Source organism: Thamnophis elegans, chromosome 2 (assembly GCF_009769535.1).
Source record: "Thamnophis elegans isolate rThaEle1 chromosome 2, rThaEle1.pri, whole genome shotgun sequence".
NCBI classification, from domain to species: domain Eukaryota; kingdom Metazoa; phylum Chordata; class Lepidosauria; order Squamata; family Colubridae; genus Thamnophis; species Thamnophis elegans.
The window spans coordinates 20,660,262-20,804,440 of NC_045542.1; the positions used below are offsets into that span (position 1 = coordinate 20,660,262).

At 40.4% G+C, this 144,179-nt stretch overlaps 1 protein-coding gene across 1 annotated transcript; it reads left to right on the forward strand.

Moving 5' to 3' along the window:
* The first annotated feature begins 17,679 nt into the window (after window positions 1–17,679).
* Window positions 17,680–78,513, forward strand: SLC11A2 (solute carrier family 11 member 2). The gene is made up of 17 exons (XM_032209311.1): window positions 17,680–17,787; window positions 28,579–28,662; window positions 37,014–37,138; window positions 38,533–38,658; window positions 39,961–40,080; window positions 44,007–44,113; window positions 46,862–46,932; window positions 50,209–50,276; window positions 50,520–50,675; window positions 51,384–51,542; window positions 53,264–53,350; window positions 54,032–54,151; window positions 56,419–56,568; window positions 60,359–60,432; window positions 62,280–62,433; window positions 65,349–65,402; window positions 75,273–78,513. The coding sequence occupies exons 2-17, from the start codon at window positions 28,629–28,631 to the stop codon at window positions 75,348–75,350; spliced, it is 1,683 nt and encodes a 560-aa protein (XP_032065202.1). The 5' UTR covers window positions 17,680–17,787; window positions 28,579–28,628; the 3' UTR covers window positions 75,351–78,513.
* The last annotated feature ends 65,666 nt before the right edge of the window (window positions 78,514–144,179 follow it).

Sequence of the window (144,179 nt, forward strand, 5' to 3'; positions counted from 1 at the left end):
GCTTTCTTTCGCTCTCTCCTTTTTTCTCCCTCTCTCTCCCTCTCTCTTTTCTCTCTCCTCTCTCTTTCTTTCTCCTTCTCTCTCTCTTTCTCTCTCTCCGCCCTCTCTGGAATTTCGGCGCTAGCTAGGCAGTGTAGGACGTGCGAGGGAAAAGCGAGTGATTTCTTTCCTACGAAAGGTACGGTAGGTGAAATAGAGTTGTCAGTTCCTCAAAAGAAGGTAGCGACAGGAAGGAAAGGGGAAGGTGGTTGAAATGAAAAAGATCGGCAGGACAAGAAAACAATCATAGCATTATTTTTATTGAATCATTTTTTACAACATAAAACCACTGCACATTTTTTAACAAAGGTAAAGAAAAGTAAAGGAAAAACAAGTAAGAAATAAATAAAGGGAAAAGGGAGAAAATTAAACCACGAAGTCCTTTTTTTTACAGCAGTTACGGGTGCATTTATATTTTATCCTCTCTGTTTAAGGAAATGTAACATTAAATGCCACAAAAATGTAAAACTGAAGAAATCAAAAATCAGTTCTAATTGTGGAGATTTTAGCTGTTAAAAGGAACTGAAATTTCACCCGTTCCAATTGGGAAACTGATGGACATACAGATAATTTCAATCTTGTTAATGAAAAAGAGAGGAAATAAGGAGCGGAAATTCAACAGGAAGATAAGAAAATGAAGAAGTCTAAATTGGAACCTTAAGCAATATTGCCACAAAGTTTAAAAAGAAGAAAAAGCAGCTAGGACTACAGAATGCATTGCATGCCTGTAAAGAAAAGAACTCTAATCATCGGTTCTTTAACCAAAGTATAAATAGAATGTATTGATTTCAAGACAGATATAATACTTCTGCTTAGAATCTGTACCCCAGATTGATAACAGTATTATCAATCAGTATTATTCCCTGAAGGGAAAGGTGGGATATGTGATATAACAGAATACTCATTATTTAGCCCTATCTACTAAAGTTAAGTAATTAAGTGAGAACGTCTCCAAAAGATTTAAAACTTTTAAACAACCAGTCTGAGAAGAAGAGATGAAGTTTAGAGTAAAAAGGACAGGGGAAAAAGAGGTAAACTGTGTGTGTGTGTGTGTGTGTGTGTGTGTGTGTGTGTGTGTGTGTGTGTAAAACAAACAACTATATTTCTACAAATAAGGACATTACCATTTATCTGCTCAAGTGGTGCTATTATTAAATAAAGTTTTACAGTGCTGTAACTGTTTATAAGCAGTTGGTGCTCTGAGTAAATGAGAGATTACAATATGCTACTTCTGACCATAATGCAGATTTTTATGGGAATATGTACTGTACTCATTATTAGGGTGGGGTGGATAAAAGTCTAATTGGACTTGTAGTCAAATAAAGAATTTTGGCCTGTCTGCAGCAAAACTTTTGTGGTAATCCAAACATCAGGATATATCTTTATAATAGTAATGTTCATGGGTCAGAGCTTCCTTCATCAGAGACTAAAGTTAGACTTGTGCAACATGGTTTTTTTTCCATAACCCTTGGCATTGTATGAACCCAAATACTAGAATCTATAAATAACATTAATAGTTTATAGAAATTATATGTATCCAGCCAATTTCAAATTTGTCCATTCAAGCAACCATACCATATGAAATCACAGATATACAGTATTTAGCAAATAGCCACAAAGATATTCATGCACAAGATACTTAAGGGAAGAAGATAATGTTGTCACTATGGACTAGAGAACATATGGAAGGACTTCAGAATGTATCCATCAGATTTGATTACTATACTCTGACAACATCTGTATCTTTCTACCCACAGGATAACTTTCCAAACTAATGGTCAAGTCAACAATGTGTGAAATTTCATACAGCTCTTAGAAATGCTACATGTTGTCAGGGCCCACTCCACTCCATAATTAGGAAAGAAGACTAAGAGACTCCATGGGTTGGAAATCCAAAGTACTTTTACTAATTATAAATGGTAAGCGAGCAGTAGTGAAGCAAGATCTGAATAATATGGCGCGAAAGCAATTGATATATAGGCAAACCCGTTCCCCCCCCTTAGGATCAAAGCTCCAGTCCAATCATAAGTCCTTCAAATGTCAGGTGTGAGATAACTTCAAAAAGACAGGCCGAAGATGGAATGTGTAGGCCGTTGATGCAGGCGGGAAACACGTACGCATGCGTAATCCCACCGACTGGTACATCCTAGAACATTCCTCCAGCACATCAATTAAATCCCTCCCACATACACGCCCCCCCCTCCCCGTTTCATGGCAGCTGAAGCAACAGCAAAGCAGAAGCTGACATCCGGCCGTCCCCCGGAAAAAGGCTGTCAGGCCTGGAAGAAAACACAAACAAAACAGACAAATAACAAAACAAATGAAAAAGGGAGGGGAGAGAAGTCAAGGCTTGTCGGGATAAGAAGCATAAAATTTCTGGAGTAAGCGGGGCGCACGAACGTGGGACTTATCAACCCATTCCGTGTGGGAGGGGGAAAAATGTTTCCAAGCCACAAGGTATTGGATGCGATTACGGTGCCGACTGGAATCAAGAATGTCACGAATTTCAAAATGATGTTCCCCATCCACAAGTAACGGAGCAGGCGGAGGGTCATCTGTGGGCCTTAGGTTGGACACCCGAACAGGTTTGATGAGGTTAATGTGGAACACTGGGTGGATACGGTTGAGATGCTTGGGCAATTGCAAACGAACAGAAACAGGATTGATAACCTTCACAATTGGGAAAGGGCCAACATACTTGGGACCCAATTTCTTCGATTTCTGTGTAGTATGCAAGAATTTTGTGGACAAATACACTAAATCTCCAACGTGGTACTCATAGGGCTGAGAGCGTTTCTTATCAGCCTGCTTCTTATGAGCCTTATGGGCAGCGTCCAAGGTGGAAAGAGTCAGGGGCCAAAGGCGACTGAGACGCTCACTCCAGTCTGCAACGGAAGGAACCTGAGGCTGGGCCGTAGGCAGTTCGGGAATAGGAACAAAATCCTGGCCGTAAACGACCCGGAAAGGGGTGAAGCCCGTACTGGAGTGAACCGAATTGTTATAGGCCACTTCAGCATGCGGTAACAAGTCAACCCAATCGTCCTGTTGATAATTGATAAAACAACGTAAATATTGTTCAAGGACGGAATTAGTACGTTCACAGCCGCCATTAGTCTGAGGATGGTAGGCGGAGCTAAGGCCTTGGGCGGAACCAATGCGTGCGAGGAACTCCTTCCAAAATTTAGATGTGAATTGGACTCCACGATCGGAGATAATACGGTCGGGAACCCCATGTAACCGGTAGATGTGGGAAAGAAATAATTTAGCCAACGCCTTGGCGGAAGGAATTTTGTGGCAAGGCACAAAATGAACTTGCTTGGAAAACAAATCAGTGACCACCCAGATGACGGTGTGCCCCTGGCTCTCGGGGAGGTCAACAATAAAGTCCATAGAAATCTCCTTCCAAGGTGCAACCGGGCAGGCGACAGACTGTAGAAGTCCCTGCGGTTTCCCCGGCGGCTTTTTGGCGGCAGCGCAAACTGGGCAACTGGCCACATAAAGTTCAATGTCCTTTTTTAAAGAAGGCCACCAGAATTGTCTCTTCACAAGGTGTAAAGTCTTGACGAATCCAAAATGACCCGCCATCCGGGAGTCATGAGCGCGACGAAGGACGACAAGTCGTAGGGAAGCGGGGACGTATAATTTAGCACCTATCCACGGTAGATCATCCCTCATGGTGCACTCGTCCCGATGGGTCAGGAACCAGTCGTCCTGAGGAAGAGCCGCTTTGAGGTCAGAAAGTAGATCGTGAGGCACTACCTCCTGAGCTTTGGTCTGTTGACGTGTGAGTACCGGAGCTGCCAAGAGCGGTTGGACGATACTCAGTTTGGAACAATTATACTGAGGCAATCGGGACAAAGCATCGGCCATGAAGTTCTTTCCGCCCGGGATATACTTGAGAGTGAAATTGAAACGGTTAAAATATTGGGCCCATCGCATCTGTTTGGGGGAGAGACGACGAGGTGTGCGTAACGCTTCCAAGTTCTTGTGGTCAGTCCACACTTCAAATGGGTGTATAGAGCCTTCGAGAAAATGGCGCCAAGTAGCGAGGGCCCAACGGACCGCAAAAGCCTCCTTCTCCCAAACTGCCCAGCGCCGTTCTGTGTCAGTGAGTTTACGTGAGGTGTACGCGCAAGGCTGTAAGTTACCTTGGTCATTGGCTTGTAGCAGAACGGCCCCAACAGCGACATCACTGGCATCCGCCTGGACGACGAAAGGCTGGTTGAGATCAGGATGTTTAAGAACTGGTTCAGCGGCAAAAAGGCGTTTAAGTTTTTCGAATGCCGCCTGGCATTCCATGGTCCAGTCCAAAGGCTTATTGGGTTTAGGCTTCGGGTCGCCTTTAGTCTTGAGTAAATTAGTGATAGGGAGAGCAATGTTGGCAAAAGAGGGAATAAATTGACGGTAGAAATTAGCGAAACCCAAAAATTTTTGCAACTGTTTACGAGTTTTGGGAGCGTCCCACTCAGTGACCGCCTTCACTTTTTCAGGGTCCATTTCAACGCCATTCGAGGAGATACGGTAGCCCAGATAGTCGATAGTCGTTTGGTGAAACTCGCACTTAGACAATTTGGCATATAGGTTGGCAGCACGGAGTTTTTTCAAGACAGTGCGCACCAGATTGACGTGGTGGTCGTAAGAGCGAGTATAAATGAGGATATCGTCCAGATAGACGATAACGCCCTTATAGAGATGATCGTGGAGGATCTCATTAATGAATTGCATGAACACAGCAGGAGCCCCCTGTAGGCCAAAAGGCATAACTCGGAACTGGAAACAACCAAGAGGGCAGTTGAATGCGGTCTTCCATTCGTCCCCTTCCTTAATGCGTACTCTATAGTAAGCTTCCCGCAGGTCCAATTTTGTGAAGATGCGGCCCTTCCCCAGTTGCGCTAACAAGTCCTTCATCAGTGGTAGTGGGTAGAGGTTTTGAGTACAGATGGCGTTAAGGTTGCGAAAGTCACAGCACAAACGAAGAGACCCATCTTTCTTTTCACGAAATAGGACAGGGGCAGCCACCTTGGGTCGAGCCGGTTCAATGAACCCACGTTTCAAATTTTTGTCAATGAAAGAACGCATCTCCTCCATTTCCCTGGGTGACATGGAGTAAATGCGGGGTTTTGGGAGTTTGACCCCGGGTAAAATGTCAATGGAGCAGTCAGTAGGCCTGTGGGGGGGTAGAATGTCCGAAGATCGCTCGCTGAAGACGTCCCTAAGATCCAAATATTCTTTCGGGATTTTTTCCTCTCCTGCAATCCTCTCCTGCCCTCTAGCGGCTACTTCAGGAACGTCAGTGACTTCAGGTTGGTCCGGAGAGCCCTCCCCCACTGGAGGCACCTTCGAGCGAACACGCAAGCGGCCTGTCCGCCAATTTATGTGAGGGTTCCACTTCCGGAGCCATGGGATGCCCAAAATGAGTGGTCTGTCCACGCCAGGCGCGACCACAAAAGAGATTAATTCAGTATGGGTACCCATTTTCATTTCCAAAGGCTCAGTAAAAAAATGGGCGGCCCCCCCCCCCCCGCAATCGAGCCATCTATTTGGCAAAACACAATCGGGGTTTTCAAAGTGCGCAATTTGATGCCCAATTTTTCTACCATGGCGGGATTGATCATGGATCGGGAACAGCCAGAATCAAGTAAAGCTAGGAGGGTGGCAGGGGTCCCCTCAGGAGGAATTTTTAATTCAATAGGGATGAGAAGGGGCCCCTTGTTTGAACTCACCCAGCGAGGCGATGTGTCGTCATCGGAGTCCTCAGAAGAAGAGGAGTTAGCATCTGCGTCACCCTCTAATGGCTGGGCAACAGGAGGGGGGTTGGTTTCCCCAGCGAACGCTGTCTCCTTCTTCTTCTTGTCAGGGCCTCTGGCAGGCTTGTCCTCACGTCTGGGAGGGGGTTGGGCAGAGAGAGGCAGCTTAGCCCGACATTCGGGGGCGGTGTGCCCGAGCTTGCCACAACGAAAGCATGTTAACGGTCTGGAGGAGCCAGAAGGGGGCCCTCTTGCGTCGCCTCGTCGTTTGGAGAACGATTGCGTAGTAGGAGGGGGGAGGGACCGGGCAGCCTTCTCCTTCCGCTTCCTTCTTTCTTCAGTGGCATAACGCAGACGGATTAAGTCAAGCTCGGCGTCTGCAGCATGCTCAAACCACGTGATTAAGCGTCTTGGCAGGTTACGATTGACACATTGTTGATAAATGTCTGCGTTCAACCCTTCGGCAAATCTGTCCAGAAGGGCGTCCTCCCCCCATCCTCTCATGTATTGTGAGAGACACTGAAATTCCTGGATGTATTGGGCGACAGGTCTATCGTCTTGGTCGAAGGTTAAAAACTTCAATTTGTTCCGCTTCTCAGTTAATGGGTCATCAAAACGTTGACGGAAAGCCTCCATAAAACGGTTGAAATTCCCCAAGAGGGGAGATCCAGACATGTGCAAAGCAGTCGACCACGTAGCCGCTTCACCATCCAAAGATAAAAGAATCATTCTGACCCTTAAAGTGTCAGATTCAAAGTCCCGGCCATAAATTTCCATGTAGTTAAACACCTGCATAAGAAAGGAGGGAAGGCTAGTAGAATCCCCCTTAAAACGTACAGGCAAGGGAGGGATTTTAGCCATTCGATGTCTTCGGGGGGGAAGCTGGGGGGGAGGTCCTCTTTGATCAGCGAAACCTCTAGCCGCAGGGGGAGACGCGGGCCGAGGGGGGGGGGAGAATCCTGGCGTGGGTAACGTTGCCAGTTTCTCCAGTCTCTTTCCTCCTCCCCCCTTCTCTCTTCCAAAAATGTTTGACCCCAATAATCAGGTAATTCACTCCGCTGGGGTTTTCTCATCGGGCCCCGGTGCTGATAGCCTCTCCATTCTCCTTCATCGCCCCCTCTGCTTTCCCCACAGTACCTTTGGCTCCAATAGTCAGGGACTTCACTCGCCTGAGGTTTTCTCACAGCACCTGGCTCCAGCGAAGTTTGTGGAGGTGGTCTTTGGGTGAGCCCAGCATTCCAGCTTGTCTCTATCTCTCTTTGCCCCGCTGAAATTGACCAACGGGGTGGGGGGGGAAGGTTCAGGCTGACTGGAAATTTGCAGTTGAAATAAATCTTCGTGCAAAGGTCGGTCAGACGGGCTGGGCTGGTGTAACGAAAGGTCGGGAGGTCCTAGTTCACTGGAATCCCCTCCAGCTGCGCCCTCCTCCTCTCTGGTCGGAGAAGACATTCTTTCCCTTCTCGGTAGACGTAAATCTCCTGGAAAGGGATATTATTCAGATCTTGCTTCTTGTCAGGGCCCACTCCACTCCATAATTAGGAAAGAAGACTAAGAGACTCCATGGGTTGGAAATCCAAAGTACTTTTACTAATTATAAATGGTAAGCGAGCAGTAGTGAAGCAAGATCTGAATAATATGGCGCGAAAGCAATTGATATATAGGCAAACCCGTTCCCCCCCCTTAGGATCAAAGCTCCAGTCCAATCATAAGTCCTTCAAATGTCAGGTGTGAGATAACTTCAAAAAGACAGGCCGAAGATGGAATGTGTAGGCCGTTGATGCAGGCGGGAAACACGTACGCATGCGTAATCCCACCGACTGGTACATCCTAGAACATTCCTCCAGCACATCAATTAAATCCCTCCCACATACACGCCCCCCCCTCCCCGTTTCATGGCAGCTGAAGCAACAGCAAAGCAGAAGCTGACACATGTCATTTCTGTATCTCTGACCAATGCCTCCATATCATTCAAGGCTTAAAACTAGGCTTAAAAGAACTAGGATAACCTATCTCATCTAAGGATTATTTGGGGAGGGGGGCGGTCATTGGATGATAGCTCTTAAGATCAGTTAGAGCAAATGATACTTTGGGCAGGGACAAGGATCTCATTGATTCCAAGCCACGGAAGGAATCAAACATACAATGGGAGAACCAAAGAGATCCAAGTATCTTACCTAATTCCACACAAGTGTGGAACTGCCTGAAATTATGCTATTATAATACATGTGTGGTGGGTTCTTTGGACTGGCTTCAACAACAACACAAATCTGAACAATTTCCTTAATAGAGAACTTCATAAATTGCTCACCATATTGCTCAGATGAGATCTGGGTGCTAGCCAGAGCCACTGAAGGGTATCTGCACATGGATTCCATTGGACTGTTGTCTGAATACAGTTCAGGGAAGGGAGCCGGGTTTCCAACATTTCTTCTCTAATTGGTGCTGCATAGATCTGATGGTGAATCCCCCATTATGCTTCTTTGTCTTTGCCCTTGGACCTATGTCAGAATTGTTCAAGTCTTCTATATGTCTTAGAACCATTATGTGAGCCCTGATATAAAGAAAGGCAAGGAGCTACCCTTGCTTGGGAGCTACCTTATTAAATGCCAGATATGTTTCAGTATTCTATATTCTGCATTTCAACATGGTCACTGAAAAACTGGGCAGTCAAATTGCAGAGAACATTGTTTAGAGCTACTTGGAATCAAATAAAACCTCTCAGTCTCTGCGGTGGACCCATCTGATATCATCCTTGCTCTTGACCTAGGAGAAATGTTGCAGAGATCCAAATCTCCCAAAATATTACTAACTCAATGATAATAGTATCATTTCTGGGTCCACCGTATATTGGTTACCTTCATTCAAAACAAAAGTCAGATTGAGGATATGACCTGTCTTCTGTGATAGTTATGAACATTTCTTTTGAAACCTTTGGAAGCAGAGGTGGTATTCAGCAGGTTCTGACCAGTTCTGCAGAACTGCTAGTGGAAATTTTGAGTAGTTCAGAGAACCAGTAAATACTACCTCTGACTGGCCATGCCCCCAGCTATTCTGTGCCTCCCAAGTCCCATCTGATCAGGAGGGAATGAGGATTTTGCAGTAATCTTCCCCTTGAGTGGGGAGGGAATGGAGATTTTACAGTATCCTTCCCCTGCCACACCCACCAAGCCATGCCCACAGAACTGGTAGTAAAAATGTTTGAATCCTACCACTGCTTGGGACCCATAAAATTCTGAGGTGCACCCATTTAAACTGCTCATGCATCTCTAAGACCAAATCCTGGGAGATCTCAACCATCACTAATATCAAGCATTTGGCAGGTTGGTCAATACATTAACAGAAAACAAAATAACAGAGTTGAAAGGGACCTTGGAGGTCACCTAGTCCAACCCCATGCTCGAGCAGGAGGCCCTATACCATTTCAGACAAATGACTGTCCAGTCTCCTCTTGAAAGCCTCCAGTGTTGGGTCACCCACAACTTAAGGCAAGCCGTTTCATTGGTTGATTGTTCTCACCATTAAGAAATTTCTCTTTAGTTCCAGGTTGCTTCTATCCTTGATTAGTTTCCATCTGTTGTTTCTTATTTTTGCCTTCAGATGGAAGTTTGGAAAATAGTTTGAGCCCCTTATCTTTGCCGCAGCCCCTTAAGAGAATCAAGCTTGAGTCACTTCTCCGCTGTTCCAGTATTAAAATTGTATTTTCTTTCTTATTCTAACACCATTCAAGGGCAGTCTGTAGGTATGTGAAATCTGTTCCTCTATGTTACCTGTTAACATTGGAAGGAAAATCAGGTGAATGGCAATGAGTGGGAACAGGGACAATAAAGACAAGATAATAGAATCCATCTTCACTTGATCATTCAGAACAAAGACATATATTGCGTACCTAGTGAAGTCCATGATTTTGGCTGGAGGGTGGAAAGTGGGATGGCATTCTGCAATTTCCGCACATTCCTCGAGAGCCTACAAAGATCACATTACTATAATCCAACCATAGATTACCAGCACACAAGTCATGGCATGTTGAGCACCCTCCCAAGACGCCTGTCCTATTCTTTATGGCAAAAATGGTTGCAATAATACATGAGCACACAATAGGTACAAACTCAAGGTAAACCGCTCCAAACTTGATTGCAGAAAATACGACTTCAGCAACAGAGTGGTCAATGCCTGGAATGCACTACCTGACTCTGTGGTTTCTTCCCCAAACCCCCGTAACTTTAATCTTAAACTGTCTACTGTTGACCTCACCCCATTCCTAAGAGGTCTGTAAGGGGCGCGCATAAGCGCACCAACTTGCCTACTGTCCCCGTCCTACTGTCCCCACTTATTCGTATCCATTTCCTGTATTCATAATCATGTTTATACTTCTATCTGTTACATTATGCATGCTTGACCAAATAAATAAAATAAATATAGGAAGTCCTTGACTTAAAACCAATTGTTTAATGACCCTTTGAAGTTACACAGCACTGAAAAAAAGTGACTTCAGATCATTTTTCACCCTTGTGACTGTTGCAGCATCCCCATGGTTATATGATCAAAATTTGGATGGTTGGCAACTGGCACTTATTTATGATGGTTGCAGTGTCCCAGGATCATGCAATCATCTTTTGCGACTTTCTGACAAGCAAAGTCAATAAGGAAGCCAGATTCACATAACAATTGTGTTACTAACTTAACAACTGCTTAATAATTGTGGCAAGGAAGTTGTAAAATGGGGTAAAATTCACTTAACAACTGTCTTGCTTAACCACAGAACTTTGGGGGTCAATTGTGGTCGTAATACATTCTAGTTTCATGACTTTGCTGAAATTGCAAGAACTGCTGAGTCAAATAAAGTCTGAAGAAAAATCTTACTTCCTTGTTTCGGTGTTCCCTCTTTTCTAATAGTAATTTTTAGCTTGTAAAAAAAATCACTATGTCACTGGTTTATTTATGTCACAAATGAGCTAACATCAGCATGAAAAAGAAATATTACGGTTTAAGGTTCAATTCAAAGATACTGCTACTCCTAAGCACTTTACTTGATTTATTCCTTGGTAACATCTCCACCCTATTCAGCTGTGCTGTGCAAATCAAGGCAGTCGCATTGATTCAGTCAATGAGGATCAGTTGAGTTAACCATGGATTACAGCATGGTCAATCCATACAGTATTTTGATTGGAGCTATCTTATCTGTTTTATTATATTATGCCTATAATTTATTTAATAATGGTTTTATAGTTTACATATAAACACTAAGGAGAAACTTCCTAACAGTGAGAACAATTAACCAGTGGAATTGCTTGCCTTAAGAAGCTGTGGGTGCTTCAACACTGGATGTTTTTAAGAAGAGATTGGCAATCACCTGTCTGAAATGGTAGGGCCTCCAGTTTGAGCAGGGGACTGGACTAGAAGACTTCCAAGAGCCCTTCCAGCTCTATTCTGATTGATTGATTAAACATGCACCAAATTGCTGCTACCTGTAATATGTTTTTAATTTAATTATACAGGTAGCCCTCAACTAAAGACCACAACTGAGCCCAAAATTTCTGTTGCTATGTTAAGTGAGTTTTGCCCTATTTTATGACCTTTCTTGCCACAGTTGTTAAGTGAATCACTGCAGTAGTTAAGTTAGTGACATGGTTGTTTAGTGAATCTGGCTTTCCCATTGATTTTGCTTGTCAAAAGATGGCAAAAGGTGTTCACATGATCCCAAGACAGGGCAACAAAGGTGGTATTCAGCAGGTTCCGACCAGTTCTGGAGAACTGGTAGCCGAGATTTTGAGTAGTTCGGAGAACCAGTAAATACCACCTCTGATTGGCCCTGCCCCCATCTATGCCTCCTGAGTCCCAGCTGATCAGGAGGAAATGGGGATTTTACAGTATCCTTCCCCTGCCCCGCCCACCAAGCCCCGCCCACAGAACCAGTAGTAAAAAAATTTGAATCCCACCACTGCACTGCAACCATCATAAATGAGTCAGTTGCCACGTGTCTGAATCTTGACCACGTGACCATGGAGATGCTGCAAGATTCATGTGAAAACCAGTCATAAGTCACTCTTTTCAGTGCTGTTAAAATTTTGAATGGCCCCTAAATGAACTGTAGTAAGTCAAGAACTACCTGTACACAGTTGAACAAAGTGGCTACTACTCTACGCTATTAAAAACTTCTATTTTATAAAAGGACACAACCTGATCAGAAGCAACATTGCAATGGTACATATCACTGAAATAAACAACTGCCTTTCATGTGAAAGCTGAGTTTTCTCCATCTCACAAAATAGCTAAGGGTTTGCTATTGGGGCACCATGTTGTTGATGTTAAGCAGACCTTAGAATGATCATCAGAGACAGCATACAAATGTATGCCAATTAATTAATTCCTTTGGTGAGAACGACAACACATAACAAAAGCAAAATACCAAGGAACAGTCAAAATTATAAAGATGGGATTGGGAAGCGAAAGCCCAGAAATGTCAGAAATAATAAATAAGAGTTCTTGCATCATAACAGAAAGTTAAGCAAGCCCAATGGTTGCAGAGCTTTGTGAGATGGTTATGGGCAACAAGGAAGAGGCTAAAGTACTGAATTCCTGTTTTGTATCTGTTTTTGAGCAAAAGGTGGCCCAATCTGTCAGCAGCTGCATCATGGGGTGATAGAAGAAAAATGCAGATCAAAAGAGGTGAGGAATTGGTAAGGGAACACCTTGCTGCTTTATGTTTCTGAAATTGGATGGATTACTTTCCAGTATGTTAAAATAACTAGAAATGTGATTTCAGAACCTGATTGTAATCTTTGAGTAGTCCTGGAGTAAAGGGAAAGTACTATAGTGGCAAAAAAGAATTTAATCAGTGACTGGGAGTCTCATTTCTAACACCCAGGAGCAGCAGATTGTTATTGTGCTTGTATAGTTTACCCATTTCTCTTTTTTTTTTCTTTTTATTATTCTTTTTATACTTTTCTTGTTAGGGTGAATATGCTTCTAGGCAGGGACGTGGTGTTTCAGTGGCTAAGAAGCTGAGCTTGTCGATCAGAAAGGTCAGCAGTTCGAAACCCCAGTGCTACATAATGGAGTGAGCTCCCATTACTTGTCCCAGCTTCTGCCAACCTAGCAGTTCGAAAGCATGTAAAAATGCAAGTAGAAAAATAGGGACCACCTTTGGTGGGAAGTTCCGTGCACCTTCAGCATTTCTTGCCACCTTTCTTGCCACCGTTGTTAAGTGAATCACTGCAGCTGATAAGTTAGTAACTTGGTTAAGTGAATCTGGCTTCCCCACTGACTTTGCTTGTCAGATCACAAAAGGTGATCACAAGACCTTGGGACACAGCGATGGTGACAAATATGAACCAGTTGCAAAGCAGGATTATGGAGATGCTGCAAAGGTTGTAACTGTGAAAAATGGTCATAAGTCACATTTTTCAGTGCTGTTGTAACTTTGAATGGTCACTAAATGAACTGTTATAGGTTGAGGACTAGCTGTGATTGTTTTGTGAGAATTCTGTGTTATATTTTTGGTTGTTTGCATTTTGCATTGTTTGTATTTATATTGCTTTAAATGTATATTGAATACTACAAGAAGTATGATGGAGTCAGGCACCAGTGGTGAAATTCATTTTTTTTTACTACTGATTTTGTGGGCATGGCTTGGTGGGAGAAGGATACTGCAAAAATCTCCATTCCCATCCCAGCCAGAGATTGTATTTGCCGGTTCTCTGAGCTACTCAAAATTTCCGCTAACCTTTCTCCAGAAACCTGCTGAATTTCACCCATCAGCCACCCTATAATTTATAGTTCTATCTGCGTATGACACCTGTGCATATGGACACTTCGTTGTTCTGTGATACCTTATAGTGGTATTGTATACTCAGCCCCTTTTTATTATAAATTAACACATGGAAAACAGGATAAATTTCAAAATGTTCAAGTCAGCTCATTGGGAAAACTAATCTTCATGGATCATTCAAATCAGTATTGATTGTCATATAAATTATATTGTATTGATTGACAAAGTGCTAATCTGGGTTGCACATAACAATGGAATGGAAAATGTGACAATCGAAAATATGCCAATGGTGGAAAATATGTCATGTTGCCATGCTTTGATATCTCATTAAAAAAAATTTCCATCCTCAAACATACGTTTAGAGCAGAGTTCATGATATATTATGATACTCTGAAAAGCTACTGTACTTTAATTTTCACAAATGACAGTTTAAATGCTTTCATATCACTAATTTGCTGAGAATTTTCCTGCTGCACCCTAGGCCAGGATCCTTAATCAGTGCAGAGACTTAAGATCAAGGTTTCATGTGCCTAATTAATTTTCCATTAATTGTGAGTCATCTGAATAATTATTTTCAGGATTACTTGTCCATGCTAGCAATTTTGGTGCTATATCTTTAAAAAAAAAGGCAAAAGCAAAAGCTAAGGTATAATTGGTTCCTTTGAAATCATTGTAATGAACATGCACATTACTGAGAAAGCCAACCCTAAAAAAGTCATTGCCAAGTGTGGATATTTATATATATATGGTGGATTACGTGATTGTCCTTTCTCTTAGAGCTGTTGTTCAAGAGCTAACATCCTTTGGGCATAATGACTCTAAAATATTGCCCAGAGAACTGTGAATTGGGTATGTATTAATAGTTGCTTGGATTGCAAACAAATAGGAACTCAAAATGAAATAGTAGCTTTCTGGTAGTTTTCTGGTACCTAGTTGGCCATAGTTATTAGTTTTGCTTGGTCGATCTGCTTTTACTATGATATTTAGGTTAGTTAAATTGCTCTAAACAGCCTGTGAGTTGCTTGCAGAAAAATACTTTAGGAAGAGTGGTCTCTGGTAAACTATGATCTGGTGGAAAATTGGGCTTGATGCGTTTTGACTTCACAAGAGACTAATAGAATAAGAATGTTAAAAAATTATTCACTTCTGCATAACATTGTTTAAATTTTCTCTTAAGTATGTTGATCCATGTTTCTTTGTATTTAACAGTTTCTGCCTCTTGGCTCCTCTGACCCAGAGTTAGATATTAGGACATGTCTTTTTGGTAATGTGCTTCTGATAATTCACTGATCGGAGGTAATGTGCAGAATATAACAAAGCACATTTTCTAAAGTTTAATCTGGTCTGTAACCATGAAACTGGAAGTTAACCTGCATTGTCTTAATTATATGGAAAAATATGAGGCACAAATAAATCAATGCATGCAACATTATTAAATACATGGCTTCACCATCCTTCTTTTTTGTGAAGTCCTCGATACATCACAGTGCTTGACTGATTTTGTGGGGGTATAGAAAGGGAACAGGGTTGGATTAGTGTTTTGAGTGGGGATAGAAAACATCAGCAGGCTGTGGAAAATATTCCAAAACAAAGCAAAATGCTTCCGTATTGAAGCCAGGAAACTTGTGGCCATGTCTGTGAAGTCAACAGGAACTGAGCAGGAGCTGAAAAGTATTTTATTTTACTTAGAGAAAAAACAAGAGCTTAAAATTATTAAATTTTAACTGATTATTCTAATTTTATTAAATTGTAATTACTTTCCCCCTATTACTGCAATACTTCCATTGAACATTTTGAGGTACTATGATTGTTGCATGATTAACAATTGAAGTTATAAATGAAATACTATATATTTGTATGAGGAAAAGACAAAAGTGCTTAATAATATTCTGATCAAAATGAGCAACTGAATAGGCTGCCAATAGATATGAATTGCTGTCTTCAAGGTAAGTTTGGGGTTTTCTGTCTGGGGACTATTTATTCTAGTTTTGAGATCCTGGTGACTTACAGATAAAATAAATAATATATGGAAAAGACAATATGATCAACCAAAAGAACAAAAGCTGAACTAAAAAGTGATCCACAACTGTTCTATCACAAGACCTGAGAGAAACACATTTTTATTAATGTCCATAATGTTATAAAGTTGGGAGCCACACAAATCTTGTGGAGAAGGTTGGGGAGGATGCTATTCCAGAGGGCAGGTGTTACGACTGAAAAGGTGTACTTTCTGAGTCCCCCCAAAATGACCCTTTTTCTGGGTATTAAAAAGCCTAGCATTGAATAAATGTTTGGTGGCGTAAAAAGCAGACTGGAAGAGCATGAAAAATTGAAGGTGGATGGAGAATCACGAAGAGGTTATAGTTAACATAAGTGAATTCTATGTGTTAAGTTTTCATTTAAGTGGATGCTATTTTTCTTTCATGGAAGTGCTCCCTTTAGAATCCAAATCAATCTATATTCATTCTTCCAGGACACCATAAACCAGGGAAGTCAAACTGGCGTCTCATGGGCTGGATGCGGCACACAAAAGCCATGCCCACCCCAGCTCCGTGAAGGGAAAAAATGTGTCCTAAATCAGTGGTAAAATTCAAATGTTTTTACTACCAGTTCTGTGGCGTGGCAGGGGAAGGATACTGCAAAATCTCCATTCCCACCCCACACTGGGGCCAGCCAGAGATGGTATTTGCCGGTTCTCCGAACTACTCAAAATTTCCGCTACCGGTTCTCCAGAACCTGTTAGAACCTGCTGAATTTCAGCTCTGCCCTAAACCAAGAAAAATAGTCTTCGTTTCCATCTTGGTTACTTCAAAGTTGTAAGGGAGCTTATTTTTAAATACACTATAGTATGTCATAGTATCCCGTTTTTCCCCCAACTTGGTGAGCCTTCCCAATGCAACTGTACTAGATAAATACAGGTAGTCCTCAACTTACAACAGTTTGGTAAGTGACTGTTCGAAGTTATGGCAACACTAAAAAAAGTGACTTATGACTGTTTTTCACATTTTTTACCATTGCAGCGTTCGCATGGTCCACATTATCAAAATTCAGATGATGTTTGGCAACTGACTCATATTTGACATTGCAGTGATCTCCTTTTTCAATCTTCTGACAAGCCAAGTCAATGAAGAAGCCGGATTCATTTAACAACCGTATTAATAACAACTGCAGTGATTCACTAAACATGTGTGACAAGGAAGGTTGTAAAACGGGGCAAAACTCCCTCAACAAATCTCTCGCTTAGTAACAGAAATGTTGGGCTCAATTGTGGTCATAGGTTGAGGACTATCACCTCTATCATGTTTATTTGTTTGTTTGTGCTGCTTAGTCAGTGTTGGCTTCTAGAGACTCCCTGTTCCATTCCCTGCAGTTTTCTTGGCAAGGTTTTTCAGAAATGTTTTACCACTGTTTGATTCCTAGGGCAGAGATAGAGAGAGAGAGAGAGGGAGAGGGGGAGAGGGAGAGAGAGGGGGGAGAGAGATCACCGCCTCAGGGTCTCTTATCTATCTATCTATCTATCTATCTATCTATCTATCTATCTATCTATCTATCTATCTATCTATCTATCTAGTCAAGCATGAATTATATAACAGATATGTATGAACATTATTATGAATACATGGAATGAATACGAATACAAGGGAATATTAGGATAGGGACTGTGGGCATGTTGATGCGCTTATGCACGCCCCTTAAAGACCTCTTAGGAATGAGATGAGGTCGACAGTAGACAGTCTAAGATTAAAGTTTGGGCGGTTTGGGGAAGAAACCAGTGTTAGGAAGGGCATTCCAGGCATTGACCGCTCTGTTGCCGAAGTCATATTTTCTACAATCAAGTTTGGACCGGTTTATCATAAGTTTGTATCTATTGTGTGCTGGTGTGTTGTGGTGGTTGAAGTTGAAGTATTCATTGACTGGTAGGACATTGTAGCAGATAATTTTATGTACTACTCTGGCCTGTTCCCTTAATCAGTACAACAAACTGGATCTACAAAAGCATTAAAAAAAAAAGTTGAAATCCCAAACATTGGAAGGGCGCCAAATGGCAGGAGCCTCCTTGAACTCCGTGGCTGTCACTGTGGCGGAGTTGCACTAAGAGGCGCTGTGTCGCCTTCGCGGAGCCCCTCTTGTCTCCTCTGGGCTCATAGAGCTCTCAGAAGGAGGGGCCGAGTTGCTGTCCTGGACTGGAGAAATGGGGCACGCGTGGCTGCCGGCGGGGCGTCTCTGATCGAGGTGAGGAGGTGGCGGCGGTGACTGCATTTTCACGAAGGAACGAACGAATGAAGCGGTGGCTGTTTTGCGGAAGAGAGGGGCGGCTGGGTGGGTGAATCGGTATTGCCGGCATGACGGGGAACGCAACTTGCGCGAATATTTGAAATGTACAAAGGGTCAAGAGAGGCTTGAATGCAAAGGGCAGAGTAAGACCTCTAAAGGACGTGGGTTGCTAATATCATAAACATCTCCGTACTTACTGAATATAAGTGGGTGACGTTTTCAAAACGCCATCACCCCGGAGTTGTGGGACTGGTTTACTCTCTGGTTATACAATAGTGAGCACGATCGCCCCGTTTTCTGTGTGGCTCAATATCCCATTTTGGGAGATGGCTTGAAACTCTTTAGAGGAATTATTTTCCAGGGCGGGGAGAAGTTTTGTATTGCATGTTATTTTTTGAAGTGCCTTTATCTGTTCTTTATGAAGATTTATCAGGGTGATCTGTCGTACGCAAGTCCCCCGTTTGTAGGACCTTCTAAAATGTAACGGGATAATTACTCCTCCCCCGGGCTGTGTGTTCCCAATCGCTAATGTAATTATCTCCAAAAGGGAGCAATGAGGAGAGGAGCGATGTAAATGACTGATCTATTTGAAGAGAAGGTCAAGACTTTTGCTTGCCTCTTTTTTCTTTCTTTCAATCCACCCAGTTAGAAAAGGGAAGACGGCTGATGCGACTGGAGTTTGCCAGGCAGGATCTGTATAAGGGATATATATCTATGGAGGAAGGGATGAAAGACGCTTTTGCCAAATTAAATAAAACTGCAGGGCACTATGACCGGAGGAAATGTTTCCTGCTCTGTTGAAAATGACGTGTAAATTAACCCCTTTAGTATTGGATGTATTGGAAGGCTCCATTCCACGCTCTTGACCAATATTCCTAGTCATCAAAGCAGTTGGAGAAGGGAATCCATCGCAGGTTTTGTAGTCAGCTAGGAAGACATGGAGCACTCTGGGAAAGACCTTTAGGATGTTTGTAGATGACGTTCTGTGACCCATTACAAATCTTGTACATCTGTATACAAGTTAGTGTTGCAATGCAGTTTATTCCAGGGTAAAGATAGTCCCGATTGGATCTTGAATCTGTCTATTAAACTGACAGGTCTCATTTATAAGGCTCTTGTACATAGGGAATTGCTTTCTCACTCAACAGCTAAAATCTGAAGTATGATAAAGGAGGCAATTTCTGTTTGAATATCAAGTCCTAGGACAAGCAGACAATGATCATAACTTTTGGGTGCTGCTTTGCAAGTCTCCTAAAAGCATTTGATAATAACCCCTGTTGGATATACAATGCAAAGGGGGACTTAAAAAAAGATTTAACTGTGATCCAGTGCATTCTTCTTAGCCATTTAGGATACATTTTTCTTGCAAAGGTAGACTTTTTCTGCAGTGCTGTAAGACTGACGGAGAAATAATCCGAAAGGGAATGTTTGTGTATGTGTTAAATTTCCACTTTGCAAAGTGGTTTTGCGATAGGTATATTTCTATGTGGTTCTGCTAGCCAGGTACTCTAATGGAGTTATTGTCTGGTTCTAATGGGCAGAGTTGAAATATAATTACTGGTAGTTCCCTTACAATTATCCCTGAGCAATTATTTTATAGGGTAAGATGAAACATAGGAACCCAGTCAGGAAAAAAAAAAAACCCTGATCATTGGAATGTGTCCCCTCCCCCATTATAAGGACTATATCTCAAATGAAATTTAAATTCTGGGACTGTGAGCTTCATTTCTCAATTGTCTCTTTTAAATAAGACAAAATTTATATTATTCGCCACTATTGCAGACAAAATGTATAATTATAAGAACAGCCCTGAAGACTTGACATTGCAAGTCAACCGAAATGTTAGCAATAAAAGTTGGATGCATCCAAGTTTAGTGAGTACCAAGAATTGCATACTATCTGCCTGGCTACTGTTCTGTGAAAATTCATGTAGGCTGCTGGTTATGATAAGATGGCTATTGGAACCTGTTGAAAACTAAGCATGGTGCAGAGGTTGGAATATTAGGATAGCATTAAAAGGACCCAACTTCAAATCTCTGTTCCAGTATAAATCTCACTTTATACCCTTAGGCCAGGCACTCACCAAACTTTTTTGTCACTGGGTTTAGGGGTTTTAGATTGTGGATTTTTTAAAAAGTTGTAAGTCACCTGGAGTCACCATCTGTGAGATGGGCAGCTTTATAAATTTGTTTAATAAAATAAAACCTATCCCACAAAAGGCAATTTTTGATTGGATAGAATTCTTAATAAATTATGGGGAAGTTGTCAATACAATATACCTTACAGAGGTGGGTTGCTCCCAGTTCAGCCTGGATGAATCAGTAGTAGCAGTGGGAGGCTCCGCCCACCCACCAGACGCTTCTGCGCATGTGGAGAAGAGTCCCGCGCACGAGTGAACCAGTAATAAAAAAAATTGGAAACCAACCACTGATACCTTGACTCCAAACATTTAACGAAAGACTCAATGACATAATAATTAGCAAGATAGTGAGATGAATGGTATGACTATTAATTGGATATATAGGGGGTCTCAAAAATAGTACTCTAACCAGTATTTTCTGGTGGTACTAAACAGTACTCTAATCAGTGTTTTCTCATCAAACTCAAGTTCATAATCTTTTTGGGGGATTGGGTGGGGGATGTCTTTATTTGCAATCCAGAGCTAATTGTTAAATAAATAAAATGGTGGTAGGTATTAATTAATCATTTGGATGAAGCCTCAGAGAGCATGCTTTTGATCTGGGATGCTTTGCCCTGAGTAAAAGGTCAGACTCAGCAGCCTCTGGCCCTTTCCAGCCCTTTAATTCCATGAGTATACTATGCGCAAACCAAACAAACTATTTGCGCAAACTATCTGTCAATGGGCAGAGCCAATATCTTTATGACAAGGTAATTTCACAAGGGAGAAGGCAGATTTTAAATCCAGCAATCCCAGCCTGTTTAGGGAGCGACAGATGGCATGCAATATTTTATATGTTACAGACAGACCAGCAATCAGAAGGACCGTTGGCATGTTTTGCTCAGAACTTTGCTGTCTTTTTTTTTAGAGATTCAGCTGAACTCACTGAGCTTTTCCCAATCTGGTGCTCCCTATGTATATCGGGGACTGTAGTACTCCAAATAACTAGCCAGTATAGACTTTGGCTCTCTCTTGGGAGCTACAACCCAAGGTGTATGGATAGCACCAAGGTGGGTATTTCATCCCCTTCATGTAGCAGTTCAAGCCAACTGGGTGTAAACGATTGGCTGGCTGGCTGTGGCATCATGGTGCCATCTCGTCTTTTCACTTATTAAGGCAAGAGTTGAACAATTCAGTTTAATAAATGTTTATTCTACCTTGCATTTTTTCCCCAAAATTGAAGCTGAATCTTATATGATATTGAGAAACCAGCAAAATCACTAGTCAATATTTTGAATTATGCCAGCACAAGGGGATTCTAAATGAGAAGAAACCATATTGTTTGTTATTGCACAAAGATGACACTTGTCCTGATACTCTTGGCACTAGGAAACACTGATTACAAAACACCTGTTTCCAGGTGCATTTGGTTTTCTTACCGTGATATTGTTTGTTTTAAGCCTTATAAACCACCAAGAATTACCTTACCCTCTGGAAAAACTTGTAAATGTTATGTTAAGCAGCATTGCAAATGACCTCTTTCAATATGTGTTATGGCACCTCCCACCATGGCTTATCATTGACCATGAAGGCACAGGATCCTGGGAATATCTGCAAATTCAGTAGCGTTTGGAGAATCACTACCCATTTACTGTATGCAAACCTTTATCACACCCTTCTCTAATTTGATGCCTTCTAGATCTTTTAGACCCAACCCCTGGTCTGTGACCAGCAGCGATCCGCAGCATGCCAGAAACCAGGTCACGGAAACAAGTGAAACCCCATTTGCAGGAAACAGGCTGTTCAATACTTTGAACTCAGTGTGGGTGCCAGAATAACTGAGGCGCAGGCAGGAATAAGGCTAACAAGTTTATTCCGTAAAAGTACAGCTGCCATCTGACAGCTCGTTTTTCGGACCCTCACCTCCCTTCAGGCTTTCCGTAAAGCCGTTAAAACCTGGCTGTTCCGGCAGGCCTGGGGTTGACGAGTTCCCTTCCCCGCTCGAATTGTGTAACTGTTGATTGTTTTTTTAAAAAATTTTTTTCTCTGTATCTATTTGTTGTGTTGCCTTGTCTGTACTACCCCCCCCCCCGGGTTTATTAGCTGCCCTGAGTCCCTCCGGGAATAGGGCGGCATAGAAATGAAATAAACCTATAACCTATAACCTATATGAGCTGTCAGATGGCTCTACCAATCAGCTGTTAGCTGTGTTCCCGTCGAAACTAGAACGTGCTGAGCATGCTCAGAACACAATGCAGGCAGCTCACAAAACCACACCCCCTCCAGTCCATGATGAACCCTCTCTCCATGGAACTGGTCCCTGGTGCCCAAAAGGTTGGTGGGGGCGGGGGCACTGATTTAGACTTTAATTTTTTGTCTTCATCTACAGAATCAGGAAAGCTGGCTTGTTAAATAATTTGAGCTTTATTTCAAACATAAAGAGGGCTAGTATAGAGACCACAGCTGCTTTTATATAAGAACCGTTTGTGTGTTGTGGCGTGCCATGGGGCTGGTTTTATCTGAGGAGTGAATAATACCTAAACAGTGTTTGCTGGCTCAGCTCACAAATAGATTTGACTGTCTATCTTTTTAGTAAGTTTGCAAAACTTATTGTGGCCTATAAATATGAGATCCGGTTTTCTTTCCGAAGAAGAAACCACACTTTAACACGTAAGTGGGAGTGAAGGAAAGCAGCATTTAATTTTTGACTAACTGAGAAAGCATTTTAAGCCAGTTCTGCTCAAGTAGCGTCTTCTAAAAAAATTACAAGCCATTCAGCAAAGGTTATGTTTTAATTTTAAAGGATTTTTGCCATCCTCTTTCCCTTGTTAGAAAGTAACTTTCTTTATAGGTACTATTGACAATATTGGTCTCCATAAACTAGATGTATAAAATTCCACCCACTACATATGTGTGTATAGGTTAGGGAATGGAAAATATGACAGTTTTAATTTGTGCTGTGTTAGGAGCCCATTTAGGCAGACTTAAATTATTTTCAGTTTAGCCTACATGCTGCAGAGTAGATTGAGGAGAGCAAGTCCTCATTTAGTGAATACAGTTGGGAGTACCCTGTTTTCCAGAACAGAAGATCTCCCCAGTTAATAAGCCCAATTGGGCTTTTGAGTGCATGCACTAAAATAAACCCTCCCCTGAAAATAAGCCCTCCCTGAAATATTGCAACCCAGCAGCAGCCGTGAGGTGACCACACTCGCCGCCTCCTGCACTTCAAAATAATAAGACCTTCCCGAAAATAAGGCCAAGTGCTTATTTTGGGGGCCAAAAGAAAATAAGATCCTGTCTTATTTTCGGGGAAAACGGTAGAAACTTGGTCATTAAGTGAAGTGGTTGCTAATTGAAACCATTAGTGTGCTTAAAATCTTACTATTTCTGCTTTACAGACCTATGAAGGTTGTATGTGCAAAGATTGGTTGTAAAGTTACTCTTTCATCACTGTCATAACTGCAAATGGTTGCTAAACAATACAACCACAAAATGAAGACTTTGTTTGGTATATAATTAAAACAGGAGAGAATGTACATAGCTGATCATACTTATCTCAAAGGAATATGTTAAATTGTGAGCATAATGTTGTATTTGGCTAGGTTCAGAAGGTATTGGATAACCAAGCTTTGCAAAGGTTGACAGTGATGGGTTTATATTTTACTGCTAGAATGAACATTTTTGCCTTGAGTTGATTTATGTTTTTGATGTTCAGCAGATGTGTGTTTCATATTATAGCTTGTTCCAGTAGATGTGTGACATTCATTCTTTGGAATGGTCTGTATGTAAAGAGGGTGCTACATCTGCTGAGTTCAATAACAAGTTCCATTATAAGTATTCTAGCGACTATTATCTAAAGTTTCTACCTTTAGTTTAAAAAAAAAAACTTTTAAAAAGTTTTTAAAAGTTTAATCCACTTAACTTTGAAATACCTTAAGTTAAATGATTGAATTCAGTGGGAGTTACATTTGGATCGATATGTATAGATCACATTCTGTCTTACAGTGGTAACCTTTATAGCTCAGCACTGGAGTTGAGAAGTTAAATTGAGAATTGCTGTCTTGGGAAGAGGCAGAGGTCAAAACCAAAGCTGCCTTATCCTTATTCAATTTCTAATCACCTCTAACCTACTGTGCTAGATTGGCAAAGGTAAAAGGTTCCCCTCACACATATGTGCTAGTCGTTCCCAACTCTAGGGGGTGGTGCTCATCTCCGTTTCAAAGCCGAAGAGCCAGCGCTGTCTGAAGACATTTCTATGGTCATGTGACCGGCATGACTAAACGCCAAATGCGCATGGAATGCTGTTACCTTCCTACCAAAGTGGTCCCTATTTTTCTTCTTGCATTTTTACATGCTTTCGAACTGCTAGGTTGGGAGAAGCTGGGACAATTAGTGGGAGCTCACTCCATTACACGGCACTAGGGATTCGAACCGCTGGACTGCTGACCTTCTGGTCAACAAGCTCAGTGTATCAAGCTCATTGGTAAAAATGGTTAAACAAAGGGATATATAAAGAACTCAGGTCTGGCCATTCATGATTCTGAGCTTTTTTGAGGGGACAATTCAAATGTAATTGCCTCTCTTCCTATTAAAAAACAAAAACAAAGGTCAGGGCCAGATTTCTGTTTTCCTGCTTGTATTTGATTTTTGTTTTATAAGCTGGTATGTTATTCCTTTCTTTTCTGTGATTGTCAGTATGGAAAATTAATTGGGGGGTGGGAACCTATAGTTTTGTGATAGCCCACAGGCTTTTGATGCTTTCCACAGATCACTGGTTTCTGTGCCCAAGCTTCTTCAATTAATTTTGAGTTTCAGGAATGAAAATTACATCCATGGATAATTATTGTGAATTGGTCAACGAGGTTAGATAGATAATCAGTTGAAACAGCAAAAAAAAAAAAAACCTTCAGGGTATCATTATCATTTGCAAGATGGTGCTTCTTGTGCATGTATAACCTTTGTATATGTACAAAAACAATCCTGGGTATGCGACTTCACACCCTTTTGTTCCAGAACCAAATCAAAGAGTAACAAATTTAAAGAACAGTAATCTTTAGACAGCTTTATGGCCCATATTTTTCCACTCCTTTAATTGCACTCACCTTTATAGAGGATTTTTAAAGGTAGCTAAAATTTGTGCCAGCAAGAGGTGTAAAATGGCACGTCTAACAGTGGGGCCACTTGCTCATATGACACTAAGCAAGGAAACCTTTTAAGCTCTTGCTTGCATTTCATTGACAGTAGGAGTTCAGGAAAGAAATCTTGGAATTATGGGTTAGTCGATAAAATTCTCAACTTCAGAGGGAAATAAAAAGACAATGTAGTAGTATTTTCAGAAAAGAAGTTTAAAATAATTCATTTTTTTAAAAAAAATCAATACACTATCTTTGTAATGATCTATGCTGCCATTACCGCTCAGATCTTGTTTATCTTTCTGATTGGCCTGATTTATAAAAAGATACTGTACAGTTAGAACGAGATGCACCTAAGTACTCAGAATTAGAAATTCTGTGAGGAAAGGTTTCAAAGTTTTTACTTACTAGTTTAGTTTAATGCAGTGTTTCTCAACCTTGTCAACGTTAAAATGAGTGGACATCAACTTCCTGAATTCCCCAGCCAAAAGTTCACACATCTTAAAGTTGCCAATGTTGAAAAACAGTGGTTTGATTAGACTAAATTTATTTCTAGGACATCCCAAACTGTCACTACTGTGGACAGCTTCTGTGATACACCAAGAATGTATTTATACTATTATACTGATTTTGCTCCTCCAATAATGCCAATAATTTTATATTTACATCCTTTCCTTTATCCCTATTACAAAATCCCCCCCCCCTTTAAAAATTGTCTCCTGAAAACAACATAGCCTGTTTTTAAACATTTCCCAAATTTAATTTGATTTCTAGGACAACCAGAAAGGTAACTGGGAATAGTGACTCAAGTCTACCTTAATCAAACTGCATTCTTAAAGTAAGGAATGTTATGGTGACAATTACCTTTCCATAAGGTGACCATAAAAACTAAAACAGTAATATGTTAAATAATTATTGTGTTGTTCTTCAGGTCAAAGTAATAAGTATTTTGCTAACATTTTAGACCTTCCTAAGCAGTTTCTTGAATCTGTCCCATAGTAGCGAAAGTCTTGCCAACTTCTGGTTTGGACTGACGTTAAACAAAACTTGAAGAGTATCAAAAGTGGTGCAGATAATTAGTCCACTATCCACTCTACATAGTAATATTGCAAACGGATGTTGGAAGAAAAATCCGATCTGGTTCCAAGACTGGAAAAAGACCCTGAAAATAAAATGGAGGCGGGCTGCATGGAAATAAGGTCTCTATTTATTTGGAAGCCAGAAACTTTAGTGAAGGTTGGAAGCATGTTTCTGGGATGGGCTTTTATACATTCTTTGGGGCTTTGTGATTGAGATGCCTGTTCCTGTGTAAGAAGGTATCCTTTAATATTTTAATGGCTGTTGCCAGATTCTTATGGGATCATGGCTGAGTCTTCAGGCAAAAGGGGAAATGCAAATCCTAGGTGTTTGTCCCAGCTTTTCAGTTTGCCTAATTGTGTTTGGAGTCTCTGTTTGCTCTTTGCTTCTGAATAGATTGGCCCAATCTTTCTGACTGGATACACAATCTCCATTCCAAAAAAAAAGCCTCTTCAAACTTCTACTTGAAGCTGTTTTCCTATGACAGGAAGATTGGAGCTGCTTTCTGCCTTTAAGAACATGTTTCTCCATTTCTCCTTTGAGGAAATATAATATTCTGCCTCTTTTAATACACCCCCCCCCAATATTTCATTCTCTAGGAGGAAGAGGGTTTCCCACACTGAAATAAGGTTGTTCAACCATGATAGTAAAATCAAGAAATGTTAATTGAAAGTCACATGCTGCCTTGACAAGGTTTTTAGTCTGAGATCCCCATTAATCCTAACACATAAAACTAAACACATCTGCGTGCTGGTTTCCTCTTGTCTCAAAGAAACCCTCACTCTATATTCATCAGGGTTATGGCAGGCCTGAGGTATGCATGTTATTAGGAAGAAGGAGTTTGTTCTGGGGAAAGATTAATGAAGAGCAAACAGATCATTTGAAAAGAGTTAAAAGTTCATTTTGTCAGGCTAGATATTTTGTCAAGCTTTAGGTTAAGAAAAATTTGGTCTTGGAACCGTCCTCCCTGAGGAATCCAGTAGGAAAATTGTTCTGAAAAAGTTAATATGGTGTCAAGCAATGCAAAGATCAAGATTTTTTTTATTACCCAAGTTAGTTTTATTAAAAATAATAATTCCTGTGTACCAAGTTAGACAAATCTCTGTTGGTTGGGCCCATTTCTAAAATACATATAATGGCATGAGTAGTTCTCAGTAATTTGGTTGGATTTCTGAAAAAGTTTTGAAATTTACCATTTTCTTTTTGGTGTATTAAATCTCTGCAGAGACTTACAGCCTTTTTGCTGGAGGAAATCTTCTGTACTCTCCCTCTCCCCCCCCCTCTCTCTCTCACACACACACACACAAACACACACACACACACACACAGGGCTTGTCTGTCTGTCTCTCCCCTCCCCTTCCCTCCCTCTCTCTCCATCCTCTTATCTGACTACTGAAACTGGGCGGCAAGCAAGAAATTAAAACCAGAAAACAACAGAAAAGCAAATGGTTGTTGCTGTATGTGTGTGTGTGTGTGTGTGTGTGTGTATGTATGTATATGTATATATACTGTAGTCACACATAAAGGAGTTATATCTTTGCTAGGGAGGGGAGCATAATCTCAGAATTGCCTGTCCCAAATAGTCTGACTTTTCTGAGAAAACATGCTTTGTAATATATCATGTAACCTAGTGAGATAACTGTTATAAAATAAACACTTTTGTGTCATAAAGCTTTACAAGTAATTAAAAGAATTTTAAAGAAAAGCAAGCCCATATTTTTCAGTTCCAGCCTCCTTACTTTTTTCCCCTTTAAAAAAAACAGGGTAATTTCAACATTTCTTGAACAACTACATTTTTATACAATACAAGTAACTGCCAGAAGTTATGGCCATATTTTACATTACAGAAGCATTTGACTGCATTCTTTCTCTAGAATAGGAACATAAAATATAAGTAAAGCTTCAAGAAATTATTCATTAACTCTGAAAACCCATTATCCATTTGCCTGTGTGTGTGTGTCTCCCTCCCCTTTTCCCCTTAGATTGTCCTTTTTTTGCATTTGCAGAGAGATAAACTTTTGCTGGAGGAAGAAAAAAGAGTTTTACTTGAATCAATTGTTTCAGTTTCTAAAGAAACATTTTGATGGTGACTAGATGTCTACTTATCTCTTGGATTTATGTATCTGTATAATCACAATAGGTTCTATAAATCACCCCTCAAGTAACTGCACTTTTGTCTCTGGTAGTATTTTTGGGAAGTGGTATTTGTCATGGTTGGGCAAGAAATAATCCTTAGTTCTACATGAGTCATGGGAATGAGTCAAATCCTATACCATAAAAATAGAGCAGGATCTCCACCATATCTGCCTTTCTCTGCTGCAGCTTGAAGAGAAAAGTGTTATGCAGAACTCTGGGTCTGTAGCATGGCTCGTACAACTTTACCCTAAATATGGATTTAATGTCTTCTATTCTCTCTTGCAGCTACTGTGACTGGTTCTAAAGATCCCAATTCTGGAGAGAAAGTCCTAACCATGACACCTGGCAAGGAAAGGGAAGTACTCTATGGTAAATCGGTCATTTAATTTGCATATCTTTTAAGCAACTTGGTGGCTTTTCGGAAAGCAGGCTCAAATATCTCTCATTTATAGCTGAATGTCTATTGTTCTTTACAGCATTTCTAGAATGGCATGTTATCCTTGGTTTAAGAGGGTCACATACAGAGTCCCAAGCCCTGTTTGTGTGACTTCCAAAACCTCATCTGACCATTACTGCTAAAAATTGTGGCATGCTTTCTTACCATTTTGAGGCAGAAAGCCACATGAAAAGGACTACCGCAAGTTCTACAGTGATGGTCTTCAAATTATTTGAAAAATAAGGCCTATCTGCACAACTTTCCCCAGAATCTTTTCCCATCTTAACGAATGTATCTTCTCTTTTTATTACACTGAGAGCATATGCACCAAAGATAAATTCCTTGTGTGTCCAATCACACTTGGCCAATAAAATATTCTATTCTATTCTATTCTATTTTATTCTATTCCTATTGTATTCTATTCTAAACAAAAATTCTCAGTCAGTTTGGATCATTGTGCCATCTGAAATGGCTCTTGGATTTAGACAAATATTAAGAGTGGCATTATATAATCATTTTGCTTTCTACTCATTCTATATTGCTTTCTGGTTCATGAGATTTCCCAAAGTGATTTACATTATAATAAAAAAGATAAGGACAGTTAAATTTACCAGACCTTTATTTATGTCCATGATGAAATATGAATGTTTCATTACAGTTACAACATTTACGAAAGTTGCTTACTTTTTTGTTTATCATTGGGTAAAAGAATTTGAAAATAATCTTCCTCCAACATATTCTTCAGCTGTAAGTTCTTTGAAAGAGAGACCTATAGATTTATGTGTGCAAAATATGAATAGCATAAATCCTGTATGTCTTCATAAATGGATATTCCAATGAGTTAAGAGGACTTGCTTCCAGAATAGTAGGTGTAGATTTCTGTTTTAATTTGCACTAACATCCTTTCGGAATATGAAAATGAGAAAAATTAGTGAAAAGCTCTCCAACTGCAGCAACAGAATATTTAAGATAAAATATAGGCATTCTGATTTCGCCTCACAAATGAATGTGAGTTTGATCCTAGGTAACGGTAGATATTACTCTCTTTTGCACAAAGAGAAAATATCTGTTGTGAACTCCATGTAGGTGTCAGGAAGGGCATCTGGCCAATAAATGCTCAGCTCCATTCAGTCGCCCCGACTCTACCTTGATGCAAGGAATTATGGGGTTGTTAAAAGGGGGGGGAAAAGAGACATTCTTCTGATTGTTCTATTTCTTCCAATGTAACTCATTCTCTTTAACTCAAGTTTTTCATAAGTGAACTATCTGGAACTGGGAGAGAAATTTGTTATCTGCCAAGTTGTTAAACCACCCAGCAATATTCTGCAAGATAATTGTTATGGCTCTGCAATCAGGCTATCACCAGCTCCCAATCCATGATAGTGAACGTTTTTTAAAACTTTATCTTGAAGTAACATTATGGCCAGGAATACTGTCATTCAGGCTATAAACGCTTCTACATTCTTAAGACATACTGGAGGCTAAGACTGGTTTTGCTTGTGGTCTTCAGATGTGTCAGAGAAAGTTAAATACGGTTGATGTCTAGGATTGTTATAAAGTTTGAATTTAAAGGGTCCAAATGGTAATATTTAAACTACTTTATAGGTGTCTTGTCCCAATTTACCAAGAAATAAAGCACTGAGAAAAGTAACATTTTATTGAAGTTGAATATGGTTATTGGTAGTTTTTGGTTCTTCCTTATTATCTTTTGATCAGAGACGCTGGGGGCAAATCTTACCAGACCACATTCATAGTAGCATAGGAAACTACCCAGAGTCACTTTAGATAGTGAGATGGGTGGCACATAAGTTTAATAAATAATACAATTTGTAAAATAATAATGTTTCCAATGACAAATCCGAATACAATGAAGTAAAAAAGCCATTTGAATGAAATACAGTATCACTATTGGTTCTCTATGTTCAAATAATTAAAGAGACGTTATTATAAAATTCCAATTAAGAAAAATGTGTATACCTAGGATTGTTGAAATATATTGGCCATTTTGAATCTGCTTATTATTTCCACTAATATACATGATGCATGTACAACACAGCATTAATCGGCTTGGCAAGCAAAATATAACACTGTTTTGCCAGACAGATGGCTAATACAGCAAATTCTAAAATTTTACTCTTTCTGTACAAGCTGACCCAATTATAAAACTGGGTCGGGACAGTTTACATTACATTTGTTGAAAGGATTTTAAGTATGTGCTTTGGATTGTGACATGAAGATATTTTCTAGATGTCTTTTATGGGCATGTATGATCAGCATATATTTGATTAAACACTTTTGGAGTCTATCATAAAGCCATTTACCATACCATGTTTTTCCAAAAATAAGATAGGGTCTTATTTTCTTTTGACCCCCGAAATAAGCACTTGGCCTTATTTTCACGGAGGTCTTACAATTTTTGAGGTGCAGGAGGCAGTGAGCATGGTCACCTCATGGCTGCTGCTATGTTGCAATATTTTCGGGGAGGATTTATTTTAGTGCATGTGCTCAAAAGCCCGATTGGCGTATTATCTGGGAAGGTTTTATTTTGGAGGAAACAGGGTAAATACACAGTACATGTACATAACACAGACACACATATATAAACATGTATGCACCCGCATGCTCAGACACACACAAAATTGTGTGTGTTTATAATTCCAATCTTGCCCACTGTATTAACTTGGCCACAACATTCTTTCAATCACTCTTTTGTCTTTAGTTATTCAAAACATTTTAGAGCCTAAACTCATTCATGTGTACTCACATGCATTAAGTCTCTTTGTGACACAAACATAAGATATTTGGATGAGTGGCCATCTTGTCTGCCAGAGCTTTAGTTAGTCTGCTTTTTATTTTTTGTCTTGCGAGAAGTTTGTGAATTACGAAACTATAGTCGAACATATAGTTTTATTAATAGTTTTTAATAGTTTTATTAGAATTTGTAGGCCGCCCTTTTCCCTGAGGGGACTCAGGGCGGCTCACATAAAACTGGGAAGGGGGGAACACAAACATCAAGATAGAAGACATATAATAAAATGGTAGGCAACATACATTCATCATTCGGGAGGGGTAACTATCCTTATCCCCAGGCCTGACGGGCGAGCCAGTTCTTCAAGGCTATGCGGAAGGCTTGGACGGTGGAGAGGGTACGAATCTCCACGGGGAGCTCGTTCCAAAGGGCCGGGGCTACTGCTGAGAAGGCCCTCCTCCTTGTGGTTGCCAGCCGACACTGGCTGGCCGATGGAATACGGAGGAGGCCTAGTCTATGGGATCTTATTGGTCGCAGGGAGGTAATTGGCAGAAGGCGGTCTCTCAAGTAGACCATATATTTGCCTGAATCTTAAAATATTTTTAAATAGATCTCCTCATACCTATCAGATTTTCAAGTTTCTAATTGCAGATAAAATATAGGTACTTTAAAGTCTTAACAGATTTAGTTGTAACTTCAGATGACCAAAACAGATATTTGCTTGCTTTTAATTCCCTTTTTAGTTTCTTTGTTTCCCCTCTTAAGCTATTGGAATTCAAATTCTATGAAGATTTGATTGTGCCGTTATAATTTTCTGCAAGAGAGTATAATGCAAAGTGGGAAAATGTGATCAGACAACAAATTACTGCATTGAGAGAATGTATACAAAGAGTTAACTTGATATTTCCTTGTAAGGAAATTGAGGCAGAAAATTAGCAAAGAAAAGAAATATGTGAGGAAAGGATAGCTGATACTTAGTCCTAGAAGCAAATATCGTAATTCTGACAAGCCCCTGGGTCTCTCGTAAGGAAGATGAGAGTGACTGTACAATTGCAGACTTACCTGTTGTGGGCTTCCTGAAGGCACGGAGAACTGGAGAGTGGGGTGGGGGAACCGACAAGGGGGTTGGACTGAAAGAAGCCAGTGCTGCATTGCAACCCCAGACCAGCCCCTGTTTGATATACGTTGCAATATTTCAACCCCAGAAAGGGCGGAGCTTGCAACAGAATACTGCAATGCTGCTTTCATCATTATGGTGTCAGTACAGAGTCCTCCAATTACGACCACAACTGAGCAATAATTTCTGTTGCTAAGCAAGTCGGGTGAGTTTTTGCCCCATTTTACAACCTTTCTTGCCGCAGTTCTTAAGTTAGTAACACGGTTGTGAAGTGGTTTCCCCATTGACTTTGCTGGTCACAAGGTTGCAAAAGAGTTATCACATGACCCTGGGACACTGCAACTGTCATAAACATAAGCCAGTGGCCAACTGTCCAAATTTTGATTGCATGACTGCGGGAATGCTACAGCAGTCGTAAGTGTGAAAAATGGTCATTGGTCACCTTTTTCAGTGCCACTGTTGCAATAGCACTTAGCCTTATATACCGCTTCATAGTGCTTTTACCGCCCTCTCTAAGCGGTTTACAGAATCAGCCTATTACCCCCAACAATCGGGGTCCTCTTTTTGCCCACTTCGGAAGAATGGAAGGCTGAGTCAACCTTGAGTCTGGTGAGATTTGATCTGCTGAACTGCAGCAGGCAGCTGAAGTAGCCTGCATTCTAACCACTCTGCCACCTTGGCTGCTGTAACTTCAGATGGTCTGGTTGTAAGTTGAGGACAGTCCATAGCGAGAACCTGCGGACCCCATAGCAGAAGCATCTGGTTTTGGCCATTGTGGGATCAGAATGGTGGAGGAGACAAGCCTTGGACGCAATCCTGTGTGGCTCTTAACTTTGCCCCTTTCTCTGATATGCAAAAGAGTTTGTGGAATTTCAAATCATCCCAGTATTTTCACAAAGGAAATGAAGGAAATGTAAGAGTACAAAAAGTGGACTTGATGAACTTCCCAAAGTAAGAGATCATTGGATTTGCCTCAGTAAAAAACAAACAAACAGAAGAGACACACACACACACCAAATTATATACTGATAGTCCTTGACTTAGGACCACATTTGAGTCCAAAGTTTATGTTGCTAAGTGAGACAGCTGTTAAGTGAATTTATGAATTTACTTTTTTGCCACAGTTATTAAGTGAGTCACTGCAGTTCTGAAGTTAATAAGACGGTTGTTAAGTGGATCTTGATTTTGCTTGTCAGAAGGGGGGTCATATGACCTTCCCGGAACACTGCCATCGTCATAAATACGAACCTGTTGTCCAGCATCCAGATTTTGATCCTGTGACCATGGGAATGCTACAATGGTTGTAACAGTGAAAAATGGTCATAAGTTAGCTTTTTTTCAGTGATGTCGTAACTTCAGATGGTCACTAATTAAACTGCTGTAAGTCAAGGGCTACCTGTGTAGTTCCCTGCTTGGGGCTAAATCTTTCTGAATCTGAACATCCACCTAGCGCAGAATGAAGCCTAAATTCTGGGAAATTCCCGATTCAAATCCCCCAGCTGAAATGTCCTTCTCCCTCATTGTAGTCCTGCATCAGATGGCCGTTCATCTTCCTCCCAAATAAGCTGCCCTGCCAGTAAGTTATGAATAGAAACCATTCTATTATTTCCTGGTAGAGCAGACTATTTTCCTTGCTGACCTGCAGTTAGTGGACATTCCATTACATTGCTGCTGCCAAAAGTTGCTTATTGTTTACTGTGCAACTTCAAGGAAGTTGCTGGCATCAGGTTCGAGTTGTGTGCTACCTACTTTTCCTTAAGACTTTTTTTTTCCTGGCATTGGTTAACTAGCTGAGCAAGGTGAGCTTAGCTGTTTGGGGCGTGGTTTTCATGACACAGGGTGGCTGTTGCATTAAAGCTCTCAGGTAAATCTGAGCGGCATCTCTTGTTCCTTGGAAGGCGGAGAGAATGAAGATGTAGGAGGAGAAACCAAGTTCATTGTCTCAACCAGCAGTCCACAGTCCCCGTATCTCTCTCTCTCTCTCTTTACTGCTCCAGTTTCTAGCTATAAATTGGTCACTTCTGTACATCCCGAGGTCTCAGCCTGGGGCTTTTTTTGATCTGTGGAAGCAGAGTTTGAGCTATAATGCCCCGTGGAGAATACAAACTTGAATACAAGAGTGAGTACAATTGGAGCACTGGAGGGGAGAGGTGGGGCTTATAAAATTATTGTCTGTGTTGTGAAACTGTCTGCAGACCTAATTTCTTCCTTGTGGGTGGGTTGTTTTGCTATTTTGAGGAGAAGTACAGGTATTGCAAACGCTTTTCTGTGGAACGTGGTGTCCCTATAACCCTTTGATCTATTTCTTGCTAGGGTGATGATGGAAGAGATTTAGTTTATTCCCAACGCTTTTCCAAAACAAAATCAAGATGTGGTTTTAATAGAATGTCCAGATTAAACCGTTGATCTAAGTTTAGGGGGAAATATAGCTATGGGGCCCATTAACAAGGTAAAATGTTTGCATTTCAAAGCAGCCCCGATGAATAGATCTGAAGAATCAGCCCAATCCAGCATCTGGGTTCCAGAAGTGAGTTTTAGGTAGGGAAATAAGAAGATCAGAATTTCTTTCATGACTGAAAAAAAAAACGTAATAACTTTAAAACGAAAAAAAATGGAAGGTTTGGGAGAAAAAAATGAGTTGGCAACTATAGGGTTACAATTTAAGCATATCAAAATAAATTCTTTTAAGCAGACATAAACAGAATATAGTAGGTAAAACTTTAACAATATTTGATTGCATGTCTGCAAGGTGAGAATCTTAACAGTGCCCATTCTGTAGATGTTCAATCAGACGTATAATTTCTCAAACAAACAGATAAGGAAAGGGAGGTAGATGAGAGGTGATAGTTAAGTAGGGAGGAGAGCATTCCCCCCCCCCATGCTACACAGATTGGGGGGGGGGGGAGAAACATTCTTATCCCAGAATGCTACAGCTTGCAAGGGGAGAGCCAAAAGCAGTCGAACTATAATTGTAATCAAATGAACACTCGAAAAGCAGCCTTTGAACATTAGCCTTGGCATTTTAACATGCAATTGGGATTATAAGAAATGTCCCAAAGAACGATAGATGTCTTCATCCAAAGATAACTCTATAACTGCAGCAGAAAATCACCCGTATAGATTTATAGCTTTCTGAGCTAGTGGCTCTTTGTCGGTTCTAACACTTCCATCAGTCTGGATTGTCATTGTTGTCAGCCATTCAGCCAGGTCTAACCCTTGACCATGTAGGGATCAGCAGTCTCCATGCGGTCTGTGTCTCGCACTGCCTCCTTCAGATCCACCATGGTCATCCTGGTGTCATCCTTTATAGTGTCCAGCCAGTGGGCACCCCTTCTCAGGAGTGGGCTTCAAAAATTTCAGCAACAGGTTCTCTGCCTGGTTGCTGAATGGGCATGGCCATGGTGGGTGTGGCCTAGTCAGCTTCCTGCATCACGGCAGCGGTGTGTGTGTGTGTTTTCACATTCCCCAGGCTCCGGAGGCTTTCCTGGAGCCTCTGGGAGGGCAAAAACTGCCTCCCTTGGGCTCTGGAGGCCCTTTAGAGGCTGGAAACTGGCCCGTTTCTGGCCTTCTGGAACTTCTGGGAGGCCCGTTTTCCCCCCTCCCTCAGTCCCTGTGTGGGCCCTGCACTTACCTCACATCCAAAATGGGCCGCGAGGAGATTCCTGTAGGGGTGGGGTGGGGCAGGGTGCGAGGGGCCAGCCAGGGGTGGGATTTTGGAGGTTCTCTGAACCAGCCATAATATTAGCTATGGGGTCTCACCCGGGCGAACCCATAGCAGCCCACCCCTGCCCCTTCTCCTTTTTCTTCTGCTCCTACAGGGTCTTATATAATGAATGTGTGTCTTCTAAGAGCTACATCTGGGGACTGAAAAAGCTATCAAGTTGTGTGTGTTTAGTTGTAGTTCTGGGAAGAGCATATATGCTATATAGATGCAGTCATTCCTACCTAACATGATTAAAGTCTGTATGTGTGTCTTTGAATCAAATTTCAGTTTTCTGTTTGTTTTACCAAACAAATATGCAGTTATGGATTACATACCTTTGCATAATTGTGCACAATACAACTGTGACCTGGATGAAGGAGAATCTTTGTACACCTTTGCATAAACGATGACTGTGTGTTTGTGTGCGTGTGTGTGTTTGTGTGTATTCAGTTACTGTGTGCAAGGAATGGCTAGTTCTGATGTTGTTCACTTAAGTTCATTGTTCATTGTTGAGATACAGATTAGATCATCTTACCCCTACCTGGCTCCCTGCAAATGTATTGATTCCATGATATAATTAATGGATAATATTTTCAAATGGCATGAGATTTTTTCCACCATAAAGCACAACATGATGCACTTGTATTACATCCGTCTTGCTACTCTTCCTACTTCTTCACTTTTCTGATCACATCACTCTGTTCATGCTTTGCAGAAGATACCTCTGGGGATGGTGTTAGTACCATTTACAGCAACCCAGTATCACCACAGCCTTCAGACTCTACAGATGAATTTACCACCTACTTTGATCAGAAAATACCTATACCAGAAGATGAAAAGGTTAGTATGAGTAATAAGAGTGATGATGGGGTCACCATTGGTGATAATTTTCCTGGCATTTTATTGAAGAACACCATTGTGTCAAAGAGGGGATGGTAGTGTGAAGAATTACTGGTCACAGTAACATTTGTGCAAGGTATGTTCAGCTTATGCTGAGGTTCAATCGGAGTCATCAAAATATATTAGTGGAACATTCTGATGTTTCTGAAGGTTCAGGAGTACTAAACTTGGTCTCCTGATTGCCTGTTGTGTATCTGGATGAGTCACTTTTCTGGAGTTGCTTTCTTTTTCTTTTAAATCAGTAATTAATGCAGAAATTTGGGGTTTGGTGGAGACTGAGCCTTCTTTAAGTATTGTGCTCCATCAGTCTCCCTCTAAGTGCTCTTAACTGTAATTTTCATCAGCCCTAGCCTCTGACTACGTCATTTGGAGTGAGTGAAAGTTATATTCTAAAACTAGTGGAAGTATCCAGAGAGGAGAAAGCTGCTCTAAGCATGAAATTGCTTCAGTTAAAGACAAAAAAAGCCTTTAGTATTCAAAAATATATGCTCCTCTTTCCTGCATCTTCCTGGCATGGAATACATTTGATCACAAATGCAATTTGAAGATTGTTCCAATGTTTCTTTGCTGCTGCTTCCTAATGGTTGTCAAGGATGGGAGATGATGGGATGAGAGTGGTATTTTACTAGCCATTATTGAATTATTGAATGAGTATGCAGAGAAGACACTAATCCTCTGTGAAGATAACAGCTACTGTCTTTAATTTCCCAAATGAATATGAACCCATATTCATTTTTGTTCATTTTGTTTGTTGAAAAGATTCCATCATCTATGGATTGTCCTGACTTTAAGGACCTTCTGTTATTGAAAGCTTTCACTTTGGAATTCTAAATAAGAATTATATTAAAGGAATATGCAAGCTAAGGATGATGGATTTTTTTTACTCTCTAGCAATCCTGAGTATTGAATAGGGCTCTTAATCTATGCAAGCACAAAATCTTTTTTATTACTATCTCAGCCTTTTTTTACTTTGAGCTGTATAATTTAGAATGGAGATGAGGAAATAATTCAAACAATGATTTAAAATTGAGTTGTTAAAAAATTAAAAATTGATCCATTGCATCTAGTTGTCTTAAGAGTTGCTAATTGATCTTCCGCATTAAAGTTTAAGAAAAATAGTTTTCTAGAACAAACTTTTCAAGAGCTAATATAATTCATTATAGTGTAAGTAAAATATAATGCTTTGCCTCTTTGAATTAACAACTTTCTTGATTTTAAATAGTAACAAATAATTGACAGCATAACAGTTGATATTAATGGGTGAATTTATATATTCCCTTGTGTGAAAATACTTAATATCTCTCCCCCGCTTTTCTCCATTTCTGTTTCTAAAGCACCCATGGTTCAGTTTTCGAAAACTCTGGGCCTTCACTGGGCCTGGTTTCCTGATGAGCATTGCCTACTTGGATCCAGGTAACATTGAATCAGACCTACAATCTGGGGCAGTTGCAGGATTTAAGGTAAGTGGCTAACCTGTCCTTTTGTAAAACTCTTCACTTTGAAACCTGTTGTAGAGATTGATCAGAAGAATACCATAACAATTCAAGGACACTGATCAAAACGAGGATTTTTCTAAACACGTTTTTTTTCACAGATGCCATCTTTAAATTGTACACTGAAAATGTTTAAAAATGGGATTTTGCAATGTTAGGGAATAACAGTAAAGTACAATAGAGGAGAATTTTCTTGGTTTTTCTTGTTTACATCTGAGTCACATTGAACTCATTCACACTGAATATTAATTGCCATGAATTAGCTTGATTCATCAGAATATCTCCTGTTCATTGTGAGTTACATCTTAATATCTAAGAGGTATACCATAGAAATTGGGGACAGAACAGATGACATTTCAATCAGTCCTACAAATCTGCCACATTATTTCTAATTTAACCCAGAAGCCTCAAATGTGTTAGGGTAAAACTAAGTGGGAAGGTACTGCTGACCAGAATCCTTCTCAGAAAGAATCTGAAACATTTAAACTTTGGTTTTTAAATGTTAGGCTTTCGCAATATGAAAACAAAACAAAATAAAAATTTTAAAAGCAAAAATTTTACCCCAGTGATTCTCTTCACTATATGACCGTTAATTTTGCTAATAAATTTGCCTCATGTTTGCCTGGTTAGATTAGCTTGAAGCACATTTAAAAAGAATTACTAGATCTTATGTTTTATTGTTACATCTGACTGAATACCTGTCTTTGCTACCCGTCAAGTTCCAGGAAACATAGGGTCAGGGGTGGTAAACACTTACCTTCCCTACCGATTCGCAATGTGAGCACATTTGCACAGCCTACCGCACATGCGCTTTGGTGAAAAAAGGGCCTAAATGGGATGCTATAGAGCTGTGGCAGTTGGACGGGGCCACCTGCAGTTTCCACTACCGGTTTGGGTAAACCGGTCCAAACCAGTAGAATACCACCTCTGCATTGGGTTCCTAGTTAATTTGAGAAAGTAGGCAAAGGGATCTCTGAGACATTTCAAGTTTCCAAAGTTATGCATAAACAGGTGAACGTTTATGTAGCAAACCCCTATTTGGAATGTTTTGTTTGAGCATTAAATTCTCCAGGACAAAAGCCCAAATATGTCTGGTGAAAAGTAAGGTTCTCTGGGGCAGGTTTTGATTGTGAGAGGGCTTGGATAAGTATCTCCAGAAATGCAGGTATTGTTTAGTAGGCAGAATCCCTAGATTTGCTGTTCCTCTTCCAGAATATTGCCATCCTGAGCTTGTTTTCATTTTTGTATGTGTATATTTTTGTTTTTCAGCTGCTCTGGGTTCTCTTGTTGGCTACTATCATTGGTTTGCTCTTACAACGTCTAGCAGCAAGGCTGGGTGTGGTAACAGGACTTCACCTGGCAGAAGTATGCAATCGACAGTACCCCAAGGTGGGTAAATTGATGGTGCTTCTGTCTGCATGAACATGCAAGGGGACAGAGAGGCTTGCTTTTACTAGGATTGGGGCATCCAGAGCCGATTTGCATCTTATATTTATCTCAGCTCTTTGTTAAGTGTTGAATATGTTGACTCACAACCACTCAACACTATTCATGGCTTCTCCATGGTTTGTTTAGCTCAGTCTAGCCTGACATGAATGCTGACTGTGATTCTATCACACCAGAAGAAGCCATTGCCAAACTAATCTGTCACCATGCTTCAGATTTTCTTTAGGTGGACAGATCCATAATCAAATGTGAGTGTCTGTTTGCCAAACTGTGTTAAATGAGAGCTTGACAGTGGCAAATACTTGTGGACAGGAGCAACAATTGGGTAGCAGTCATGTCTGTGTTTTAGCCACAGTCCTAGGAAAACAGGATGTGCAGATACTTTATGATCTATAGATCGGGTGGGCAACCATGGCATCTTTACAACCAGTGGCTCAGGAATTCTGGGAGTTGAAGTCCACAAGTCATAAAGTTACATGGTTTGCCCACCCCTGATCTATAGGATCATACAATAAATAAAAAGAGAGCCAAGATTACAAAATCCAAGAAAACTGGGACCAGGAAGGAAGAGACGTCCAGGGAAAGGTACTAACTGTAGGTAGTTCTGAAGTCTCCAAAATCAGTCTGAGTTCTTGAGAAAAACAACTGGGCAAGCAAATGGTATACAAAAAGGATGAGATTGAGGGATTATTCCAGAGGACAAAAGTACAGAAATTACCCCATTCTCTTTCACAACACAAATGCAAACACCCCCATCCCACTTTAGAGAGAGGAGGCCAAGAGGAAGGAGGGATAAGGGGAAAAGGTCACTCCAATCAGAAGAGAAGAGAAGAACCCTGCAGAAAGAGAAAGTTAGGTAGGGAACAGAGAAAAAAGAAGAAGTTGCCCCCAGGGATAGAACAAGAAATGGCTTTACCCCCCCCCCTCCCCTCCAAAAAAACCTTTTCTATAAATAGAAAAGGTTCCCAATCTATGGGGTTTTTTTCTTGCAGTCTTTCCTCTCAGTAAGGTAAATGGAGTGGCTTTTCCCTTTCAACAATCATGTCTGCCTTTATTCCACAACTACAGGTAGTCCTTGAGTTATGACCATAATTGAGCCCTGCAATTACGGTCGTAAGTCATGACAATCATTGAGCGGGTTACCATGTGACATATCTGATTTTATGACCTTTTTTTGTAGTGGTTCTAAAGCGAATGTATCGTTTCTAAAACAAACACAGCAGGGAACATCAGAATTATCAAGTGAATCCATTGTTACCGGAAAGTAAATGTTGCTTATCGGCAAAAATGTCATAAATTGCAGTCAAGTGACCTTGGGGTGCAGCAAACAGCCATGAATGGGGTTGGTTGTTGAGCACTCATGATAGGGTGACGTGAGCACGGATTGGGGAGATAGACGTCATAATTTCAAAATCGGGGTGTACATCATTTTTTCAGGGTCTATCATTACTTTGAACAATTGGTTGTAAGTCAAGGACTACATGTACAAAGTGATTTTCCTGCTTCAGTGAAAATTAATGGAGGAAGAAACTCAAATTTTGCGTGGGTGAATGTGGTGCTTATGTGGTCAATTTCCAAAGGGCTCTGGTTCTGAAAGGGGGAGGATCTTGACTTGTTGGATTGGAATAGAAATATTCATTGCCAGGTTGGATTTGATTTAAATCATAATTTTTAAAGAGCCACTGTCATCACTGTCTCACAGTGGCTCTTCCTCTGACCTGCTGTTGACTCATCCAGATGCCCAATATTGCAGACTATACAGCCTCATGCTACATAACTAAGCTCCATTTCATGCTGAATAAACTAAATTATTAACGAATCTTAAATAGTAAACTATTTTTAGATAGATACTCCAAAGGCATTTTATTAAAATAAATTTGATAAAAATAAAAAACATCCAATTTAATTTTTTTAAAATATATATTTTAAATAAATCAGCAATTTCTATCCACCCTGTTCATTGCACAGATCCTCAGAAAGTGTTTTTGCTCCTGTGCATGTGGACACTTTTCTGCATAACTGCATACCTCTTATTGTTAATCGGGGAATGATTGTTTAATAATAGATCAACAATGCAATCAGTGGATGTCTTCTGAAAATCTAATCACTGAGTAAAAGCATATGTTTTAATTTTAAGAGTCAGAACCTTTGGTTTCCAAATTAGTCTGTAAATGCTCCCTTTCTGTCTTCCCTGTTCAAGTTATTGCGTCTACAGTATTCGTTTGATGTTCTTCCCATAATTATTTCAACTACTGATAAATGAATCTCCTAAAAACCTGGATGTAGACAGACTTATAGAATATCTTCCTCAGTATGAAATTCCTTTTGGGCCTGCTTTGGCAAAACAGTTGCTTAGAGACGCAGAAATCTCCTACAAAACCCAGGGTTCCCTCCCCCCTTTCAGTATTAATTATCCCTTGTTTGGTTGCTCCGTCATTTTTAACTTTGGGTGGTCTGTGCACACATATGCATGTTCATAAATGATTTGGCAATTATACATTTCCTGGATCGGGCACATCTGAAGGAAAACAGCATAGAAATCTTTAAAAATTGACAAAATCTATTGCTTGCCTTTCTCTTCCCTGGAGTTAGAATATTTCTTAGTAAGTAGTATGTTTAATTCTGGTAATATCCAGATTAAATTCCTATTGCAATAATTATCTTTTTGTAAGGTTGTGTGTGGAAACTACTCCAACACAGATCCTCCTTGCCAGGATGAAGGTCCCATCAGAAACTTCTGAATTACATGGGAGGAGTCAGTTTCTGGGAGGACCGATACTTTTGGCATAAGAAGGGAGCTGCAAAGGCAGCGCTTCTAGTAAGCCTGGGCCTCCTTAGGTTTCCCTCTGTGAAATACCGTAGGGAGGTAATACCAGGAAAGATTTGAAAAGATTTCGCAAACATTCAGCCAAATCCAGAATCACCTTTTGCAGTCTTCTCGATATTCATTTCTTTCTAGAGCAGAAAGGTCTTTGACAAAACTATGGCACCTCCTAGGAAACTCTTGGCCTGTAATTGTGTGTCTTGTACAGCTCCGGCATCTGCTGTGTAGCTATCTCTTGGTTTAGAAGTGAATTTATAAACTTCTGCTGTATCTTTTTGTGTTGCCAAATTCACGGCACAACCATCCGTGTAGGTGGTTGCTGGTCAGGAGACGCTTAATCCTCCCTTTGCTAGGGGAGTTTGCTTTCCAAAATTAGATTGTGGTGATTCTTTCTCATTGCACAATGCATGGGGGAAGAGGAAAGGATTTTGGGATGGCTTCTGAAGGCTGTGTTTGTGTGAATCATTGTGGAGATTGTAAGCTAGAATTGGACCAAAGCATTAAACTAAGATTTGAAGTATATTTTGCAAGTCATCTCTGTGTACTTGAGTGCACATCACTGCTATTGTACCCTGAAAAGAAGAGTGTGTCTCTTTTTGTTGACTTTTTACAGAGGGAACTTTAGGGTGGACAAAACGTTTTCATTCTAAACTATCAAGAAGTTCAAGGCAAATATTGCTTCCTTTCAAAATTTATCTAACAGTAGGTAGACTTAATGAGGTTCACCATGTTCTTATCAGTCTCCTTTCTGCTCTCTCTCTCTCTCTCTTCATCTCGGTCTCTCTTTGTTTTTTTCTCTTTCTCTCTCTCTCCCTCGTTCCTTCCTTCCTTCCTTCCTTCCTTCCTTTCTCCCCTCCAATTTTGTGAGTTGCCACCCAGTAGATTATCAGGGAGGGGGCAGACTGCTGTTGGCAGAGATATGAATGGATCCGTTGCAACGAGTTTTTTTTTAAGGGAACTAGTTGCCGCAGCTCCTGGGTGGTGGATGTGTGGTGGAGAAGATTCCACTTTTAAGCATGACCTTCTGAGTTTTTTCCTACTGTAGGTTCCTCGACTTATCTTGTGGCTGATGGTGGAGCTGGCTATCATTGGATCAGATATGCAGGAAGTCATCGGCTCAGCAATTGCCATTAACCTCTTGTCCGTTGGGAAGTAAGTTAGCTATGTCATTCTGAGTGTTTTGTGGTTTCAGCAGTATCCTGCTAGTCATGAGTTGGAAAAAACACAGAGATACAATCAAGCAAGAAAATTCCATATCGAATCTAGGAATTATTTGCCTAGTCAATGCATTCCATCACTGAAGCAGCCCTTGACCACTGGACAATGATAATATTTGCATATTAGTCATGCTGTGGGTAAACTAATCATACTTTAATGGCAAGTTTCTTTTTAAAATTTCTGTAGATAGGCCATATTTGAAAATGAACTTTTTAAATGTGAAGTCTCTCAATGAATGAAATGAGACAAGTGGAGTTTAAGCAAAACTAGCCCCAGTTTCTTCAGGGTTTTTTCCCCTATTTATTTCAACTAATTAAAGATATTTGCCCTTTTCTTGTGTCTTTCCCCTAAGAGGCATTCACTAACATTGAATCAGGGTAACCTGAAATAATCAAAAGATATTTTGACCAAACGCAGTCAAGTTATGAAATTCACTGTTTAATAGCCACTGATTTTAATTACTGTAGTCTGTGAAGAGTTAGGCTGTTTGACATTTTATTAACTCTGTAATCAAAAGAAGCATGCATGTTTTAAATGCAAGTTGCTAGTAGGGAGAAACAACAGGAGAGGGTTATTGATTTCACATCCTGCTTGCAAGCTTCCAAATTCAGTTTTGTTGGTAATTCTGTGGTACTGAGCCTTGTATTGCAAGGATCTCTAGCCTGATCAAGAGAGCATCCTCAGAATACTAGTACGCTTATACCCCTCTCTAGTGCAGGTGATCCTCAACTTATGACCACAATTGAGCCCCAAATTTCTGTTTGCTAAGCAAGACACTTGTGAAGTGAGTTTTGCCCCATTTTACAACCTTTCTTGCCACAGTTGTAAAGCGAATCACTGCAGTTGTTAAGTTGGCTACACAGTGGTTATGTGAATCTGGCTCCCCATGGACTTTGTTAGTCAGAAGGTCGCAAAAGGGAGTCATGTGGTCCCAGGGCACTGCAACCGTCATAAATATGAATCCATTGCCAAGCATCTGAATTTTGATCGGGACCATGAGGATGCTACAACGAGGTGACACCAAGCTGGCAGAAATAGCCAACACTCCAGAAGACAGGCTTAAGATACAGAAGGATCTTGACAAACTTCAACATTGGACACTATCTAATAAAATGAAATTCAATGGTGAAAACAGTAGGTTCTACATTTATTGAGGTTGTTAAGCGTGAAAAACATTCCTAAGTCACATTTTTCTGTGCCGTTATAACTGGTTATTAAACAAACTGTCATAAGTCAAGGACTACATGTATAAAGGGTTGGTGAGAAAGCCATAGTCCCAATGTCTAAGGAACATGCATAGTCCAGTATTCAACTCATGGTACATCTTGATAAAACTGCTTGAAACCTTGATACATTCCTTCCATTAATTGTATATCATGGGTGAGGACCATAGTCTTTGGATGCATGACTGCATCACCTTTGGCAAGGCGTGAAGAAAGTCACCAACACTTTTGAAGGTCACATATAATATCAGGATGTAGCTTAATGTAGTACAGGTCGACTTACAGTTTGTTTAGTGACCGTTCAAAGTTACAATGGCACTGAAAAAAGTGACTCATGACCATTTTTTACAGTTATGAAAAACTGTGTATCACCATCGTATCATCCCCGTGGCCATATTATTTACTTTCAGATGCTTGATAACTGGTTCATGTTTATGACAGCTGCAGTATCCCAGGATCATGTAATCTCCTTTTGCAACTTTCTGACGAGCAAAGTCAATGGGGAAGCTGGATTCACTTAACAAATACGGCAAGAAAAGTTGTAAAGTGGGACAAAACATTTAACAAATTTCTCACTTAACATAAATTTTGGGGTCAATTGTGGTTGTAAGTCAAGGTACTACCTGTATCAATATGGTCCCTTGATATAAGCACTATCAAATGGTACCAGACACCTTTTTGGTAGCCATCATGCTCATTACCCAGTATTACCTTTTAGATCTATTTAGAATATTCACATTTTTTAAAAGAAGAGAAGCTGCTGTGCTGTAAAGCACCTGTAGCATCTTAAATTTCTAAGTTCTTCTACTCCCTGAAATTTCTTAAAAAGTAAACTTAATGGGTAACTGCATCTTAGTGATTTGTTTAGGGAATGTCCGTTGCACAAGAAAGGGACAAAGAAAAGCAGGAGCAGTAGGAAGCAGTTAAGAGTGAGGCACTAGAGGGGAGTCAGGTGATATCCTGGGAAACCAGCACTTTGCAACAGGTAGTATTCCTCGTAGCAGCCATTTTTTTGAATGGGGAGCCCTTCCAGGAGTCATTGTGCAGTTAACAAAAGGAAAAGGTTCTCCAAATTCCTAGTGTGCCTACCAGCTTAGTTGGGGCTCCTGCTGCATTGTGCACTTAGCTATAATTGCTTCAATTCTTTTGTGAATAAGCTTATACAAATTCAGTTTCAGAGCTGAGAGTTATTAGATAGCTGCATCTCAGGTTAATGGCTTCCTTCGAAGTATTGAAACAAATAGTGGAATCAACTTGCTCTCTATGCATCCTAAAACCAGGTTTGGTCTTCTGAAATGACACTTCAACCTGATAGAGCCAATGGAAACAGCCAAGCTTACACAAAATCTGATATTTTCTGCATGGGTTGCTAGAAATATTTTGATCCATAAATTTCTAGTAAGCTGCCCATTTGTTTCCTAGTTAAGGAGGCTTTCTGTTCTGTTTTGTCTTTCCACAGAATCCCTTTATGGGGTGGAGTGCTCATAACAATAGCTGATACCTTTGTGTTTCTCTTCCTGGATAAGTATGGTAAGCGCTTTCCTTATTGAAGTAAATTTCTTTTGTCCCTTAATTAATCTCTTGATCGATGAGGCTAAGGCACTTTGATGTGTGGGAAGGGCTCTGCTTGCCACGCTCCAGAGATTTCACTTTGTGCACAAATGTGGAAAGGTTTTAACTTGATTTCTTTCAAAAATGACTTGCCATGCAGAGAAGGCAATTTCTCCCTCTCTTTCATGTGCAAACCCAAATATATACCCCAGAGCAGTGGTGGGATTCAAATTTTTTACTACCAGTTCTGTGGGTGTGGCTTGGGGGTGTGTGGCGTGGCTTGGTGAGCATGGCTTGGTGAGCATGGCAGGGGAAGGATACTGTAAAATCCCCATTCCCTCCCAATTAGCTGGGACTCGGGAGGCAGAGAATAGATGGGGGTGGGGCCAGTCAGAGGTGGTATTTACCGATTCTCTGAACTACTCAAAAATTCCACTACCGGTTCTCCAGACTGATCAGAACACGCTGAATACCACCTCTGCCCCAGAGGTACTATGGAAGAATCTTAGGATTTTCTCCAATCCCACTTTCCCCCAGTGCTGCTGCCATCTTGTTGAAATGACTTAATTTAGAGCCCCTCAGGCCTTGCCTGTATTAGCAGCTCTCTGGCAGCTGCAGTGGGAGAATTTTATGTCTTATTCCTTTGCCGTCTTAGAACAGCTGCTAAATCTGCAGTTCTTCCATTTAGGAAGGATTGTTGGCTGTTTATGGGAATTGTACCATTGATTACAGTAGATTCCTGTAAAGTAGGAATCTTCATACTTGGCAACTTTAAGTCTCCTGGACTTCAACTCCCAGAATTCCTCAGTCAGCCAAGCCAGGATAGAAGCAGACCCAAGGCATGAGGGGCCCTCTTGATGGGAGAAATGAAAGTGATGAGGAGAGGGGAGTGAATGATCGGAAGAGGCTGGCAAGGCTGGATGGTAGTGGAAATGATGGCATGCGAATTGCAACATTTTGACATAAACTTTGCTGCTTTGTAGGTGTGCTGTGACATTGCATTTATGTACACAAAGGACAGAACTTGCAGCATAATGTCACGGTGCACCTTTTGAAGAAAACATTGGATTCATTAGATCTTTATGGCAGGAAGATAGCTATTCTCTGCTCCTCATGTCAACCTTTGAGCAGGGGTTGTGCATGTGCATGTGTGCACCCATGTTTGGTCTAGCTCACCAGCATGTAATAATGTTAAGCTTCTCAGTGCAGTGTCCATAAGCCTCAGTTTACCTTTAGGATATTTGGGCTATCTACTTTTTTTTAATATGAATTCATCCCTTACCTCCCCAGCAGTAGTCGAAGTGCCAACATCATGTTTCCAGAATTGAACATTGGTAAAGTGTTATGTTTGCCGATGCAATACTTGCGGAGACATAGTCATTTGTTTGTCCCCATACCTCAGCCTTCGACAGTATGGCTCTGAGATTTCAGCAACTTTGAGACTTAATATCTCTGGCAATATTTTGTTGAGAGAAACAAAGCTTGGCCATCTTGTACAACTTGTTGTGCTCTATTAAACAAAATAATAAAAACATTCTCATCAGCGATCTCCATCTAGATAATTTGGAGTGAAGTTGGCTGAAAATAACTGTGGCTTGAAAAAAGGTTAAAGTTTGGCTTTTTATATCTCTGGAAGGAAAGGTATGAGAAACTTGAAACTGTGTGTGAAACTTTCATTCTCCTACTGCTTTCCAACAAATTGCATGTAAATTTGATGTTTTTTTGTAAAAATGCCCCAAATAGGGCATTTTCAGCCTTCTTTTACAAAAAAAAGACCTTCTGAAAACTCTGTTAAACCATTCTCTTTAGAAAGAGCATGTTTCAAACCCCCTAAAAAAGTAGAATTGATGCTTCATCGCCGACGTATAAAGCCCTAAAAATAGGGACAAAGTTGAGGACGTTGTATGGCAGCGTCACATGCATTCTGCTATTGTTTCGTCTTGTTTGTTTTATATAGACATTATCACTACTATTATATTGCGTTGGTCCATGGTGACATTGTCACTACCAGTTCAGGCACGTGACACAGCAACCCCATCGCCATAGGGGGCACGCCCAATAGCCATGCAATACCAGCCACGGGTGGTTCAGGATCCCAAGGCTGTGTGGTTTCCTCCTCGAGGTTCCAAAGCCTTGTGTGGGGTATCTGTCCGGTTCCCAAGCCGACAATTGGGTAGCTTATCCTAGGTTCCCAAGCCTAAAGTGGGTATCTTATATAGTTCCCAAGGTGAAGTCCGTACTGTTTGTATGAACTGCCACTTTCCAACGATTGCTTATTTATTATTATTAAACTTTAACCTTTTTTTAAGCTGCAGTCATTTTTAGCCAGATTTGCTGCAAATTATCTAGATGGAGATTGCTCATAAGAATGTTTTTTATTATTATTTTGTTTAATAGAGCACAAGAAGTTGCACAAGATGGCTACGTTTTGTTTCAACAAAATATTGCCAGAGATATGTCTCAAAGTTGCTGAAACCTCAGAGTCATACAGTAGAAGGCTCCGGTATAGGGTCAAACAAATGACTATATCTCCACAAGTATTGCATTGGCAAACATAACACTTTACCAATGTTCATCGGGGAAGCGTGTGCATGTTCACACCAAATTTCATGACAAACCGTGATTGTCGAGCAGGGAGCCCCAGACCACTTGACGTGGAAGGATCCATTGATATACACTTAGATATATTGCTTTTTGTAAACCTTTACATTATTGACCTGGAAAGGTAGGTTTTTTATTTCAGCTATTTTTTTCCTCCTGACTAAATATGCATAGGACTAGCTTTGTCCCTTTGCTCACAGTCTAAATAAAACAGGAACAGGATACAATGGTGCTGAGTTGGATGCATTTTAACAGCTGATCTAGTTATAGTGAGCCAAGGTGGCGCAGTGGTTAAATGCAGCACTGCAGGCTACTGCTAGATCAGCAGGTCAGCGGTTCAAATCTCACCGGCTCAGGGTTGACTCAGCCTTCCATCCTTCCGAGGTGGGTAAAATGAGGACCCAGATTGTTGGGGGCAATATGCTGACTCTCTGTAAACCGCTTAGAGAGGCCTGAAAGGCCTATGAAGCGGTATATAAGTCTACTGCTATTGCTATTATAACCCAAGAATATGACTGCATTATAAATATGTGTGCATTTCATTGTGATCATTCAATGATCTGAGCATATTTTTCAATCTGGGTAAAAACAACCTTAATTATATTAATTAGTAAATTCTAATTTTCATATTAATAATGGTTGTGTGTCTCTTAGGTTTGAGGAAACTGGAAGCATTGTTTGCCTTCCTCATTACCATCATGGCGGTCACGTTTGGATATGAGGTAACACTTCATTTGTATATATAGATCTTTAAAATGAACAGTACAGGCTTTTGAATCAGCCTTTTTCTGCCTTTTGGGCAAAATATTCTCCCCAAAACAAAAACAAAAAATCTTGTAGGACATACTTTGTACTTCTATATTTGTGGGAGTTTTTAAGAATGAGATTCTGAGATTTGTCAAGGACACTACTAATACCAACGTCTTTTCTTGTTGCTTGTATGCCTTGTCATGTGTCTTCTGCAGTATATAACTGTAAAACCAGACCAGGGACAGCTGCTGAAAGGGATGTTTATGCCTTATTGTGAAGGCTGTGGGCCTGCCCAGCTAGAGCAAGCTGTTGGGATCGTAGGTGCTGTCATCATGCCTCACAACATGTACCTGCATTCTGCTTTGGTCAAGGTAAGTGTGAGTTTCCTCGTGGAAACTATTTGCACCCGTGTCTTCTTTCTGCAATGGCATAATACAGAGATGGGAAATGATGGCCCCTTTATGAATTGTGGACTTCAACTCCCAGAATTCCTGAGCCAACATGGCTGGCTCAGGGATTCTGGGAGTTGAAGTCCACAAATCATAAAAGGACTATAGTTCCCCACACCTGCTGCATTGAAATCACATTCAACATGCATGCCCTTATTTCTTCTTGGACAAAGGCTGTGCTTTCACCACAGTTGTGAATTCCATGAGCAGGTTTTCCTTCAGGATCTCCGGCCTATGAAGACCACTAGATTAGCAAAGAGAAACTCCTGGTCTTCTTAAAATTACTCCCTGTATGGCAGAAGTTCCACAAGTATGATTAATTTAGGTTTGTTTCTAAAGTGAGAGCTGGTTTGGTGTAGTGGTGAAGGTGCTGGCCTAGAGACCAGGAGACTGTGAGTTCTAGGCTTCCCTTAGGCATGAATGCCAGGAAGGTAACTTCAGGCCAGTGGGAAAAATAGGAGGTGGGAGGAGTATTAGGTATGTTTGCCACCTTGAGTTATTTGTAAAATAACAAAGGCAGGGTGAAAAATATCTAATAAATAAATGGAGGTAGTTGAAGAGAAAAGAGAGAAGACCTTACTTCAATGAAGCTGCATTTTGCTGGGTGTGAATCGAATTTTTCTCTTTTAGTCTCGACAGGTGAATCGGGCCAAAAAGAAGGAAGTTAGCGAGGCCAACAAGTATTTCTTCATTGAATCCTGCATTGCCCTTTTTATCTCCTTCATCATCAACGTCTTTGTTGTCTCAGTCTTTGCCGAAGCATTCTATAAAAAGACAAACCAAGAAGTGGTGAGTGTTTTCCTTTCTTCCTTCATGTTATTTTAATAAGCAATAAATGCTCCTTTATAGTACAAGGATTATTTGAAATACTTTTAAAAAATCCTTAATTTTTTTGTTGCAATTTTAAAAAAAGTAGTATAGGAAAAAATAATAAAAAACAAATTAAAAGTCAAATACTAATACAGGTGGTCCTCAGGTTACGACCACTTGTTCAGTGACCATTCAAACTTGCAAGAATACTGAACAAGGAGGACATAAAATGGATTCTGACCATCACCATGTTCCATGATCACGTAATCATGATTTCTGACGTTCCTGCTGGCTTCCCACATGCAAAATCAATGGTGAAGCCAACAGGAAGTTGGAAATTGCTGTCATATGATGTCCTTGCTTAATGATGGCAAGCTGGATTTCTGGGAAAGCAATGCAATCGCATGACATCACGCTTCAAGACCGCATTGCTAAGTGACAGCAATTCTGGTCCAACCCTAACCTGAGGGGCCTCCCATTCAGAAATTGCAATATCAAAACAAGAAAATAAAACAAAAAAATAAAATAAACAGAAAAAAACAACATACCAAACTAGTATAATTATCCCCAATTCAGTTAATCTGTTCATAATATATAAAATTATCCATGAAATTATCTATTTATGTAAAATATAATATAATATAGTTTATGCCAAAGGGAAACATACAATGCTATTATCATTTTTTGATTAAAATTAGTAGAAATAACCTGTTCAAAGATGATTTACATATTTCTTAAATTCAGGGTTTGATATCAAGTGCAATAATACATTCCCAATTTCTCAATATAATTCCTTTAACTATTCCCTTTAGCAATATTCTTCAAAAATGTTCAGGTTCCCCCAATTTTGGAACATAATACAAAATGTCATTGATCTTTAATTTGAAAATATTCCCCCATACAATTACTTCTATATGTATGCTTAAAAAAACACACACACAACAACCAAAAATGGACATGACCAAATCATATGGGTTAATGTACTTTCCAATTTCCTACATGCTTCTTTCCTTTCCCGCTTAGTTACTGTTTCCCTTCCTTCCATCCAGCTTTGTTCCTTCATTTTGCTTCTCTTGCCAATGTTGTTATACCTTTTCTTCCCACCAATCTGTATCCTGTTTCCTTCTTCATCTTGTTTGTGCTTCTGGTTTAAAAAAGAAGGAGGAATTGTGCATACATGGTTATGTTTCCGTGTGTTTGTGGGATTTCTATATGAACCTCAGCTTCTCTTCCCCTGCTTTTAGAAGGGAGAGTTAGTGGAGAGAATTAAACCACTACAGCAAGTACCAAGGATAATATAGTAGAACCCCAGTAGGATCATCAGCTCTATGTATCCAAGACAGAATGCTTTACAATAAATAAAAAACAATAAAAGTTGTGGTGGAAAGAAGTCATCTGTCAAACCCTATCTCTCCTTTCCCCTCACTTGGAGGGTAGCACCTGTCATACTCCCTTTTTATTTGGGCTGGTCTTTCAAGACCAGTGAATGGGCAAAAGAGCTTGAGGCTACACTGGAAGGACTGCTTTTTGTGTGTTTCAAGTTTCCTTGCATGCCAGCAGTCCCTCCTCCTCTCCTCATTACAGGAGGGAAAGATCAATGTAAACCAGAATTCTTCTTGGTTGTTATGCTTTTAAAACGATTTTTTGTGCCACATGGGTCTTTTGGTTGTAAAACGAAATGGCTACTTGTATGTTTACAGCATGACATCTGTGCAAATAAAAGCTTTGCCCAAGCTGTGGTGTTTCAATCAGATAATAGCACCCTGGATGTGGATATCTACAAAGGGGTGAGTGAAAAGCTTTACATGTTCAAATTAGCAAGAGTTAAATATCCATAGGTAATGCTCTGGAATCTCTGAATCAGCCTTTGAATATGCTAAAGATATTTCTAAAACTTCTAAAACAGACTAAGTGGAGAGATGAAACAGATCTGTGAAAAGATCACAAGCGTTTCCAGTTCTGCCTTCTTTAACTCTCCAAATACCAAAGCAACCGGAGTTCTAACAGGAGACAAATATCTACAAAATAAAGTAACTCCAAATGCCGCAGTACCAAAATTAGCACTTTGGTAGTTATTTGCTTTCCAGATATCTCTCTCAAGATCAAGAAAATATTTTTCGGCATAAGGTACTTGTGAGCCTTCTCCTCCTATCATTGCTCATATTTGCAAAAGGCCATAACTGTATTTAGGTTATTTTGTTAGGTTTTTCCATCCAGAGGAACAATGTAATTACCTGGGATAGGTTTATGAACAAAGTGTTCTTCTTGGCCACGGTGATATTTTTGGAAAATAAGCATGTGCATAGTAACTATAGCATTCAGATTCAAGTCTCTCTGAGTAAATTGGCCCTTGCAAATCCAATTTTACTGATTTTGTAAAATGTCACTTTGCATTAGACTGCTGACATAGAAAGCATAATCTAAAGTTTACAGCTTCATTTTTTAAAAAAAAATGTCTTGTGTTTTAGGGAGTAATTCTTGGTTGTTACTTTGGCCCTGCTGCTCTCTACATCTGGGCTATTGGCATCCTTGCTGCAGGACAGAGTTCAACAATGACAGGAACGTACTCTGGACAGTTTGTTATGGAGGTATTTTAATCTTTTAAAATGTTGTGGATTTACATTTGACTTGTCTTCCCAATCCATATCTCTATAGGCTCTGCAAATTAAAGCGATAGGAATCTAAGAATGTTGTCCAAGTGGCTCAATTCCCAGATGCCACAGCTAGGAATCTGGGAACCAGATGGCATGGACACTTTCTTTGTGAGAAAAAGTACATGCTGACATTTTCCCCTTTCAGCTGGGCAGTTCATGTGATCCTTAAGCAATGTATTTGTACTCCCTGCATGACTATTGTAGTGCCTTCTTTTGTAAACAGATTTTTATATACAGCGACCAAGTGATACTGAAAACTATCATTGATAAACCGAACTAAGGAAATAGAGATGAGCGACTTCAGAAGGATTGGGAATATGTCTGTCAGAGTTGGAGAGTTTAGGATTTGATTTGTAAAAGGAGCTTCAGTGTGTGCCAGACCGTGGAGGTAGCATCTGTCTGTAGTTCCTTCAAAAGCTAATTGTGCAAAACTAGGGGGAGATACAGCTGCTTTAAAGGATTGTCGACTCAAAAGAAATGGAATCCAAAGTGCTATCCAGCCCTATAACTGGGATATGGGGCTGGATAAGGGATATCTTTTCAGGCAATTAAAGGATACCGTGCTGTGTAAAATGCTCTCTTTATATTAACCTGTGGGTGAAATGTCATTCAAGTATTTCCCTTATGATACTAGTTAGGCTGCCATTAATCAAATCTCTTTGTCTTTGTATAAGTTCAATTGTTCATAGGGTTAGCAAAGTCATTTCTGTGGTCCTGCGCCTGCTTCTCTTGTGGTGACATGTGCCCAGCTAACAATTGTCAATCCAAAGCAAACTACTTGCCTTAGGTTTTGTATTAAATTAATTAATTTGGAATTAAATTTGGAAAGAATGTCCATAATTAAATTAGGGTAAATTGGGTACTTACAAATGAGGAGGGTCCAGACTTAGTGGTAGAACGGTTGTGTGTAGGTCTGATCAGCAGCAACGGCTGGGGGGAAAGTCCCACTAAAATCCAACAAGCCTGGATCAGATGGACCAAAGGCCTGAGCAAGAAAAAGACCATTTCCTACAACCCTGCATTTCTATTTTTGTTAGAACAATCACATACAGCTAAATTTCCTTATGCCTTTGTTAAACCACTGATAAGTGGTCAAGTACACCATCTGGCTTTGATGTAAATTGAAAGTATTTAGTATTATTTAAGGGCAAGTTTCCATTCTTCATAACAACCCCCCCCCCCCCCCAAAGTAGGTTAAGATTAGACAATATCTATAAAGGGTTACATTTACCATTGGACAGAAGGTGGGGTTGATTCCCTCAATTTATTACTGTGAAAACAAGTTGCAGTAACTTTATTTGTCCACAACTTGCTGTTTGCTGATGAATCTCATTATTGATGAGTCTCATTAGAGATCTGCAAAAATTATCAGTCTGGAAATAGAACATTCTGGAGAACTCTAAAATGACCCTCTTTTCCCTGCCGAACCCCCTCCAACTTTCCTGGGGTGGTTTGGGAGTTTACAGAAGGAAGTCCTCAGTACCAGAAGAGTTTTGGATGAAACAGAATGGATTTTAGGATCAGATCCAATTACTTTTAGTTTAGAAAATTTACTTCTGGACACTACCAAACTGGCCCCTAGAAGAAATGATCCAGGGGGAGAGTGAACATAAACTGGAAGAAGACATTCCAAAGTTCTTCAAAACATTCAATTCCTGGGTTGGAGAATTTTGCATATCCCTAGCTCTCATGTGTTTTCAGGCCATATTATCTAAGCCAACATTATTTAGAATAAACTGCGCTTTAGATTTGATTCCTGAAAAAAAATGCAAATGTGGCAGCTGCACCTGTTCCCAAGATTGCCCAGCAATTGCAGAGAGCTCTGAAGTATTGGACACTAATATGTTTTGTGCTCTCAAAACAATTCATTTGACAACCACAAATAGCTGCTTTAGGCAGATTAAGGACCATCTGGACCTTACCAAGAACAGATTGATTTGAATATATATTTTATTTAACTTTATTTGCCTTACTTGGCTCCTATTTTACCTCAGTGTTAGTTTATAAATTTAATTTTGCTATTTTACTCTGGTCTGGTCAATAGCTGCGAAACTACTTTGACTTTGACTGCAGGAAGTAGAAGAGTTTGTGAAAGTTATAGTCAGACGTGTTTTTTATCCAAGAAAGATACTACTTTTCTTCAGTATTTCAGTACACTTGTATCTCTGATTGAATGGTTCTGATCTCTTCCTTGTTTTCAGGGATTCCTCAATCTGAAGTGGTCGCGGTTTGCTCGTGTGGTTCTAACCCGTTCCATTGCCATCACGCCAACTCTTCTGGTTGCCATTTTCAAAGATGTGGAACACTTGACCGGCATGAATGACTTCCTCAATGTCCTCATGAGTTTACAGGTAAAGACACTAATTAGGCATGTCCCAAAGGTGCTTTCTTTTCAAGAGGCAACTGGACATTCTGGTTTTTCTTTTAAGATGTTCTGAAGAGCTGAAGAAATTTCTTGGATGAGAAGTGAAATGTCTTCAAAGAAAAAACCAGAAAGTCCAGTTGCCTCTTGAAAAAGCACCTTTGGAACAAACGACCCGGATGAATCTCCATAGATATCTCATTAAGCATGGTTCTTCTCCCCAGAAAAACACAGTAGTAGTTTCATCTGGGCTTCTAGGCAGAATCTACATCTAATACTGTGATGTGCAAAAATGATGTAAATAAAAAAGGACAACTACTACTTACTTAAATTTCTGTTGTTAAGCGAAACATTTGTTAAGCAGGTTTTGCCCCATTTTATGACTTTTTGCCACAGTTGTTAAGTGAATCACTGCAGTTGGTAAACTAGTAACACAGTTGTTAAGTGAAACTGGTTTGCTTGTTGATCTTGCTTGTCAGGTTGTAAAAGGTGATCACATGAGCCCAGGACGCTGCAACCGTCATAAATATGAGTCAGTTGCCAATGTTTGAATTTTGATCATGTGACCATAGGGATGCTGCAACGGTCATAAGTATGAAAAACTCATAAGTGACTTTTTTCAGTGACGTAACTTTGAACGGTCACTAAATGAACTGTTGTAAAGTCGAGGACTACCTGTACTGTCAATCCAGTGCCAGATGTTTGTCAAGTAAATGCAAACAGTGTAATAATACCAGCCTCATTTTTTTCCTGCATGGAAACATGGAAAGAGTGAATAAGTACATTCAGTGATATTAGAAACTGCAACACAAAATCTTACTTAAAATGAATGGCTGACCAAAACAATTCCACTGAAAAGCTCCTCAAAATCCTATTTTTTGTTCTAGTTGATCATGTTGATCACTTAAGGATTAAAGTCTTGTGTTGGCATGCAATGGGATATTTGAGGGGTTCTTGGTGCTCTCTGAGCTTGGTTGTTTTCTTGCAGATGTTTCATTACTGAAACTAGGTAACATGATCAACTAGAACTGATTTACATTGATGATGTTAGCTAATTTGGGTAATGAAACATCTGCAAGAAAACAACCAAGCTCAGAGAACACCAAGGACCCTTTACTTCAACTCTTGAGCTACAAATATTTTCTTTTAAGGGGATATTTTTCATGGCTTTCTATTACCCTTGATTTTTCTCTCCAGAATTACATTACAAATTTTATCTAAGCTTATCCAGGACTATTTTTCTTGGGCTCATAGCTGGAAGGGAATTGGGTCCCTAGAGAATCCATCCCATATTTATTTTGTTTAGATGAGGACTACATTATGTGAAGCAGAGAGATCATTTTATTATCTTGCGAACTAGGAAGGTTTTCCCCTCAGGGATGGCTGCTACCTCTTGCAGATTATTGCTGAGAAATGGTGTGGGGAAGTGCAAGACAAAAAAAAAACACTAGGATTAAGCTATGCTGACTTGTAGCCTTGCAGGCTACAATGATAACATTCTATTGTTTTTATTCAAATGAACCTAATCAATCAATGAAAATGCAGTTAATTCTCGATAAGTAATTAATTTGATGAATCAAGAACATTTGGACTCTCCTTAAGCATAGAATATATCAACTGCAAGTGGAAATGTCTTTTCAACAGTTTGGGAATTATCAACACTAATCATAAGAGATTGGATGTCCTGTGGTGAAACAAGGCCTGTGAACAGCTTAATGTGCCAAATCAAAGCTAGATCTTACTTGTGAATCATTCCAGTTGAATTTCTGCTTTTTAAGCCTGCTTTTTCTAAAGCAATAAACCGTAGCTTCAGCAAATCCGGTTATCTTCCTTTCCTCTTGCAATTTTCTCAAATGTTTATTTCCCAGTAGGAAGCTTTCCGAACTCATAATTTTGAAGCCACTTAATACTCTCGCTTCATTATTCATTCTCTGCTTATATGTTCTCCTTTGCTTGGACATAATGTAGAAGCATACAATACTGAACTTCTGATTCATATTCAAAATTTGGAGCTAAAGCCATTCTCCTAAAACACCATCAATATGCGGACGATACACAGCTGTATCTGTCTGCCCCGTGCCAACTCAGTGAAGCAGTTGACATGATGTGCCAGTGCCTGGAGGCTGTTAGGGTCTGGATGGGGGTTAACAAGCTTGTACTCAATCCAGACAAGACCGAGTGGCTGTTGTGTTTCCCTCCCAAAAATTTGGTCAATGTTCCATCACTCAGGCTGGGGGGTGAAAATCTACGCCCCTCGAACAGGGCTCGCAACTTGGGGGTCCTCCTGGATCCACAGCTGACCTTAGAACACCATTTGTCGGCTGTGACCAGGGGGCATTTGCCCAGGTTCTCCTGGTGCACCAGTTGCGTCCCTACCTGGACCGGGAGGCGCTCGCAACAGTCACTCACACCCTCGTGACCTCAAGACTGGACTACTGCAATGCGCTCTACATGGGGCAGCTCTTGAAGAGTATTCGGAGACTTCAACTCGTCCAGAACGCAGCCGCGCGAGCGATTGTGGGTGCACCTCGGTACACCCACGTTACACCTATCCTCCGTGAGCTGCACTGGTTACCGATCAGTCTCCGGATACGCTTCAAGGTGCTAGTCGTAACTTATAAAGCCCTTCATGGTATTGGATCTGGGTACTTGAGAGACCGCCTGCTGCCAATTACCTCCCACAGACCCATTAGATCTCACAGGGTTGGCCTCCTCCGGGTTCCATCTACGAGCCAATGCCATCTGGCTACTACCCAGGGGAGGGCCTTCTCTGTGGCAGCTCCGGCCCTTTGGAATGAGCTCCCCGCAGGGATTCTGACCCTCACCTCTCTCCAGGCCTTCTGAAAAGCGGTCAAAACCTGGCTTTGCCGGCAGGCCTGGGGGTGATGAGTTCCCTCCCCTCTCGACTTGTATGGTTGTGCGACTCTTGCTTATTTTAATTACTTGTATTTCGTTTTTATGTTCCCCTTTTCCCTCTTTTGAATTGTTCGCCGCCCTGAGTCCTCCCGGAGAAGGGCGGCATATAAATAATAAAATTCAATTCAATTCAATTCCTGAAGATTTGGGATGAAGGGGACAGAGACCTCTTTTTATCTGTTTGTGGAGTGCTAAACTTTCCAGATTGGAGTTATACTGCCTTTCTTGCTAATGTTTTTCCTAATATTTCCTAATATCTTGCTAAATGTTTTTCCTAACATTAAAATGTACTCTTCTGTCATTTAAAAACGATTAGATCCAATCCTCTTTTTCTGAGTTGCTCTGTTGAATTACCTGCCTAATTGGAAACTGGGTAATTCTGCTATTATTTCTCTTTCCTCCTCTTCTGTTTCCCCTTGTTTGAGGTCAACAAACGCAGCAGAAGGGTCAGATTTGATGTGTTAACCTTGGAAAGAGCTTTGAAACCTTGGAAAGAGGAAAGAAATCTGAATGTGTCCTCACTATAGGATGGATTGTCTACACTCGAATACCATCTGTATCAAACCTTATTGCCATGGTCGCCTGTATTCAGCCATCTAGTTTTAGGGTGGCCTCAATGTAAAGAGCAAATAGCGCTTCTGCTGTTCAGTTCTTAGAAAATGCTATGTTCAGACCAGAAAAATGTTCAGACCAGAAAAATCTTTCTGGCAGTTTATGAAAGAAAAAGCTTGAAGTGAATAAGTCGTGTTTTGGAACTGCTTTCAGCTTTCTGCATTAATAGTTCACTATTAAACCAGCTCTCTTTGCGCATAGATAACAAAAAGATCATTTTCTGAGTATAATTTCTTTTTCTTCCTTTCCAGTTGCCCTTTGCTTTAATCCCAGTGCTCACGTTCACTAGTCTGCGTCCAGTGATGAATGACTTTGCCAATGGCCTGTAAGTATGAAGAAAGGCACGCATCTGGAATGTATTGCGTATTATACGTAATTAAGCTTAGCTGTTCCTGACTTTTTGTCATTGTCGCCATATAGCAGTAGGGCCTGCTTTATGCATAATGACCACCTATGTTTTTAGCACATTGTGCCCACTCTATGAGGTAGGCAGACTTAATACCAAAGTAATGAATATTAAAACTACTTTTATTACGGCAATAGAATCTGGCAACTCTGAAAGTGCCTCCTTCCACTACCACCACCAGCACTTTATCCTAAATAGAACTAGGGATGGTCAAGTCTGAGATGTTTTCTCAAATTACAGTCCCGCTTTGGACTTAGATTTCTCTTATCTGACCATTGTTTTTGTGGCAGGTGTCCAAATGAAGTCATGGAAGTGGACATGAACTTGTCATTTTATATAGAGAAATCTATTTCACACCAATATTTTACATCAGTTAAGATAGTCAGGCAAGGAGGAGCATTGTGTGAGGTAAAACGACACAGCAGGAACATTGTGAGGTAAATTACAGAGCACCCATAGCACACAAAGGAAAAAGGCGGGGAAAAAGGAAACTCCCCCTTTATGTCCACAGTAACCAATCGCAGTATAGATTGCCTCGTCAGGAGACAGCTCTCTCCAGCCAATCAGCTATAAGTGTGTGTTCTGACTCATTGTACAACTCCCCTTTTCCAGCTATTAAATTTAAATATCTTGATAGTTTTAGCGAGGCTCTTCCTTCTATTCCTTAAGGTTATTCTCACAGCCCATTACACATTGAGAGAGCACTTCCTTTCTGTTTTCTGTCTGCCAATGGCAGAATAGAGTTTATATTATAACCAGCACAAATCTATTCATTTGTGATTATTTTTCAAAAGATATTTTCTAGACTAGCAGAACATACACTAGCACAAAAACTGCAGATGAATGCTTCTTCTTTTTCAGGGTAAATATTACCCTGAATCTGCACTTGGCTATAGATTTTATGACTTTTTGCATATTGACAATTGACATACAGTATTTCTAGATTTGCTATATAAACATCTTAGAAGAACAAAATACGTTTCAGTAAACAGAAGAAAAGTTTGAATCCATGCCTAACTATCTGATGTCTAATATATAGAAAGAAACATTTTAACATTTCTTATGCAGTGTTGCTTATTCTTTTGCCAAAGGTTGCATTAATTTCCTATTGTAACCATTGCTGGTTTTCAATCCATAGACTTCTAAGTTATTCAGAATAAATCAGAAATGGGAAATCTGAAGGTCATATGAAGTCGTCTGTATCCCATTTGCAGCCCACAAAGCACTGGTTTCAGCAGTTTTATTTATTGTTTGTTTATTTTGCAAACATTGGCTAAAAACAGGAGTGCAAGATTCCTGGGAGATGAAATCCCAACTGACATTGCAATTTGTTTAGAATGTATGAGGACTTGTGTCCAAGGATTGGAAGACCAGAAAACGAATATATCAAAATCTAGACAGTTGTGTTTGTCAGGGGAAATGTACTGAATGATTGAAGGTTTATAACTAAAATGTTGAAAACAAATCAAATAAAAAAGTTGTATTTGGGTACATTTTTTAAAGATGGGGAAATGTTTGAAGAAGTTTTAAGACCTGCACGTGCTAGTAGGAAAGTAATGATTTTTAGCCATTGTAGTATGTTGTATGGTTCAAAGAATGTAATTTTATTTTTGTCCACTATGCTGTGTGTAAGTGAGAGATGAGTATGTCAGGACAATTGTAATCCAGTGGGAAATTAAATTGTGAGTGTGTCTTTGTCCACAGATAGTCCTAAATAGTTATTCCTGATCCATTTTTTTCTTTGTAAATTTTTTTGGGTCTTCTAGGGGCTGGAAAATCGCTGGGGGAATTCTCATTGTGATCATCTGCAGCATTAACATGTACTTTGTGGTGATCTATGTGACTACCCTTGGACAAACAGTGTTATACATATGTGCTTCAATTATCAGCGTTCTCTACTTAGCCTTCGTGGCATATCTGGTGAGTTGGTTAGTTATGACTTACATGTACAGCTTTCCTCACAGGCATTTTCCATGTTCTCTTAGCAGTGATCTCTTTAGGGCTTTCAAAACAAAACAAAACAAATAAAGGCAGTGGTCAGACTGGAGGCTATTTTTTAAGTCACATTTCACGGTACAGTTACCATATGCTCCCATTTTCTTCCTGCAGCACTTGCTGTGTTAGATTCCAGCCATCCCGGGTCATAGAAGCAGTAGAACAGTCCTTTGGGTGAGGCCAGGACCCATTTTAAGATGGCATTTGGTTTCTCACAATGGCGAGCCAGATTGGAACCAACTTCCAGTGGAGATAGTGGCGCAATAGCACTTAGACTTATATACCACTTCATAGTGATTTTACATCCCTCTCTAAGCAGTTTACAGAGTCAGCAATATTGCCCCCAACAATCTGGGTCCTCATTTTACCCACCTTGGAAAGAGGAAAGGCTGAGTCAACCTTGAGCCACCAGGATCAAACTGCCAAATTGCTGGCAGTCAGAAGTAACCTGTAGTACTGCATTCTAACCAGTGCACCACCACAGCTAAATCATCAGTAACTGAGTTTAAACATGCTAGGATAAATGCATGTCTGTCATCCGATAGGATAGGATAGGAAACAAAACAAAACACTCAACAGGCAGACTCTTTTCCTATAAGGCATGTGTTGGAGTCCCCTGATTCTATACTTTTTCTAGCTCAAATACATCCTTTAAAAAAAATGAACTCTACCCAGAATTCCAGATACATTTGCATAAGGGCATTACACATGTTGGCAATTTTATTTCCCTAATGAACACAAGTATGAAATAGGTTTTTTTTAACAGCTGTTGTTCGTTGAATGGTCGCCTTGAGCCATCTACTGTGCCTCCAAAGTAGCTACAGGCAGCTTAGTTCCATGAATGGCAGTATGCAATTGAGGCAGGGTTTTTTTTTTAATATAAAATTTATTGGCAGCCCATCTTACCACAGGGAACACCCTGGTAGTTATCTGAATGTGTATCATTTTACACTTATGTAAAGTTAATCACATTTTCCATTTGCTTGTCCATCCGCCTAGTCTACAAAGAATCTTTTGAAGTTGTTGGTCAGAGCCTGTTGGCATTGATAGGTCATCACAGGTGGTCGCGGCCCCACTCACAAAAGCATTGCTGCAAGTGTTGCGAGTTCTTATAGCCTCCCGCAGCCCCGCTGCTCCGGGCCACCAACACAGAAACCATCAACATATAATCTCTAGAGGAAATAAGCTAGAATTGTGCAGAGTATAAGAAGGCAAGGCACGTGTACTTCTAGAAAATAATGGCTGTGTTAGAAACATTGTTCCTGTGAGAAATAATGCAATAGCCTTGTTTGAACTATATCTAAACCCCATTCTGGGCATTCGTCTTGTCAAGTGTTTCAGAAGAAACAGCCAGGATGTGGCTTTGTAGGGACAGGGAGGGGCCATACAATTAAGAGCTAGTTCTCAGTAGCATCAACTGAAATTTTTGGGTTTATCTCACAAGCTGAAATCATGAAGGAAGACTCTTTCCAACCTCTCTTGTTTGCCCTCCCCCTCCATATTTCTCACTCCTGGTTGTATCTATCCATAACAAACAAAATAAGGATCAAAGAAAAAGCTTGGTTGTAATTGTCAGCTTAGAAACTCAAGGAAATCCAGTGGAATCATGAACAAAAGGTGAACATTATTTGTTACAGGCTATTACAGTTGAGGAATGTCACTTAGTTAATATTGTCTGGCCATGTAATCATAGTTTGGGTGCCCAATGACCAGCCTCCAGTTATATCATTGCTGCATCTTGCAATCATGTGCCCTTTCTTGACAGCTTCCCACAAGCAAAGTCAATGGGAAGGTAACAGGAAATCAGATGTGGTGATGTGGGAGTCCTTGCTTAACAATGGCAGCTGGGACTGCTGGGACTGCCATTGTTAAGCGGTGTGGTCATATGACATCATGCTTAATGACCACACTGCTTGGTGCCGGAGTTTCTATCCCAATTACCATTGTTAATCAAGGACTACCAGTATTAGAGGAGAAGTCTTTTGAGAAAAGAAGAACTATCTTGCAAGTTCAAAGCAGAGCCTCCATTTAGCCTACTATTTGTTTTACATGGGCCAGCCATGTGACCTTCCAGAAAGCTCACAGCTTGGAAATGAAGACAGACGGTGTCCAACTAAAGCACATGCTTGGAGAAAAGGAAACAGCTTAGGAGACATCCAAAACTCCAGAACAGGCTTGAGAAATCTGTAGCCTGGCAAATAGAGCTTAATTACAACTCCTAGCATTGTACGCTGACTTGAGTAAGTTTTATCCATCAGCATACGGAACACCAGAGGCCTGCTTTGTTTAATGACTGTAATATTCATGTGCATCAAGCTTGATTAAAAACTGTTCTAATGATTTGTATGAGTTTGTTCGCAATCAGAGAGCTACTTATCTGTATGGTTGACTAGGAAATTGGTAGGAATAAAAAACATCTATTTAAAGATGATGATTTTTAGATTTGCAGCTGCTAGGAAAAGACTTCCTAGGATAGACAGGCAGACCCATAAAATCTTCCCAAGGAACATAGGATGAAATAATTCAATCAGGTTTGTTTCTTGACATGCATATATAAAGTAAGTGCTTTGTTTTTTTCTGACAATATTGTTCTTCTCCTTGACCAGAATCAGAATTATGTGTCATCTCTGGCTCATATTTTAAAGCCTGCCTGCTGACACTTCTCTCTGAAATGACTTTGGGAGGGGAGATGGAGCAGAAACTGAGGGATAGTGGGGTTTCATTGAACAGAGCAGGAGGAGGGATAATGGGGGTGCTCCTCTGATTTGCTTGAAGGGGAAAAAATCTTTGAATCTTTTAATAAATGCACCATTAATTTGGGATTCTTCTCTCTTTTACAGAGTTGGCAGTGCTTAATTGCTCTCGGAGTTCCCTTCCTGGCTTGTGGGCATACGGTAAGAGTCACAAGAACTTTGCTAACTGAAGATCCGCCTTCAGCGGCAGTTAATTAATTACTGTGTCTACTCAGAACAAGTAGCCATCAGGGCCAGTGCGTTTCTATGGTTTACTTTGTAAACATATCCAAATGTATGTGCAATTTTGCACAGTGTTAAAATTGTGATAATGGTGTTTAAAAATTATTCGATGTACAGTATATGAGAAAAGCTTATGTGTATTTTTCCTTGTTAATCACCAACAATCACACTCGGGATAAAAATTGATTCACTTAGTACTGCATTAGTTCTCAATGGAGATCTCTCTGTATGCTGCTAAAAGCTAAGATACTTTATAATTTAACTAAGAAGCTAATATTTCACCCCAGTTGAGATTTATCAAATTAATGTTAATAAACCAAATGGCATAAAATTACATTTCATAAATTGCCCTTTAATAGAATATTGCTAGCATCTGTAGTTGAATACAGATATCTAAGTTGGTTAGTTAAAAGCAAAAGTTCTTTGGAGCTCAGGAATGCATCTTTGTTCACATTCTGTCGTGCTTCAAGCAACAAATAAATTTCTGTAGAAGCAATAAAGCTATGGGTGGGAGAAGAATCTGCCTGCCTTAAAAAAAGGGGGGGGGGAGAGAAAACCTCCTTAAATCTTAATCATTGCCAAGCTTGTTTTCTATATGTCAGGGTGTTTTTCCCCCAGAGGCCAGTATTCAGATCTAGAATAGACAACTGTGGTGCTGGGTAAATCCCTATCTGTGAATGAAGAGGAGCTAGAGTCTGGAGGAAAATACCCCATCCAATTAATTTAAAACCATAGATCACTCCTGCTTTCAGTTGATTATATAAATCAATTGATTATGTAAATGAACTGGCAAAGCTGGGAATGTCTTCCGATACCAAGTGGCCTCTGTGCCAACAACAAGCTCTCTGTTGCCAGCCAGACTCAGCTGTTTTCCAGCTAAGGTGCAGACATTGCAAAAATAACTAATGACTTACCAAAGTACTGTCAAATTACTTATCTATGAGGAGATGAACATTTTCCTTTAGCCAGAAATGTTTCCCGGCATAAAATATTAAATAAGCATCCATTTAAAAAGCATATGGTCAGCTAAGAATGTGACTGTGTGTTATAATTGGCTCGATTTTGCTCCCTCTGTCATTTTCACTAATGATTTACCTATGTTTCTGTTGGTTGCCCCATTCCTCAAACAAATGGAACAGTGAGAGAAGGGGGGGGGGGGAGAGAGAGAGAATATTAAGAACCAATAACATTTACACTCCTGAGCTTTTGGTCAAGATGGAGGGCAAACAGCTTTTAATCCATATATACATTTTCACCCAAGGATCTTATTTAAAGATCTTACTGCCTTACTTACGTAAGCTTGTGCAGTCTTCCTATCAAGCTTCTATTAAGATGTGTTGGGGCTACAGTCCCAGAGTTCCCAGTCTTTGCAACCACTAAGGGTGATAAGAAAGAATTTTGGGATTTGTAGTACTATCCACAGTAGGAGCAACCAAATGAGAAAATAGGACTTTCCTACTACAATTTGAGTAGAACCACCTTCATAAAGTACAATACACTTTAAAAAGGAGGTCCTTCCCGAGTCTGAATGGAGGGGTGGAGTCTTTAAGAGTTGCATTGAGCAATAATTGAGTCTACGCCAGCCTGACGCTATACAGCTTCTAACTTCCCCCATCGCATCTGGAAGGCAAAGGTTGGCGAAGACTCATTTGCAAATAATACTACTGATGTCCAAATACAACTTTATGATGAAATTAATGTTTACTTGTTTACTTTGCTACAGTTGAGATAGAGGTACTAACTTTTTGATATGTATGTTGTTAATTGTGTTTCAAATTCTGAAGAAATTCCTAAATTCAGATGTTAATTGATTTGAACAATATGCTCCTTATACATATTATAATACTAACTACTATTCCTAACTAAGGAAAGACTCATTATGGTATAATAGTCAGAACTGAATGAAGTGTGTAAGCAAAACATCTTTCAGCCAGCTGTCCCATTTAGCATCAACACCAAGAGGACTGTGTTTGTATTTTTTCACTTTTTAAAAGTATTTATGATAAATCTTGGGATGACTAATGTATTTTAGCAAGGTTAATTTTTCTTTGTTACTAAAAATTGAGCTGCTTGGGGTCTGGGTTAAAACTACATTATGCTTACTTCGTATAGATTTAAAAGAGATGATTTATCATTTTCTTTTCCAAGTATTTATAAGTTTGAAAAGATTACTCAGGCTGATCTGTAACTTTTCATCAGAATTATCCCAGTTTCCTGATCAGTCTATGTCAAAGGTTATCTAGTTAAGCAGACTCAATTTCTATTAAAACTCTAAGCTGCTTAACCTTGAATTAAGCAGAGTCCCTGAAATAGTAAATACATAGTCACTGTTGCATTTTGTTGGCTTCAATGGGAACAGACTCCTAAATAGAGAACCTCCTAGCTGACCATAGCATTTCTTATTAATTACATTTTTCAATTGGAAGGATGCAAATGTAGGAGATCTGTCGGCTTGCATGTTGAGTCTGGGAAGAGTTTACCCTGTTCAAATATCTGAGGGGCTATACTTGTAAAATTTTGGGCCACACATTGGCTGCCGGGGGGGGGGCGGGGGGGGGGGGGGCGGCAGGGAATATTTGCCTGGAAGAGATAAAATTGGATACACAAAGTTTTCAATAGAATTAACTGGAATCATCCCACAACTCCAGGTTGAAACTTAGAGGCGATAAAGTAGACCACTTTGCATGCATGGGACCCCCATGAAACAAACCTATCCTTCTACCTCACATATCTAAATTAAAATAGTGACTGCACATTTTCCATCCACTTTACAATTTACTTTCCTAGTTGGGTGGTTGTTCCGGTTTTGTTTTTTTAAAGAAATGCCCTTGCCTGTAAAGCTTATAGAGTTCATAGATCATTCAGATAATTCCTACTCAACAAGGGATCATTACCTCCACTCACTAGAAAGAAACTTATGCAAGACTTAAGATTTGATGGAGAACCACCCACTTCCTGTTGTAGGCAATGTAGATTTGCTGCAGCAGAGTACTATATTTTAAAGAGCAATTTGTCAGATCATCTCATAGCTCCAAGTTGAAGTTTGCTGGCTTGCATATTTAACTCTTTTTCTGTGTATATAAGGAGAAAAGATTCGGCCTGTCCCACCCACATCTAAATCAACAACAAATACTATATGTTAATCCTTTGCAGATTCTAAGGATAGATATATCTTGCATTCTCTGTGTAGACATATCAAGCTTTGTATTGTGCATGGATGACTGTTTTCCGATTTTGTTAGCATTATAGTTTACACTGAGGCTGGTTGGGTATTTCTGCTGTTTAAAACAGATAGCAGGCTCTCAGCTGCTCTACACTATTTCTATGCACTTTAAACTTGTAACTTCTCAGAAGGAAGACAAACTGCTTCTTGGGATGTCAATTTCTGTCTGACACTATTTGAATATAGTATGAGATTTTAAAAAAACAGAGATATGTAGCAATCACGTATTAAAACATTTGAGCTACATAATGGCTTGTATAATGTGAAACAAATGTCTATTTTTATCTGACCTAAACCAATCTGTATACCTAATTTTGATTAAAAAATGGAACATTTTTCAGCTTGGGTCTCTTTCTTTTTAAATCAACATCATAAAGATGATCTAATTCGGGCCACAGCATATCATCTTTCTCAAACACACATGGAAAACATTTCATAAAACGTAGCTACCTTTTCTCCAATTTAGAGAATGGGCAGTTTCCCTCTTGCATTCATTTGAGTGTGGAAGAAGGTTGAACGCATCTTGATGAAGCATCTCCTTGTTAAAAGGAATCTGGAAGCTCTTCGTCTCTCTAGTGCAGGGCTGTCAAACTCCCAGCCCCCATGTGCTGGCCACGCCTGGTTTTAGTGAAAGGGAAAAAAGTCCCGCTATGTCACGTGATGACCCATGACGATGCGAGTTTGACACCCCTGCTCTAGTGTAACACTATCAACATGTGTGTGAAGTTTTATATTATCCTTATAATGAAGAGTAAAGACCTAGAATGGCAGGTACACTGTAATTGAGCTGTGGTGGCGCAGTGGTTAGAATGCAGTATTACAGCCTAATTCTGCCGACTGCCAGCAGTTCTATATTGACTGGTTCAAGGAAGAGTCAGCTTTCCATTCTTCCGAGATCAGTAAAATGAGAACCCAGATTGTTGGAGACAATATGCTGACTCTATAAAACTGCTTAGAGAGGGCTGTCAAACACTCTGAAGCGATTTAAGTGCTATTGCTAAATTGAATGATTTCTTGACTGTATGAGAACCAAGGTTCACCATTATTTTGATAATAGGAACTGGCCAGACACTTCGGCAAAGGGTAAAGTTTGAATGAAAAAAGCAAAGTTTATTGAACCCTCTCAACTAATACCTGTTGCTAAATATAGCTTCCTGTATTTGTATTTGAATAAAACTTTTTAAAAAACTATTTGAGTTTTTATTCCCATCATCATCACATCCTATGGCAGTGAATTTTATGATGTGAAATCATATACTGTATGTTTCTTCTCGGAACCTATTTTTGTGACTGCCCCAAGATCTTCTGTTACTCAAGAACTGCACCAGAAGCTCTGATTTGACCTCTTAATTTTTACAAATAAGGATTCTTTGGAACATGTATACTTCTTGCATTTTAATATCTCCATGTTGTCAAAACATGCTGTTTTATTTTTAGACTTCCAGTGAACAATTTGATCTTTTCATATTATTAAAATGAGATGAACAAAAACTGAAGACCTAAAGCAGTGGGTCTCAACCTTCCAAATGCAGCAACCCTTTAATACAGTTCCTCATGTTGTGGTGACATTTTATGTTTTTTGTATTTTTTCAAAAATATGTGTTTTCCGATGGTCTTAGGCAACCCCTGTGAAAGGGTCATTCGACCCCCAAAGGGGTCCCGACCCACAGGTTGAGAACCGTTGATCTAAAGGGTCATCTTTAAAACTTGCTTTAATACATGCAAATAACAAAGAAACTTTGAGTCCTTACCCTTGTAAAGTCGCAATGTATTCGTAAACAGGGACATTGGCAAATAGCTAAGATGGAAAACAAAGGAACTGCTGAAATTTCAGTTATTTATTTTATTTGTATTTTATTGGTCTTGTATGCCGCCCACTCCCGAAGGACTCCGGGCGGCTTACAATAAACAAAGGAAGGGGATAAATAGACAAACAACAATTTAAAATACACAACATTCATAGTTACAGTGGGGCTGGCTATTTCAACAGCCCCCCAGCCTGCCGGAGCAGCCAGATCTTAGTGGCTTTGCGGAAGGCCGGGAGAGTAGTAAGGGTCCAGATCTCCATGGGGAGCTCGTTCCAGAGGGCTGGAGCTGCAACAGAGAAGGCTCTCCCCCGGGGAGTCGCCAGCCGACATTGGCTGGCAGATGGGATCCGGAGAAGGCCTAGTCTGTGCGATCTGATCGGTCTATGGGAGGTAATTGGCAGGAGGCGGTCTCTCAGGTACCCAGGTCCGATGCCATGTAGGGCTTTATAAGTAACGACTAGCACCTTGAAGCGAGTCCGGAGACTAATGGGTAGCCAGTGCAGCTCGCGGAGGATAGGTGTAATGTGGGTGTACCTGGGTGCACCCACGATCGCTCGCGCGGCTGCATTCTGGACTAACTGAAGTCTTCGAACACTCTTCAAGGGCAGCCCCATGTAGAGCGCGTTACAGTAATCCAGTCTTGAGGTCACAAGGGCGTGAGTGACTGTCTGAAGGGCCTCCCGATCCAGGTAGAGTCGCAATTGGTGCACCAGGCGAACCTGGGCAAAGGTCCCTCTGGTCACAGCCGACAAATGGTGTTCTAAAGTCAGCTGGGGATCCAGGAGGACTCCCAAATTGCGAACCCTCTCTGAGGGGCGTATAATTTCACCCCCCAGCCTGAGAGATGGAATACTTGGCCAATCTTTGGGAGGGAACATCAGTAGCCACTCGGTCTTGTCTGGATTGAGTTGCTGATCACTCTTGGAAAGAAATAGTTTTTTAAAAAAAATATATTCACTTTTTATCTTGATCAAGTCAAAAATAACTGTTACACAAATGGGACAAGCAATGTGGAAGTTTAGATTAAAGCATTTTAGAACTTTTGACCCTATTTATTGGTCTTGCTTTAGATTATGGGTGTCCAACCTTTTGTCTTGCTTGGGTCGCACTGAGTGAAGAGGAATTGTCTTGGGTTGGATAATTTATATACATACATACATACATACATACATACATACATACATACATACATAATATATTCATGTATATAATCATCTGATGTTAAAAATTTATCAACCTGTGGGGTCGCATGACTAACTCTCCAGGGCCATGTGTGGCTTGGACATGTCTGCTTTAGATAATGCAATAAATACAACACACACACACACACACACACACGTTTCGTATGAGTCCATATCTATATTATTGATCTAATTTGCTGAAACAAACATTTTGCAGTGGTAAAATAAAATGTTAACAGATTCTTGGCCAATGAAGCAATGTTATAAGGTTTATATACTTCCCACTAAGAAAATATATTTCTAGTATATTCCAAGTAATTTGTACATGCAGATTAAATTAAAACTAATGCAACCATCCTCTTGCATACATACTACACATTATGAGAATGTTTTTTCTTTCTTCTGTGACAAGCTTTCTTTGCCAGCTTTAAAGGAACTGGGAAGCGTAAGTAATTGTTTTTCTCCCTAAGAAACATTCCAGTCCCTACAAGACGAGAAACATACATAATTTTATATTACACAAATTTTGGTAATATTCGATATACCATATACAAAGAAAAAAGATGGCTTCTTGGAAAAAAGTCAAAGCCTTCAAAATACAATCATGACTTATTTAAAATATTAATTTAGCATAGGTCTAGCAAGTTAAGATGTAAAGCAACATTTATAAAAGCCAGAACAATGTGTGCATTCATCAAGTTGCCAAGTAATCCTAGAGTGTTGTTTTTCCATGCTAGAAAAGGGTATTCATTTTAAGATTAATAATGTCCTGTGAGAGACGTGTTGCAAGTCTCATCACAATTAGAAGCTGTGGCTGTACGTATGATAGTCCTTCAAATATGGAACATTTGTAGCTCTCTGATCATATCATGAAATTTCTTAAACCTCAGCCCTGATCTTTAGAAACACTGCTGAAAAGAACTTTTAAATCTCTTGGATTCCCAAGAACATTGAAACACTTAAACTGAACTATATATCCTTTTAAATGTGTTAAATTCCAAGTGAAAGGAAGAGAGAAGCACTGCCATGTATGAACATTCAATACATGTTGAATTTCTTAATATTTTACTAGGTATATGAGATATGTATGCCTAGTTCATAGTAATCCACACCCATTATTTTTATAGCAGGTAGGAACATGTAACAGATCAGTTTTTTCCAATGCTAGGAATGCAGAAATAACTTGAAATATTAATTTGGTGTATTTCTCTTAAAACACAAATAAGGTGGTGAGAAATTGATATTGCAAATAGTCTTCAACTTGTGAGTCTAAATGAGATTGAGTGTTAGTGAAATTTAACAGGTGAAATTTTATTCTCTGTATCTTAAGCCCCAATTTCATGAATCTAAAAATCTGATGATGCTTGCTTATGCTGATTCAATGATCCCTGTGTGTGTTCCAGAATAGGAATTCTGGAATTTCCTAGAGCAAATTCAGATCATGACTAAGGAAAGTGCATTCCTTTCATTATAATGAAAAGGACAAAAGAATGAAAACACTTAATCCAATAATGAAGTTAAATCCAACAATTCACTCCTAAGTAATAAGAAGGGGGGTGGTAAACAGTAATATTTCTATATGAATTGAAGAACAAATCATTGCCAAGCATAACTAAAAAGGGTTCTCATCAGTCAAGCAGTGCAATAAATAGTATGTTAATCTTCAAAATATTAATTTGTACAAGGTTGATAACAAATTAATGGAAAGTCTACTTAATGTAGATGTGTCTCCCAACCACCAGCCAGTAAGGGCATCTGCAAGGAGGAAATGTGTGTCAAATATTTAAAATGGCAATGACTGCCATATTGACATTTTTTACACGCTTTAATTCATGGCTATCCCTGGCAATTGTTACAGCTAAGCTTACGGTAAAATGAAGCTGTTGCACTTATGCAGAACTGAACACACTCTTCAAGTCCTACATGTATAGTCTCAATCAGCTATATAAACATCTGGAGCACTAGAATTTGCAAGATGAAGATCCCATTCACCCAAGCTAAATGATTCCATACCAGGGTCTTGTTTTCTGAATATCACTGTACAGCATTGTGAGGAGGCATTAAAAGATGAGGAAATTAACTGAATATCATACATACTGGCTAGCAATCATATACTGTTGAAAACACAACACTTACTTAGGTGCACACATTTGCTTCAGGCAAAATATGGGCAAGATTTCTATCAAGTATTGCTGAAATAATGATGTGTTTTTTCAGCAAGGAAACTAATCTCTCCAAGCATCAACTGCAAGGAACAGGCCTAGTGAGAGAGATGGAGAACAATCTGTCCTCAGGGACTTGGTTCTATGATGTTTTTAAAAAACTAGGGTTCCACCAACCTACTGCTTTGGACTTTCATTCCCACCACTATGCTAGCCAGGGATAATTGAAATTGTAAATATAAAATTCCAGATATAAGGAAGGCATCTACTTGGGCAAGTTTGATCAACACCCAGCCTTTCACCTTTGAGGCCTGTGCCCAGAAGATCTTGAAAAGCCTCCTTTAGAACTTCAACAAGTCCCGAAACAAACTCTTGCAGAGATTTAGTGCCAACTGTATTTATTAAAAATTTAGTCAAGGAACAGTAGACTAGGATCAAATAATGGCTGTTATGTTATCAAAGATTCATTCACTGATATAACAAATCCCTTTAGCTCTTAGAATAGGTCAAATAGGTCTGCCCCTTATATAAAACAGGAGTTTATTAACTGGATTTTGAGAACGAAAAACCTCTAGGAAGTATTATTAACTTCAAAGACACTTGAGAATGATTTTAAAAGCCGCCTATTCTACAAAGAAAAAAATAGCTTCTAGGCTAAGTCTTAATGCACTTGCAAATTTAGCAATTTGGACTTTGGCTGGGAGTGGTTTGTTCATTAGAGCCTGGTTCAGCCCTTTTGAATAATGAATCATCGCCAGTGGTGTCTACTTTGGAACACTGTGATTGGATTGTGCATTCCTGCGATTGGCTGTCAAGTAGCTTCTTGCTTCTAATCTGCTCAATGCTGTAGCACACTGGATGCTCATTCTCGCTTAATTTTAAAAGGGAGCCTGACAAATTGAGCATCCGTGAAATAGATCTTAATAGTTAAGTGGTCATTTGGATTATTTAGCAATGGGTTGGGTTTGCTTACTCTGCTAAGCCATAATGTGGCCTGTTTTGCATTGCACAAATGTGTGAATTCAGTCAAACTGCATTCTGGCCTACAACAAATGACGTATTATGTCAAGTTTCTCTTAAAATCCATAGATTTTATTGCTATCCTTCATGCTTAAAAGCTGATTAGAATTAGAAATTATTAGAAAAATCAGAATAGGGCTATACTTCATTATACTAAAGTCCTTTCTCGGCTTGGAATTATGTCAGAATTGCACACAAAAAAACATAGGTTAGACAATAAAATAAATGATCTTCTGGAAGATAAGAAACAACTTTGATTGTCATTTCCTGAGTGGTTCCTTTACTGGCTAGCTACCTCCTGAGGAATTTGGTGATCCCATGATATTTGATTTCTGGATTTTGCTTCTGAAACAGCATTTCTAACTGCCACCAATTTCTTTTTTTGTCTTGCCTAGTATCATCTGGGACTTACTTCTCAGCCAGAACTCTTTCTTCTGAACAATGTTGATACTGTCTCAATCATGAATAGATGAAATCCCATCCACCACCGTCAACCGAGTGTAACTTATTTGAAACACCCTTTCAGTGTTGCACAAAACCAAATTTTGATTGGTTCTGAAATGAGCAGGTACAAGTCAAGAATTGCCAGTGGAGACCGAGCTTCCCCTTGAAAAAAGAAGCAGGAAGGAGAGTCAAATTATGAAGAGTTATCTGTTACACTGGGAAACAGACTTCTTTAAAGGCTGTATATGAGATCAACTATGAAGGCTATTGACAAAGTTGGAGCATATCTTGCATCGTAAGTGAGAAAAATGGTTGTAACTGACACACCTGCAAAATGCGGAATGTAACAAAAAGGTGAAGAGTTATGAATGAAATAAGGGGATTGAACTTGATATTTCTCTCTTTTTTTGCACATCTCAGTTCATTTATGGGGAAAGTGGCTGGGAGAGAATTACACCGGAGAGTCGCAAATAAAGGGAGAGTTTGGTACCATCTTCCCATTTTTCCACTTAGAAATCCTCACCTCTTTATTGATACAAATAGGTACATATTTGTAAATAAAAGTTGCGATAGGAAGCCTCCCACTTCATACAAAGTGTCATTAATCTGTTTTGGAAGGATTCACAATTTTCTCTTACCTTGTGATTTCTAGAACGCTGTTAGACAGTACTGTAGAAATTAAGCAATATCCTGCTTTAAAGCAAAAGGAAAATTGAACAGAACTTTCTGAAACTCTTAATGATCATAATCCACCAGGAAGGGTATCTGCGTGAGCCCTATATAAGACATAAAATAAAGATGAATGAATATAAAGTGGACTAAGAACATACTTCAAGTTCTTTAGGATTAGACCAATGTTTTTCAATCTTGGCGATTTGAGGATGGGTAGACTTCAACTCCCAGAATTCCTCAGCCAGTTGACTGAGGAATTCTGGGAGTTGAAGTCCACCCATTTTCAAGTCCCCAAAGTTCAGAAACAGTGGTTTAGACAAAATAATAATAATAATTGGTAGATTTTCCAGCTACATTTTCCTATCCTATTTCAATATGTTTTATCCTGTTTCCTTCATATGGCATATTCCTGTGCTTTGCATACATGAAAGGTGTGTATTCGTTTAACCCTCTGGTTCCCTGTTTTGTTTAATTGTTATGGGGAATTTTTTATTTCTCTTTTTTCATGCAAGTCTAATTCAGTCTAGAACCATGGACTCTCTATAATAATCCTACATTTTTACTAAAGACAAATAAACCCAATGGCTGTTGCTACCTCTCAAAAGTTGACTAGTGAGAAGAAGAATATAGAGAAAGGTAAATCCCAAAGAAGTCCACTGTAGGTCCCCTTTCTTAATTGCTGGTGGAAAACTCCAGCTCAGTGAGGGTTCCAGAACTCTGGCTGTTCCATTAGCAATGTGGATTAAGGAAGCTTTGGATTCATTAGTATCCCTGCTCTTCAAAGACAATTATCATCAAGAATGAATAGAAGTAACATATCAAATAATAATTCTCCCTCGTCTCAATTTCTTGAAGATTAGTCAAGCTTCTTTTCTGAGCTTGAATTAAACATGAAGCCTTTTGCTCAGAACTTCTATATCCTGAAGACTTTTGCTCTCATCGTTGAGTTTAATCTGCTCTGCTCTTTCTGGTTTCTGCTACCACTGTTCAAGTGATGCCTCAGGCTCTGGATAAAAGTGCTTGATCGTTCAAATACAATGAAAGTTTCAGGCACATTTTTACAGTTGGAGAGACAGAACTGGGAGGAATTTCTTTGCTAGAGATCAGGGATCTCCAAACTTGGCAACTTTTAAGACTTGTGGACTTCAACTCTTAATGTTCCCCAGCCAGCATGGCTGGCTAAAGAATTATGGGAGTTGGAAGTCCACAAGTTTTAAAAGTTGCCAAATTTGGAGACTCCTGATATAGATTATACCTAATCTGATTTACATAGTTCACCTTGGTTTTAAATCAGAAACCAAGAATCGCATTTTGGAAACAATACAGAAAACAATATAGTGCTAAACTGATTACTCAAAATGTTAGCTCAGCATGCACAAGATTGCAACCTTGTACTTTCTAAGCTTTGTTATAAAGCTTGTTCAATGCAGAATTAAGATTGGAGGAATTCCCGTACAGACTACCCACTCAATTCTTGTGGTACAAGAATATCACTTTTCCCTTTGAGAAGTAGCTTTGAAAGGATAGCTTTTAAAAAAATGAAAGCCACATGTGATAAAATATATATCTTTTACTTAAAATCCCACCTTTTGCATGTGATCTTTCACTTCCCTTTTCTTCTTTCTGTGTTTGTCCATGTTATAAAGTAGCTAAGAAGTCCACTTCCATTTTCCTGCAGTCCAGTTCCAGAATAAAAAGACAGTTTTTTAAAGATACTGTAGGGGATGGTGTGCTCCAAATCAAACAAGTTTCATATCTCACATCTGAGATAAAAGATACTGTGGTATTTCTCATTGTAAAATCCACAATTCAGTTATATAAATTGTTTCAAATTCCATTGTCTAATGATCTGATGTTTACATTTATTACAAGTAGGAAAGCTCCTTTCTGCTTTTGACAATAAGCCTCTCATTTCACCTAAGTCATATGTGCATGATGTAAGAGTTGGTGATGGTTGTGTAATGAACCAACATCTTTATGTAAACGAGGCCTACCTCTCTCTCCCATCTCATTTTTTCTAACCATCATTGGCCTAGCTGGAGTTTAATATGACCAGGTTTATTTATTGTTTTCACATTCTGGTGTTAAGATTTAATTTTATTTCCAGACCTTTACGGGAGGGTCCACTTAGATGCAAAAATAAAATAGACACACTAAGTGTTGAATATTGATTTCTGCAATTTCCTCCTCCCACCCCAAAGCCATTCAAGTTTCCAATCCTTACACTCAGAAATAAATTGGAAATATTGGTAGAAAACACTAATGTTCATAAATACTACAGCTGCTTTAGTTGGCCAAGATATTGTCTGGATATTCTCTTTGATTTTGGAAAAATCTAATGTTGACATAGATTTAAAACAAAAGTTATGCCAACAAAACCTCCCAGTTTTTAACCATGATAGTGAAATGTCCTTTGGCAACAGATGTGGGGCAGATGTGTCTTGTTCAGCAATAAATTGAGACTGGCTTCTAAGACTGGCTGCAAAGCTGTTGCCAAAACTTTGCTTTCTGCTTCAGATTGAAGAACGTAATATTCCTAATGCTCAAACTGGTGTTTTACTCGGGTCTCTTACTAGACCTGGATACACAGGTACATTTGAACTCACTGGGTTGATGATGCTATCGGGACTATCAGATAGCAATGAAAATTATTCAAGTGCTCAAACTATTTGTAACTGGCCAATAAAATACTTGGTTTATTGCCTTTGGTATCAATTGCTTTAAAAAGTTTGATGTTACAAAATTCATTTTCCTTTTTGTTAATTTTTTTGGACATTTGGTACTAATTTATTTGAAATGTTGGGTCAGCCATTTTTGTTTATTTAAATGAAAGTCCAGATCTTCAAATAAATATCAAATACCTACTCCTCTTTTTGAGATCTCATTTTATACCAAACGTAAAGATAAAAGGTAAAGGTTCCCCTCCCACATATGTGCTAGTCATTCCTGACTCTAGGGGGCAGTGCTAATCTCTATTTCAAAGCCAAAGAGCCAGTGCTGTCCAAAGACGTCTCCGTGGTCAGGTGGCCGGCATGACTAAATGCCAAAGGCTAATGGAACGCTGTTACTTTCCCATTAAAGGTGGTCCCTATTTTTCTACTTGCATTTTTACTTGCTTTTGAATTGCTAGGTTGGCAGAAGCTGGAATAAGTAACGCAAGCTCACTCTGTTACGCGGTGTTAGGGATTCGAACCGCCAAACTGTTGACCTTTTTTTCCCCCCAAGGTTTTTATTTTTTATTACAAATTTTGACATATTTTATTGTCCTGGTCTTTTCTTTTACATCCTCTCATATACAGTACATAATCCATTTTACATCATAGTTCTGTTTCCAATTTCAACCATATTATTCTCTTCCCATATTTTTCATCTTAAACTTATTTTCTTAATACATAAACAATATCACTAATTGCCCCTTCAAAGTTAAACCAAATTATCATTTCATATTTCATCTGTTGGTCTATTTTACTATAAGCAACATGCCTCCTCAAGTTTAGTTTTAACATAGAGAACATTAACTTAATTATCCACAATTAACAATGTTACTATAATTTCCTTATATCTTAATTAACTACATACCATTAACAATCTTAATAAAATTCCCTTTACTCTACTAATATGTCCCTTCTTTTCCTTCCTCCTCCTCTAACCATTTTCTCTTGGTCTCTCAAATATTCCACTTCTTATTAATTTTATTCTTCCTCCCCATTCTCCTCGCTTCTTCTTTTTCTTTTTCTTATCTTTATAATTACTGTATCTTTTCTTCAAAATCATTTTTCTCACTTTTAATTTTATTGTTCTAGTAGTTTTCCACAGGTTTTTTCCTAGTCTCTTTCCATGATTTCCTTCTTTGCTGTTTGATTGTTTCTTTTGGGGGGGGACGTTCCCCCTTGTCTACTTTTTTTGTTCCACTGTAAATCCCAGTGAAATCATCTAATTGTTTTTATTTTCAGTTCCTTTTTCTTCCATATTAACTTCTTGTTTTTCATTTGTGCCCTCTTTTCCCTCCTTCTCTCCTATTCCCCGGTCTGTGTGCTCCATCTGAATTTCTGACTTTTTCTTATCAATTTTCATGTGCATTTTTTTAGCATCTCAAATAGTTTATCATACATCCAAGGCTCCATAATGCCAGTTTAACTAATTTAACAAATTTTGAAAATTTGGGGGTTATATCAATTTAATTAAAACTTAAAGTCCATGTAATTCTTTTTTCCCCTTTTTCCCTCCCCAAATTCTAATATTCAATTCTAGTATTAGTCCAGTCCAATCCAAGTTGAGAATTTATTTTCTTCCACGGCTATAGAAAGTCGAAACCAAACAACGTTGCAAAAACAAACACTCCTTAAAGTTCTCATGTTCCAAAGTATCTTTTCTTGTAGCCAAGATCAAATTTTGCAGCTGCACTCTCCCTTTCTTCTTTCACCAAGTATTGTAGTATTTCCTTCTCACCAGCAGATGGCTCTCTCCAATCCGCAATACACTCCAACAGCTGATTGTCAAAAACTGTAAAAAAACCACTTTAAATCCACAAAAAAAGAAAAGAAACTTTCCCCCCAGGTTCTTTCTTTTTATTATTTTTAGTGTCTTTGAATCAAAATGTAAAAACAAGAAACTTCTAAGGCTTTAGTACTTTAACTTCCACTGTATCTTCCTTCTTCCATAAAATTTCCCAAATGCCAATTAACCACTAATTCAGCTCTGGGACCCTTTTTAAGTCCAAATTCAAAGTTCTTTTTACCTGTGAGTTGGCCAACCACTCATCCTTCTGTTCCAACACTGATCCTGCTCAAAAAGCTACAGTCAGATCCGCTATACTTAGAAGAGCAATCAGTAAAAAACATTAGATTCGCTTTTTGTTTCTTCACATTGGATGTGTAAATTCAATTACTCCAAATCACTCTTCTTTTTAAAAAAATCTTACAACTGCAAGCATAAGCTAAAGAAGAAAGCAATGTTTTCACAGGAATTGGTAACAATGCATACAAATTAACGTGGTGGTGTTCATGGCCCCTCTGTATATAAATCACTTTTGGTCCTGTTTTAATATGGTTCTTCTGGAGATGATTGATGGATTCAGAAACCAGTCATAGCAGGGTTCATCCCAAAATGTCCGTCTGCCTTTGCAGAGTTTATTCTTTTATACAGTTTTAACAAGCGAAGCAAAAAGTATATAGCAACAGCATTATAATTGATGTATTCTCCTTGTCAATCTTAAGAACATCCCAGCCAGGGTAGAGTCTCACATATCTTGATGGTTCCTCGTACTGCCTGGTGCTGCTAATTAGGTGAGCTCATAAGCATCTGAGGTAAACAGTCACTAAGGGGCGGCAGTGTTCTGCGCATGCTTCTTCGTAACCTTTCCTCTATCTCTACATCTCACACTTTTCTATTTTGTAAGACAAGGGATCATAAGAGGGGTTAGTAAAAGGATCATAATCAGGAGAGGAACATCCTTGCAGTTGATTATACAGGGCATATACTTGACCCTGAGGTAGTGCGGGAGGGGGTTTAGGGCGAAAAGCTATATATTACAAATATATTTTGCAATATATTACATATATTGCAAAAGGAAGGAAGACACTGAACAAAACAGCAACCACCAATCAAAATAGCACAAATAATAACTAAATAACGTAGGACATTTCCCATTAGGCCTGTGGGCAACCAAGCCCAAAAGCTTTCCCACCAACATCCTAAAGTATCAACTTTCAAATCAGAGGCCAAATTGGGTAAAATATTGAGCTGGTGCTGTATGGTTTGTAATTCATCTGAAATATTAAAACAACAAATTTCATCAAAATTTTCACAACCCAAATACTGACGCAGAAGCAAATAATCAATATCAGGGCGATTTTGTAAAATAGCCTTTCACAAAGCTTGCAGCTCATGGTTAATTGCTGAAATAGCTAAAGAAGTACATTAATTGTTTTTGCCAAATTACACTCAACAGCATTAATGTTAAGATGGAGCGCGAGCAGCAAGCGTTGGCACACCCACTATAGATATAGCCAATGCTACGTACTCTTTACTTTATTAAGTAAAGCTGTCTTAGAGTCACAAGTGCTATCTAGCATGACTCCATGTTAAGAACCGTTTGAGTGAATTTGCTGTTTGGATCAACCGGCTGCGACAACACTTGCTTCACTTAGCAGGAATATAATTAAAAGTTTCTGGACCACATGTAAAAAACCATCCTTGCGGGAGCCAAACATGGCAAAATTAAAGAAAGTCTCCTCAAAAGCTGTGCAGTTTAAAACAGGTCAACTAATACGAAGACAGTGAGGGTTTTTACTTGAAGATGTACGATTAACTATTTTTGCGCATGTTATATTCTCAGGGACTGCTACTACCGGGATGTGCAAAGAAATTGTGTCAGGGGGTGGATCATAGGCAATCAACCCCCAACTAGATATAGTCCTATTGTGTCCTGGTCAGCAGATGGCGCTGTGCAAGGCGCCTCTGATTGGCCAGGACGCGCCTGCCAGCTGGCGGGAGAAACCTGGGTTTCTCATTGGTTCCCTGTCTGACAGCTCCAAGTATAAATAGCTGTCAGATGGGGGTTTTGTTTGTCTTGCCTGTTCCAGTCTGTTAATAAAGGTTCCTGTTAATTCTAACCGGTCTCCTCAGTCTGTGTCCCTCAGAACTTAAAAAGTCCCATAGTAAAGTTTGCATTTAAGAGAAATCTACTCAAGCCAGTAAAGTTTTGAATTATTGCAGACGGGATACAAACAGGGACCAAGCATGTAGAAAGCAAATATTCCATGTCATACGATTCAGATAAGCAAAGGGCATTATTTTGTGTGATGTTAGGTAGCTGCACCCTCTCTGTTCAAGCGAGTGTTTGGGTGAGATGACAGCTGCTGTTCACTAGAGGGCAGCAATTAACAATCAAACATAAACAAATGATGGCTAAGGAATTGACAGTTAAAATCACAAAAATGGCAGCACATAAGTTCTCGGGGATCTGCTCCACTTATTGCTGTTGCAGCACTGCCTGCGCTTTGGTGGTCAGGTTTTTCACGTCTCGCCAGTCAATGGATGGCTGGTCCAACGAGATCATATTGGCTGCTGCACCTGGTACTGCCTGGTGCTGCTAATTAAGGTAGCTCATAGGCATCTGAGATAAACAGTTACTAAGGGGCGGCAGTGTGCTGAGCATCTCTCCTTGTGACCTTTCCTCTATCTCTACAGATGATCAGTGGTCAAAATGCAGAATAACAGAATTGGAAGGGACCTAATTAGACTGCCCTAGTTTTCAGGCATTTGGAGAAAAATCCTTTCTTCCTAAACATTTTAGATATATAATAAACAAGGCTGGTTTGTTATTCAGTGTTGTTTGTTTCGTGATGTAAATCTTTACGCTTCTGTATCCAGCTGAGGCAATGCAATCCCAAATCATCACACAAAGACTCAGTTCTACATTAATTATTTTCTAACAATTCAACATGAAGATTGTTTAATGTGGGCTTAATGTATAAACCCACTTACCTTGTTCAATAATACTTCATTTTAAAATTATAGCTTATTAGAAGGTATAAACCAAATTTATTATGCTGAATATCTAGATTTCATTTCTGACACCCTTTCCCATATATATATATATAGTAAAAGATCGAAGGATGGACGAGACGTGAGGCGGCTGAGGTAAGTTGAACAGTGGTTTATTGCAAACGGAACAAGAACTATATGCAAACAGAATTCAGCACCTCACCCTGCTTGACAGCTATTTATACGGAGCTGTCAAGCAGGGTAACCACTGGGAATGCTTCTGGCAGCCTGCGCTCAGCCAGCCGCGCTTTAGCCAATCAGGTGCGGCTTGGCTGTTGCCAGCTGTCAGTCATAAGTCGAGGACCTGCAGCTGGTCATAAATCAAGGACTTTAGGACCGGTCGCAGGTCGAGGACTTAGTATATCTCACACACACAAAGACACACACACATACACAAAGATAAATTGAGAAAGAAAGAAACTTCACTAAAACGAACACTAAACCTTGAAAATATCCACAAAGTGAAGTTCAAACATGGCTCTCATTAGAAATAAAAAGAAAAGAAAACTACTTTTAACTACCGCATGATTAAAATCCATTAGGGACATCAGAGGTCAGAAATATTTGCTCCAAAAGGTAGATTCTACTAGTACTTGCTTGCCAAATTTTTAATTATGAAAATCTAAAGGATCGATAGACTCTGTTGTCTTGACATAAAGGTTTTTGTTATTTGTTGCAGCATTCTCCTTTTTTCTTCATTCTCTTGCCTTTGATACTTCTTTTTCTCTTTGTTGTTTTATTACATGAATAAATTTTTTAATAGACTCCAAATATATCCCCCCACCCTTTAAATGACTTTAGCAGAAATCCAAAACTCCAGATTAAACTAGAAAGCATTCCTGCATAAACCCCATCCTCAGTGAATATTTTTCTGGAGCCACAGGTTTAATTTATGGCAAATACCATCAGGAAATGGAAGTCAGGACTGCGATTTCCAAATATTATGCTAACCCCAAATCACTGGAACCTTGTCAGTATAAAGTTGGGGGGAAGACGATACATTCAAATTGCAAATGCGTCTTATTTCTTTAAAGAAAGAAAGAAAATTCAAATCTTGGCTTTGAGATTCAGAACCACAAGGCTAGACATGACAATGTTTGTGACTGTACCTATATGCATTAATTCAGATAAGGATCCAATACATTCATGGAAAATACATCCATGCTGAAAAAAGCTAAAAACAATCAGACATCAGATTTAAGTATAATTTAATTGAAATTATGCCACTCATTTCTGTAAGTGGAGAACTCGTCTCCACAATACTAAGTGTACTGTTAATATGGTTTCCGATCATACTCCAGCCCACCCATTAATTGATCATATTTCTATTTTGTCTCTCTTCTAAGGCATTCAAGACATTATTTAGTGACACAATTAATTTAGGGTCTGATCAAAGTTGCAACAGTACTGAAAGAAAGCAACTTATGACATGGAATCACGTAGTTGGAAACTTCCTTCTGGATTCCTGTGTCCACCCCTCTGCTCAGAGCAGAAATACAGGTAGTCCTCGACTTACAACAGTTTGTTTAATGACCATTTGAAGTTAAAATGGCACTGAAAAAAGTAGCTTGTGACCATTTTCACATTTACGACCATTGCAGCATCCCCACAGACACAAGCAAAATTCAGATGCTTCGCAACTGACTCATATTTCTGACGGTTGCAATGTCCCAAGGACAGGTGATCCCCTTTTGTGACTTTCTGGCAAGCGAAGTCAATGGGGCAGCCACATTTACTTAACAATTTTGCTACTACCTTAAACAACTAGAGTGATTCACTTAACAAATGTAGCAAGAAAAGTCGTAAAATGGGTCACAACTCACTTAACAAATTTCTCACTTAGCAACATAAATTTTGGGCTCAATTGTGGTCATAAGTCAAGGGCTGTCTGTACCATGAAAATCAAGCTCAGGGAAGCAGGAAAAAAACCATAATGAAATTGCAGGTTCAGCATCTGAAGGGAAGACATAATCAAACATTCTGGAGTTCCTTTTAATACCGTGTTTCCCTGAAAATAAGATCCGGTCTTATAATTTTTTTTCCCTCCAAAAGAGGCACCAGGTCTTATTTTGGGGGGATGTCTTCCACTGACTCACCTTGCTGCTGCAGCACCGACAGCCTCTGTTTCACCATCAGAAGCCTTCAGAAAAGGCCTCTGCAGCCGAGTAACAAGCTCCACATTGAAGCACACGGCTTCCCCCCAGCCTCCATTTTGCTGTCAAGAAATGAGCTCTGATGGTGCCTCTGACAGCGAAAAGGAGGCCCGGGGGGTGCCACATGCACCAACCCAGAGCTCTTTTATCGGCTGCAGAGGCCTTTCCTGAAGGCAGGAGGCGATGGGTGCAAGTGGCCACAGAAGTACTGGAGCAGCAAGGCAAGGCAGGTTTGGGGTGTGAAAGGCCTGGCTGCAACTGTCCAAAGTTAAGCAGCTCCACCCCCTCATCCCCACCCTAGCTTTATTTTTACCTGTGCGCCTGGCCCCACCCCATGGGACCAGATGCAACAGAGTGGGTGTGGTCTTAACAAGGGCTTATATTGGGGGTAGGGCTTATATTGGGCGTATGTGTAAAAATCAAGCTAGGGCTTATTTTTGGGATAGCCCTTATTTTCAGGAAAACACTGTATGTATGTATGTATGTATGTATGTAGTATATATGTATGTATGTATGTACGTACGTACGTATGTATTTCCAGGCATTTTCACTTTTTCCCTTCAGTTTTATGTCACATTTATGTAGTTAATTGAGATTCTGTGCCTGGTCAACATTTGAAATAATAAACAATTAATTTAATATGCATTTCGCTTTGCTTGACTATTGTGCCATTATCAGTATTATGCATTTATTTAATGAAATACAGAGTTAACATTATCACTTTTGCCTTTATTACATCCACCACCTTCTTAACCTGCATAGTAAGATGTTTTTCATTCATAGCTTGTTTTTAAAAATAAAAACAAAGAGGTACAGGACTTCGCATCTTGTTTTTCTCATTCTAAGAAAAAGGAGCCACTCAAATCAATTTTGATAATGTAATAATGTAACAGCAATAAACGAAACACATTTCTAATTAGCTGATGTTGGAAGCAAAGACTAACTCCCCAAAGGTTAAAATTAATTATTAATATGGAAAATTTAGCAAGAAGCGATCCCAGCCTTTGCTGGAAGAGAATGGACTTAAATTATTGTTTGACAGAAAAATGGTAAACCGTAAAAAGGGTTCATCTCGTGAAACAACCATTTCACACTATCCCAAAGAAAGCTTTTCCTCCAAGAAGCTAATTATAGCACCCTGGGTTCCCTATTTCCACATGATAATGATCCTGAGAATCTGATTTATAGTCCCAGGCTCACTGTCATCCTACGAGCTTCATCCCCCAAGATTTCTCTAGGCGGCTTCAACTCTTGGTGATTTTAATTATTACATTACACAAACAGAATCCTGTTAAATGAGGTGCAATTACAATACTTCCCATCAATTTAATTGACACCTTGATGTTCAACTTGAGATATATAACATTAATATCGAGGTCTGGCTGGAAACGTTACTTTTGGAAAATAATAATAGAACCCCTGCATTATTACCTCTGCTCAATCACTGGAGGTGAAGTAGAATTACAAGCTGAGATGGCTGCCACAGACAAATATAATTACACTTGAAGACTAAGGGTGATTTACAAAAGAAAATCTAATATGTGGCTTCCCTCAGCTTCCCATTGTTAATTACCCAATCACTCTTGCAGGTGGACTGATTTTTGTTTAAAAAGTAAACTAATGTTTGAAGTAATTTTGGATTGTATTTATATAAGTTGGGGAAATACTTTTGACTGAGAAGATATCGTTTCTAACAGAGCCTCTTATAACCAAAACCAAATACAGGATTTTTTAAAGTGTTATATTCTACCCTTTTCCAATTTTCCTTATTAGCAAGTTGATAATTTACCAACAGGCATTGGTTAAACAAACTGGACTTTGAGTTGCCCTTTATCTTACTACAAAATTGTTTTAAAATAAGTTTCATTCATTAGATGTTCAATAGCAATTTGACTATCCCTATCCTTGACAAAAGTAATACGGTAAAGTAAGATGTTCTCACATCTCATAAAAATGCCAAGTCCTTATTCTTATGAACAAATGTATGAAGTTGATGTTTGGGCAGATTTTCTGCATTTAGCAAAAAAGTCTTCCCCTCACAATTTGCTTTTGAATTGTAATAATAGAAGGAGAGATTCAGCCTATCAGATTACAGTGGTGGGATTCAAACGATTTAACAACTGGTTCTCTGCCCTAATGTCCAGCTGGGTAGGCGTGGATCGGTGTTCATGTGACTGGGTGGGTGTGGCCAACTCAACATCATTCACATCAATGGGCGCTTCGCTTTAGCTGTTACAATGTAATAAGGGTTAACCAGAGGCAGTTTCTATAAGCAGGGCAATAAAGATTAGGCTAGAAACAACACCAGAATGTTTCCTTCCTGCCTTCCTTACAGGATTAGCCCTATAAAGTGGAAAAAAACAAAACGAGTTTTCTTCCAACAACCGGTTCTCCGAACTGCTTAGAAAGTTAACAACCAGTTCTCCCAAATAGGTGCGAACTGGCTGAATGGATTTAGAAATCAAGAACCGTAAGAATCAGATTTTATAAATGGAAGCTTGAGGAAAGCTTTTTCCTATTTTTTTTCTATCCTGCACGTGTCTACTTTGCACACCAGTTTGCTTAGCACTGTTTTCTTACTTTCTTTTCTCAGAATTTCAAAATGGAAATTGCTGACTCCCGTGAAGCTAAATGAAACAGGCGTTATCAGTAGCCAATATCATTTTGGCTTATCAAAAGTACAATAGACCAGAAAAATCTGATGGTTATACGCAACTACTGGGAATTCAAATTCAGTAAATATTATTGTCTTTCTGTAGCTGGATTCAGAATACATTAAGCAAAAATATGAATTGTTCTTTGTGGCTTAATGTTATGTGAAGCCAGATAGGCTAGTTTATGTCGTACACTGGGTTGACTAAAACCAGCCAAGGGTGATTTCCCCCACTTCCAGTAAAACATAGTTAATATTTACTTAATGTAAGTTCAATAAAGATACGTTGCATGCAGGTCTCTACAACATAGCCTTAGTGCAGGGCTGTCAAACACCCGGCCTCACATATTGGCCATGCCCATGCCCAGTTTAGCAAAGGGGGGAAAGTCACCCTATGTCATGGCGCCTTGACAACGCCAGCTTGACTCCCCTGCAGGCAGAGCTTCTTTGGGCCTTTGCTAAGCAGTCAGAACTTTAATTAGCATTAAAATAGGAGACCCCAAGGAAAGCCCACTCTATTTAGCAATAGCAATAGCAGTTAGACTTATATACCGCGTCATAGGGCTTTTAGCCCTCTCTGAGCGGTTCACAGAGTCAGCATATTGCCCCCACAGTCTGGGTCCTCATTTCACCCACCTCGGAAGGATGGAAGGCTGAGTCAACCTTGAGCCGGTGAGATTAGAACCACTGAACTGCAGATAACAGTCAGCTGAAGTGGCCTGCAGTACTGCACCCTAACCACTGCGCCACCTCGGCTCCATTTGAAAGATAAAGATTAATTATGTGCCCTCAAGTTGTTTTTGACTCCTAGCAATCATATAGATTTTCTCCAGGACATGGCAACTTATATATATATTTTTCCAAGAAAGCCAAAGAAAAGTTGAAGGAGTCAAGGACAAATCACTTATGTAGGGTTTTTTTTTTCCAGAGGAGGGGAGAACAAAACATCAAGTTAGCAGGAGCTGAGCGCAACTTGAAGCACATAAAACTTCATGGGGAATGAACATGTCTCAAATTTTAATGAATAAATTCAGAACATGAGGTGTATACCACAGTCCCTTGGATGTCTGAAAGATGCTACATCAGGAGAAGACAAGGGCTTTCTTTCTCTTCGGATCAAAGTCGATAATTCTTGCTTTCATGTCTTCTGCATGTCACATTCTCCTTTGCAGGGTTAAAGGCCACCAAAACCCCGCAGAGACCGAACTCAAACCGCTGTTCTTACATTTCACCAGCAACCCATCCTGTGAACTAGACTTCAACGCCCACTATTACCCTACCAGTGGTAGTAAATTAATGCAGTAAAGTTGGTCAATAAAAGTTGATCTTCCCGAGCCAGAGATCTAAGACTAATAGGTTGCCAAAGGAATTCTTAAGATCGCCCCTCCTCGCTTCTCTTGTGTTCCCTTCATTCCTGGCTGCTTTTGCCAAACTAGAAGAAGCCACGTTAGATCGGGAGAAAAAGGAGAGGTGTTCCATTCATCCCTCCCAATTCAGTAGATTCTTGGGTGAAGAAAGGGAGGAGGTAATGTGGTCAGTACTATAATTCAGGTACGCAGAGACCCCAATGTTATCAGTGAGCTTCCTGGCTTAATTTCCCTCTTCCTTGTTGGCGGAAGGAAAAGGCAGGAAAGATTTCAAGGAGTGTTTCAGATTGCTCAAAGAGCCATCTGTGTCTGAGTACCCAAATCAAAAATACAAAATGGTATCTATAAGGTAAAGGTTCCCTTCGCACATATGTGCTAGTCGTTCCCGACACTAGGGGGCAGTGCTCATCTCCATTTCAAAGCTGAAGAGCCTGCGCTGTCCGAAGACGTCTCTGTGGTCATGTGGCCGGCATGACTAAATGCCGAAGGCACATGGGACACTGTTACCTTCCCATTAAAGATGGTCCCTATTTTTCTACTTGCATTTTTACGTCCTTTCGAACTGCTAGGTTGGCAGAAGCTGGGACAAGTGACGGGAGCTCACTCAGTTACGCAGCCCTAGGGATTTGAACTGCTGAACTGCTGACCTTTCTGATCGACAAGCTCAGTGTCATAGCCACTGAGCCACCGTGTCCCTTATGGTATTCATAAATGCACTTAAATCGATTAACTTAAGTGCTGTAGAGAAATAGCGCTTATTGAAAACAGGAAGGATGGGAGGGAGAGAGGTGATGGCTGATTATGGTGCTAATCAGGATTTCTGTTTTAATCGGTGATCTTATAAGTTGAAAGAAGAACCTAGAGCTGCCTACATCTAAACTGCAATCGTCTGGATGCCCACCAGCAATATAGAAGTGAATTTTCAGAACAGACTGGATTATATTCAACTCAAAGTGGCCACGTAGAGTTTCTCCAGGATGATATACTGTACTGAGAAGAAGAAAAAACAGTGGGATGCGTATTACATGCTAGTAATTTACATAGTATTGATGCCGATTGTATCTGCCTCTAATCTGAATATTTAATTTCTTCAGTAATAATTTCTGTAATATCTTCTAATATGTAAATGAATGAATTTTAGTAATTAATATTATAGGAATCATCTTATTTAGTGGAGGATAAAGTACAATTTCCAATACAAACATAGCATTTTCAAAAATGCTTATGAATTTCTTTGTCCCTAGCTGGTTTAACAGAATGCACACAAAATTGATGTGGCAATATTTGAGAAAGCAGCTCTAGGCCAACACATCCTTTTATTTTATGTACATAAGAGAATAGACCAGGGCTGTCAAACCCAGCCTGTGATGGCCATGCCCAGTTTAGCGAAGGGGGAAAAAGTGTTGATATGTCATGTGATGCTGCCGTGACATCGTGAGTTTGACACCCCTGGAATAGACTGTTTTAAATCAATCTTAAGATTAATTTTATTGATTTATTTTATTCTGTAGATTTTTATTCTGTAATTTATTAATAATTAGATGAATAGGTGCATAAACAATCATAAAAATGTTGGGAAATAATTGGTAAAAAAATAATGTGCTTGAAAGTTCCCTCCTTTGACCACTTCACATATTACACAGAAATTATATCACATTCAACAAAAATGGGAATGTTTATCATGTCTCAGTAATTAAAATATAATTAAGACAAGTGCTGTATTTTTTGGACTATAAAATTCACCGGAGTATAAGATGCACCAAGATTTTGAAGAGGTAAATTTTAAAAAAAGTTTTTGCACACTGCAGGCCTCCCAAACCCTCTGCACACCTCATTTTTTTGTGAAAAACGGGGCATGCTGAGAGTTTGAGAGGCCTGCAAAGTGCTCCTGAGGGCTGGGGGGGGGGACCCAAAAATGAGCAAAAAATGGCCCTTTTTTTTTTGCAAAAATGGGGTGTTTTTTTGGAAAAAAACCCCAGAGTATGCATAGGCTTTGGGAGGCTTGTAGAATGCTCCTGGGGACTGGGGAGGGCAAAAATGAGCAGAAAACGCCCCATTTTTTGCTTGTTTTTGCTCTTCCCAGCCCCCAAGAGCACTTTGTAGGCCTCCCAAACCCTCTGCATGTCCATTTTTGTGAAGGGGGCAGGGTTTCGTGAGGCCAAAAATGCTGCATTCAGTGTATAAGATGCACCCAGATTTTCACCCTCTTTGTGGGGGAAATAGGTGCGTCTTATACTCCAAAAATAGGGTATATTTTTTATTTCAATTTTGTTTTCTCCTCTATAAATAGTTTTAGTTTCACTGACAAAGTGAAATAGTTCACTGTTAGTGAAACTAAAAAAAATATGTTATGACATCTTCTGGAATAACAAATTGTGCTTTCTACTTTTCACATTCCCTTGCTTTAATCATTTTAAGTCCCCCAGGCATCTTGCATCTCTTTGCGCTTGTGCTTTAACACAGGGGTCCCCAACCCCCAATCTGTGGACTTACACTGGGCAGTGACATGCCAGAAAGCAGGCCACGCAAACAAGAAAAGCCCCACCCATGAGATGCAGGCAGCATGTGAAATCATTCTCTCTCAGGTCCACAGAAAAACCTCTCCACAGAACAGATCCCTGGTGCCCAAAAGGTTGCGGGCTGCTGCTTTAACAGACATGATTTATCTTGAATTGGCTTTTCATCCATGACTATTTGCTAATCCTGAAGAATCTTGTTTTGGGTGCAACAAACCAAGATCTGGTTTTTTGGCACACGCAGTTCCCTTCGTTGAGGTCACACATGAAGTTCACCAACATGTACTTTTATTTCATCCAGCAGATGTCGCCATTCTCCTGGCTACATCATTGGCTGGCTTTATACCAATTTCTTGTTTATAATTGCCTTATGTAATTCTCCTTGTGTTCCAACTAAACTATAAAATCAAAACATACCCATTTTTTGGATTTTCTCCAAAGGATTCTCAATCAAACCAGAAGATTGCACAATTATTAGTTTCCATCCAAGTGGTGGAATTATCCAAAGTACATGCTCTCTAATTGCCCCTTCTTCCTAATCCCTTTGTCCTTCCGTTGCTCAAGGACCAACTTGGGAAGCTACAGCTCTGAGTTTCTGAGTTGTAGAAGTACAGATTGGCTCTTGCATATTTCCTGAAAGGAAGGTAAGTCCCTTCCTAGAGATAGAGCACTCTTTGTCTTCTGAGGGCTTTTAAAAACCCGGAAATACCTTTGCTTATTAGTAGGGTGTTACGATTTCTAAGAAAACCTTCTCAAGATTCCACCAGCCTTTTGAAAAAAAAGAAAAACAAAGATAGAAAATCTGTGAATATTTGCTATGGTGAAAAAAAGAGAGAGGGTTGTTTCTATTTTATTGATTGAATTTATATGCTGACCATCTCACTGTTACAGCAACTATGCTCCTTAGAATATGATCAAAAGGCAAAAAAGATAATGCAAAATGATGAAACGTACGAGGCAGTGGTAGGATTCAAAATTTTTTACTATCAGTTCTGAGGATGTGGCTTGGTGGGCGTGGCAAGGGAAGGATACTGTAAAATCCCCATTTCCTCCTGATCAGCTGGGACTCAGCCGATCAGCTGAGATGGGGACGGGGCCAGGTCAGAGGTGGTATTTACCGGTTCTCCAAACTATTCAAAATTTCCTCTACTGGTTCTCCAGAACTGGTCAGAACCTGCTGAATACCACCTCTGATACGGGGATTATATAAGACTAAAAACCAAGAAGACAGGTGACATGGGGGTGGAGAATCATCTCTCTACCCAATTAACTACCCTCGCCATGCTTTTATCTGGGCTCCAGGCCAGCTCACAAAACCAGGATTTGACGTTTGGTGTCATAGACAAAAATCCCTCTCCTCTGGAACCTCCTCCAGTTATCTCAGTTGATGGCAGGCGTGGAGTTCAGGAATCTGCAGTTCTGTTTATCAAATTTCCTTCCCAAAGAATTCAAAAGGCTTAAAATACGACTTGAGAAATCCTGCCCGCCTTTTCCTTACTAGACCATGGCTTTGAACAAAGGGCATTCCCAGACATAAACAGACCATAATCTACATGGTGCCACATCTCAGTCTGACTTCCCTGTGACTCAATCTTATCCTTAGGAATTCCTGAAAGAGTCACCTCAGGGTCACAGAATCAGGCCATTGAAGTTATTAATGGAGTAATTTGAATTTCCTCTCTCTCTCTCTCTGCTGTTCTAGGCAAAAATGGTGACTAGTTTAAGTCAGGTGAACTGCACTCTATGTTTCCACCTAATATGAGTTGGTAAAATAATTTCTGCAAATTCCTAATAGATGTATTTAACTTTATTTTTTTAAGCAACAAGATTTTGTTCCATCTTTAGTACTCATACTCTGTTTCCCCGAAAATAAGACCCAATTGGGCTTTTGAGTGCATGCCCTAAAATAAGCCCTCCCTGCAAATAAGCCGTCCCCGAAAATATTAAAATACAACAGCAACTATAGGTGACCACGCTCACCTGCACCTCAAAAACAATAAGACCTCCCTGAAAATAAGGCCATGTGCTTATTTTAGGGGTCAAAAGAAAATAAGACCCTGTCTTATTTTGGGGAAAACATGGTATTATCTTGAAAATTAGCTGATTCAGCTATGGCTATTATATATATCGTGCAAATATCCAGATGCCCTCTAGATGGTAGCAAAGAGATACAGAAAACTTTTTTCTTTTTTCTTTTCCTAATGGTTGTCCAGACTGTTGCAGCCCATATATGGTAGCCTTCGCTTTCCCTACAGCTGTGTTCATAACAGTGTTAAACCACAAATTACCTAAGTACTGTCTGTGGAGCAAGAAAATTACATTTGAGTAAACCATGGTTCAGAGACCCATAGGGAAATGAACGTAGCCAATAGATTCAAGCTGTAGACTCGGATACCTGATTGTTTGGTACGATAAGGCGTCTTGCAATTGTATTCACTGCATGTGCATTATAGGACAAAGGGAATAATCAGCCTGTTCTCCTCTGCAGGACTGCAGATAAAACAATATCTGAGCAGAGAACAATATATATACGTAGACAATATTCTTTTGATACAAATAAAATGACGTTCTTTCTGGGGTTGATCTGAAGACCAGCACAAGTACAGGACATTAATCATTTTTAAAGAGTGGAAACATACGTTGACATCCCCAGCCCATCAGGAAGGCGGTTTTTGTTCACTTTTTCTGCTATGTCTTGAACGCAGCATTTTTTTAAACTTGTGCCAGCTTGGAAACTGTAATCACCACTGTTTGCCTGCCGCATTTCATCTTGTTGTAGGCAAATTCCTTCCTTCCAATTGGCTACTTTGGCAGACATGCTCCTCCCTTTCAGTCACCAGTTGCTTGGTTGCTGTCTTCCTCAGCCATTTTATTCTGGGCTGCCTGGCCAATAGCGTAATGAACCCCCCCCGCCCCGCCAATGTACTGATTGGTGCATCAATAAAATGTGGGACCTTTTCTTTTTTTTCTCTCTCTCTCTTTTTGTGATGACAAGCTTACCACTAGAATCATGGAAAGGGGCAGAGTGGTAATACTTTTTTCTTTTTTTCTTTTTTTACAAGAATATGGAACAGTTTGGGCCTTGTTTACGCAGTGCAATTGACAAGAGTGTTGTAAGTAAGTAAGTAAAATCTTTATTACGGTCAAAGACCAGCAATACACATTAGTTTTTACACTATATTAAAAAATACTAACATTAAAATATAATTAAAAAGTATTGACATTAAAAGTGGATAACAACATAATGGTCCAAAGATAGTTAAAGGTATGTCCAGATAATTGGTACAAGATGGTAACTATACTTCTGTAGCCAATTTTTTTCTTATGGACATTGCAGCAGCACAGAACTTTGCCGCTGCATACGTGGTAACCGGGTTAGTATCCTGGAGGAGGAAGCCTAGATAAAAATGGTCTGCCCTCCCTGGCAATCTCTCTAATAAGGGGGGGAATATGTGCAGACCTACAAGCTCTGTATAGCTCGCAGTGTAATAGAACATGTGAATTATCTTCCACTTCTCCTTTACCACATATACAAACCCGTTCTGCTATGGGTGTTCTCTTATACCTGCCCTGGAGGAGTGCTAAAGGAAGAATGTTAAATCTGGCTCTGAAGAAAGCTATTCTTTGTTTTGGGAAGATCAGGTCATTTAGATCAGTGTTTTTCAACCACTGTGCCGCGGCACACTAGTGTGCCGTGACATAGTGTAAGGTGTGCCGTGGGAAAATTACTTTATTTGCATTTTTTTTTGCATTTTATTGAGATTTATAGGCCGCCCTTCTCCCTGAGGGGACTCAGGGCGGCTTACAATCACAAGGGGAGGGGGTGCAGTACCATGAGACAAACAATAGTGAACAAAATAAAATGGTAAACCACAACATGCATTCAACAGTCAACACTCGGGCGGGTAAATTGGAAACCTATCCCCAGGCCTGCTGGGAGAGCCAGGTCTTGAGGGCTGTGCGGAAGGTCTGGATGGTGGTGAGGGTACGAATCTCAACGGGGAGCTCGTTCCACAGGGTCGGAGCTGCAACAGAAAAGGCTCTCCTCCGTGTAGTTGCCAGTCGACATTGACTGGCGGATGGAATTCGGAGGAGGCCCAGTCTGTGCGATCTAATCGGTCGGAGGGAGGTGATCGGCAGAAGGCGGTCTCTCAAATATCCAGATCCACTACCATGGAGTGCTTTAAAGGTGGTCATCAATACCCTGAAGCGCACCCGGAGGCTGACAGGTAGCCAGTGCAGCTCGCGGAGGATGGGTGTAATGTGGGCGAACCGTGGTGCGCCCACTATCACTCGCGCGGCTGCATTCTGGACTAACTGCAGTCGCCGGATGCTCTTCAAGGGCAACCCCATGTAGAGCCCATTGCAGTATTCCAGCCTAGAGATCACAAGGGCTCGAGTGACTGTTGCGAGAGCCTCCCGGTTCAGGTAGGGTCGTAACTGGCGGACCAGGCGAACCTGGGCAAATGCCCCCCTGGTCACAGCCGACAGCTGATGGTCGAAAGTCAGCTGTGAATCCAGGAGGACTCCTAAGTTACGGACCCTGTCTGAGGGGTATAAAATTTGACCCCCCAGCCTGAGTGTTGGAATGTCAGCCAAATTATTGGGAGGGAAGCACAACAGCCACTCGGTCTTGTCCGGGTTGAGTACCAGTTTGTTAGCGCTCATCCAGTACTTAACGGCCTCAAGGCCCTGGCTCATCACGTCCACCGCTTCATTAAGTTGGCACGGGGCGGACAGATACAATTGTGTATCGTCCGCATATTGGTGGTATTTTATCCCGTGCCTCCGAATGATCTCGCCCAGCGGTTTCATGTATATGTTAAAAAGTAGGGGGGATAAGACCGAACCCTGCGGCACCCCACATGTTAGGGGCCTCAGGGACGATCTCTGCCCCCCGACCAACACCGACTGCGACCTGTCCAAGAGGTAAGAGGAGAACCACTGCAAAACAGTGCCTCCCACCCCCACCTCCCGCAGTCGTCGCAGAAGGATACCATGGTCGATGGTATCGAAAGCCACTGAGAGGTCAAGGAGAACCAGGATGGACGCATGGCCTCCATCTCTGGCCCTCCAGAGATCATCAGTCAATGCGACCAAAGCGGTTTCTGTGCTGTAACCAGGTCTGAAGCCGGACTGGAAGGGGTCAAGATAACTAGCTTCCTCCAAGGCCCGTTGAAGCTGAAAGGCCACCACCTTCTCAACAACCTTCCCAATAAAGGGGAGGTTGGAGACAGGACAATAGTTGTTTAAAATGGCTGGATCCAAAGATGGTTTCTTCAGGAGGGGTCTCACCACCGTCGCTTTAAGTGCGGCGGGGAAGTGCCCCTCCCGAAGGGAGGCGGTCACGGCCGCCTGGATCCAGCCATGTGTTACCTCCCTGCTGTTGGCAACCAGCCAGGAGGGACACGGGTCCAAAATACAGGTGGAGGCACTTACAGCTCGAATGGCCTTGTCCACATCCCCAGAGGCAACATCCTGGAACTCAACCCAGAGATGGCTTGCCAAGTAATCCCCCTGTGTCTCGGCTGGATCTACTGTGGTGGAGTCCAAGTCCGACCGAAACCGAGCAACTTTGTCCGCCAAGAACTGGGCATAGTCCTCAGCCCTACCCTGCAAGGGATCTCCCAGATCCCTCCTATTAAGGAGGGAACGGGTGATCCTAAACAGGGAAGCTGGGCGTGACTCGGCGGACGCAACCAAGGCAGAGATATGCGTTCTTTTGGCATCTCTTAATGCCCGGATGTAGTCTTTGGTGCAGGTGGTCAGAAGTGCTCGGTTCGCCTCGGACTTATCGGACCTCCACAGGTGCTCTAGGCGTCTCCTCCGGCGCTTCTTCTCCCGGAGTTCCTCGGTAAACCAAGGAGGTCTCCGGGAACCACTGGCCCGGAGGGGCCGTAGTGGCGCAATCCGGTCAAGAGACCCCGATGCCGCCGAATACCAGGCGGCAACCAGAGCCTCCACCGAACTGTGGGCGAGAGCGTCAGGAATTACCCCAAGCTCCGTCTGGAACCTCAAAGGGTCCATGAGTCGCCTGGGGCGGAACCACCTGGTCGGTTCCTCCTCCCTACGGTGGGGGTTTGGCCTCCGGAAGTCAAGCCTCAGTAGGCAGTGGTCTGACCACGACAGGGGTATGATCTCATTACCCCTCAGACCAAGATCACACATCCACTGCTCCGAGAGAAATACGAGGTCGAGCATGTGACCCGCTGTATGGGTTGGGCCCCGGATTACCTGGGTCAAGCCCATGGCTGTCATGGAAGCCATGAACTCCTGCGCCCCATCAGAGCGTTCACCGAGCGATGGCAAGTTAAAGTCCCCCAGAACTATAAGCCTGGGGAGCTCAACTGCCAGCTCGGCTACTGACTCGAGGAGCGAGGGGAGGGATGCTGCAATGCAGTTGGGAGGCAGGTACGTTAGCAGCAAACCCACTTGACCCCTGAGGTCCAACTTTATCAGCAGGCACAATATAGGCACAGAGTTAAAATTTTTTAACATTTTCTAATGGTGGTGTGCCTCGTGATTTTTTTCATGAAAAAAGTGTGCCTTTGCACAAAAAAGGTTGAAAAACACTGATTTAGATATCTTGCCGATTCCCACACATCCTGTTTGATTCTGTCCCTACTGTGGAGAGGCAACCTATTTAGTTCTTCTTGGAACTCTGTGTCCTTCATTCTGTTAATTACTACTTGCTTTGCTTGCTCAAAGCCTAGGGACATTAAGAATAATGGTGAGAGCCTATAAGAGCCCAGCTTGTGATCAATTGCCTGTTTCCAGGGGGATGGGAAATTGTCAGTCAACACTAGTGGGGACAGGCCCTCTGGAAAGAAATGCATTTTAAGCCAATAAATGATCATCATCTCCTAGGCTCTTACCTGAATTTGAGGCATGCCTGTCTCAATTCTTAACTGGGCATTTGGAGTTCTATTAGGTGCCGCTAAGATGGCTCGCAGGAATTTAGTTTGTATGGTTTCTAGCAAGTCTCTTTTTGCAAGGATTCCTGTTTGTGTCCCGTAAAGAATTTGTGCCAATGTTTTGGCCTCAAAAAGTTTTAAGGCAGCAGGTACTAACTGACCTCTACCTGTATAAAAGAAATGTTTGATTGCATTTGAGGACCTAATGGCTACTTGCAATGTGTGATCCAGGTGTGCCTTCCATGTCCCTTGCGAGTGGAAAACCACACCAAAGTATCTAAATGTTCTAACCTGTTCCAAACTATATCCTTCTATTTGCCAGGAGTATTGGCTTGGTCTTTTAGCAAAAACTAAAAAAATTTATTTATCGAAGTTAAGGACCAGCTTGTTTTGCCTGCAATAGCCGAGTGTTGCCCTAATTGCTCTCTTCAGTCCTATGGGGGTGGGTGGGTTGTGAAATGATAGTGGCATCATCAGCAAATAAGAGAATTGTGTTGTGCTAGGTTAGGAGGGTGGAAATCAGGGTTCTGTAAAAGATCAATCAGGGGATTAATATAGAAGTTGAAGAGGGAGGGGGACAGGATGCAACCCTGCCGTACCCCATTTTGTACCCTTACTGAGCCGGTTAAACTCCCTTGGGGATTGCACCTCACTTTCAGGGTGGAATTGGCATACAATTTTTGTATGAGGAAGAGGAGGCATTTATCGATAGTGGTGCATTTTAATTTCTCCCAGAGGGTGATCCTGGGTATTGAATCAAAGGCCTGTTTAAAATCCAGGAAGGCCACAAAAAGAGAGGATTTTTTTTTATACGTGTATTTTTGTACTAAATGGTGGAGTACCAAGATATGATCCACCGTCGATCTTCCTTCTCTAAAACCTGCTTGTTCGTCTTTGATTATCCCCCCTGAAATTAGCCAATCTTGAAGTTTATAATTTAGGAGTTTGGCATACAGTTTACTAATAACGCTTAGAAGACTAATGGGTCTATAATTGCCTGGGTCATTTCTATTCCCTTTTTTATAAATTGGTAGGATAATTGCTACTCTTCTCAGGCATGAATCGGAACCTGATTTGTTGGGGGTAGGGGAGGTTTTCCCAGTCCCCTGGTGATGTACCAAAAATGGGATGTATTTTTTGTCCTGACTGCTGTAATTAGTCTATGCCAAGACTCCTTCAGAGCCGCACTTTTCTTTTCTTTTAGAAGGTTCTTATATTGTGCTTTCAGCTACTTTAAGTGCTCCTCGGAGGGGGCACTTTTACTTTTCTTGTATTCCATATTATATATCCTTTTTAGTTGAGTGCAAACTCTATCGAACCATTTTTTGTTTTTTGAAACTAGCATTTTGGGGTGACCTAGTGATCTGTTACTGAGAACCAAATTCAAATTTAAAATTAAGGATTCAAACCCCTCTAGGTAAGATCCCCCCCAGTTATTTCTTAGTAGAGATGTACGTAACTCTATGGTTTCAGGGGCTAACATCCATTTGGTAACTTCCTTAGCGTTTTTCTCGTTCCATTTAATTTTTACCTGGGTATTTTTAGTCTCTAACCTCGGTAGGTAGGCTGTGCCTGCCCTTAGAGAATTCTGGTGCAATGTGAGAGTAAGGAGTATTGTATTATGATCACTTTCCAGTCGCGAGTCTACCTCCATCTTCTGTAAGAACTTCAGGAGGTCATATGATATTATTCAGTAATCAACTGTGGATTTTCTTCCTGCTCCCCGATAAGTATATTCTGCTGGGAAGTCGCCCCGTGGGGACCCGTTTAGTATACAAAGATCCAAACGTTCAGTCATTTGTCTTACACATAAGCCTGCCCAATTAGCTTTAGGGTCTTTAAATTGTCTGGCATGCAAAGATTCACCTGTTACATTTTCATCATAGTGAATCTTAAACTGCTTATATAATGCTTGATCATTTGGACCCATTCTAGCGTTTAAGTCCCCCCCTATAATTATTGTAGCTTTGGGGAATTTGGCTGAACAAGCCAAGAATAAAATCTTCTATGCTGTCCCAAATCTTGTTAATCACATTATTCTTATTAAGTGGAGGAATATAGATATTAAAGAGCAAAATCTCCACCTGTTTAAATAAGAGTAATGTAGTTACAACCCATGGCTGGAAAGGTGGCAGTGGTACACATTTAAAATGCAAGGATGTATTAACTAATGTCACAATACCCTCTTTAGCTCTCCCCACCTTGCTTGGAACAGCCGGGATTGAGTTAACCCAATAACCATCTAACTGAATCTCTGTGGAGGCCCATGTTTCCTGCAAGAAGAGGATGTCAAATTGTGATATATAGTCAAAAAAGAGTTGGTCTTTTGATGGGATGGACCAACCTGCTATATTCCAGGTTATAAGGGAAAGTGGGTCAACTTTTGGAGCTCATCAGGAAACCTGATTTATACAAAGGGAAGTTGGTAACCATGGATTGAGGTGTCATCGCACACCGAATTGGCCTTCTTTAAAAATAGGGAAGATCCGTCTAGGTCAGTGTAGACTCTTGAGAAACTGGTTGAGGGTAAGAGGTTTTAGCACCAGCTAACAGAGCTTGCCATTCCGAAGCCTCTTCTCTGGTTGTAGGACAAGGCGTTATTAGGTCATCTTTCATTCTTTGAGATGGTGGCTCTGACGTGGGTCGACTCTCGGTTTCTTGGTTTGGAGCTGGCGGTGCTGAAGGTGTCATGGGATATTCACACAGGGATGAAAACATCTCCATCTCTACTGGGATCTCTAATACCCCCTTTGGGTCTTGGCTTCTATTTTCTATGATCGACAAGAGTGTTGTCAATTTCTCCTTCCATTTTAAATGACAGCAGGATGGTGCATTGCAGAGGTGGTATTCAGCAGATTCTGACCAGTTCTGGAGAACCAGCAGCAAAATTTTGAGTAGTTTAGAGAAATACTCAAAATACCACCTCTGACTGGTCCCGTCCCCATCTATTCTCTGCCTCCCGAGTCCCAGCTGATCAGGAGGAAATGGGGATTTTACTGTATCCTTTACCTGCCATGCCCAACAAGCCACACTTACAGAACCAGTGGTAAAAAAAAAATTGAATCCCACCTCTGGTGCATTGGCAATGTTTTCTTTCTGTTTCTTTCAGACCTATTCACTAGGGCAAGGGTCCCCAATCACTGGTGAGCAGACTGGTATCGGTCCACGGCCCATTGGGAACTGGGGCACACAAGTGATGGGCGATCTCCCAAAGCTTTATTTGCGCAAGCGGTGGATGCATGCGCAAAACCATCCCCTCCTCTCCCGCCACTGCTGCCTCTGCCACTGCTAGTAAATAGAGCTGGGAAACTGCTGGACTAATGAATGAGAAGTGTCAAGTATGGAGTAGGTATCAATATAAGGAGGCTCATCCTTCCATCCTTCCGAGGTGGGTAAAATGAGGACCCAGATAGTTGGGGGCAAAAGGCTGACTCTGTAAACTGCTTAGAGAGGGCTGTAAAGCTCTTTAATCAGTGGTGGGTTCCAGATCCCGTTCCAACCATACCGTTGGAACGGGCCCGGCAGCATCCTCATAGACACGTGTAGTGCGTGCATGCATCTTACAGCTTCTGTGAGCCTTCGCGATGCTCTAGCTGTTGAGCGGGGCGTCGCGCAGGCGCTGTATACGCTGTGCGGGGAAGCGCTGAAGACTTAAAAGACCAGTAAGGAGCTTCCTCCGGAGCACCATACCGGCATCCGGTGCTCAGGGCAGTCTCTGGTACGCTCGTATTGTGGCATACCGCCTGCAACCCACCACTGACTTTGATGCAGCATATAAATCTAAGTGCTATTAGTAAGTTCGATTACAATATAAAAGGTCTTTCAGTGAAATAGGGATCAGTGGAATAGGGACTAAGAAAACTAAGGAGAAATTTCCAGAATGAAGGAGAAATTTCCCGACAGTTCGAACAATTAATCAGTGGAACAATTTGCCTCCAGAAGTTGTGAATGCTCCAACACTGGAAGTTTTTAAGAAATTGGACAACCATTAGTCTGAAATGTATAGGAACTCTTGTCTGAGCAGGGGGTTGGATTAGAAGACTTCCAGGGTCCCTTCCATCTCTGTTACTGTTATAGGGGATCCACCAATCAGAGGTTGTATGAAGTACATGAACAGAACACAAAGTCATCCCTGGGGTCAAAGAGGAGGAAGGAGGTGAAATTGGAAAAGGGAATGTGGGAAGTTAGCACCCACCCCTCTTCTAGGAAAATGAAATACTTTAGGAAATATTGAAAGGGCAGAATATTTCCCCTATAAGCAAGACAGAAACTCCCCCACTTTGTCAATGGGCCATTAAGGTCTGAGCCAGTTTATTCTACATAACAAAGATCTACCCCCTTCAGCTCCAGGATGATGGGATTAAGACATGGCCTCCAGGACATGATAGGATTAGCACTCTACCCATCTCACCACATGGCACCGGGAAAGATTACATCATTGTCCAGCAAGGCTCAACGAAGCCTGGGGGACAGACAAAGTTAGCTAAGACCCCCACCCCCTGGGAGTCTGACAGTCAATGGGATACATTTCTTGTACAGGAACAGGAAACTCTACGGTGGAGCCCAACAGAGGCTATAAAACTCATGCACTCTCAGCATCGCTTCCCTTTTTTTCTCTTCTTCACCCAACATCTTCAAGACATGTCATCGCCTTTCCCCCCAGGACCTCAAACCATGTGGTCTTGTCCACCATTAAAACCATCCTTCCAAGCAGTCTCCATGTTTCCAGTGTCTTTCTCCCCACTTGGAACTGAACCCAGGTGGACATTCCTTCCAACAGGAACGTGTAACCAGGTTTCATTTCCAAACAGTTTAAGAATGAAGAAGTTTTAAAATGCAGTATGAAAGAGACCTTGGCTTAACAATTTGTTCCAATGGGATGCCCTTTGGCTTCATGCATTTCTATATACTCCATTTAGAGTAGCCAGCTGCTGCAGCGTGCTTCTGTTTAACTCTTCCTTTTCCCATATACTACTTCGAAAAGGACAAGGAGGAAAATGGAGTGTGCAACATCACTCGGGAACTGGCGAATTTCATGGCAGGCAATTACTTGAATCCAAATTGATGCCGAAGAATTCTGCAACCGAGGAGAAAGGTTCCAATTGGTGATCCAGCCCCTTTCTGCTTTTTGCTTCTGTTGAAACAATGTTCATTTGCAATACATTACATGGGAGCAAGTCCCAGAGAGTTTAGTGAACTGAATAGACATTTATGGGCTTACACTGGTAATTTGCTACAGTTGGCAGCATCTACACAGGCTGGAGACAAGAGGTTGGGAAGAAAGGAGATGTCACGCAGTAAGAGATGAAGGCAACGCTTCTTAAATTACATTGCTCTCCAACTGTTCACAATTCACTGACAAGCCTATTGTTTCTATTAAAAAAAAAATCAAAGCAGATTTAAATGGAGCTGGGATGGATTGAGAAAAGATGGTAAACCTTGCTGTCATATTTAATTACATACCACTCTGCTACTTTATTAGGAGAGAAAAAACATAGCATGGTTAGAGTAAAAGTGGAGCATAAAAATGAGATGATGGGGGGGGGGAACACCTACAGACCGATAATAGTATTAAAATTACTGTAAAATACCGAAGTCACCTTCCCTAGCCTTAAAAACTTATTTTAAAAAGCTGGGAAAAGGGATGAAGAAAAAAATGTCAACGGGTGAAGAAAGCACAGGCATGTTTGTTGCAGGCGTATTTAGCCTTTTGACTAAAGGGGAACTCAGATAGTGAGTGCACACACACAAATAATAGATACATATACTTTAAGGGATGCATTTCTCATCCATGATCTTCACGGATGTGTTTTAAATGCTAATGTGGGTGGTTTTGTGTGAGATGTGATAAGAAATGAAGGCAAGGCACATATGTATATGTATGCGTGTGTGTGTGTATACATACACATACATACATATAAATGTATGCATGCATGCGTGCGTGCGTGCGTATATATGTATGTATGTTTGTATGTATGTATCTATATCACTCATCACAAAATCTCCAAAACTGTAAAGCCTACAAACTTGAAATTTGGCACATATGTTCCTCTTGGCTTCTAGGTGCTCTTTAAGAAAGGATTTTTTGAAATGACCATCAGATCATTAGTATTTCTTATACATTAATTAACACACTCTGATTCTAAAGAGTTCTACTCCCCCTCCCCACTGAAAAAAACTCTGTTCCAACTGCCAGTTTCCTTATATCAGCTGCTCTGATGCTAAGGAGTTAGACGTTCTGCTTCCTCTTCCCACCTGAAAAGAACTCTGTTCCAACTGCCAGTTGCCTCACATTCTGTTACCTCTGTTCAAACTGGCAAACATTCCACTCCTTCACTCAGAAGCTGTCTGGGGCTCCTTACAGTACTAAATGTCTGTACCCCACCAAAATGTCTATGCCTTCCATCTATAGAACTGCTTCTGGACTCAAGGCGGCAGGAACGATATTCCCTTATGTGTTTCAATCACCGACCATCACTGATCCAATGGATTGTGAACCAAATTTCTCCTGCATAGCCCGATCACGTAGTTTCATCGCGAAGCATGGGTATCCAGCTAGTACAGTATATGTATTTTTATTTAAAACACATCAATGAAGAATATCAATGAAAAACACATCTATTAAAATACATTCTCCTAAAGAAAGTAACAACGCTGTCCCCGGTTTAAAATCTACTTCATCAAATGGCCCGAAGCAAATAATCAAAGTAATAATAACTGTAATAAATCAAGGACATTTGTGGCATTCAACCAATTTTATTATCACATAAGCTTTTGTGGATCGAATCCATTTAGGGGTGACAAACTGGGGGCCTGTGGGCCGGAGGCGTCCTGCGCAGGCCATGGCCATACCTCCTCTGTGAAGGGGGAAAGCGTCGCGATAATGTCACATGGCGGCAATGTGACACAGTGATTTTAACAGTTGTGCATTAGATTAATGAGGTAAATTGATAAGGATAGCCAGCTTAAAAATTTAAAAACCTCCCTGAGTTAAAATGTCTTTGCCTGCTGATTGGACAAAGAAAGTTTGGCAGAGAAGTCCAGACTCTGCATCTGGGGTGAAAAGCTGCTCCTGCAGCTGTGGTCCTCATAGTGTCTGAATGAAGAGAAACTCCTTTGTCAAGCATCTTAACACCCAGCTAGGCTCCTTTTGAAGCCCATGAGTTTTCAAAAAGCCTCAGAGGCATAATGGAAAAGCCAGGCACAGTGTGCTTCCAGACATTTACCATCTAGCCCAGCGAAACAGCTCCAGCAAACCATTTTGCCACATACGTGATTTTGGAAAACTGGGTGTTTATTTACAATACAGGGAGTCCTCATGTAATGCCCACAATCGGGACAGGCAATTTTGTTGTTAAACAAAACAGCCGATAAGCAGAAATCTAGCAACATCTATAGCCGTGATGGCGAACCTATGGCACGTGTGCCACAGGTGGCACGCAGAGCCCTCTCTGTGGGCACACGCACCATCGCCAGCTGTTCTTCTGGTTTCCACCAGCGAGTCTTTGTGGGCACTGGAGTGCTGGAAAATAGCCTGAAAAACACCCCCCAAAAGGCTTTTCGAGCCATTTCTTTCGGGCCATTTTTCAGACCATTTTTCAGACCAAAACCAGCCCCCAAAAAGAGCCTGAAAACTGCCCCAAAGCAACCAAAAACCAGGCATGCATGCGCCAGCCAGCTTGTCTTTGGGTTTCTGATGCTCTGACACATGCATGCGCACCGTCCATCTAGTCTTTGGGTTTCTGGCGCTCTATTGCGCACACATGGACATGCATGCATGTGTGTTTCAGTTTGGGCAATTGCTGCTGAAAAGGTTCGCCATCACTGACCTATAGGGTATAACACCTATAGGATATAGGTGTTATATAGGGTATAGGTGTTATTTAGGGTATAGGTGTTATACCCTATTGTATCTAATATATAATATAATAATATATTATTGTATTGTGTTGTGTTGTTATGTTATTTTATGTTATATGTTATGTCAATAATAATATGTTGTATTATATCCTATTATAGGATATAACACCTATGATATAAGGTTTCCTGTTTGAGCAAGGTGGACTAGAAGATCTTCAAGGTCCCTTCCAACTCTATTATTCTGTTACTTCTATTACTCACCTTTCTGGCTAAGAACTTTTATGAAAAGGCATAAGCCTTTGGGCGCAACAGCTCACTTCATCAGAAGCACAGAGGGGCTAGTCATGTTTTACAGTGTAATATGTCTTAAATTGTGCTCAGTGTGGATAATAAAATAGCAATAATTTTGGGAGGAAGGTTCTTGCATTTTCTGGACTATCTGAAATTCAGAACAAAAATTAATTTATCAGACTAAAGATGTTTCAACAATAACAATGCAGCATTGTAGAAGTAGAGCCAGGGTTCCCAAACTATTTGCCATCACACCTCCCTTTAATGTAATCTTAATATCCACACCTCCCCTAAAAATCCTAAAACCAAAATGAACATAAATGAACAATTAAAAACAACACAATGAAACTTTGGGAAAGATGAATTAGTGTGACAATGTAGAACTATGGTAAAAGATTCTTCACACCTCCCCTGGACTTTTGTCTGCATCTCCCCAAGGAAGATAAAACTTCATAGTCTGGGAAACCCTGGTGTAGCGGTACCCTTTTCTGGCAACCTATTCTAAAAATAAGAAGCTTAATTTGAGTAACTCCAGACAATGGAATTAAGGCAGAGAAGATGTCTTTGAATCAAGCTTCATGGCTTCTATAAGATCATGGATATGGACACACAATTTTCCTAACAGCAAACATCTTCTACAGAGCTCACCAATATGTCTGGAGACTCATTCAGCATGAAGATGTCCCAGCCAGGGTGTAAAATGGGGCAAAACTCCCTTAACAAATGTTTCACTTAACAACAGAAATTTTGGGCTCAATTGTGGTCGTAGGTCAAGGATTACCTGTACATTAGAGGCTAGCAACTTGTATCAGTCCTATCAATACTATAAATGGCTGGTTGAGGATAAGACAAAAGTTGTTTTAAATTGGGTAAACCAAAGGGATTGTGATAGGAAAGAAAAGTATACGTAGCAAATTTTACTTTTGACTGCCTATTCTTTGCATCCTGATTTTTGTTCCTTAAATCCTAGGTTCTCTCCCACCTGCTTCATTCCTTTCATACCTGTTCGACTGCTTTCGTATCGTTTCTACTCATAAGTGAGCTTCAGGCTCAGCGGATTCTTAATCAAACTTCCTATTTTGCTCTAGTGTCTCTTGTCAATCTGGATTTGTTTTGCTGGTTGGACCTGTTTTTGGCATGAGCTGGGTCACACATTTAAAGTATTACCCCGAGTTTCTGTGCTCCTAATTGTGCAAAGAGGCCTGAGCTGGCTCTTGCCAAGTCTTCCCATGCTTTCCTTCCTCGTGAAAGGGGCTCAGCTACAGGGAAAGAATTTCAATCTATTCTTGGCATCTCGGTGTTATTTTCTTCATAGATCAAGCCTACAATCAAATACCTGTTGGGCGCATAGTGTGCTCAGTGAAGGTTACAAAATTAAGCAAATAGATGTCCTTTTTGTGTGGCTACATTCTTTGGATCGTTTCTTCCAAGGAAAACATCTAAAGAAAAAAAGGACTGCATACATAGAATGGAAACTGGCATCCTATAGAGGTTATTTAATTGTAAAGTAAATTGTACATTAGAAGAAATCAACAATATAACATTTTAACATAGTCCTTAAAAATCCCGATTTTACCGAATAATTTTTTAAATCCAGTTTCTAAAATTGTCCAAAAGCAAGGAGAATGTATCTGGGGCAGGGGTTGAAAGAAAATCCCTTTCTTCCAAAGTGTATATCCTGTCGTAAACAAGTGAAATTTCAGCCAAAAGTTGAAATAGGCCTCATTCAGTGACAGCTCACTTATGTGTTGTCATAATAAAAAAAGGCATCGTATTTATTGCAGTGTCACAATATACATTTGCCATGGAAGTTTAATGTTACTTTTACAAGCTAGGTCTTGCCTGAAAATAAGTTGGCATTTTTTGTTTTCTGTTCAATCGTGTCTGATTCTCGGAGACTGTCTGGATAAGCCCCTGCACCCTGGGCTGTGGCCCACAACCATGCCTTGACCCTTTCAGAACAGGGTGTCAGACCTGGAAGCCATCTGTTGCATTGGGTCTTCAGGCCTGCCACAATTTCTACTGTGGGAAAATGGGAGGGGGGTTATATGGAGTATGAGTGAGATATAGTCAAAATAACATTCCTTTCTCAGAGAGTCAAGGACATTTGGCCATGCAGCTGCGATGGTGTGACTGGGAGGCATCTCCAGTTTTGGATGGTGCTTGATTGGACCATGTGATGGATATGTGAGTACTGGGCAGGGACTTTAACTTTCACTTGGGTGGGGAAAACCTGGAAGCTTTCAGATTCTGGTTTCCCAGATGTTGCCAATATGACATCTCTAATAAAATGGAACTTTGAGGAAACTCCAGCCTCTGAGTATTCTTTCGTTGGGGGTGTTACTTGGAACCTTGACACTGGGCTGCAGTGGTGACAAGCAAGTGGAACCATCCCCTTACACACACACACACACATATCCCTGCTGGTCCCGTAAATGAAAATGTTGGGGAATTCTTCTTTAGATTACTCAGTTAACTTTGTGCCTACACTAGAACTAGAACTCACGATCTCCTGGTTGCTAGCCTGATACTTAACTACTATACTATACTTAACTACTATAACTGACTCCTCATGTTGGTTATTGAGTGAGTTTTATGACCCTTCTTGACACAGTTGTTATGTGAATAACTGCAGTTGCTAAGTTAGTAACACAGTTGTTAAATGAATCTGACTTCTCCATTAATTTGGTTGTCAGAAGGTAGCAATAGATCAGGGATGTCCAAACTTGGGAACTTTAAGACTTGTAGACTTCAACTCCCAGAATTGCCCAGCCAGCTTTCTCCATGGCTGGCTGGGGAATTCTGGGAGTTGAAGTCCACAAGTCTTAAAGTTCCCAAGTTTGGACGCCCCTGCAATAGATGATAAATACATGCCAGTTGCCAAGCACTCAAATTTTGATCTTGTGACCATGGGGATGCCACAATGGTCTTAGGTGTGACAGTCACCTTTTTCAGTGCTGTTGTAAGTTCAAACAAGCACTAAATGTATGGTTGTAAATTGAGGACTACCTGTGTTTGATCTGGGCTGCAAATGGAGTGGTCATCTGGATTTTTGCAGCCCAGCTTTGGTAGCTGTAAATTTATGCAATTGACTTATTCATGCACCCATAATCTTATTTCTAAATCCCTCTGCTAGAAAATTAAGATGATAAGATAGCAATCACAGCAATTTTTCACCTTTATCGGAAACAAACAAAACTTCTGCCAGGAATTTTGGGAATGAAAACCTCACAAAATAAAAGGCAATCATTTTAGCATAAAAACAATCCCTGCAGCAATATAAATGTTGAAAGCTATTGGAAAAATAGGTGGTCAAGCTATTGGAAAAATAGGTGGTCAAGTGCTAAAAGTACAGATCATATTATAGGGTGATCCGATCCGGACTGTGAAAATCTGGTAACGATTATATGGAACCAAAACGTATGAAAAAACTGTTTGTAGCCATCTTGTGGTTCTTCTTGATTTTTACAACTCAGATCTGGTGGCTCTAGTGTTGCATACAAAACCTAAATGGCTGATTCCCAGATGCACAATCATCAGTAGTTTTCTCTAAGAAACAGCAAGGGGAGAAAAAGTGGCAGCAATGAAACTCTATAGAACTGCTTTTCCATTCGTAGGAACTTATCTCCTGGCCCTGTTCTTGGGCTTCAGCAGACGGACCATTTTGTTCACAGGTTCTTAAAAGGGAAAGAAGAGTCAATTGCATTATACATCTTTCTTCACATGAATTATTCAGATTTCTTTTTCATTTGGTCTGCTGTGGTGTTTTTCAAACTTGACAATGTTAAAATGTGTGGAGTTCAACTCCTAGAATTCCCCAGCCATCATGCTGAGTTGAGAATTCTGGGATTTGAAGTCCACACATTTTAAAGTTGCCAAGTTTGAAAAACACTGCTCTCCCCAATCTTTCTGGCATCAGGGACAGGTTTTGGAAGAGAAATTGTCTTCCACAGACCATGTGTGTGTGAGGTGGGAAGGATTCTGCACACATTCTGCACACAACCTAGATCCTGTACATGTGCAGATGAAGCTTTGTTTCCTTGCCTGCCACTTACGTGGCCAGTTCCTAACAGGCCATGGACTTGTACTGCTTGGTTGAGGAGTTAGGTCACGGAGTGATGGTCTGTGGCCCGGGGCCTGGGGACCCTTGCTCTATTAGATCTCAGGTGCAAAAATCCAAACCATCACTAGATGCCTCAAACCAGAGGTGGTATTCAGCAGGTTCTGACCAGTTCTAGAGAACTAGTAGTGGAAATTTTGAGTGGTTTGGAGAACCGGTAAATACCACCTCTGACTGGCCCCGCCCCCATCTATTCTCTGCCTCCTGAGTCCCAGCTGATCGGAATCTCAGCTGATTGGCTGGGTCTTCTTCTGTTGCCCTGCACAGAAGAACAGAGCTGGAATGGAGGTTAGTGAGGTGGGGAGAGAATGGGGATTTTACAGTATCTTTCGCCTGCCACGCCCACCAAGCCACACCCACCAAGCCACACCCACAGAATTGGTAGTAAAAAAATTTGAATCCCACAGTTGCCTCAAACCCTAACCTGGTGGGAAAAGACTGAGGGAAAAGTCAAGATTTTGCTGTATCTGCTCTTTGCCACACCTCCTTCATTGTCCTCCTGAGTTTTATAGCCCAATTCTGCTAACCTTTCAGTGTTCATCTATCATCAGATAAATGCACCTAACCTTACTGATACCATTTTAAAATAAATACTCTCTTCCCACTCTCTATTCCAGACACAGTCATTCAAAATACCGAACTCCTGACCAATACCCTGGGACTTTGCAATTGGCTTGTTCTCCATCAACGAAACAGGCAAATCCCCACCCCCCCACCCCAACAGTCCTATTAGCTCACAGCCTTCAGGATCTTATTCATAATGTTGCAACTTGGATTCCAAACTGAAAAAGTGACTTGGAGCATAGAGCGACTTTCCTGTTGCCCCTGCATGCAAACTCAAGGGGAAAAAAACCACTGGATTTAAGAAGATTCCGACAAGTATGACAATACATTTCCCTTTTTGGAAACAGAAATACTGCTTAGTCCTATTCTTTGGAATATTGCATATTTCCCTCCATCCTGCCCTCCAGCCACCCGTGCCATTGTGCTAATATACAGTCAGTAACTGGACGAATCTCTGGAAGCAAAATTGCCAGAATTCTACCATTTTATTAGCACAGCATAGCCTTTTAAATGCCACAGAGGAATGGTGAACAGGAAGCTTCAAAATTATCCGGATATAGGCCTGCCTGCATTAGTGTGGCAAAAAGAGACAGAGCTTAGATATCTGGTTAGGACAGTCAACTTTTACCCTTCCTCCAGTCCAGGGGTGGGATTCTACCAGTTTGGACTGGTTTGGGAGAACCAGTAGCTCCGAAGATCAGCTGTAAACGATCCGGTTCACTCCGACCTTCAGGTGGACCTGCCCGCCTGCCCCTGGGTTATATTCATGTATATTTCCTTGTTTTCCAGCCCAGCTGATGGGCATGGCAGAGTGGATTGCCACACCTCAGCTGTTTTCTACGCATGTGGATGCCAGTGGTAGGATTCAATTTTTTTAACTACAGGTTCTCTGGGTGTGGCTTGGTGGGCATGGCATGGCTTGGTGGGCATGGCAGGGGAAGGATACTGCAAAATCCCATTCCCTCCCAATCAGTTGGGACTCAGGAGGCAGAGAATAGATGGGGGTGGGGCCAGTCAGAGGTGGTATTTACTGGTTCTCCGAACTGCTCCAAAATTTCTGCTACCAGTTCACCAGAACTGGCCAGAACCTGCCGAATGCCACCTCTGCTGTGCACAGCACATGTCAGGTACATCAGAGCTCGTGCTCAGCAAACTGGTTGTTAAACCGGTAGGACCCCACCCCTTCTCCAGTCACTCCAGGAGTGCCCCCTGTATTATGTGGCTCAGTTTTTGTGTGTTACATTTCTTCATACGGACAGACACTATATACAACATATTCTGCAAACATGTGGAGGCAGAGGAAGCTAGCAATTTATTCATTTATTTTAGTGTATGTTGTACGTGATGGGAGAGGGTGTAACGGGATTTCTGTTGATCCAGGATCTGCACTAGCTTCCAGCAGGCCCTGGGTTGAGTGACATTTTTACTGCCTCCTATTGTCCAGCTAGAAAAAATGCTCTGATTGGTTCTTTTTGTTCCCTGTTCTCTGTTTTTGAAGAGAATTGGAAAAACAAAGTTTTAGAAGAATAGAATAGAAAAGTTATTGATTTAGTCATCCGACGATATCAAAGGTTTAAAACAAATCAATATATATATATATACGTAGAAGTTTCTATTGCATTCTGCAAAAACGTTTTCAAATAATACAGCTTTTTGTCGTGCAGAACTGGTGATCCAGTCCTTCAAATGCTCTAGTCTATAACTTCAGCACACACTATGATATCTGCTAACTAGTACCGTACATCTCAAGCTCCTACTCAAGGAACGATGGCCAGTAAAAGCCAAAGGGCTTTAGTGATGATTTTTAAGATTTTCAGGACATAAACTTTCCCCAAAAGTAATAAATGCCAATGGTGGTTTAGAGATGGAAATAAAAGTGAAGGGAGAGAAAGGAATATTCCAAAGTAAAAGGAGGCTTGGAGTTGCATTGGGAGACCAGTGTGGTCTTTGTCGGATGGATGAAAATAAGAAAGAAAAAAAGAACAAACTTCTGAAGAAATCAATAGAAACTGAAGATAGCAAATAATTTCTTCTATGTTGCTGCAGGAAACTTTTTGCGTTTCACACTGTAGAGTAGATTGCCAAAGCTGAAATCTGCTTGTTTGTGATTTGGCATATTGAATTGCTGAAGAATAGGATAGTATTTGCCAGGTATATACAGATAGTCCTCGACTTACAACAGTTCATTTAGTGATCATTCAAAGTTACAATTGCACTGAAAAAAGTGACATGACTGTTTTTCCCACTTATGACTGGTGCAGCATCCCCTGGTCACATGATCAAAATTCAGATGCTTGGCAACTAGTTCATATTTATGACCATTTAGTGTCCTGAGGTCATGTGATCCTGTTCTGTGATCTTCTGACAAGCAAAATCAATGGGGATGCCAGATTCATTTAACAACCAGGTTACTAATTTAACAAATGCAATGAGTCACTTAACAATTGTGGCAAGAAAAATCGTAAAATGGGGCAAATTAACTGAACAAATGTAACACTTAGTAACATAAATTTTGGGGATCAATTTTGGTCATAACTCAAAAACCACCTGTAATGTTCCTTGATAGCAATGAGGCATGTTGGTTAGGTCCACATACATTCCAAGCAGTTGTGGGATTAAAATAATAATTTATCAACCAGTTCTCTGCCCTAATGATTTCTTCCAACAACCGGTTCACCAAACTGCTCAGAAAGTTAACAGCTGGTTCTCCCGAAGTGGTGCGAGCTGACTGAATTCCATCACTGATTCCAAGCCACAATTTGATGTGTTTGATGTTGAGTTGATATATTCAGTAAAATAACCTTAATAAAACCCTAATTTAATCCAACATGTGAAACCAAACTGTTCAAATTTCTGTACAGTTTTCCTATTTCATAAAGGGCAGCAAATTTTGTTCATTGTTGCATCATATAATTTTGGGGTAGCCAATCTGATGGTTAAAGCATTAGGATAGAAACTAGGAAACTCTAAGGTGTTCCACCTTAGGCACAAAGCCAATTGGATGACCTTGGGCGAATCACTCTGTCCTAGGAAGCAAGCAAGGGCATATCATTTCCAAAAAATAAACCCATATCAAGAAAACTGCAGGAACTTGTTCAAGCAGTCACTTGGAATCAACACCAGCTTGAAGGCACAAAATAAAATAAACATGTAATTTTAACATCTATATTTGTCATTGCCATTAAATGTTTGCCACGAGATGTCTGTGGTTGCTAACATGTCCAGTGAATCCTCCTTTTATGTTAGTCAGGATTTGCATCTTATTTCGTGTTCTTTAGATATCATTGCCCCTACACCTTGGAAAAAGTGCGCTGACACCTTTGATGCATCCAATATTTCACTAGACTGTAAAAACAATTTTATTCAGATAGGTTTTTTATATTTAATAATGAGGGGAGGGGAGTGATCTTACTCTTCCTTGAGGGGTGGGTTTTATGTTTTATTGTACGAGTTGCTTTTATGTTAGATATTCATACACTGCCTCGTATATGGGAAGTTTCATTTATAAAAAAATAAACTGGTTGATACCATCCTACAGGGCAGCAGTAAAAGAGGATCAAGATGGGGGCATCACTACCCCCCTGCAGCTCTGCCCCATTTTTATTGAATTGTATTGTACCACGTAATCACAACCACCATGTGTTGTTGTTTTTTTGACTTGCTGCAGCACATGATCTGAATTTCCAAGAGTTTCTCTGAATCGATCAGCGACCCTTGGGCCATTTTTGAAAAATACATTTGGTGAAAAATACATTTGGTGTATTCCTGTGCTTTGCTTAGAAGAGGATTCCTCAGCTTCTCACCCCAAAAGATTGAGGTTAGTCGAGGTGATGGAGAGCTTTATGAATTCATCTTCTGGGAAGCCAGTGCAAAGCCACTCTGCTCATTTTCTCTTGAGGGCTGGTAACATGCTTCCATTAGACTGTGACAGCGTTCTCATGCATTGCACAAGGAATAACAGAATAACAGCGTTGGAAAGGACCTTATAGGTCATCTAGTCCAACCCCCTCCCCAAGCAGGAGACCCCTACACCAGTGATTCTCAACCTGTGGGTCAGGACCCCCTTTGGGGGTCAAACGACCCTTTCACAGGGGTCGCCTAAGACCATGTAAAACACGTGTTTTCAAAAAAAATATGGAAAACATAAAATAATTTTATGGTTGGGGGTCACAACATGAGGAACTGTGTTAAAGGGTCGGCACATTAGACGGTTAAGACCAACTGCCCTACACCATTTCTGACAGATGGCCATCTAGTCTCTTCTTGAAAGCCTCCAGTGATGAAGCCCCCACAACTTCTGAAGGCAAGCTGTTCCATTGATTGATGGTTCTCACTGTCAAAAAATTCCTCCTCATTTCTAGGTTGAATCTCTCCTTGATCAATTTCCATCCATTATTCCTTGTCTGGCCTTCGGATGCTTTGAAAAACAGCTTGACCCCCTCCTCTCTGTGGCAGCCCCTCAAATATTGGAACACTGCTATCATGTTTTAGTCTCCAGGCCCCTGACCATCTTTGTTGCTCTTCCCTGCACTCTTTCTAGAGTCTCGACAAGACAATGAAATGCAAATGTTACAGATATAGGTATCCATCATTTTTTTGTTTCTTTAAAAAAGACTAGCACTTACAGAATTTTTTTTTTAACCCAAGAAGCAGCCATCTATCTATCCACCCCCCCCCCCCCCCGCTTTGGAAAGAAACTACGCCTTTAAATCTCCTGCAAACAGAGAAAAACAAGCTGTGATTTATATAAGCTGGGCAATCATGTGATTTGCAGGAAAGCGCTCTCTCTCCCCCCCCCCCCCTCCGCCTCTCCCGGCTCCTCATCCCCACACTGGCCTCCCACTGGCATGGCGCGGAGTTTCAAGGAGGCGGCAGCGGCGGCGGTGGGGCCAGATCAGGGGGCGGAAAGGAAGGGAAATGGCGGGGTGGGGAGGAGGGAAAGATTCATTCAGAAAGAGGGAAAGCAAAATAAACAAGGAGCAAGGCGGGAAAAAGGAGAAGTGGGGAGGGGGGGGGCGGGCGGAGGAGACCGAAATGGCCTCCCGCCTTGTTTTCATTTCCACCGCTGGCTCTTTTTTGCGGAGCCCTCGAAGTTCAATTTGCTGCCCCCGCTAACCCGTGCGGTGGAGAGGCGTCTTGCGCGCTTTCGCGCCCTTTGCTTCACGGGCTGAGAAGCCTTGGTAGATAGCCCTGGCTAGAAAGTCTCTGCTTGACTGAATCTTTATTTTTTATTTATTTGATTTGTCAATCGTTTGCAAGATAATAAACATGAGTATACATGAAATGGGGGTGAATAAATGGGGACATTAGGGCAGGGGCGGTAGGCACGCTGGTGCACTTATGCACGTCCCCTTTATGGACCTCTCAGGAATAGGGTGAGGTCCACATTAGGCAGTTTCTGTGCTCTCCTTTGCAGATTTACAGCTACCTTTTTCTCAAGGACCAACTTGGAGGCAGCCGGGGGTGGGGTTCAGTGCTCCAGTGTTAGGTCTCCAGGAGGACAAGCAGCTTGTAGAAGCCAAAACTTGGGACTTTGCCCTCCCTCATCAATTCTCATTCCAAACCCTGCCTGTGGTTTGTTTTGTTTTTTTAAAGCACAGATGTCTCCCTTGGGAGGGAGAAAGCCAATCCACCCATTTGACCTCTAGTGAGACTTCCTAGAAGTCCATGAAGGCATCTCTCTGAAATGGGTCACAAGTGATCCTTGGCAGACTTCTGTCAGCTGTAAGAAACAATCCAGATCCCGCCTGTATGCTGACTGGACTTGCCCTGGTCACAGAAATCCAGCAGGAAAGTCCAAATAACTTTCTCCAGTGAGTTGTCTTCCAGAGTTGTTGGGCTACACTACAGCATAATTTCAGACTTTAGGTAGGCTTCAATTTTCGGTTGCTTAGGAATTGTTTGAAGTTATGAGTAACCCCAAGAAAGGTACTTCTGCCCCAGATTCGAAAGGGGTCTAGGACAATTTGCCACAGACAACTCGCCATGCCTAACTTGCCACAGCCAATTTGTCATGGCCAACTTGCTGCCAGACAACTTGCCACAGCCATCTCTCCACAGGATAACTGTTTGTTTGTTTGTTTGTTTGACTTATATACTGCTTCATAGGGCTTTCAGCCCTCTCTAAGCGGTTTACAGATTTTTAGCAAATTGAGTCAGCAAATTGCCCCCACAGTCTGGGTCCTCATTTCACCCACCTCGGAAGGATGGAAGGCTGAGTCAACCTTGAGCCGGTGAGATTTGAACCGCTGAACTGTAGATAACAGTCAGCTGAAGTGGCCTGCAGTACTGCACCCTAACCACTGCGCCACCTCGGCTCTTAACTTAACTGCGGGACAAGAGTTGCACTAATATCAAAGAAATGGTGGAATAAAACAATTAAAGAATGCAAAAGGAGTGACAAAATAAAACGGGAGTGGCAGAAATTAAAGTATTTTTAATTGATTTTAAATAATTAAATAGAATTGTTACATTGTCCCACAGCAAATTGTCCCATGGCCTGTTGACCATGGTGAGCTGGCTGTCATTCCTGATTCGAAGTTATGACGACTTGGCCCTCCTGTGGTCACGTGATTACTTTTTGGACATTTGGCAATCAGCCCGCAATTATAGCTGTTTACAATGCCCCCCAGTCACATGATCATGATTTATTTACTTTTTTTTGTGTTAGAAACTGGCATTTACTTTTGGTTTATAGCCAAAAAAATTTGCAGATTCACTTGACTGCTACAAAAATAAGTCATAAAATCTGGCCAATGATGATGACCTAGTTGAAAAACCAGCACAAGTTATGATCATAATTCCAGACTGGATTAGGGTTGAAAGTTGAAAACTACCTGTGGTGAATATTTAGGAAGTCCAATCCAATTGGAAGGAACAGACTGAAAAAAGCTATTTTATGAGGACATCATTCCTCTTCCTTAAGGTTAAAAACAAAAGGCAAGCTCATGAACAATCATTCTTTTTCCAGTTGCTTGGATTCAGGAACGTTTGGTATTTTCAATTTAGGGAAATCAGTGAGGCTGGAGCTGTGTGGGTGTGCATCATTAAGTGTTCTCCATTTAGGGAAGAGCTGGCTTTGATGCATAGCTAGAGCACTGCATTCTTGCAAGGAAGATTAAAAAACAAGCAATTGATCAGAATTTTACCTTTTTTAGAAAGGTAGAATGGTGAGGCGATAACCACTGCTTTACCTTGGGGAGGAATTAAATATGAGCTTACAGAGCAGCTCACAAGCTGGGAATTAAAGCATGATTGCAGATCAGGCATAGTTGCCATTCAGTTTGTGTGGTGTGTGTTCTGTGACTACATGCTTTAATGCAGTCAGCTTCCTTTATGTTAATTCTCAAGTTTTCTCTGAGCATTCATTGTAATATTTTATCTTGTTTGAGAAGGGTTCCTTTATTTCCTAACTGCATCTGAGCTTTCATCATATTATTGTTTGTCATTAAAGGAAGTGAAGCCTAACAACCAGGCAACAATGTCACATGTTGCGGATATGCAGATACCTGCAACAGCACCACCTCCTAACCTCTGCTATTGTGAAAACATTGTTCAGTTCTTGCTGTGTTCTAAAACCCAGTTAAGGACGCTGTAACCAAGCAAGTTACAGCAAATAAAAAGCCTTCATATGTTTATAGATTGCCTTCCTGCCTGTCTGGTCTTTCCCGCCTACCAGTAGCTGTTTGGCAGCTGCTTGTCTCTGCCCATTGAATCAGAAGAAGAGTCTACAAAATTGTAGGAGTTTCTTCCCCTATTACAGGTAGTCCTTGACTTACGGCCATAATTGAGCCCAAAGTTTATTTTGCTAAGTAAGACCTGTTAAGTGAGTTTTGCCCCATTTTATGACCGTCCTTGCCACAGTTGTTATGTGAATCACTACAGTTGTTAAGTAAATAACATGATTGTTAAGTGAATTTGACTTTGCCATTGATTGCTTATCAGAAGCTCATACAGTATATATGAATCAGTTGCCAAGTTTTGATTACGTGACCATGGGGATGCTTAAGTATACAACTATACAATAGCAGAGTTGGAAGGGACCTTGGAGGTCTTCTAGTCCAACCCCCTGCCTAGGCAGGAAACCCTATACCGTTTCAGACAAATGGTTATCCAACATCTTCTTAAAGACTTCCAGTGTTGGGGCATTCACAACTTCTGGAGGCAAGCTGTTCCACTGATTGATTGTTCTAACTGTCAGGAAATTTCTCCTCAGTTCTAAGTTGCTTCTCTCCTTGATTAGTTTCCACCCAATGCTTCTTGTCCTCAGGTGCCTTGGAAAATATGACGTATGATGGAAATTCCAGCCCCAACTGTAGTCATATGTCAAGGACTACCTCTAATGAGTCATCTCTTAGCTGTTCAATGGAAGCTTTCCTTTTGAAATGCAGGTAGTCCTTGACTTGCAACAGTTCATTTAGTGACCGTTCAAAGTTACGACGTCACTGAAAAAAGTGACATAACCACTGCAAGTTCCCAAAAACCTGCCTCTAGAAGTTGTGAACGCTCCAACACTGGAAGTTTTAAAGAAGAGATTGGACAATCATTTGTCTGAAATGGTATAGGGTGCCGAAAAGGGAGTACTACTTGCATGCGTACACACTTCACTTACCTGTGTGTGCTCATCTGGGCCGCAACCAGGAAAAGGAGCTGCCCAGGGAGCATGCGCACGGCGGAGAATGAACTTCCGGTGCTCCAGCCAGCAAGTCTTCCAGTTACTGCTGTGCATGCACATGCGTTGATTAGCTGGCTGGTGCAGATGCTCACACCAGAAAACGGAAGACCAGCTCTTCCAGTTTCCAGCACTGCTGCACGCACACCAGCTGATCGTAGTGTGCACATGCACACCAGAAACCCAAAAGAGGAACAGGTGATACCAGGCGACATGTCTTCGCGGGCCATAGGTACTTCAACACGAGTATAGGGTTTCCTGCCTGAGCAGGGGATTGGACTAAAAGACCTCCAAGATCCCTTCCTATTCTGTTCTGTTCTGACTCTATTCTACTCTACTCTGCTCTTCACAGTTGCAACCTTTGCAGCATCCCCATGATCACATCACCAAAATTCAGATTCTTGGCAACTGGCTCATATTTATGACCGTTTCTGTCTCCTAAGCTCATATGATCACTTTTTGCAAACTTCTTGACAACCAAAGTCAATGGAGAAGCCAGATTCACTTAACAACCAGGTTACTAACTTATCAACTGCAGTGATTCATTTAACAATTGTGGCAAGAAAGCTGGTAAAATGAGGCAAAACTCACTTAACAAATGTCTCACCAACAAATTTTGGGCTCTATTTGTCGTAAGTTGAAGACTACCTGTAAATAATAACTGGATGGGATTTTTTTTTCAAAGCTAGAAGAGGAGAGGAAATCCCCCCCCTCATATAACATAGTCTGCACCTGCTATTGTTTTGGGTGGCATCCTGTCCACTTGGACCTTTAGTACTACAACTTCTGTGCTAGATCAGAGCAGAAAATTCAACTACTCTTTCTAAAGGAGAAAATTTGATAGGACCTTTTGCTTTTTCTGAGGCTCTAGTTGAAAATCAGAGATATGCTAGCTTGGTTTGTAGAAGATTTGTTTATCATATTTTAAACACTTTTTAAAAGCTTAAAGCTGGGGAATGTTCAGTATATCTCCTTTTGGAGACTAGAGTTGAGTAGCAGAAGGTAGCAAGGAATGTGCCGCTGAATAGTCACACTATCAATCACAGCCACCGAAGTTAAAACAAGGATAAACATTCTCCAAAACAAGCGATAAGTAATCTTGAATTATATACACAGTCTATGATACAACACGTTGGTTTACAGATGCTCAACTCACGATTCACCATGTAGACAGGTAACTAACATACAGAGTAGCCACCATCCAATATACAGTATTCAACTCCAATAACAAGCACGGAGAACATGCAGGAACAACCAGGAACAAACAGTAGTAGTTCCTACTCCCTCTTATGACTGATTAAAGCAACAACATCCAATCACAACCCATTTGAGCATTTAAAGTGACAGATACATTATTTCAATCATGGCTTTTATAATGTATGTGTATGTATGTATGTATGTATGTATGTATGACACAAGATTAAGTTTACATCCCTAACGGGGTATTACCATACTTTTTGCAAAACAAATTCAATCATTAATTAGACTGCTTTTTTCAAAAGTTTTCCCTGATCATACAACCAGTTTGATTTACTCTTGGGCTACACCGTTATCAGAGAGAAGAGGAGGGGAATTCCCATTTGCCCTTTTGCAAATTCCTCTCCTGTATCTCTTATCTTTTACAATATGTTCTTATTAAGCACAACACCTCTTGAATATCTTAGTCTTTCCTTTTAAATAATGAAATTCAACTCTTTGTTAATTAAGTGCACCCCTTTCTAAAGCTTTTACAAAATCAATGCTGTTCTTTCTGAGAAGGAAGGAAAATTGGATTGTAAAACCTTTTTTCATAGAGAGTTGCATTATGGGTATACAATGGCAATACTTTATTTTCAGTTGCTTTGTTAATTATTCTTAATGCTGAGATTGCACTTCATTGTTAACTGTTACAAGGCAGTCCATTTTACTATTGTTATTACCTTGGCTTTTAAAAAAAAAGATGGTTTTCCTTTCCTTTGGAGTTTGATTCAGCTTCAAATACAATGCTATCACTGGTCCAGTCCCAGGAATAATTGACTTTGCACATCCCCCTAAGCCATGGGTTGTTTGCTCAGCATCCCATAGTGGTCTGGTTCACACATTCCACTAAGCAAAAGCCAAAATAACATATTTATACATTAGTGCGATATGTGAAAGTTATAGGTTCTATGGAATTCAGTGAAAATTGCTCCCAATGAAACAGCCATTGAGCTGCCTTTAATTTTTTCCCACTGTCTCATGATACTGGCGTTATGAAAACAGAGGTTGACAACAGGGAAAACTTACAGGGAATTGAGCAAATATATGAATGAGGCTATCAATGGATGCTAATCCTAAAGATTATATGCCATGTCCAAGCTTAGTATATGTCTCGAGATGTAAGCGGGAAAGTGGAATTAGCTTATTGTCCTCTTTCATATGCAGTCCTCACAGTGGCATCTGTTTGGCTTTCTGAGAGCAGAATGTTGTTGGTGCAATCCGAGAGGCCTTGTTTTATGTTCTTAGGTGTTTATGTATTTTGCTAGAAGCTGTCTTACCACATTCCTTTACACTGTCAAAACTCACGCTTCAGACTGTTATGTGAGGCATGTTGGTTCAAAGTTTTCTTAAACTTGATTCATTTAGTAGCCAGGCTGTGTGTACGCAGCTGAGAGTCTAGCATGCTGGATAGAATAATGGAAACTGGAGGGGAGAAGGAATCTTATAGCGAAAAGTTGAAATGTTGGCTTCATGAAAAGATCAATCAATCAGAATAGAGCTGGAAGGGACCTTGCAGGTCTTGTAGTCCAATCCCCTGCTCAAGCAGGAGACCCTATACCAGGGGTGTCAAATTTGATTTCATTGAGGGTTGCATCAGGGTTGTGTTTGACCTTGGGAGGGTGGAGTGGGCATGGCCGGGGGGGGGGGGGACAGCTAGCTCGATTTCACTCATGTCGGGGTCCCTGTGGCAGCCTGAGCGCTCTGCCAGAGAAAATGGGCTCTCAAGCTCCATTTTGTGCTGCAACGGCCTCCTGCCACCCTTTGCCAGTGAAAACAGAGCTCTGGAAGGCCATGTGTGGCCCTCCCTACCTCTGTTTTTGTTGGCAGAGGCACCGGGACAGATCTAAGCACCCCATGGGCCAGATCCGTCCCGCCGGGCCTTGAGTTTGACACCTCTGCCCTATACTATTTCAGACAAGGGAATATCCACTCTTCTTAAAAACCTCCAGGGATGAAGCACCCACAACTTCTGAAGGCAAACTGTCCCACTGGTTAATTGTTCTCACTGTTAGGGACTTATTTCCAAGGTTGCGTCTCTCCTTGATTAGTTTCCATCCATTGTTTCTTGTCCTGCCCTCTGGTGCTTTGGAAACTTAAACTTAAGTTTCACTGTCTGCTTCTTATGCATATATGTTGAAGGACTTAATGCGAGTTCATGTATTTAGGTAAACCAAAATTATTACCTTCCCTAACAGACTGTTCTTAGAAAGGACATGTGCCAAACTAATACAAACATGAATGGATTTGTTCCTAGACATCGGCTTCTGAACTGAACATCTCCAAAACCAGCTGTCTCAGTTCAACAAGATCCAATAAAGACAGTCAAAGAAGAGCTCATCGGTGCAGAAAGATGTGCTTGTTTTCATTTCTGACCTTAAGTCCAGTCCTGCTATTAGATATTTTGATGCAGGGAAAGAAAAGCTAAACACTCAGTTAGCCCAGGAATCTTGTGCTTGAACGTTCTTTCTCTAAGACAGGTTATCCATTATCTGCTTTTGCTTTCTCCAGAGCCTCTCCACAGTTTTCACCAATTTCGTGTGTCTGTGTGTGTGAGAGACAGACAGACAGAGTGACAGAGAAATTCAGGTGTGTGAATAATAGCCTTTTATTTGAGAAATCTGAGCAAGACAGCAAATTGCTCAATAGCTTTTTTTTCTTTGTTTAACAACTCCCCAACAACTGGGCAAACTGATTTGTCTTTCCAATCAGGGTTCTCCAGTCTTGTTTATTCTGTGAAGAAGGATCTCCAGTGCATCAGATAAGTTAAATGTTTCCTCTTAGGCATCCCCCGAACATTGCTCTTGATATACACGTACACTTGATTAAAAAAAAACAAAATGTGGGGTGACCTAGTTTTATGTGCGTCTTCTATAATGTGTAATTTAAGCCAGCGGAATGTAAAGAAAACCCCTCATAATTCAAGTGACCATTCAAGGAAGGTTCTGAATGTTACAAGAAAGATTGCTGATCTTTAATGACTTTACATAAATTGTTTTTATTTTAAAATTTATATTCCTCAAACTTCTATTTTGTGACTTGAGTTGCCTTACAGATGTCTGGGTATGATAAATCAAAACCAGGAACCCATTAAAACCCAGAAACTTCAGCAATGAAACTCAAAATCTTCAAACATTTTGTAAAGATAACAACCATATTTTATAAGTACTCATTCATCATAGTTTTTTTTAACCAAAGGAAAGTAAACAAGTGTGACAAACTCATTGCCCCCATAAGCAGATTGCCAATTGTAGCCTATTTTTTTGCAGCTGCCTTTTCCAAGTTCTAACCATCCAAATTTGTTGTGTATATAACCCCCCAAATTTCTGGCTAGAATACTCAGACCCAGCAGAGTACAGTTAAATTCTGTTTGCATCTAGTATCTTAATAAGCACTTTCCTTTCTCTCTGTTAATATGCATAGGAAAAAAAACAAGCTGTAAAGAAAGTTTCTCTTCTCACACTATATTTTCTTCCACAGCAACTCTTTCACCCTCTTGATTTTTAGACTCATCGATTGACATTATCCTCTATAGCAAACTGTCCTGAAATTGGAGGGTTCTTTTTTTTTTTTTGCAATAAGGTCTGAGGCTGCCTTTGCAAAGCTAATTAACTACTTTGCTCTTGAACTGAGGAAATCCATTTACACAATTAAAATAAACAGAAACCAACGGAGACATTGAGAGAAGTTAACCAATCTAACTTTCCTTTTCAACTAATTAACTCAGGCAAATTGTTTGTTGTGCTGATAAATTACTACTCCCTTGGAAAGAAGTTGTTACAGTTCATCTCATGCTGGTAAGAAAGCAGCAGGAAGTTATAGCATATGAAGGAGATTCTGGTTGAGAAGAAAAATGTTGGTTGGGTGGCTTCACTTTAAAAAAAAAACCAAAAACTTTTCAGCTATTGGGCTTTCTGACTGTAAGGAAACCAGGAACATGCTATTAAGACTTATTTCTTGAAAGTCATAAAAATGCAGGTAATGTTGCTCTCTAGGTAAATAAAAGGGGAAATATGGCAGAAATATGGACAATTTCATAATAAAAGACAACAGGAATAATGGACTGGACTCAAGCAGAAAAGTCCTGGATAGGAAGACCAGAAAAATAGTGAAAATGTATTCATCCAGTAGCAGCACTGATGGACTTTACTTATCAAGGAGCATAGATGGTCATGGAAGATTGTACAGGCTGACTATAAACAATGATAAGTAGCAACAGTGGTGCATTGGAATATCTGTAGGGAATACTGTTTTCCTGCAAGCAAGAACTGAGGACCAATCAGTAGACAAAGTAACAAAATGAAGAAACTAAAGTACTCAGGGATTTTAGAATTCAAATAGACAAGTATCTGCCGCACAGCATCTCAGACTTAACAATGATTGATAAGAAAGACACAGTCTGGGTTGTGAATGTTGCAGTATCTGGAAAGAACAGAATAGGGAAAGTACTAGAGAAAATTGTACTGGAGAAAAATCACAAAACACAAAGACAACAAATAGAAGTAGAGCAACTGTTAACAAAAGAAAGCAAGGATGGTACCAATAATAATAGGTCCCTTGGGGGCAATTCCAAGACATCTGGGGTATCTCTTTGACCACCATCAGCCTTGCCCATCAATCAATTGCAATCGCCATCAATCAATTGCAAAGGGCAACTTTATTTTGAATGGCTTACATCCTGTGACAATACCTTTAATATTATTAAAAAACAACATTTGTCTAGCCCGGGTCCTTAGGAAGGACTTGATAGGAGGACTAAAATGTCAAATCCAGACTAAACACTTGACTGACTATGCAACCAACCATAATAATAATTGGTTAAATTTATATGCTATCCAACTTCCAACCACTCTGGTCTGCATAAGAATTTAAAAAAAAAAACCCCCACAAAAGAATAGTAAAAGTACACGAACGTACACAAATAGCATAAAACAGAAAAATAACAATAGCACAGAAACCCAAAAGAGAACAGAAAGTAAGAGACGAGTATTAAGCATCCTTACCAAAAGCCTGGATGAAAAACCACGCTGTTTGAATCTCAGGAGGAGTTTCATTCCAGGTGCTACTATCTAGAAGATGCATTTCTGGAGCCCCGATAGGTGGCATGGTTTAATTGATGGGATCTAGAGTGTGCCAACTCTGCTAGACTGAAACTGCCAAGCAGATGCTGAGGGAGAAAGGCTGTCTCCCAGGTTAACCAGGTTAAACCAGTGCCACGGTTTAGAGATCCTGACAAAAACCTTGAATTGAAGCAAACTAGCAACCACTGCAGCTGGCAAGGCAGAGGTGTTACATGACATACTGAGGTATGTTCAGATTATCCATTGCTTCATTCTGAACCAGCTGAAGTTTTTTCAAGCAAGATTTGTTTTTTATTTGTAGAAAATATATATATTAGGGTTGTGACTCTCTCTCTCTCTCTCTCTCTCTCTCTCTCTCTCTCTCTATATATATATATATATATATATATATATATATATATATATATATATATATATATATATATGGCTTCGCTGATAAACGGATAAGAGCCTGTGGCCTAATGGCTAAGATCTCTGCCTAGTATGCCTAGTGTGCAATATAGCCCAGGTTCAAATCCCAGTAAGGGTATGGCTAGCTGATGAGAGCTAAATAGCTTGAAATAGATCTATACTAGTCTCTCTTTATTTATTTATCAGCACAAATTAAAAAACACAAATATATATATAGGGTTAACTCCCTGCCTGGGAGGCAATAGAGCACAGGTTCGATTCCCAAAAACTTGGGTATGGCTAGCTGATGAGAGCTAAATAGCTTGAAATAGATCTATACTAGTCTCCCTTTATTTATTTATCAGCATAAATATAACAAATGTAACAAAAAAGGCAACAGTAAAAAATATTGGGTTTCTGTCTGGATGGTCTCTTGTGACGAGCCTAATGACAGAGAGTGGAAGTGTGACCTTCCTCCCATACTTGGGCATACCAGGGGTTGTGACTTTAAGTGTGTGTGTGTGTGTGTGTGTGTGTGTGTGTGTGTGTGTATATATATATATATATATATATATATATATATATATATATATATATATATATATTTATATTTATATTTATATTTATATTTATATTTATATTTATATTTATATTTATATTTATATTTATTTATTTATATGTTTTCTGAGGTTTTCGCAGGTGTTAGTATGTAGGTCTCTAGTTGTTCGGGTTTTCTCCCGCGTAGAATTGGAGATGTCTTGGGACTACTCCTGGAAACACCAAACCTGAAGTAGTCAGCAGCAGCCTGAAGATGACGAATGTGACTTCGTCGAAACGTCGCCAAGACATCTCCAATTCTACGCGGGAGAAAACCCGAACAACTATATATATATATATATATCTCATAGTCAGTAATACTAAAAGTTGCCAAGAGAGCAAGGAGTCATCCATAGGTCATCCAGGACCCAAAACTGCCTCACTGCTAAATTCTAGCTTGAAACCAGACTGAAAAGGGGAAAAGGGGAAAGGGGCTAAATAATCTGTTTCTTCCAGAGTTCTCATCAGAAGGAAGTAAAAGTCACTTTTGAGTTTGTATATGAACCTTTTGAAGTGCAGGGAAAAACTAATCAGCAATCTTGAAATGATGTTTGCCAGCCACAATGCACACAAGGCAATGATAACACTCAAGGCAATTCATCATGGCAACAGTTCTTTCTATTGCTACTGGGTACTTCTGTTGGATACACCGGTGGCACATCTTTAGACCAAAACACAATAACAGAGTTGGAAGGGACTTTAGAAGCCTTCTAGTCTAACCTATAGCATTTCAGAATACCATTTCATTGTCCAATATCTCCTTAGAAACCTCCAGTGATGGAGCACATTTTCTGAACACAAGCTGTTCCACTGATTAATTGTTCTATGATGAAATTTTTACTTATTTCTAGGTTGGTTCTGTCTTTGATTAGTTTCTATCTATTGCTTCTTGTTCTGCCTTCAGATGCTTTGGAGCAAGGATGTTAAACTGGCGGCCCATAGGCCAGATGCCTCACACATAGGCCATGGCCACCCCAGCTCTGTAAATGGGGAAAATGTCACAAAATGTTATGTGACTGCAATGTGATGCCACGAGTTTGTCACCCATGCTTTAGAGAATAGGTTGACCTGCTCTTTTTTGTGGTAGCCCCTTAGATATTGGAACACTGCTATCATGTCGCCCCTAGTCCATTTTATTAAACTAGACATACCCAATTCCTGCAACCATTCAAATGTTTTAGCCTCCAGTCCCCTAATCATTTTTTTAGAGTTTCCCAAGTTGTTTGAGTTGTTTCCACTTTTAGGATTTTCATCCAAGGATTCTTTCCCAAGTTCTCTCTGAGTTTGTTAAAATCAGCTCTTTTAAAATCTAAGACACTGGTATCATTGTGTTCTATTGCTTGTTTTTGCATTACATTGAATTCCGGTATGACGTAGTCACTCTCACCCAAGATCCCTGCAGTTTCAACTCCCTCTATCACTTCTTTGTTTGTGAAAATTAAGTCCAGTATGGCTGTCCCTCTAGTTCTGTCCTCTACCTTTTGGACAACACAGTTGTCAGCTAGGTTGGTCAGGAACCTATTTGATTTCTCATTTGGTGCAGAATTAGTCTTCCAGTTGATGTCAGGGTAATTGAAGTCCCCCATTACTATTGTAGTGTGTTTCTTACACATATCTGTTAATTGGTTAGCAAACATTACTTTTTCTGCTTCATTGGGTGGCCCATAGTATACGTCTATGTCATTCTTTTTTTTTCTTTTATATCAGAGTTGTCAAAATTTACAGCCCGTAGGCCAGTTGCATCACATGTTAGCCATGCCCAGTTTAGCATAGGGGAATAAAGTTGTGATACATCATGTGATGATGCGAGTTTGACACTCCTGTTTTATATTGACCCATATGCATTCTAGGAGGTTCTTGCCTTTGATTTTGTACATTTCTGTAGCAATATAGTGATTTTTTTACATATACCATAATACAACTCCATCTCCTCTTTTATGGGGTTTGGGTTTTTTTGTAACAGTTTATATCCTTCTATCGGTATGTACCAGTCATGGGTTTTATCCCACTAAGTTTCTGTAATCCAACTATATCTTATCTACTTTCATGTATTAATAATTCAAGTTCATTCTGTTTGTTCCCCAAACTTTGTGCAGTTGTATATAGGCATTTGAGATCTTTATGTCTGACTCTGGATAGGCTTCCTATGTCTCCTATTCAATGTTTGAGAATAGGTTGACCTGCTCTTTTTACTGCTAACATATCACTCCTAGTCCTTCTTTTGATTAAACTAGACATACCCAATTCCTGCAACTATTCATAAGTTTTAGCCTCCAGTCCCCTTACCATCTTTGTTGCTCCTCTCTGCACTCTTTCTACTGTAGAGTCTCAACATCTTTTTTACATCGTGGCAAATCTGGATGCATTATTCCAAGTGTGATCTTACCAAGGCCTTATAAAGTGTATAACACTTCATATGATTTTTAAAATAACTCTTCAGTCTAAGTAAGCATCAGGATCAGAAACTAGGGATCAGAAACTTCATCAGCTTAATTTTGGACATCTGCATCAATCTGATTTAACAACCAGTTAGAAGTTGGGATCCATCTGTCACTACTCATATTCATTTAACATACATTGTCTGATATTGGTAATTAATACAACTCTCCTTTTCTGGTTCTGCCATATGAGTGTGTGACCTTCTATGAAAAAACAGACACACAAATCAAAACCCAATTTCTTTTCTCTTTAGGAAAATTAATGAAAGTTAGAAATATACAAACCAGATCATTAACCAACTCAGACTCTCACCTTCCCATAGCAATTTAATCTTTCTGACATTTATATGGAAGATGTTTTAATGCATTGTTCAATCTCCTCCAGTGGTGAATAGGGATATAGTGATGAGTTATTTCCCACTCTACAAAGGATGTCTTGAGACATGCAGTTTCATTATTCTTGTCATTAACTTATCATATAAAATTACATCCATTCATAATCCTTAGCTAACAGATCATCTTCTGTTCAGCACTACATGGTTTTTGTAGAAATTTTCTGATTGTACTGTCTCAGTAAAAGGAAAGGATTTACCAATCATGCTATGTAAGAATTAATTCAAACAACACTTCTAAAACAGCCCTTTTTTCAAACAATGGGCTCTATATGAATCTACCTGTGTGAGGGACTTCTATGGATGCTGTCTGCTTTCTAGGAACAAAAACATAAGCTTTTTGGGTTTTTTTTTGGTTCTGAAGAACTGAAGAAGCTTCTTGGATGAGAAGTTAAACATTTTCAAGGGGAAAAAAAACAAGAAAAGTCCAGTTGCCTTTTTAAAAGCATGTTTTGGGATAATCATAACCTGGAAGATTGAGAATCTGTATAGACATAAGCTATACAGGTTCTGATTAAAACTTATTCTCTGTTTTATTTCACATGTGCCCCTATCCTATCAATCAGCTACCTGTTACCATGCATACTAATATCCTGAAGATGTAGAGGGAGTACTGAAGGAGGCTGGAAGAATTTGTTACAGGCAGTGGTGGGATTCAATTTTTTTTACTATTGGTTCTGTGGGCTTGGTGTGGCTTGGGGAGTGTGGCTTGGTGGGCGTGGCAGGGGAAGGATACTGCAAAATCCCCATTCCCTCCCCACTCCTGGCAGAAGGATACTCTAAAATCCCAATTCCCTCCCAACCCCACTAACCTGCTTTCCAGCTCTGTTCTCCTGTGCAGGGCAACAGAAGAAGACCAGCTGATCAGCTGGAATACTGATCAGCTGGGAGTTGGGAGGCAGCAAATAGATGGGGGCGGAACCAGTCAGAGGTGGTATTTGCCAGTTCTCTGAACTACTCACATTTTTCGCTACTGGTGCGGCAGAACCGGTCAGAACTGTCTGAATACCACCTCTGGTTACAGGTCTCTGACTCAAATATGGCTAAAGAAGATAGCAAGAGACCTCTGACCCAAAGGTTTATGGGAGCTTTTGTAAATGACCCTAAATGAATACAGCCCCAATCCTGCCATTTAGCAAGTAAATGTTAAAGTGAGGAAAGCATTTCCTCTGAGAGATGAAATAACCATCAGAAGCAGAAGGATACAGAACAAGCAGAGAGAATGTTATATGCAGGATCCAATCTGGGTCGGTCACCAGGACCAGAGGTTAAGTCTTCCAAGTTTCTGGACTTGTGCTGGAATCCACCCTCAGAGAACTTCTATCTCTCCAGAATGTGTAGATTCTGCAAGAGAGAAGGTTCCCTGAGGACAGGCTCCAGCACGAGTTCGAAAGCTTGGTAGACTTAACCTCTGGTCTTGGTGACCGACCCTGGTTGGATCTTGCAACATTATCCTGGGACATGTATATTTGCCTTCATTCCTGAGAGTGTTATATGGCTTACAATTTCTTACCATACCACATAAATGTATTTTGTGACATTTTTTCTAAGGGAAGACAAGCTCAGAGATCTGTATATTTTTGCTCTATTAAAACATTATTTTTCTCCACTGGCATTCTTCTTAGCAACTTTTACAAGTCATCTCTCAAAAATAATGTTATTTTGTTTAAATAGGGTGCTTAATTGAAAAAAAAAAGAACAACTAATTTTTCTTTACTTAAGGTAACTGAAGCATGAAAAAATTTTTTTTAGCATTTCATAGAAATTGTGCAATATGAATTCCTTATGGCCAGAGAAGACCTAAATGCGAGATACTCCCCAAATAGTTTCTGTGGAAAAGATTCGTATTTCTCCAGACTCTACTCCTCCCTTCCCCTCTGTTCCTCAGTTCCAAAGTAAAAGCCCCCCCCTCCTAAGAAAAATAATTCATATTGTTGCTATCTGATCGCTGTAGAAAATCTCCTTCAACTCCTTCAAAACAGGAAATCAACAACTTTCGGTTCCATCTGAAAAAGGAATCTAGATTTACTTTGCATAGCATTAGATGAGGTTAAACTGATTTTAAAATAACCCGTTCAGAAAAAAGCAGTGAAACTTGAGTTTTTAATAACCTCTTTTGTATGTGGCCAACTCCAATGTTCATTTTTCCAGCCCTGGTCCGAGATCAAAGGCAACTTACCAAGGGATCCCAGTCATGGTATGAACATTCGCCAACCAGGTCTCCCCAAAATCAGGAAATGTTACTGAGAAGTTAATGTATACATTGTACATAATCAGATTCTCTTCACCTAATCTGCAAAACAGTTGCCTGGTTTTTAGACCAACTAGCTATTTAAGAGGTTTCATAGTAAAAGGTAAAGGTTTCCCTCGCACATATGTGTTGGTCGTTCCTGACTCTAGGGGCCGGTGCTCATCTCCGTTTCAAAGCCAAAGAGCCAGCGCTGTCCGAAGACTTCTCCGGGATCATGTGGACGGCATGACTAAACACCAAAGGCACACTGAACACTGTTACCTTCCCACCAAAGGTGGTTCTATTTTTCTACTTGCATTTTTACATGCTTTCGAACTGCTAGGTTGGCAGAAGCTGGGACAAGCAATGGGAGCTCACCCCATTACGCGGTGCTAGAGATTCGAACTGCTGACCTTTCTGATTGACAAGCTCAGTGTTTTAGCCACTGAACCACCGCCAAGATTGACATGATGGGTCCCAGGATCACATCTTCATGTGATCTATTAAGCTGGGCATTAGAGTCAGGTCTCATTCAAGTCCAGGTCTCCTGTTCTGGGAGAGTCTACATCGCCTTTCTTAGGGTGACACACTTAAGTGGATCATGTGGAATAGTGACTAACATGTTGCATGAACCCCCAAACCCGGGCAATTGACCCATCTCCAAGGAGGTTAGTTTTAGCCCAGTCCTGGGGCTGTTTGTTAAAAATCCATGGTCGTGATTGTGGTGATCCCACCTGAGAGATACCGAGCTTTCATTTATTAGTTTAGATGCAGGAGAAAGGAGGAAGCTGGATCAGTGGTCTCCCAGTCTCTTTCCTGATGAGTGAGTGTTTTTCCAGTGAGACCAGTCTATCAGGGCAACCTGGTCTACCCAATTATGGGATGGAGCATACTGCTTCCGCTTTCGCCTTTCAGCCCCAATCCAGGAGCCTTTGCAGGCAATCACTTTTGCGGCAAACTATTTTTGTGTGTTGAATTTAAGTTGAGTGACAGAGAAATAAAGGGAGACCAGTACAGATCTATTTCAAATTATTTAGCTCTCATCAGCTAGCCATACCCTTCTGGGATTCGAACCTCGGTGCTTGCATGTATTAGGTAGATGTATTAACCTCTTCATGGTGAGTGAAAGAGTTTGGAGATGGTCGGCAGATGAACAACCTCATTATTTCATGTATTGTCAATACATAACCATTAGTTGTTTTTGTGTATTGACAACACATTGGAAGGGACGTCTCAATAGACTGTAGGAAGTTAGCACCCACCCCCTCCTAGAAAAATGAAATATTTTAGGAATTATTAAAAGGACAGAATATTTCCCCTAAAAGGGAAGCAGAAACTCACACACACATCCTTTGTCAATGGGCCATTAAGGCCTGAGCCAGTCTAATCTATACAACAAGGACCTAGCTCCTTCAGGCAGAGCCATAATAGGAATCCCAAAACCCTTTCATTACATCATCACCCAGCAAAGGCGCAACCAAGCCTGGGAGATAGACAGCCTACAAGGGTAGCTAAAAACCCCGCCCACTGGGAATTTGACCACCAATCAGAATACATTTCTTACACAAGAACAGGAAGCTCTAAGGTGGGGCCCAGGAGAGGGTATAAAAATCTCTCTCCCTCCCTCCCTCTCCCTCTCTCCCTCTCTCCCATGCCCCTTTCCCCACCAGGACCTCAAACTATGTGATCCTGTCTACCATCAAAAACTACCTTTCCAAACAGCTGCCATGTTTCCAGTGTCTTTTTCCCCACTTGGAATTGAACCAAGATGGACATTTCTTCCAACCACACTATATCTAGTAAATAAGCCTTTAGAAACATGAGGGAGAGCACATCAGCAGCCTCTCCTTAGAGCAACCAGACCATGATTCAGTTTATGCCACAACACTGCCTGTTTTGTGGCTCACTGCTGTGAACCTTGCTAAACATATGAACCAGATCACTGTTTATTTTTTAAAAAACTATGTACAATATTGCCTGCATCTCACGGATACCCTGCATCCAAACTCAATTGCTTAGGGGAAATCTCCCTTCCCCCCTGCCTTTTTGGAAGATACTTGCACAAAATATGGGGAAATTAGTCCACTTTCGGCCTACACTTCATTAATCAGCACAGCTTTTCTTTCACCCCCTCACCTCTGTACCTGTGCTAAACTCGGTTATTATCAACTAGATGCTGAGGATAAGCATTGCATTTTAATGGTCTGAAAGTTCTTTGTCCTCCCTATACAAATAATTTTGGCTATTACCAGGATGGATGTATTAAGCTGGCCTGCTATATTTATCAGCTATGTCACTCACCTTAAACCCAGCTGCTTTGTTTTCACTTTTGTAATAAATGGAGTGCAGATTCTAAATGAATCCTTTCCTGATACTTGCAGATTCTAAATGAATCCTTTCCTGATTAAGACTGCAGTATACCGAGTTTGGAAAAATTTCTGGGCTCCAAAGATCAGTTCCTTTAGTCCAGATATAGGAAGAAGTGGAAAGAAAGATACTTTTGTTTTCATTCCAAAACCTCAGAAAAAAGAATTAACCAGAATTTTGTAAGATTGCAGCAATGCAGCCCTGTTCGTAGAAATTCCCAGGCAAATTTCCTGGAATAAAAAGTTTATTTTGGAAAGAGAAGAACAGAGGACAATAACATTATACAAAGAGAATTTCAAAGAAAAAACATACATTCACTCTAACTTATTAGACATAGATTAATTACGTACACATTTTGAATTTTTGAATATTTTTTGTTGAAATAATCTTTAGCCTCTGATAAGATGCTATTAGAAAGATTCAGGCAGAAAGCAAAGTCATTTTTATATAAGAATCTGAGTTTTGTGAAAACAGTCTGCTAGCGGAGACCGTTTTGTTCAGTTATATAATATCCTGCATTTTTGATGTCAATAAACTAACCAACGAATCAAAAACTTACCTGACCTCTTAATTATCTTTCTCAACAACTGCTAACATACAATTTATACAAACCCTTCCAATTGTAATCAGGCAGGCTATAAAACAAAGTCATCATGTAAATTATTATGAAAGATCAAAATATAACATCTGGCCCCGTCAGATTTCCCAGCAGGAAGTTAATTTAGCAGACCCTCTAGAGACATTGCTGAACGGCATTAGAACAAAAATGCTTTATTTCAAAGGTATCCATTTTGCTTTAGGGTATGCCAACAGTGCAATCAGAGGCATGCTAGTGAAATAAGCCTCTGATGCTTGAATGATATTCTTAAGTGAATGTGCAAAAAGAATCAGCAACTTTACTGTGAGAAAGAAAATTTTGGGAGAGCCCATTTCATTAAACCAAGTTTTCTCCTATTAGCGGGACACCAATAAATCAGTTTAAGAATGTTGGGTCAAATCCATGGTCATAATTAAAGTCCTTGAGACTCAGGTATCCAGAGACAAAATATTACTGAATATTTGAAGAATGGTTGCATGAACTTGGTCTGTCTAGTTTAATGAAAAGAAGGACTAGGGGAGACATGATAGCAGTGTTCCAATATCTCAGGGGTTGCCACATAGAAGAAGGAGTCAAGCTATACTCCAAAGCACCTGAGGACAGGACAAAAAGCAATGGGTGGAAACTAATCACGGAGATAAGCAATTTAGAACTGAGGAGAAATTTCCTGACAGAACAATTAATCAATGGAACAATTTGCCTCCAGAAATTGTGAATGTTGCAACACTGGACATTTTAAAGAAGATGTTGGATAACCATTTGTCTGAAGTGGTATAGGGTTTCCTGCCTAAACAGGGAAGAAACATTCAAGGTCCCTTCCAATTCTGTTATTCTATTTTATATCATGATTTTTGTTTTTTTTAAGTTCTATCCTGCTTTTCTGCTTATAGGCATTCAATGTTTGTAGAAACTGCAACCTTGTATTTTTTTAAAAAAAGCTTGCTCAAGCAATTTATCGTCAAAATTAAGGCTGAAATATAGCTTAGCGCTATTTAAAGCAAATTGTTTACTCCTATTGATTTCAGTGAGTTTAATCCAAGCAAAGATTACCTTTTATCTAAAAAATTAAGAATTTAAAAATGTATGGTGTGACATAATGCAGAATCAGCATTAAAGTTGCCTGTGGATTGCTGAAAGAAAAGCTTGAAGACCAAAGGTTCAGAATGGCTGAAATTACAGGTGGTATTCAGCAGGTTCTGAACAGTTCTGGAGAACCGGTAACGAAAACTTTGAGTAGTTCGGAGAACCAGTAAATACCACCTCTGACTGGCCCCACCCCCATCTATTCTCTGCCTCCCGACTCCCAGCTGATCAGGATTTTACAGTATCCTTTCCCTGCCATGCCCACAGAACCGGTAGTAAAGGTTTTTGAATCCCACCACTGGCTGAAATCTAAGCGAACAGAATACAGTATGTGAAGTTGCAGAGTGTACTTATTTCTTCCAATTTATGTGCCATGGAGTGATGCCTGTGTGAGAAACCTTTGGTGCTAAAGTCCAGATCTTATTAAGCAAAGTATAGACGAGGGTCCACACAAAACAGAAGGGCTGGTTTAAACTATCTTACAATGATGTGTACTAACAACAGTACTCTCCTCCTTTCCTCTCCCTCTCTCTCCCTCTCTTTCTTTCTCTCTGTATGTGTGTGTGTGTCTGTGTGTCTATGCATCTCTGTGTGTTTACTCTGAAGGTTATTACTATGGTGACTTAAGTTATTTATTACCTTGCATTTGATAGCCGGGATATAGTTTATGGCCCAGTAGTCTTCCACATCATAAAGTCTTCAGGTCAATTCCTGGTGACTCTGTGAATACATCCAGGTTGTTTTCTTGGTAATAGTATAGCAATGGCTTCTTCCAGGTTTTTGTTTTGTTTTGTTTTGAACTTCACAGTCTAGCCAATAACCCTGCCCGTTTCCTAAAGGTTTCCCATTCAGCACTCCATCCTCCTTAGCTTTTTGACACAAGCCGTTCATTGTGGGCAGGAAATATACTGCCAGGATCTAGATAATATTTCCATAATATTTTCTGATATACCTATGTGTTAAAAAATAATTACAATTTAATTACACATTTTTCCATCTCTTTGGTGATCAACAACAGAGAAATGGAGTGTTATGAAATTTCTTATCTGTTTGCTTTGCGCCACAAAAGATTAATGTGGTAGTTAATTGAAAAAGCAGTAGAACTGTAAGTATGTATTGCTCCCTTATGACATTATATTAATCCACTGAAATGAAATTGATTTGACTATATTACAATTAGGGATGTCTGTTAAATACTGTAGTGAAAATTGGTTTTTGTCCATTATTGGAATGAAAAATGTAGTGATGAAGAGGAATTTGCTTACATCTATGAAAACACAGATTTTCTGTGACATTGTTTATGTAAACCTTGGAGACCTGAATGTTCCCAGTCAGTTCTGGGTCAAGAAGATGGCAGATCTGTTTTGGGAATATGGGAGGCTGAGAGTTTTGTTTTTATTTCTCAGTTGCATCATAAATAAAGTGCCAAGGGTGAAATGCTACCAGTTTGGACCGGTTCCCCGATAGTAAAAAATGCTACCGGTTTGCCCGAACTGGTAGTAAAATGCTACCGGTTCCAGTGAACTGGTATTTCCGACGATCAGCTATGATACATGATTTATATTAGCTAGAATCATCGGATTTCCTGCTTTCTAGCTAATCTAAATCATGTGACACAGTGGATTTCCCCCCCTCACTCTTCCACTTACCTTTGCAGGTGCACTCGGTAGCAGACTCCTGCCCAGATGTCATCATGGGTGGAGCGCTTTTTTTACAAAGGAGGAAGCGGAGGCGCGCATGCTCACATTTGCGAACTGGTAACGATGGTAAGTTGATTTCACCCTGTCAAGTGGCCAAATTTTGATCATGTGACTGTGGGAATGCTGCAATGGTCATAAGTGTGAAAAGCAGTCACAAGACAACTATATGAAGAATGGCTGCAGGATTTGGGTTTGGCTAGTCTAAAGAAAAGAAGAATTAGGGGCGACATGCGGTATGCATTTGAGGGGCTACCACAAAGAAGAAGGGGTCAAATTATTCTCCAAAGAACCCAAAAGCAGGACAAGAAACAATGGTTGGAAATTGATCAAAGAGGGAAGCAACCTGGAATTGAGGAGAAACTTCTAACAGTGAGGACAATTAACCAGTGGAACAGCTTACCACCAGAAATCGTGGATGCTCCATCACTGGAGGTTTTTAAGAAAAGTCTAGACAGTCACTTACAAGAAATGGTATAGGTTCTCCTGCTTTAGCAGAGGGCTGGATTAGAAGACCTCCAAGGTCTCTTCCAGCTCTGTTCTAAGATTCTAAGTTTTTTACCTTGTTTTTAATGTTGTACACTGCCAAGAATTGCAATAGAGTTTAAAAAATTGACAAACTAAATAAAGAAGGAACTTTAAAAAATTGACAAATTAAATAAAGAAGTTATTCTCCATAATTCCTTGAAGGTTAGAAGATTTTATGGACATGTGTTTTTAATTTTGGTCCTACTGGTCCAATTTTTTCCTATAAGCAAGATATTCAACTTTTATTAATCCCTCTTTCCCCTACGTTCGCATCCTGTTCATTTTGAATACTTTTCTTGAAGGTCTTTTAATCTGTAGGAACCACTTTTAAGTAGGGCTAATGCAGAAGGAGAACTGCAATTCCAGGAGCTTAATTTTGCTCATGGTTCACAGATCTGAGTCTTAAGGGGGCTCTCCCAGCCTGAGGTCTTCCAGATGTTGAGTCTTGACCATAATTCCCAGCACCCCTGAGGCCAGATTTAGGACATGCAATCCTAATGGGCGACATTCCTAATTTTAATTCTAGCAGATCGGTGAAGACTGTTGGGATGTTTAAACATATGTAAGTTCATGGAGGCCTTGTTGTTTAGTAGGGAGAACCTTGGTCACATCCCTGGAGCCTGGAATGTAGACACATGGCCTATGAAAGTTCATATCAACATGCTTATCTAGTAGGCCGATCCTTCTGTCGAGCCCTGCCATGTTTTCCTGCCTTGCAAATTCTTTCCCAGGAACCGCAAATAGATAATGAAGTCTGAACACGTATAATATGCTTTAAATGAGGATCTAGCTTTTGATTTTTTTTGTGTGACTGTCAAGCTGCTTTTTTCCTCCCAATTACCATGTACTGTAGCGTAGTGATGACTCTTTGTGCTCAGAAAAGAAAGTACAGGGCTCTGCAAAGAATAATGAATGCCAGGAGGAAAACACACTTCACACTTCTCTTAGGGTGGGCTAAATCATAGACATGGCTTTTTAGAGTACAGGTAGACCTCCACCTAACAACAGTTTGTTTAGTGACCGTTCAAAGTTGCAACAGCACTGGAAAATGTGGCTTAGTTATGACCCTTTTTTCACCGTTACGACCTTCGCAGCACCTCCATGATCATGTGATCAAAAATCATGTGATCAAAATTGGCAACTTGCTTATATTGATAACCGTTGCTGTGTTCCAGTGGTGGGTTTCAAAAATTGTTTGAACCTACTCTGTGGGTGTGGCCTCCTTTGCGGGAGTGGCTTGCCACCCATGTGACCGGAGGGGAGTGGCTTGCCGCCCATGTGACCGGATATGAAGATGCCGACGACACTTGTCAGAACCACCTTAAATTACCTCACACACAGCACTGGCATGCATAAGAATATGATGTACACCTGTTTTTTAAAAGGCATCTTTGGTTTGCATTAAAACAACTTCAACACACGCAATGTTCTGATTGCACCACAAACGCAGTAGTCATCCTTACCTTTCACAGAGGCACTGAGTTTTATAAATAGGAGCATGATAGTGTAGAATAATCATATCCAAGGACCAGTGGTGGGTTTCAAAAAAAATTGGAACCTCTTCTGTAGGTGTGGCCTGCTTTCCGGGTCCACTGGTGGAACCTCTTCTAACCGGTTCGGTAGATTTGACGAACCGGTTCTACCGAATAGGTGCAAACTGGTAGGAACCCACCTCTGCTGTGTTCCCAAGGTCATGTGATTTTGGCGACTTTCTGGTAAGCAAAGTCAATGGGGAAGACAGATTCACTTCACGACTGGGTTACTAACTTATCACCTGCAGTAATTCACTTAACAACTGTGGCAAGAAAGATCATAAAAGGGGGCAAAACTCACTTAACAAATGTGTCACTTAACAACAAAAATTTTGGGTTCGGCTGTGCTCGTAAGCCGAGGACTACCTGTACTGGATTTTGCCTTTATGAAAATTCTGTTTCTCAATTGGAGACAAATGCAGATAGAAGTTCTCCCATCCCAAGTACTGTATACAGCTGACATAGCGGGCTAAACCCCCCCCCCCCAGTACTACTTTTTGCTCTTTGCTGGATATTTTTATTTTGGAAAGTTTTTCGTCTAAGTTCATGGAGTTGAACCTAATGTAAGCTATTTGTGAATAATTGGGAAAAAATGCTAAAGACCATCCAACCTCTTTGAAGCACTTTCAAAGATAATGAGGTTTCTTCTGAGTCCTTGGGCTAAAGTCTTTGCCAATGGGAACAAAATCAGTATGACTGCTAAAGAAATTAAGCTGAAATCTAGAAACCCCTTGATTAAACTTATCTTCTATACCAGTGATGGCTAACTTTTTTGTTGTTGGGTGCCAAAAATGCGAGGGCACATGTGCAACAGTGTGTATGTGCCGACACCCATAATGCAAAGCGCACCCCCACAAGGCCGGAAATCAGCTGGCCAGTGCATACATGTGCGCTGGAGCTGATGGCTCCGCGTGCCGGCAGATATGGCACTGCATGCCACCTGTGTCATGCGTGTCATAGGTTCTCCATCACGGTTCTGTACCATCAACTGGTTAGTTGCACCTAGCCTAAAAGTCTGTTCTTTCAGCTCCCAATTTCAAGAAGTGGGGAATAATAGTAATCTACCTTCATATGATTAATTTGTTATACGATTTCTCTGAAAATATAGTGCAATGCCTTAAATATGCTAAATGTTAAATATAGCTTAAATATTCAATGTTATATAAACATCCTAAATAATAGGGCTAATCATTAAAAAAACTACAGTAAAAATAAAACACTATGGATACTGCTTGTGTTACCAGGACATTCTGCAAAAGGAGGACGTGGCTTCCTTTTGTCTTTATGCCCTTCATCCAACAGATATAGTAGCCTCAAATCAAATATTGTCCAGCATTTTTAATGTCTTGGTTTTTTTAAAAAAAATTGGACTGTTTCTGCAACAATGGTTATTCAAATTTTCATATATTCACATATATCTTGATAATTCTGCTTCTCTCCCCCACCCCATCCATCACCAACTGACTCAACCATTTAGATTTACATTATTTCTTTCTTGATTCCAGCAACCAACTTCAATCCAGCACCTTCATAAGTAAAATTACAACAGACTGTAACTCACATGATCCATCAAACGTTTCTATGGTGAAATTTGGAAAGCATGTCATTAATTCTATATTATCACTAGCGTATGTTCTTTAAAATCAGGATCTGTTATAAAAAACATTACAATTGAACAACCAGCTGCTAGAAAAAATAATTTCATGTATACATAGGCCTAAATACAGTTTTTGCAGTTTTTTGCTGTAATTTTTCTCAAGGTGCCAAGAAAGACAAACAGTTAATGTGTTTTCATTCCCTCTCTTCCATTCTTTTCTAATTGTTTCTGTCTTCTTTTGCCTGTTCAGATTATTAGACATTATTAATTAGATATTATTGGATACATTAATCATATATTATATTGTATTATATTATCATGTATTGTATCGTAATTATTATATCATATCATATCATATCATATCATATCATATCATATATTATTCAGATAACCTTACAGAAGGGAGACTAGAACCCATGTTTCTGTACTCTTAGTGCAGCTTCTTTACCATCACTTCACCCTGGCTCTTAACAGAAGACATGCAAACCAGATTTTTGTTCCTCAACAGGTAATCCCAAAATGTATGAATGTGAGAAGGGCTGTATTGTTGATTGTTGTTTTTAAAAAAAGACGCACACAACAAAACAAATTCAGACAGTTGACTCAAACAGATCCAATGGACAATTAATCAATGGAACAGCTTGCCTCCAGAAGTTGTGGGTGCTCCATCAAGGGAGGTTTTCAAGAAGAGATTGGACAATCATTTTGTCTGGAATGGTAAAGGGGGTGAGCTAGAAGACCTCCAAAGTCCCTTCCAACCCTGTTATTCTTTGTTATTCGGTCTCCTTTTTCTTATCCCTAATTTGTTTGGCTTACTGTTTCTTTCTCCTTTTTGGTGCTTTGCATGGTGTGGCTCTCTTCACAAGGAAATACTATGATTGGTACATGGCTGTGTCTTTATATGTGAGCATTTCAAATGGTCGCATACCTTTTTTCAAGCACCCTATAAGGATGGAGAGAGGGGAACTCAGACTGATGGCATAGATTGAAGTATGTAATAGGGGTTTGCCATATTGCCACTCCAGGTCTCTTGGGTTGAGCCATTTGTGTGCGACTTTTGATATCCAGAGTTCTCTTAACAAGATTAGATGGCACAGAGTTCTAATTAGCCAGAAAATAGGCTTATACTGCAAAACTAGTTCTGACCCAGGCTTCCTTAGAAAGCAAGAAGTAAAATATTGGTCCCTGCAAAACTTCTTTTATTTACACGACTGTGAATTCCTTTCATTCACAGTCAGCAAGGCTTAGCAAACAATCTTTCAGAGGAATATTTATCTACACGCACCTCAGAGGTGGGTTGCTGCCAGTTTGGCCCGGTTTGGCCAAACCAGTAGCGGAATTCAGGTCTGAGTCACAGAACTGGCAGTGACCCAGGCCTGACATGCCCCTGAACAGGTTCCCTCACTGCTGTTGATGTCACCACTATGTTGATTTTAGTGACTGTGCGTGCGCAATTCACTGTAAATTGTTCTGCTCATCCGCGCAGAACAACTTACATTGAACAGCGCATTTGCAAGCAAAGCAAGCAGGCACATTGAGAACTGATAGTAAATCCGGCAACAACCCATCCCTGACGTACCTTATCTCATTTGGAGTGTTGCCAGATAACTAGTTTCCAATGCAGGGCAAGACAAACTTGGCACAGAATCACAAACAGAACTTTCCACTCTTGAACCGACCAAATGAATGAATTGTTTCCTGCAAAAGCCCACTCCCTGTTTGTTCCTCTTTTGTTTCCTATGGGAGGGGTCAATCACCTCCAA

What these genes read in the sequence shown, in the direction of transcription:
- SLC11A2 (XM_032209311.1), top strand. Translation starts at nt 28,629, where the DNA reads ATGACACCTGGCAAGGAAAGGGAAGTACTCTATG. An exon ending in TGCATTCTGCTTTGGTCAAG is followed by an intron (nt 50,676 to 51,383) that starts GTAAGTGTGAGT and finishes TTTCTCTTTTAG; the next exon opens with TCTCGACAGGTGAATCGGGC. An exon ending in AAAAGACAAACCAAGAAGTG is followed by an intron (nt 51,543 to 53,263) that starts GTGAGTGTTTTC and finishes GTATGTTTACAG; the next exon opens with CATGACATCTGTGCAAATAA.